The sequence below is a fragment of the Eulemur rufifrons genome, chromosome 15, assembly GCF_041146395.1.
Source record: "Eulemur rufifrons isolate Redbay chromosome 15, OSU_ERuf_1, whole genome shotgun sequence".
Taxonomy (NCBI): domain Eukaryota; kingdom Metazoa; phylum Chordata; class Mammalia; order Primates; family Lemuridae; genus Eulemur; species Eulemur rufifrons.
The window spans coordinates 108,790,797-108,931,718 of record NC_090997.1 but is presented as its reverse complement, the minus strand read 5'-3'; the positions used below and the strand labels follow the sequence as shown (position 1 = coordinate 108,931,718).

General features: G+C 52.1%; 2 protein-coding genes across 12 annotated transcripts; one reads left to right on the top strand and one right to left on the bottom strand.

Annotated features, from left to right (window-relative positions):
* Positions 1-23,969: 23,969 nt before the first annotated feature.
* DLL1 (delta like canonical Notch ligand 1) lies at positions 23,970-31,955 on the bottom strand. The gene is made up of 11 exons (XM_069487925.1): positions 31,424-31,955; positions 30,854-31,150; positions 30,217-30,277; positions 29,730-29,987; positions 27,865-27,925; positions 27,325-27,455; positions 27,029-27,198; positions 26,705-26,921; positions 25,048-25,846; positions 24,749-24,866; positions 23,970-24,634 (listed from the first exon to the last, which is right to left on the bottom strand). The coding sequence occupies exons 1-11, from the start codon at positions 31,475-31,477 to the stop codon at positions 24,629-24,631; spliced, it is 2,172 nt and encodes a 723-aa protein (XP_069344026.1). The 5' UTR covers positions 31,478-31,955; the 3' UTR covers positions 23,970-24,628.
* A 13,566-nt stretch (positions 31,956-45,521) lies between these two features.
* On the top strand, positions 45,522-130,919 carry FAM120B (family with sequence similarity 120 member B). Of its 11 annotated transcripts, none has more exons than XM_069487950.1 (12): positions 45,522-45,580; positions 49,845-49,971; positions 56,745-58,285; positions 69,274-69,454; positions 80,835-80,936; positions 88,745-88,917; positions 93,680-93,772; positions 118,896-119,102; positions 121,140-121,248; positions 126,852-126,944; positions 128,537-128,588; positions 129,626-130,919. In XM_069487950.1, the coding sequence occupies exons 3-11, from the start codon at positions 56,765-56,767 to the stop codon at positions 128,575-128,577; spliced, it is 2,520 nt and encodes an 839-aa protein (XP_069344051.1). In that variant the 5' UTR covers positions 45,522-45,580; positions 49,845-49,971; positions 56,745-56,764; the 3' UTR covers positions 128,578-128,588; positions 129,626-130,919. The 11 variants fall into 11 exon arrangements, with proteins under 11 accessions (XP_069344051.1, XP_069344048.1, XP_069344046.1 ...); XM_069487947.1 differs by having other exon boundaries at positions 129,363-130,919; XM_069487945.1 differs by having other exon boundaries at positions 129,356-130,919.
* Positions 130,920-140,922: the final 10,003 nt, after the last annotated feature.

The window sequence follows — 140,922 nt, the reverse complement described above, 5'->3', positions numbered from 1 at the left end:
GTCTTAAGTGGGCTCTGGAATAATCAGCTCTCCAAGGGGAAATAAAATGAATAATGAGAACACTTTTTATAGTTCACCTTCACAAGGAAGCACAAATGTAAGTAAACTAAAACGTTGTACCAAATTTGCAAAAATGTTTGAAGTGTCTCTATTGAGGGTGAGCAAGGACACAGGAAGTTGATCCTCGCACGGGCCGAGGGACACTCTCGCGTCCAGACTCCGGGAGGACAACGCCTCGCGTCATCACAACCCTGCAAAGGCTCCTGCCCTTTCAGCCGCATCCCAGAAGTCGCCAGGAAGAAACAATCACACGTTTATGGAGCAATTTTTATACCAGGATGTTCGTCACAGCTTTATTTAATAATAAATAGATACAACATTAATGCTCAATGAAAGGGGATTAGGTAAACTTCAGAACATCTATATAACTGAACACTTGGTGGACGTGATAAAGTCCCGTTTTGAAGAATATTTAGTGACACAGGAAAATGCTCACAACACTGCACGTTAAACAGCAGCTGCGGGACACGGGGAAACTGTTGGGAGGTGAATTTCATGTTATGTAAGTTTTTTCCACAACTTAAAAAAAAGGCTAGTTATGAGATGAATGACGCCGACTTGGGCAAACCTTTGTGCAACGTAAACACAGCGTTTTACTCCAGGACTCCCAGGAGGTGCAGCGCACCCTGGCAGCCGCTCCGTCAGCCTTTTCTTCTCTCCCTTCTTCCCGCCAGCCGCTGCCTCCCTTCTTCCCAGTTGGCCTGCGACGCGTGTGCGATGCGTGTGTGATGCATGTGCGACACATGTACAACGTGTGTGCGACGTGTGTACGTGTGTGCGTCACCTTCACGAACAGGGAAAAGGGCAACTATGTTTCGTGTATCTCTCCTTCCCACTATTCTACTCCTAGGAAACAAGGAAATAAATTTATCTCTATAAAACATTATTTTCGGCCGGGCGCGGTGGCTCACGCCTGTAATCCTAGCACTCTGGGAGGCCGAGGCGGGTGGATCGCTCGAGGTCAGGAGTTCGAGACCAGCCTGAGCAAGAGTGAGACCCCGTCTCTACTAAAAATAGAAAGAAATTATATGGACAACTAAAAAATATATATATAAAAAATTAGCCGGGAATGGTGGCACATGCCTGTAGTCCCAGCTACTCGGGAGGCTGAGGCAGTAGGATCGCTTAAGCCCAGGAGTTTGAGGTTGCTGTGAGCTAGGCTGAAGCCACGGCACTCACTCTAGCCCGGGCAACAGAGTGAGACTCTGTCTCAAAAAAAAAAAAAAATTATTTTCAAAATCATCTATAAAAGTAAAGAATTTCACCATTTCAAATATTCGAGTCAATATTACAAAGAAGGAGATGTGGAGTGACAGACCGCATCAAGCCCGTGAATTGTCGCGTGGACAAGGCGATGCCCGGAAGGCGGGGCTCGCACACGCGGCCGTGTGAGGCGGCAGGACACGGCCCAGACGCCGCGCGGTGAGCCCCGTGCCTGGGAGGGGCCGGGAGAGGCAGCCCGGGGAGGTGACACCCAAGACCTGTTCTCCTGCTGGTCTGTTTCTAGGTTTTCTAGAAGGAGCAGCTACGACTTTTGCATTGGAACAAATTCTTTTAAGTACAAAAATCGTATATAGATTTCTTTCTGCCTCAAGGAGAGAAACATTTTCTTTCAAGTCAAAGACTTCCAATTCCTCACACCTGCCCCTGCTCGCCCCCCCCCACCTCCCGGCCCCGGGAGGCGGACGCAGGTGCCCGGCGAGGCCGGCGTGCGAGGCCCTGTGCCTGCGTGTGAGCAGGAACCACCTGGCGCCGTGGCAACGGCAGGTGCGGCTCAAAACGTCCAACCATGAACACTGTCAGGAACCCCCTGTCCTGCCGGCCACGCACGTCACACAGGTGTGTCGTAACCCTTCCAGAGCCCTTGCTCTAACTTCTGCCAGCGTGGAACACGCAGGTGTTCCTTTTCATAAGCATGTTCTTAAGGGATCTCCGCGCACACTCACACAGCACACACCTACACAGAAACACCGCAAGGCAGCACACACACCCACATGCGTGCACGGCACACAGAACCATCCATAGGCAAACACATGCTCGGCCACGGCCTCCCTCCTCTGTCTGTCCCCCAGCCCCGCGCTCCTCTGCATGAGGTGGGAATGTCCTGAGAGAGTCCGCAGGGGGCCGTCCCGGGGCTGACGAGGACCAGCCCTGCCGTGGCCCCTGGCCTTCCCGGGAGCAGCAGTTCCAGGTCACAGGAGTCTCCCTCGGGACACCTGCGGTGACAGGGAGACAACACCCTGAGCTGGGGGCCGTCGAAGTGGCAATAAAAAGAGAGCATTTGTCTCACCATGAAAACACCCAGCTTCACACGGCAGGACGGTGGATGATGCATCAAACCAAACAGAGGCGGCGTTTAAAATTCCGCGTTTGGAATTGGCCGACCCCAATTATTTAAACACAAATCGAATTAACAAAATACCCAGCATATGTTCCCGTAAACTCTGCTGAATTGGACGAGACGCTGGGGGCTCCGGGAGGGGCGGCCGGCCGGCGGTGGGCAGGGGGTGTCGGCCGCAGCCCCGCGGCCCGGCTCCCGCGCCAGCGCGTGATTGATGCCGGCACCGTGTGTGCCGGCACCCGCTGACCTCACCGGCCTGGCCCGCCATCTGCTGCGGCTCATTCCTCCGCACGGCCGTATCTGCCGCTCCACAAAGGGCGGGGGCTGGGCAGAAGCATCTGTCACTGCTGTTCCCGCGGCATCTGCCGCTGCTCCTCACGCCCGGCTGCTGCGGGATGCGGTTTCCCCCCAGGTGCCGTGCACGCGCTCCGTTAGCCCGGCCTTGTCCGGCCGCCCGTTCCCACAGTGCCAGGCCCCGCCGCGGCCGTCTGTGACCTGGACACCACGCGGCTGAGCCCGGCCATCGGCCATCGGCCCCTTCCCTGCACATCGGGACATTCGGTTCAGGGCAGCCGGAGAGGCGGCCCGAGGACGGCCGTGTGCCCAGCAGGGACGCCCACCCTGGCCGTTGGCACCGCGCTGTAAACAGCCGGGACCTCGGACGGACACACGGGGGTTTGGGCAGCGTCCTCTTCCTCCTCATGTTGTTTCTTTTTTGACTTAAAATGCTGCAAATGTGGTGAGGTGCAGTAATCACTATAGCTCTGTGAGCCACAGTGAAGCCATCTTGTGCACAGGCTCTCTGCTGCTGTGCGAGTCGAGAGCCCGCCACCTGTGACCTGGGAAAATATACATGGGAAGCAGGAAAAATAAAGTGACTGACTTGAAATTGACTGTGTAAAATCACTAGGTGTGTATAGTTAAACTTTACTCTGCTTGAAAAACTTCCCTTGACTTAACTGATGCTGTCTGCTTCTGTGGACTCGCTTGCGTATGGGATGTAACCAAAACAGGGGTCTGGGGCTGGTCCCAGCCCCTGGTAATGGACCTTATTGCAAAACTGACTCCACCTCGTGTACTCGCAGTCACGTAATACCCCGATGTAGAACAGTATAAAAACCTCCCCCTGTTCCGGTCGAGCGCCGCTGTCTGTGCCCCCGCCTTTGCAGAGGGTGGCCGCTGGCCGGCTGATAAAGACTCCTGATCGGGCTCAATCCGGCTTTCAAGTGGTCATTTTCTCCCGTTCTGAACCATAACAGTAAACGGGCTCATCGTTTCTCTCCTGGTTCTCGACGCGGCTGCTACGCACGTGGAAAAGGAGCGTGTTACGTCATCATTCCGTGTCTGGTCTCCAAACTCCTCCTGCCGCCGCCGCCCCGGCAGCCCCACCGGTCCCCGCGCCCCGTCCCCGCCAGGCCCGGCGCTCCGAGCGTCTGTGGGAGCTCGGGGGGGGGGGGCGGGCAGCACCCGCGCACAGAGCCGCTTCCCCCGGACGCTGCTTCCCGCCCCGACGCCGTCTTGGGTGTGGACGGAGCCGGCCAGGACAGCAGCAAAGCCGCGCCGCCCTCTCTGCCCAGCACGACCCCAGAGCAGTCCCGAGAGTTCGGGCATCTCCCCTACTAACTTCCCACAGCAAATGCCCTTCCGGCAAATGGCCAGGGTCAGGCCACAGCTCCCCGTGGCTCCTGGGGGGACGAGCCCATCACGGCCTGTGCCCCCTCTTCGCGGGGCCCTGGTGCCGCCCCCCAGATGTTCCAGTGCCTGCGTGTGCCGCGGCTTCATTCTGGCCGCGCAGGCTCCGAGGCCCTGGTCACTTTGCACGCGATGCTAGAGCACAGCCAGATCCTCAAAAACAAGCACCGAGCAGGGAAGGGTCTCCTTAAATTGAAAGCATTTTAGTGTTCCTGAGCAAGGCCACATCGAATATTCAGTGATTCCAGGTATTCTAAATGTGTCAGTAATTGGCGCTGTATTGAGGGGCCATTTGTTGACGCCCACTGACCACGCGGTGCGCAAACACTCAGCGAGTCTTCTGCTCATGCCCAACTGCAGGCGGCGGGGGCTGGGGGTGGGGGGTCACTCCCGCTCTGCAGACGAGAAACGTCGCCAGACAAATTCCGCGCTCGCCCCACGAAGACGGAGCCGGGACGGGACAAACTTCGGCCCGAGTTTACCCTCAAAGTCTCCCGTGACAGGGAACTAGCACCAAGGCCTGACGCAGCCAGAGGGAAGCTAAGAACTTGCATTTGTCCTCAGACAGAGCAGTGTGAATGTTTTTACTCCCTCCTGCAGCAGGTGGGAGAGTGAGAATAAACGCACCTTCCCGGCTCCGGCACTAAGGCTGACACTGTCGGGGGCCTGGGGGTCCCCAGCTTTTGGAGCAGTGAGCCCTTCCCCCGGCCGAGCCCTTCCTGCGGCCGAGCCCCCGCTGCTCCCCAAGAGAGGAGTCACTCATAGTCTCGAGACAGAGCCGGCCAGGGCCTCCTGGGGCCGCCGGGGGCCCGGCAGGAACCACAGGAGATGTGGGGTCGGTGTGTGACTTGCTTCCTGGGAGGAGAACTGTGGGAAAACAGTTTTATAGGCCGGGAGTCTGTTTGCAAACCCCCAAGCGATCGCCCACTGCCGAGTCTTACTTGCTGCGTGGCCCGTCCCAGTTGGAATTTCACTGCCACATAAAACACAGGTCGGTGTGGTGCCTCCTGCACCCCCTGCTGCCCCGCCGGGCGTCCCGGGCCGGGAGGGAGAAGCCCACAGACTCTCCGCCCTCGGTCTCTCGGCGCACTTAGGAAGAACCAGCCCGGCAGGCGGACAGGGAGTGGGAGCAGCGGCTTTTGGCAGGTCTGAGCTCAGAAAAGTGCCCACTCCAGGTGCTGGGGGCTCTGCACGCATCCCCCCCCCCAGCACTTTGGATTCCGGCGGGAACCCAGGGGACACCTGGGAGTCACCCCCCGGCTGTGGCCCAGGGGACACCAGCAGTCACCCCCCCCCCCGGCTGTGGCCCGGGGGACACCCGAAGTCACCACCCCCCCCGGCTGTGGCCCGGGGGACACCAGCAGTCACCCCCCCCCCCCGGCTGTGGCCCAGGGGACACCCGAAGTCACCACCCCCCAATGTGTGAAAGTCCCACAGCACCAGGAAGACACCTCCCTTCCCTGGACACCAGACCCCTCGGGAGCAGGAACCCGGCCAAACCACTCTCAGTAGCAACTCCGAGGACTGTGTAGAAACCGGCAATTAAGTCCGCCCTGCAGTGGGTTTCGATCCTCCGCAAGGCTCAGGCCAGACGGGCAGCGTTTGAACAAGGCTCCCAGCGAGAGCTCCGTCCCACACGGGGGCCACCGAGGGGGGCCGGGCGCAACTGTGGACCCCGGCCGGGTCTGCCCGGTCCCCGGTCCCCACGCCCTGCAGGAGGACGCCCAGACGCCAGCCTCGCTTCCCAGGGTCCTCGCTGGAAAGGAAGGATCAGGAAACGCCGCGGAAGGGAGGTGCAACTGCTTGTTCCTTGCAGCATTAGCTCAACAGAGCACTAGAGGGTGAGCTGGAAAAGCCGTATTTTCCTGCAGGTGTTGGCGGCGCGCTTGGGGCCCAGCACAGCGGTTCCAGCGGGAAAGAAAGAACCGAGTTTCGTTCGGGGCAGGGCTGGACGGACCGTGGTGTCACCAAGTAGGACCCACCGGGGAGAAGCCTGGAGGGCTGGCGGCCCCCCGCATGGAGACCCTGCCCCGGCCCAGCCCTGCCGGAGGGTCCGGCCTGCATCCCGGGCCCAGTGTCACCCCCTCCGCGCACACTCGCATTCGCCCTCCGGTGGTCCCGAGGGGCCGGCGCCCACCTCCTCCCAAGCCAGGCCCAGGCCTCCTCCCCACCCGGCTCCTCCAGCCTTCGGCTGCACAAATCTTCTTCTTCCGCTCCCATGACTCCCGGGGCCGGGTGAGGGCGCGGTGACGGGGACAGGAGGCACCCGCCGCGGCTGTGGGTCCCGGCCCTGCTGTGGGGACGGGGCGGCCACGCCGGCCCCGTGTGGGGAGAGCAGGGCCCAGGCGGGCGGGCGAGGCCGGGGCTTCGCGCCCTCCATGTCGCTCACAGGCCGACAGGAGCGCGAGCCCCGCGCTGGGCGGCTCCGGCGGGATTCGCACGCGCTGCCCGGTCTGCCCGGCGTCTCTCAGGGCACCGCAGGGGCGGGGCTGGCTGAGCTCGCGCGCGCAGTCCCCCTTCTGTGTCAGATGAGCAAAACAGCCGAGCCCAGGCGCCCTGTGCCACCTTCGTGACCAGACCCGCTTGCCGGGGTGGAAAGAGCCGCGTGACAGTCCAGGTGTTTCTGGGCTTTTCTCCAGGCTCATGCGGTGCCGTCTCCCATCGGAAGTGGGGACGGTGGGAGGGACCGAGGTCACGTCGGCACTATTGGGGCAGAACACGGGGTGCGGCCCGTGGGACCCGCAGCCCTTCCCAGGTGGTGGCATAGCGGCCGCGGGCGCGAGCCCCGCGTCTGGAGGAGGATGTCGCTTCTCCAGGGACGGACCGGCATCCACTCCCGGTGTTCCGCGTCCCTCCAGGCCCGGGGCCCAGCACCGTCCCCGGCAGGTTCCTTGCCGCCACGTGGAGACCTATCTCGGCCCCGAGAAGTCAGGTGGGGTGAGAGACGCCAGTGCTGTGTTTGCAGCCGCAGCGCTGGGCTGGCCCGGACCACCAGGCCCTTCCCGAGTGGCCGCTGGAGGACGGCCCTGGCGAAACACCACGGGACATTCCGCGACTCTGAGCACGCAGGCCGGGACCCCGGGGAGCTCACGCCCTGCCCAGGCGTGAACGCGCACAGCCACGTGAGGCCGCTGGCCGGGGTGAACAGACCACGCTGCGGGAGGCTCTGCCGGGGTCGCAGCTTTGCCGTGACGGCGTTTACAGCCGGGACCCGTCTGAGCCTTGAAAACAGGAGGACTTTGACTCAGCAGCGAGCACCTGGGGGAATAGACGCAGGGCGGGAACGGACACGGAGAGCGTCCCCAGGAAGCACGTCCCTGTGTCCCCAGCGAGCACGTCCCTGTGTCCACTGAGCACGTCCCTGTGTCACCACTGAGCACGTCCCTGTGTCCCCAGCGAGCACGTCCCTGTGTGTCCACTGAGCACGTCCCTGTGTCCCCAGCGAGCACGTCCCTGTGTCCCCAGCGAGCACGTCCCTGTGTGTCCACTGAGCACATCCCTGTGTCCCCAGCGAGCACGTCCCTGTGTGTCCACTGAGCACGTCCCTGTGTCCACTGAGCACGTCCCTGTGTCCCCAGCAAGCACGTCCCTGTGTGTCCACTGAGCACGTCCCTGTGTCCACTGAGCACGTCCCTGTGTCCCCAGCGAGCACGTCCCTGTGTCCACTGAGCACGTCCCTGTGTCCACTGAGCACGTCCCTGTGTCCCCAGCGAGCACGTCCCTGTGTCCCCAGCGAGCACGTCCCTGTGTCCACTGAGCACGTCCCTGTGTCCACTGAGCACGTCCCTGTGTGTCCACTGAGCACGTCCCTGTGTCCCCAGCGAGCATGTCCCTGTGTCCCCAGCGAACACGTCCCTGTGTGTCCACTTCCCGCAGCCTCCGCGGCAGCAGGTGTGACGTGGGCGCTGCCACCCTCGTTCTCCAGGTGGGGAGAGCTCAGAGAATGCAAGTGGCCACGCCAAGGTGACAGCCGGTGACAGGGCCGACACCAGGCACAGGCCCCAGCAGCTCCCACGTGACAGGGACCCTTGCGCTGCCGCTGTCACTAGTGTCTGGGCTGTCACAGGCCCCGGGCCAGGCCTGGGAGACGCTGCCGGGGGCCGGGTGCACACGAGTGTCCCAGCCCCCACTCAGGGCCCGACGGCCCCGAGGCGAGTGTGAGGCAGGGACAGGCCTGGACACTGGGAGCTGCCAGCTGTGTCACCAAGGGACACCAACGTCACCTGAGTCTCAGGTTCCTCTGCCGGGGGGCGGAGGCAGCACACGCGTGTGAGAGCCAGCGCCCGGCGCACGGCGTGTCCTCGGCAGTCGGCAGCGACTGTTTTCCATGCAGCTTTCTCAGTGCTCGGCAGGCAGAAGGATTTGGGGCAATTTCCACGGGTTCCCCACAGTTCTGAGCCCTAATGTGACTTTGTGAGATTCAACAAATTCCTCAGCGCCCTGGGGACCCGGGAGCAGGTCTTTACTTCTGACCAGAATGACAGCAAGTTGGCTGGGCACACCGGCCGTCTAACACACAGCAGTTGCTCTCTTTGGCACTTAAATACACCCGCAATCAACAAAAGGGTGAAACATATTAAAGTGAAAATAAGCTCAGGTTCTAGGAGGAAACAGTAAACAGCCTTTGCCATTCCTAATACGCGCCGATAACCTAGAGAGTTAAAAAGCAGTCACAGCATCATCGAAAAGGGAGGCTTTATTGTGTAACGAGATCAAACAAATCGATAGCAGCATCATTTGATAAGAAAACTATTAATATCCTCTTAGATAAAGGTTAAAAAAACTGTAAAAATGAAGGAGTGGCCAACTTGCTCACGGTCAAACAGAAGTAAACAAGTGCTCGCTGCAGCACGTATCGAAATGGGAACGATGCAGAGAAGATTATCGGGCCCTGAGCAGGGCAACTCGCAGGCTCACAAGGCGCCCACACTTTGATAAATGCCTGGGCTTCCCAGGTACCTGGTTAGTGACCACACACTGTTTGCTACATCCAACATCATACCTACCCCGTAAATAGGTCCAGCAATCACATACCCATAGTCATTAAAAATGAAAAGTTAAAATAATTGTTTACTTCATGTTATAAAAATTTAATGATGGGTTTTGGTAAAACAGGAATGTTTATATATTAGTGGAGGAGCTGACATGGGTTCGCTTTGGGGGCGGGGGAAGGTTTGGCAACGTGTGTGGACAAACACAATCGTGTTTATGCCCTTTGATCCCGTCATGAGGACGGCATGAGGTGTTGCTGGTCACAGTGTCAGTCACAGTGGTGAGAACTGCCAGAATGGATTCAATGCCCAGAGAAGTATTAAGCAGCCTTTTCAAATTATGGTTTTGAAAACTATGTCATAGCATAGAAATTGCGTATAAGGTAATGTTGAGTAAAAAGAAGCAGGATGCAAAAATGGTTCATACATGACGATTACAACTTTGTAAAAAGCGCACATAGGAAAAAGAAATGCAAGAAAAATAGCCAGTGACAATGGTTAAGAATGCCAGGACTGAGAAGTTCAGCTTTCCCAAACTTTCTGTGATGTGGTTTCATCAATTTAGAATTTAAAGCTAAAATTGTATTTTATGGCAAAGAAGAGTTTGGGTTTTTCCTTTCTGGTGACATTCGAGGCAGCTCCGAGCCTGAGCCGGGGGCACACACGGCGGAGCCGTCACCTGCCCACCTGCGGCAGGTGTGCCGGGAAGCTGCCTCCAGGTGTAGCTGGGGAGACACCGGAACCCCTTTTGTAGAACGCTGCTTCTGGGTGAGGACAAAAAGGAATGAATGGACTCTTCAAGAACAATGTAACAACAGAAAATAAATGTTGCGTAACACAGATACAATTCCTGCCTAAAGCCACCTACTTGATTCATTTTGACCTGTTTTGAACTTAAAGGTCGGTAATCCGGAGTTACCTTGTTTGACACACGCTCACATTCTGCGCTCTGCCAAGTTGCATAACATTTGATATATAATTCAGAGCTGTATTTATCTTCTGAAACATAACCCTTTTTTCAAATTTGTTTTGCTCCATAAAACAATAACTCCTTTTACCGTGATGATTTTAAACACAAAATATGAAGATATTCTTTCTGTACCTTCTTCCAAAGTTTCACCAACGCACCCTTTTTGAAAATAGACCTTGAAAATATGTCTTCCGTCTGACATGTGCCTCTGCCTATCGGAGTTCTCTCTGAACTTGAAGACCTGGTTTTATTGGGATTAGTGAGATAAAATATGTGTAAGTGATTCACAAACAGTAAAGCAGGACAAAATTATGACTATTGCTGTCACAATACGTACCCTTGTCACTACTGCTGGACAGTTAAGTCCTAACCACACGTGAAAAAGCTCAAAACGCCTGCAAAAGACCCCATGTAGACTCAAGAGGTGCACACGTGAGCCCAGCTCTGCCGTCTCCTGGGAGTGTTAGGTCTCCAACGAATGAGGCCGTGTAAGCCCGTGTAAGTCAGTCTTCTCAGGTAGCCACTGGAGCAGGGAACAGAGAAAGTCAAGTAAGCGACAACCAAGGGACATTGTGGCAATGGCCGTTGCTCGAGCCCTGGGAGAACTTTGTTAGCATCCCCACGTGGCGCAGAGCCGGCAGCCCTCCCGGCTGGTAGACCCCACGTCATGTCACCTTGGGGGGCCTGAGACACACACAGTCAGACATGAGTCCTCCTCAGATCCTCAGGGACCCAGTGAGGGAGTGGCCGTGGTGACCGCGCGGCCAGGAACCAGCGAAAGGCTCCAAACCGGTTCCCTCCTGGGCCGTGGGGGCTCAGCGCCCTCCCCCCGCGCCAGCGGCCGGCAGAGTTGAGGTGCTTGTGTCCCGCGCTCAGGGTGGGGCCGTCCCCCCAGCATGCTGGTCTGGAAGCCCCCACCCGGCCTCCCCCACGGGCTCAGGCCGAATCCGGAACCTTCTCTGCGCAGGTGCCAATGCTGGCACTCGTGTGCGCGTCCGCGGAGGAGCACCTGGGCCTGAGACTGCCGGAAGTTTCCTTTCCTGCAAAGCAGGCCTGCCCCTGTTTCCCGGGCCCGTCGGCGGGAAGCCAGGTCTGCAAGCAGCTCGCAGCCCACAGCGTCCGTAGCAGCCTCGGGGTCCGCCCTGCGGTGGACGACAGCGTCGCAGCCCTCGCCGGGCGCCAGGGCCCGTCACGCGGCAGCTGGCCACCGAGGCCATCGCTCCACTGCAGCGGCACGGGCAACGCGAGCTTGCCCCGGAGGGCTAGTTTTACCCAAATTCATCATTCGCAGCTGTTCGGTAATATTCACTAACAGCAGGGAAAGCGCAGCCTAACGGGCAGCTCGGAAACCGGCCCGAGTCCCGCTCCGCTGCCCCCACTGTGGTCCTCGGCCACTCGCGTTTTGCGGCTGCCTGGCCACCCTGACGCGCCTCCTTTCTGTCTCCCTACTGCATTACGAGGAGGAACTGAGACCGGTCAGGGACCAGACCAAGTCACGCCACCCTCACTCACAGCCCCCACAGGACAGCGTTGGCTTTCCAGAGCCTGATCGGGACGCCTCAGCGGGCTGCGCACTTTCTCAGGGAGTGGGTAGCGCAGCCACACCACGCCGGGACAGGCACTCGCGGGCGGGGGCAGGGCGACCACGGCAGGACCCCAGCACGGTCGGGTGTTTTCTGAGCAACCACGGTGACGGCTACGAGGTTGCTAGGCAACGGGGCTCCAGAGGTAGCAGGTCAGGTGGAACTTGGGCTGTTGGTGTTTTCCGACCTTCTCCTCTTTGAAATCAGGAACCAGGTTTGAGCGGAGGTTCGTTTCCCTGCTCTGTTTAGTGACACGATCACAACTCTCCTCCCGCCCTTTGCCAGCCCTGGGGATAATTTTCCACGTGTTTCCATTCTGGGCCTTGTCTCATCTGCTAAAGCCTCAGCCTGCACTTCCGTGGGACGAGCCACCCTCGCGGGGCGGGAGGAGCCCCCTCCACTCGCTGCGGAGAACCTGTGTCCCCACAGACCCTGTGGTGCAGGGGACCGCGGAGTAGCTGCTACACACCCACGACCGCAGTGCTGGCCGGTAACACAGACTTAGCCTCAGTTTCCCCCCTGTAGGATGGAAGGCTCGGACAGGTGGTCCCCTCCGCCAGGGGACCCTCCAGTCCTGTCGGGGGGGGCATGCTCCTCTCCCCAGCGCTCCCTCCTAACTGCAGATGAAACACGCACACGCGCCAGTAACACGCACAGAGCGTGGCGGCTCCAAAAGTAGCACTGAAGGCTCTGGGCAGAGACCCAGTGGCCAGATGACACGTCACACGCCAGCCAAGGAGAAGGGACACAGTCACACGTCACTCGAGGACGGGGACACTTCTGAGAACATCACTGTACACAACTGGATGGCCCAGTGGCTGTGTGGTGTAGCCCCTGCTCCTGGGAGACACCCCCGGAGACTTCCCCGCGGCCCCGGGTGACACACCTGTGCTGCCATGATGGTGCTGAGTGCTGTGGGCAGCCGCGGCCGCGGCACAAGGGCAGGTGTGTGTGTGTCTAACCCACCTGAGCAGAGAGCCGGTGTGGTAAAGTATGGCCGGGAAGGCAAGGAAGGGCCACCCGTACCAGGCACCTGCCGAGGGCGCCAAGGCCAGGACGTCCCTGTGCGTCCCCGTCAGCTCTGCACGCTCGGGCCACACTAAGTCTGTCGAAGCAACTTTCCTTCTTCAAGTCACTCTTCTGCAAGTCACCCTTAGCTCGCTGTGACTTCTTTATGTCATATGATTTTGTGTCTTAAAACTCTTCGACTCTTGAAATAGCTTAAAACACAAATACATTATACAGTTGTACAAAATATTTTCTTACTTTATATCCTTATTCTATAAGCTTTGTCTACTTTGAAAATTCAGTAAAAACTAAGACACAAACACACAGGTCACCTTGGCCTGCACAGGTCGGGCCACGTCACTGTCTCCAAGCCACCTCTGGCGCCACCGGAGGCCTTCGGAGACAGTGACGCACACAGAGCTGCGTGTCCCCAACCACAACCCGGGCCCTCCCCGTGGGACCTGCGAGGCTGCCTCACGGGTGACTTTCTTCCTGAGTGGAAGGAGCACGCCCTAAACCACAGCGACAGCTGAACACACGGACCGGCATCGGCCGGGTGTGCCACTGCCCAGTGTCGGGAGCCGGCACAGTCCCCCGTGCGGCTCTTCTGTTCGACCCGCAGTGCCGTGGGTGTCACACCAGCATCACCTCAGACACGTGAGCGACGCGTGAAGACGGCCACCGTGTCGCTAGGCAACGGGGACTTTTCAGCTTGAGTGCGATCTCACAGGGCCACCGTCCTTGACTAAAACACCCTTGTTTGGCACTTGCCTGGTTCCAGCCACCTCGGCTCATTCCGGAAGGCGTCTAACCAGCCTGGAAACAATACATTTGCCCAAACTTCCCTTTTAAAACTGGCCCATTTCATTAGCATTCTTGGGAAAACCAGGCAAAAAAGACTTGACAATTTCAGAGAAAACAGGCACAGTGCTCATTAGTGCATTTGCTGGACATTATTGACTTTTTAAAACATTAAAGCCCGACCCCCGGAATCCGTGTGGTGCTGAGCGAGGCGGGGTGGGGGGGGGGAGCTGGGTGGCAACCCGGCGTGTGGCAGGGCCACCTCCCCACACCGCCGTTGTGTGGCCGGGGCCGCAGCTGCTCGGCCATTGTTCAGGGCGCTGCACGGTGTCCCCGCGGCCCATTACGTGGCCGCAACTCGGGTTGCAGTTGCTCTGGTCAATGTGATCACTTTCTTTTTTGTTTTTCAAAGAGGTCAAAGGTTGGGGCTGGAGGTTGCAGCAACTGGGCGTGAGGAAGTGGGACACCCTGAGAGGTGGGGCTCAGAGAGCAGCCCGGGAAAAGGCACTCCTGTCACACAACAGTGCCAGCCACATGTCACCGCCCCCCTTGTTTTGCATGTGTCTCCTAACAGCTGGCAAGAATATCAGCTCAAATTGTCCTCCAGGGCACACACTTTCTGTTTGTCTCCAGATAAAGGGATTTAAAGTCCTGCTTGTCGGCGAGGCGCGGTGAAAACTGCGGCATGGACTTTTCTAAACCGAAAGGCCGCGATTCTCTTTCTTCCCGACAGCCCGGCAGCAGCCCTGAGGAGCCACACGGTTTGCGGATGGGACCCCAGCACCAGGCCCGGCTTTGCGGCAGCTCCCCTGGGCTCCGGGGCACGAGGGCCCGGGCCGGCGTCGGTCTGGGAGCAGGACGGTCGCTGCCGCCTGCGCAGCCTCAGTCTCTGCTGGGGTCAGACCCGTCCCCTCCCGACACACTGGTTTCCCGCAGCCCCGCGGTGTCCGCAGCGCTTGGCGTCCGGTCCGGAACCTGCCGTCACGTGTCCGCGCTGGGACACGGCTGCCCCGTGTGCGGCTTCCACGCCTTGTCTGCTCGGGATCCCTGTTTCTCCCTCACCCAAGCTCCCTCCCGGGTGCTCTGGACAAACAGGCTCTCAGAAAACACTGAAGAAAAACGTGTAACAGACACGCTTTTGAAACACCCATTTGACTGATTGATGGTGGGTCAGCTGGTGCCCCCCCAACCCACCCAGAACCTCCTCCCATGACCGTGTTTGGAAATAGGGGCAGAGACGACTTCGCAGCAGACCAGGGCCGGCCCTGAACCCCGCGGTTCCCGTCTTTCTAGGAGGAAAGACACGCGGGGCAGAGACTAGGGCGACGCGTCGGCCGGCCACAGAATGCCGCCGGGTTCCAGCACCGCCCGGGCTGGGAGAGACGGGGACAGGCTCTCCGGCACAGCCTCGGCCGACACCCGGCCTCAGACTCCCGGTCCCTGCACGGGGAGGGAACAAACGTGCCGTTGTGACAACCCGGTCTGAGCTGCTGTGTCAGGCAGCCTGGGAACCTGCCTCAGGACCCAAGATGGCGAGAAAGTTCCGGCGAGGTCCGAGGTAAAATAGCCACATCCAGGATGAAGAGGCCGCTAAGCGCAGAACAGCCGTCTCTTCCTCGGAGAACCCCGAGTCCCGCGGCACCCGGCCGCCCGAGAGCGGCAGGGAGGCGGGGACCGAGGCTTGAACCCGCGCAGCCCCCCGGGAGCGGCCGGGCCGGGGGTGCAGAGAGAAGCTGCCCAAAACAGTGTCCTCAGTCACAGCCTAAGAGCTTGTCGTAGAGTTAACTGGACAGTCCCCCATTTCGCTTTGAGTTGATAAACAGCAGGAAAAGGCAAAAAGACCTCATCCTACCCACCAAGAAGCCCGGAAATTCTCTCCACGTCGGAGGTGTGGCTGGCGGTCACCACCTGTAAGACACGGAGACCAAGCCACACTCCAGTTGTGGGAGGTACTCGCTGCGGACAATCAGTCCCTAAAATCCGGCTGAAGTGACGGGGTTACGCCTAATGCCTTGATGACGTGAGGAGCTCACATTTCTTGGAGGCGACCTTCCTTTCTTAATCTTAAAAATATCTGTTCCCACCAGTGAACCGCGTGGCCCTTGGCGGACTTTCTTCCCACAGGTTAAACACGTTGTGAGGAAGTGGTGCCTGTTACTACAGAACACCTGAGAGAGAAAATGGTGCTTCGCCAAGAAGAGTATTTCAGGGTCTTGTGCATGAATAGAGCTGCGTGTAGAAAGTAGGAAGCTTGGCTGGGCGCGGTGGCTCACGCCTGTAATCCCAGCACTCTGGGAGGCCGAGGCAGGAGGATCGCTCGATGTCAGGGGTTCGAGACCAGCCTGAGCAAGAGTGAGACCCCGTCTCTACTAAAAATAGAAAGAAATTATCTGGACAACTAAACATATATAGAAAAAATTAGCCGGGCACGGTGGTACATGCTTGTAGTCCCAGCTACTCGGGAGGCTGAGACAGGAGGATCGCTTGAGCCCAGGAGTTTGAGGTTGCTGTGAGCTAGGCTGACGCCACGGCACTCACTCTAGCCCAGGCAACAGAGTGAGACTCTGTCTCAAAAAAAAAAAAAAAGTATGAATCTTTGCAATCATCACACTAAAGAAATGGCTTGATTGATTTGCCCAACTTTTCAGGAAGTGCAATAAGTGATGAAAGATTCTCAGTGTTCAGGCGGCCCCGAGTCTCAGGGCAGCTGTGGGTGCCCGCGGGACGCTGCTGAGGCCGGAGATTCCAGGTGGGCAAACACGGGCCCTCTCGTTATCTCTCCGGGGAAAGCACACGTTTCACATCTGTCCCAGGGACCACGGACGCTCTCCCGCCAGCACAGGGCTCGCGTTTGCCCTACTTACCGACTCTGCGCAAAGTGACTCGGCAAACATTTGCTGAGTGCACAGGCGTGGTGCCTCCCCCCCTCCCCCCGCAGCTCCGGGACGGCGTGGCCTGCCCATGGGCGGACTTGCCCGGTGCCCGCAAACGCCGCACGACAGTGACGGAGACGGCGACGGCAGGGAGGCCTCTGAGTCAGGACCAAGGACGGGTCCCGCCCTCCGGGGCCCAGAGCGACACCTGTCCACGTCACCACCGTCTCCGAGTGCCTGTTTCAGCCCAGGTTCGGAAAGGGACGGACAGTTCATCCCAGAGAGATGCTAGCAGAAAAGCAAACCCTGTTTCAGAGCAGCCTCGAGGGTCAGTGATGTAGATTTTTTAGTCCCTCTAACTTGCGCTTCCCTGGTTCTGCCGTGTGCCTCCTAATTCAGCTCACAAACACGGAAACTGTTGCTGTAAGGAGAAGAAACAGGAAACTTTCCTGACTATTTCAGAGCAAAGTGCCCCGAAAGCCCCTGGTTTCCCCGCAGAAGCACTGAGGGCAGCAGCTGCTCCACACCTGTCCCACCTCCTGCCACCGACGTCCCCGCGTTCTGGAAAGAGCTGAGCGTCTCCCTAGAGCAACGCTCCGGGTTCCGGATTACACAGTTGGCCGCACCCAAGTGTTGGCCGAGACAAAGGCCCCCTAGAAGTGTGTCCCCGGGCAGAGCCTGCGCCCCAGACCCCGCGGGGCTGCTGGCCACAGCCCACCGTCAGCGCAGCCCGGCTCCTGCCGCCGCCGTGGCGAGGACGAGGTGTCGTGCCGAGGGTGCGCGGTGGCGTCTACCTGTGCAACCTCACGTCCGCAGAGCATCCGGAGTGAGAGTCTTCGAGGCAAAAGGAAATAAGCTCTACCGGCCAAGCTGCAGGCTGCGGGAGAGCGGGGCCCGCAGTCCCTCCCGCCGCCACAAACGATCACACACGCAGCAGCTTTCAACAACACTGTGTCGTCTTACAGCTCTGCCGCTCAGGAGTCTGACACGGCCTCGCGGGCTAAGCGCACCGGCGTCAGCAGGCCTGGCTCCTTCCGGAGGCTCCGGGAGAACACGGCTGTGTCGCCTCAGCTCCTAGCGGCCACCGCAGCCCTCTCCTGACCTCACTAACACGGGGCCTGTGTCACGGCTGCCCTCCTGCGCCACCTGGCCCTGCCTCCCTGTCTCCCCTACGCACGTCCTGGACTCACCCTGGGCCCAACCGGATGATCCAGGATCCTGTCCCCAGGCCCTGAGCTTAATGTCACCTGCAGAGTCCTGCTGCCACTGAGGCAGGTCATGGCTCCCGGGTGTGGGAGGCGGATGCTTCTGAGCTCTTCCTTCCGCCTCCCACACCACCGAGCCACATAATGATTTAAGATCTCAAATGGGATCGTCTCTGCCAACCCACTCCCTTCGCCCCTTCGCCCAACTGCTATTTTTTAGGGCTCTGGAATATAGTGGCCAAGAAGGGGCTCCTTCATCCCCATCTTCCCCCCAGTCGGCCACTCAAAAGCGTGGTGAGTGCGTCCCTCACGGGACGGGCGGAGTGGCCAGGGCAGGGGCTGGGGACAGAGGACACGGATGCAGCCATGTGAGCAGGGAGCACGCCACACAGACACGGAGTGTGGCAGCCACGCACACCCGCTGCGGGGACAGGGCCACGTGCTCCTCTTGTCCTCAGGTGTGGCCGGAGCGGCACAGTCCCCAAGGGGGACAGCCGTCTCCCTCCCGCTGGCCCTGCTGGGGGGAAGTGCGCAAATGACACAAACCTCCTTGACCAAATGCGTCTCACGTGCTAATTTGGGGTTCTGCTTTCTCAGTGGACCAAAATGAGAACGTGAAACTGTCCCCGGGAGGTTGGAACCTACTTCCCAGAACACTGCAGTTCCTGCAGAGAGAACGGTTTGTCGGGGCAGCGTGAGAAGAGACGGCTTTGTGAGCGTCAGTCCTCGGCCGGCGGAAGCCCTGAGGCTCGAGGTACGCGAGAGTCGGGTCCTGTCCTGCGGCGCTGTGGGGTGGGACGGCTGGTCTCACAGGTGCCCTGTTGTGGGCAAGCTCTGAATCGTGTCCATGACCTGAGACCCAGGCCCCGGCGGCTGTGCCGTGGGAGGGCCTGGCGGAGACGCAGCTCCGACCGTCCCGGCGGTGGGACAGGGCCCGCGGCGGCGCCCACCCCGCACAGCACCGGCGGGTGCAAGAGAGGAACTCGGAGACATCACCAGTCCCATCAAAACGTGTCTCAGGTCCCTTCCACAAAAACGCGAGGGAATCTAGACAGTTGGCCAACATGGTGGCCACGCCGAGTGTCACGGGTTTGCAGAGGCCACCACGAGCAGACTCATGCTTCTGACCCTGCGTCTCGAAATCGATTCTATTTGTCAACGTCCCAGCACTGAGTCGTGAAGTGAGATTCCCCAAACCAACCAAGCTTCTTGTAAAATATCTAGGACCACAGAGCAGACGTATTTTTCCTGATGGTTCAGTAATCTCAAAGTTCGTGTTAACGTAGAAAATTAACAAACTTTTTGTTAATGTTGATTTGGCCGAGGCAGAGGGGGGCGGGGACAGGCAGGGGGCGCGGAGGAAGCTGGGGTCGCAGCCCCGTCGCCCTGGGAGGGCCCTCGCGGCCTCAGCCTTCCTGCACGGCCACCGTTTCTTGCCGCCGGACGTGCCCTCCCTCTTGGAAACCGCGTCGAGGAAAGTTCTGCCCCCGGGAGGAGCACGGACGCGGTGCCTGCCCTGCCATTTCTGACCGCTTCCGCCCCTACTGGCCTCAGCTCCTTCTTTGAGAGCGTGACTTGAGTCTTGTCATTTTTCCTTTCTGGGATTTAAAAAAGAAAGAGATTCTGATACTTGTGTCGCAACACGTGTTAAAATGCTGCTTCACTGTGGCTTCTCCTGGTGCCCCACTCTGCTGTCCACGAGAGTCGTCATCTCTGGAAGACGCACTTGGCAAATGCCAGACACGGATCCGTGGTCGTTCCCTGGAGAAACAAGAGACACAGGAACACGCGTGTTGCTCTTCAAGGCTCGAGAGCAAGAGGACACGAGGCCCTCGCCTGCCCCCGGGGAGGCACAGTGATTTAGGCCCGATGGCTTCCCTAAAACGGAAATATTCACTGATTTGAGCAAATGAGTGTCATTAAAGTTGTCCTGAAGAGAAATTCGATGCTCTGCACTGACATGGACCCTCTTCAAAAACGGCCTCTGAATTGCTTCCAAACGACCGAAGCCCCCAGCTTCGAGGTATTTCCCGAGGACGCTACGCCCGTCCCCACTCCGGGTCCCTCCCCCGGCTCACCGTGCCCGTCCTCGCGTTGCAGACACGGCCTTTCCTCCCGACGTAGCAGACGTTCGGCTGCTCTGCAGGGAAATCACTGACGTTCCTGCACATGTTCTGTAAGACTCGAGGACCCAGAGTCACTGACCGCGGCTGCCTTGTTTGCTGGGTGCCAGGTACACACCCTGGACCCTGGGGCCGTGTCCAGGTGACCGGTCACTTGAATAAAAACAAAATACCATGGTCGCCCACTCAGGTAATCTCTACGCTTGGCTTCAGGTTATGATGCAAAACTGCTAGTGACATGGATAAGCGTAAACACCAGAATAAAACTTTTCACGATCAAGTGTCCCGAGTGAGTGTGTGTGTTCTCGAATTCTAGCTCACGTGGACTGAGAGCGTTTCCTGGCCCAGCGCTAAGTGGGGATTGGGTTGCAGGTGAACAAAAGCTGGTGCGGCCTCACCTTCTGGGGCGGCAGCCTCCGGGGACTCGCTCACGCTGAGCAAACAGCCACACGGCCGGTGGCACGAGCGTTGTGCCACGGGCAGGTGGCCTCGCCTGCACCCCAGGGGCCTCCGGGACGGGGCGTTTGTGGAGGGGTGGCCGGTGGCAGCTGAGCTCAGCGTCCCAGGCAGAGGAGGATGACTGGCTGGGGCCCCGGGGCCGAGGGACACGTGGGGAGAGTAACGGAGAATGAGGCTGAAGGGCTCGGGCGCCGGACAGCGCGAGGCCCTGAGAGGCCGAGTCGGGGTCCCGAACGCTGAGCCACGGGCGCCGGGAGCCCTCAGCCGGTTTCGGCAGAGCGCGGGCTGGGGCGGTGCTCCGAGAAGCACCCGCTGGCCACACGCAGGTCGGGAGCCCCACGGTCCCTCACAGGCCTGCGGAGCCAGCAGCCGCCCACGGGTGTAGCCGGCAAGGGGCTGTCTGCCCTGGACCCCACGACGCGCTCCTGCCAAGTTCTTGACCAAACTACTCGGAATCGCTACCCGACTTCTTAGTTTTGGTCTCGTGAGATTTCTCATCTGAAATGTGCACGTGCAGAGACAGAAAACCTCCCTAAACTCCACTATGCCACAGAGTACACGCAGCTGCTCATGCTTGCCGGTAAGTCACGCCCTGCGTGCATGGGTGTGCACGCGTGTGCATTCACTGTATGATTCATCGCAATGCTTTTGCGTGTGGAAAGTTTCAGACCATGCGAAGGAGGGAAGAACAGTAAAACCGCCCGTAAACCCGCCACCGGCTCCCGCAGCCGTCAGGGGGCCGCGCTCGCGATGTCCCCTCCCCCCACCTGCCACCAAGCCCGGCCGGGGTGTTTTGAAGCAAATCCCAGTCCTCATATTGTTTCATCCATAAATATTTCATAATTTTTCTCCAAAAGATAAGGATTCTTTTTTTGTTTAACTTAACAGTAATGACATATCACATCTCAAAAAATTTCACAGGTATACTTTGAAATCATTAAAATGCCCAGTCAGTGTTGACATTTCTCCAGTTGGTTCATAAAAGTTTCTGACCACCCGAAACAGGGACCAGATCCAGCCCCTGCGGCCGACTGATACGTGCGAGTCCCCGCAACCTGCGGCCGCCCCCGTCGCTCCGGGCCTGCAGAGCCCCCGACGCGGCGAAGGCGCCCTGAGCCCCGGCGTCTGCGGCTGGAGCCTCGGCTGAGAGCTGTGATCAGATTCGAGTCCAATTTTCTGGCAAGAACCCTTCATCACCAGCGTTGTGGGCCCGCGTGTTTGACGTGCACAGCGTCGGCGGGAAGCACACGGTCTCGTCGGCGGGTGGACAGACACGGCTTACCCGTTTCCCTCTCGGCAGCTGCACATGGCTTTGAAGGCCACAAATGCACAAAATTAAAAGTGCAGTTGCTGCCAATCCCCACCAAAGGCACCCAGTGCCCCCTGGGGACGCGCCAGCCCCAGGGCTGGGTGTGCACAGCACAGGGCCTGGTCGGAGAGCGGGGCCAGGCTGCAGAGCAAGCAGACGCCCTGCCGGCCTCTGCGCCACCTGTGTGCCAGGTGCCAGCCGCACCCCTGCACGAAAGGTAAGCGGGATCCGCTCTGCCCCGGCCGGGCAGGCTCAGCCTGAGGGTCAGAGCCAACTCCCCCGTGCAGACGGGCCGCGGAGCTAGAAAATCACACTGGACAACTGTTTAATGAGGAAATTCTTTGTACTACTCTTGCAACATTCCTGCAAGTCCAGACTTAGGTCCAAGCGAAAACTGAAAGGAGAAAATCTAGGGCAAGCGCGAGAGCCTCCCCTCCCCCGCACGTGGTCTGGGAGCTGGCGGGGAAGCGAGTCTGGTGGGGAGGGGCCGCGGCCCCCCGTGCTGCCTCCAGCGCGGTCCCGCCTTTCTCCAGACGCCGCGGCCGCGGGCACTTCTCGGAGCTCGGAGATGCGGAGCACAGCCCACGACCTCCGGCCGCGGGAGCGGCTGTCTACCTCATTGCTCTGTGCGTTTATGGTTCCGTGCGACGTCCTCGGAGAGAAAACCACTGTGGGGCTGGAGAGCCGGCCCGAAGGCTGAGCGCCGCGGCACGTCCCGCGTGTCATCCCAGCCGGCCGTGCCCGTCCGTGCTCCTGACGGCTGCTGGGAGTTTCCCGGATGCCCACGCAGGTGGCGTCGGCCCCGGAAGCTGAGGGACCGTCCGAGCTCAGGCGGAAACGCCAGCGTTGGAAGGACCAGGCGCCTCGTCCACCAGAGAGCTGGGGTCTGCAGCCGGCAGCGGCAAGTCGCCCGGGCGCTCCTCAAGCCCTGCACTCGCCCAGACGACAGGTCGGTTTGTCCCTTGGTCTCACAGAAGGTTGGAGAAGATGGGGGTGAAATCGCTTCAGGGACTTTAAGGTCCTTTCACGGAATGGGCTTCCCAAGAGCGCAGCACGTCACACATTCCTGGAAACAGATGAGCCACTGGATCTCTAAGCCACGCCCGACAACGTCCGAGGTGAGCGTGAAGCGATTAGTCGTGATCAGGTTACTGACATGAGCAATGACAGCTCCCCTTGATGGTCACCCTCCAAGCCAACGAGTGGAGCTGGGCTTTCGGGACAAGTCAACACGTCGGGCCGCCTGCCCGCCCACCGGTGCCATCCACTCCCGCAAGGAACGCCGGAGCCCACGGCAGTTATTCCAGAACGTGCTCCGCCGCCTGCAGGAAGCAAGGGAGGCTGAGGGGGCCGAGTCCCCCCCGACGCCTGCTGGCCCCACCTCTGACCTCTCCGAGCCGATGAAACCACCGTGCAAAGTCTTTGCCCCGGAGCCATTTTTCCAAACGACAGCTGGAGTTGGTCCCCGGGCCAGGCTGGGCCTGGGCTGTGTCCTGGGAGACGAGCACCCGCGGGTGTTTCTGGGCTTCCATGTGGTGCTCGGTCCAGTCCAACCGTCGAGTTCTGCCAGTGCCGGTCCCCGAGCACCCTACCGTGTCCAGTCCCCACACACAGACGGGAGTGTGACCGGGGACGGGAGTGTGACCGGGGACAGTGAGAAGCAGCTCTTTCCCTTCTCGCTGCGGCGAGGTTGGTGCGGGAAGCCCCCATGACCCTGCCCCAGCCCCGTCCCCAGAAATGAGCAGCCGGGGGCCCACGTGGGCTGACCTCTGAGGGGCCAGTATCTGCAGCTGGGATGGTCTCTTAGGTCCCCCGGACTCACTGGCCGTGAGCAGCCGTGCGCCAATGACGGTGAATCGTCCAACTGGGCCTGGGCTCAGACGGCTCCATGTGAACGTCGGCCCCCCCATTGAGAGCCCCGAGCTCGTACCGCACCCCCCAGGCCTCCGCCGGCCCAGCCGTGCGAGGAGGATGGCACGGTGCCCACCCCGGGGAGCCCTGTGGGGCTGAGATACTGGGTGATGTGGTGGGCGTGGGCCTGGCCCCGAGCGCTGCTGGGATTGCGCCATCGTCCCACCACAACCATGGGAGCACTGGAGAGCAGCTCACTGTCTAACACGTAACTAGAATAAACTCAGAAACAAATGCATGAACAAGTATCACCCTGAGATGAAAAGCCTCGGCCACGGGGACACGGAAGTGCCTGGCGGGCATCTGACCCCAGACGAGGCTTTGCTCCAGTCCTTTGAGAAAACACGACTCAGAAGGGAAGTGGCCGCCCCTGAAATCCCGCAGCACCACGGACACGGCGTGGAGAAGCCCGCGCCCAGCTCCCGGCGTCAGCAGGCAGCTGCCCAAACGCGCCCACGTCGTCCAGGCACCGCACGGCGGCCGGGGCTGGTCGGTGGAGGCAGAGGAACAAGGAAGGTTGCTCCTCACGGACCCGGTGACACCAGCAAAGACTCTGAAAGAGAGAAGCCCAGGCTGTGTCCCGGGGCCGGGGCAGCGGGCGGGCGAGTGCTCGGCCCCGAGGAGCAACGGGAGCCTTCTGGTTTCGTTCATAAAATTTATTCTGGAAAAATACTTTAAAAGGGAATTTCTTCATTAACAAAACAGTAAAAAACTCAAATAACATTTGCACAATATTCCATAAATACATTTATATACAAAAAAATATAGTCACATAGACCCGAAGTGCCTTTGTACATATTTACCAAAATTTAAATTATAAAAAAAATGAACATCACAAAATACTCAAGCTTTACAGATATCATGAAAAATATTTTTACAAATCCAAAAAATAACACATTTTTTCATCTAGAAAAAACACATTTGAGTATCAAAAAGGATAATAAAGGCAGTGTCTGTGTTTCTAATTCAAGACAAGACTGGCTCACAAGAATCCAGAATACACACTCCAGGCAGCGCATGCTCACGGGGAACCCAAGTCCACTCACTTAAATATAAATTCTCTTCAGAGCAACTGTCCATAGTGCAATGGGGACGTCGCGAAGGAAGCGCCGTGCGCGGAGCCCCCAGCCCGGCTCGCGGCCGCGCCCTCGCGAACCTCAGGAGAACCAGCTCGGTCTGAGTCTGTCTCAGCAGCAGTCCACGCGGGCTCCCTTTCCTCTCTCAGCAGCATTCGTTGGGGCATATATCCTTGGAATTTCATTCATTTAAGAGAAACGGGGATTTCGCCGTGTCACTTCCGTGTTACACCTGGAGGGCCCGCGAGACAGACGGGAAGTTAGCGCACAGCCCCGGCCGCCGGCCTCCGCCGGCCTCCCCCGTCCGCCCCGAGGACGCGGGTGGCGGCGGCCACGCCGCACTGACCTCAGTTGCTATGACGCACTCGTCCTTCCCCTCGGACAGGACGTACACCGACTGGTACTTGGTGTCCGCCGGGGCGGAGTAGACGGGGTCCAGCCTCCTCCTCTCAGACGCTTCTCCGCTGAAAGGAAAATCAAAGAAAACCGCCATAAACGTGGGAACGCGCTTTCGAACGGGGAAGGGACCAGAGCGTGGTGAAGACACCCCCAGGCGCTCCCTCCTGACGACACGGCACCCCGGGCGCCGGGCGCCTGCCCCGGTGGCCCTCCCCGAGCTCCCTCCGGCCGGCCCGCAGCACGCACCCCCTGAGTGTGGTTGGGGCCCCCTTCTCCTCCCCCGAGGAGCTCTGGGGCTGGCCCTTGGTGTCGCGCTTGCTGTGCGTGTCCCTGACCGAGGCCTCCTCGCCCTTGAGGTCCTGCACCAGGTTATAGTCCACGGCGGGGTAGCGGGCCCTGAAGCCGCTCCTGTCGGCTCCCTGGTCCCCGCCGAAGTCCGCCTTCTTGTTGGTGTTCTTGATCTGCGTGGCACCGATGACGCTGACCGAGATGTCCTTCTCGCGCTGGCAGTTGGCCAGGTTGTTCATGGTTTCCGTCTCGCCCCGGCAGGGCTCCGCGGGGGGCCGGCGCTTCTGCAGCCTCAGCCGGACGCAGACCCCGACGGCGGCGCAGCCCAGCAGCAGCACGAGCACCAGCACGGCGCCGGCGCACACGGCCACCCAGGGGAACGGCCCGGCCCTGCCCTCCAGCTTCTCGGTGAGGTCCACCACCACCGGGCCCGGGGCCGGCTCCGGGAGCAGGAACTGGCAGTTGGGGCCCCCGTAGCCGCGGGCGCACTCGCACACGTAGCGGCGGCCCCTCTCGTGGCAGGTGGCGCCGTTGTGGCAGGGCGCGTGCTCGCACCTGCTGAGCGGGCCGCTGCAGTTCCTGCCCGTGTAGCCCGGGGGGCAGGTGCAGGAGTAGTCGTTCACGCCGTCCCGGCAGGTGCCCCCGTTGGCACACGGGGAGGAGGCACAGTCGTCCACGTTGTCCTCACAGCGCCTCCCGGAGAAGCCGGCCTGGCAGCGGCACACGTAAGCGTCCCCGAGGTCCACACACTTGGCGCCTAGAACACGGGACAGGAGACAAGAAGTCACACCTCTCCTAGGAGTCTGGTCATCAGAAAGTCACTCTGACGCATGTGCGTGTCTGTTACCATAGAAACCAGCGATAGGAAAACAAGCGAGGCAGCCTGTGGCCTGGCAGCCACAGTTCAAGACCACGTGTGCTCGGCCTCAACACGGGGTGTCGGGGGCGCCAAGGTCTAGCTCCACGAGTCAGAAACAGCAACACGGCTCCTCTCTCTTTCCCAGCTGCCTTTCCACGCACCGGGGGGCAGCGACGGACTCACACCACTAGGCCCAGGTTGCAGGTGGGGAAACTGAGGCTTCAAGAGGGCAACGTGCCCACAGTCACAGGTGGGGAGAGGAGCAGGGCTCAAAAACAGACAGGGGAGGAAGGACAGGGGAAGGCAGAAAGAATGAGAGCAAAAGGGATCATTCCGGAACATCCCAGCCCGGCTCGCTGTGTGTTCCCGTGCGTGTCCCGCCCCTCGCAGCTGGCAGGAGGCTCTCAGTCCACAGACTGTGCAGACACAGTGACACGCCAGACGGCGACACCGGGTGACAACACAGAGCCAGGCTTTCCTGCAGAGCACAGTGGCCAGGTGGCACGTGAGCACAGCCGTGTCCTGGGCGGTCTCAGGCACCGAGGAGCGTGTGGCCTGAGCAGCCATCTCACCTCCCTGCACAACTCGAGAACAAACACGCCTGCCGCCTGCCTGCTCGGGGCAGCTCAGACTCCAAGAGGAGTTTCCACAGAGAATTCCTGACTGTCCAGATAAAAGCTCCGTAAACTCCGGGCAGCTCTAAGCGACACTCCGACTCACACGCACAGCGCTGCCCGCGTGACCGCCCGGCCTTACCGTTAGAACAGGGAGAAGAGCTGCAGGGATCGATCTTCTTCTCGCAGTTGAAGCCAGAGTAGCCTACGGGGCAGCGGCAGGAGTACCCTCCGTCGGGGCTGTCCGTGCACCCGCCCCCGTTGAAGCAGGGGCCGTCCGCACAGGTCATGGCACTCAGCTCGCAGATTTTGCCGTAGAAGCCGGGTGGGCAGGTACAGGAATAGCTGTTCTCAAGATCCTATGTGATGGAGAAGGTCAGAACAATCCTTCCGGGTGTCCCTGGAGCCCCCTCTCCACATGCCACAGGCCCCCGCTTCAGAGCAAGCCCCCGGGTGCCGAGCTCACCGTGCAGCTCCCCCCACTCTTGCAAGGGCTGGTGTCACACTCGTCGATCTCCAGCTCGCAGGTGGCACCTGTGTACCCAGGTCGACAAGAGCAGGTGTAGCTCCCCTGGCCTGTGTTGGTGCAGGTGGCCCCGTTCTTACAGGGCTTGTGGTGTGTGCAGTAGTTCAGGTCTGCGAGGGGTGGAGACAGGAACGGGAGGTAGGAAGCCCAGTGTCAAATGCAGGAAGATTATTTTTGCAGGGAAGTGCAGGGCTGCTGCGGAAAGGGATCGGGCAGCTTGGAGAGAGGAGGCTTACCCTGGTTGCAGAAAAGGCCCCCCCAGCCTTCCTGGCAGTTGCACTGCCAGGGCTGCTGGCAGGTGCCGTGGAGACAGCCCGGGTACCGGATGCACTCGTCGCAGTACCTGCCTTGCCAGCCCACTCTGCACCTTGGAGAAAAGCACAGCAGGGTCAGGTGGGTGCTGCCTGCTACCGGATTCACAGCGGCACATTCTCACGTCTAGAAACCACCTTCCCACAGCACCAACTAGGCAGAACCGGGTCACCTGGGGAGCTTCGACACATACTGGTGCCTGGGTCCCTCTCAAGGTTCTGACCTCAACTGCTGTCTGCAAACTCTCATAACCATCACGGAGCTCCGACGAATGACAGACCCACCACCTCACACAGTGCCAAATACTTATTGGGTAGAAAACACCAGAATAACAGCCCCTGCCCAGCTAACCTTACTGGAGTTTCTCAAATGATCACCCAGGGATGCTTTACAAATATGCCAGGTGTAAAAGTATAACAAGAACAGGTAAAACAAAAGAACAAAAACAACTTTTGCAAACTTACTTGCATTCCCCTGGCTTGTCACAAAACCCGTGCTGCTCGTCACACCCCGGCAAGCAGATTGCTGCAAGCAAAGGAGAAGCCGGGTCTGGTGGAGCCCCCAGGACCGCCCGCCACAGGAGGGCTGCTGGCCCCTCGGGCTGGGCCAGGACCTGTCGGCTGAGCTCCCTGCCCAGCAGCGCCCCCAGCCCTGGGACCAGCATTCTTCTTAACATAGCGGCTCAGGGACAAAGGGCTCTCGGAAGCCCCCACCCCCACCGTCCCCCTTTCTTCCAAGAGAGGGTCAGAAGTCTTCCCCGCCTCCTCCCCCACTTCCCAATTCTCTGCACAAAGCTCCACCTCTTAATATCCCAGAAAGTGTGTGTGCAGATACGAGTGGACAGCTGGTGTGCAGGGTGCCAGGGCAGACAGCTGCTCCATTGTCCGGCCTCCCCGGCAGCTGCCCCGGCGCAACAATGGCCTCCCCCCGCGCCCCCGTGTCCCCACCCCCTCACACACACCCCTCGTGTGTACACACACACACACACACACACACACAGGCCCTTTCCGCCAATGGGGGCAGGCGCATCCTGCCTATCCCTGGAGAGATCTAATCTGCGGCACGCGCGACCTGGGGGCTGGCAGAGGCTCTAGTGTTTAAATAAGAAGAAAAAAGTTTAAGTTTCTGGCTAACCCAGGCGGAGAAGAGGAGGGGAAGCGAGGGGGGGGCGGCAGCGGCCAGAGGCACCCTCAGGGGTCGGGGCAGTGGGTTGAGGCTCTGAGCTGGCTCACTCTGCTGGTTACGAAACTCATTAACGAGCAGCTCCACAAGTTTTCAAGAAAACAGAACCAGCTCAGGCCAAGGCGGAGCTTAGAAGGAGCCCAGTGGGTCCTTGAGACTCGGGAGGCCAAGCAACAAACAAAGACGCAGAGGCCCACCGGACGTGGAGAGCCAGCCTCACCCCAGGCACCAATCGCCAAGGGACTGCACCCACCCGACAGAGGTGCTGGGCCTCAGGGAGAATGATCTAAGGTTGGCCTGTTCCAGGGCCAGAGAGTGAGAGTTCACTGGGGGTTCCGGGCAGCCCCAGGACCTACCCGCCCCTGATATCTGGTATCAGTGGGCTGCGGTGGCCGGGTGGGCAGGTGATGCCTCCCAAGGTCCAGATGAATCAGAAGCCAGAGGGGTCCCCACGAGCCCCTCAGCCCTGCTCTGGTGGCCCTGCCTGCTGTGGAACTATGACACATCCAAACCTCATCAGGCAGGTGGAGCCTATGCCACTGTGGCAAAGACATTTCTATTCCAGACAGGGTGCTGCACGGGCAATCACCCAGACAGGCCCTGCAGACCCACCCAACACACTCTCCTGTGTGTGCACAGACCACCTGCGTGGAAACCTCGCCTTTGGATGGCACGCACAGTGTGCACCACGGGGAACGCGTGGGAACACGTGGCAACACGCTTGCTCTGGACAGCTCACGCACACCAGCTCTGGACAGCACGGAGCGCTTCCCAAGGATGCTGCCTCCGTGAAGAGAATGCTGGTGGAAAGCACGCCCTAGACACACACTCTGTTCCTCCCTTCCTTCCTCCCCTCCCCTGGTAGCACTGGATGTACTTCCTGACCTCTGGCCCCGTCTCCAAAAGCCTCCCTGATGAAGAAAGGCAGCTTCCTATGGTGGATACAGACTGTCTCGGACGTTACAACGTCTGAGTTGACCCCAACCCTGCCACTGGCTAGCTATGAGACATTAGCAAGTCACTTCTGCTCTCTGGGCCTCAGTTTCCCCATCAAGACATCTCTACAGCCCCCTGCTAGCTAAATCCCGGGACCGGTGAACGCCTGCATGTGTGGACCAGGGCCAGGGCCGGCGCCCCCGGAGCTCACGTTCTGTGCAGTAGGGGCCCTTCCAGCCCGGGTTGCACACTTTCTCTCCACGCTCCCCGCAGGTGAAGTGGCCGAAGGCGTCGTCCCGGGGGCGGCAGAAGACGGAGCAGCCTTCGCCGTAGTAATGCTCGTCACACACGAAGCGGTAGGAGTACTTGAGGTCCGCCCGGCCACTGCTGTGCAGGTCCTGGGACCACTCCTCGCCCACGGTCAGGTGTCTCTGGGTGGCCAGGCGGCTGATGAGCCTTTCTGGATTTTCTGTGGGAAAGACGCTGCGTCGGTCCTGACGAGACCCTCAGGACAGGGGCAGTGGGGCCAGGCTCTCGGCCTGAGGGAGGCCCGGGATCCCCGAACTGTCTGGCCCAGGATCCCAGAACTTTCTGGCACAGGAGCAGGGTGACCGCTGTCAGGGCTGGTTGCGCCTGGGGCTAAAGTCAAACGCACATGAACTGGGGCAGCAGTTCGCAGTGTGGGGGGTTGTTTTTACCTGTGGCAAGGTCATCCGGAGAATCTGTGTGGAGAGCTTCAATAATCAGAGAGAAGGTGCCCTGGGAGGAAGCGGAGAGGACATGAGACAAACCGTAAATGCGGTTGGAACTCTAAGGCCTGGCACGTCCGGGGGCGGCCGCTGCAGTCTCCGGCCCGACCCGCTCTCAAGTAAGTGGAAGGGCTTGCTAAAGAGTGGTTTCCTGGCGTGTTTTTTCAGCCTGTAGTACAGGATATTACGTTTCTATAAACAAGAGAGGTCGCAGGCTGGGGGTGGGGAGGCCGAGGGCCGCCGGCGCTGGCCTCCGGCTGTCACACGCGCGGGCGCGCGGGGAGCCGCACAGTGCGCGTGGGAAGGGCCCATTCGGCCCGGAGCAGGTCCAGAGGCCGGATATGGAGACGTCCCAGGTTTGAAACCGATTCCAGCCCTCGGCCTCACCTCCTCACCCCCTGGGCTGTCACCTCTTGCCAAGTCCTTCCGGGCGTGGCGTCGACGCCACAGGCGCCTGCCCGCGCCTCGCGGGGCCTCTGGGGCCGGCCCTCCCCGCGCCGCCCGACACGCGCCCGAGCGGGACCGGGCTCGCCGCCCGCCCCGCCTCCGCCCAGGCCCGCCCCGGGGCGCGCAGGTGAGCGCTCACCGGCCAGGTGAAGCCGAAGGGGAAGCGGATGGGGTTGCTGAAGGCAGGGTCGGCGCCCGCGCCGTCGGGCAGGCTGAAGGAGTCGACGCCCAGCACCGGCGTGACGGCGCTGCCGTAGGTGCAGGGCGGCTCGGGGGACACGCTGGCCTGGTAGTGCTTGAGGCACACGCGGAAGAAGGTCCTGCAGGCGCACGGCGGGGGCCCAGCGCCCCCGCGGCAGCAGCTGCGGTTCCCCAGAAGACCCTTCCTGTTGACGAACTCCTGCAGCTTCAGCTCGAACACCCCCGAGCTCCAGACCTGCGCGGGGAGGGTGGGGGTGTGAGGACGCGGGTCGGCCGGGGCGAGAGCCGTGGGGGCCCTGCGGGTACGGGCTCGGGGACCAAGCACACCGTGGCGCCGCGGGACCCCTGCGAGCCGCTGGCCGCGCGCGCCAAGGTGGTGCCCGTGCTCCAGGGTTCGCCTTCGGGCCGACAGTCCGCACTGTCCGTCCCGCGCTACAGCCCCACGAGGGCCCTGGGCCCCGGGTTCCCTGCCTGACCCGCCAGCTCTCCGAGGACCCCCACAACCCACCTGACACAGCAGGGCCGAGAGCACGGCGAGGGCCAGCGCGCACCGACGGCCCATGGTGCCTCGCTGCACGCGCCTGTCGCCCGGGCTCCCCTTTCTCCCTTCCCCAGGCCGCAGGGAGTGCAAGGAGGACAAACGTGCCCGCGGCGCGTGGGCAGGAAAGTGGCCCGCTCTGCTCCCAGCTGGGGAACCAGGACTCCCTTCTCTAAGGGCCGGCCCCGGCGCCTTCGGAGGCTGCGGCTCTGCGCGTCCGGCCTGGCACGGCTGCCCGCGGCTCCGCAGCGGCAGCTTTCGGTTTTCTTCCCCTTTCTTCCAGTCCACGGTAGGTAAGGGTCATCGATTTCCTGGTTTTGTCTTAAGCTTCTTCTCGGAGCGGGGAGAGCGCGAGGAAGAGAGAGCCCAGATATTCAGCTTAATTCCCGAGAGAGCCGCCGCGGCTCCTGCCCGAGGCCGACTGGAGCGGCGTGGAAATCCCACGGCGAGGCGATAATCCCGGCCCCGGCGGGCGCGCGGAGGGACGGTCGGCGGCGGCGGGTGTCGCGGCGCGCCCCTGCGGATCTCGGCCGGGGTCGTTCCGGAGCGCCCTGGACTCCCGCCTCTCGCGCCACCGCAGAGACCCGCGTCTCGCCGACGAGTCCAGCCAAGGCCACCCAGTAAACGGCGCGGAGAGGCAGGTTGCGGGGAGGCGTGCGCCCGCGGCCCGTGCTCTCGCGGCGCCTGCCCCGGCCGCGCCGGATCCCCGCGGGTGCGCGCCGAGGTCTGGCTCTCGCCGGCGCCTGCCGCGCTTATATCCAGCCGGCCGCCCGCATGGCTAATGAGATGCAAATGAGCAGCCCCCCAATCTGGCGAGAGCTGTCACAAAGGAGCCACTTTTCCAAACCCTCCTCTCAATGGATCGCCAAATGGTCAGTGAGCTGTAAAATGTGCAACCCTCCTCCCCGCCCCCACCGCTCCCCGCCCCCAGTGCTTCCCTGCCCCCGCCCCCCGCCCGCCTTCCTTCCTCACAACACAAACGCGCTCATTTACATTCCTGCAAAACCTTCGCCGCGAGAGTCCCCTCCGCTGCCGGGGCTCCGGCCGCCCGGCCCTCCGCGCTCGCCCGGCCGCAGACTCGCGGAGCCCACGGCAGCGCGCGGGGCGCTGCGCCTCCGGCCCGCCGCGAGCGCCCCGACTTGTGCGGCTGGACGCGGCCTCCACGACTCTCGGGGCCGGGCGCCGAGGCCTGGTCTCCTCGCGCCGGCCGGGCCCCGGGGGCTTGGGGAGGGCGGTGGGGTGGGGAATGAAGTTAGAGGCCCGAGTTCTCGGGGTGGCGGGCGGGGGGGGCGCCCCTTCTTCAGCGCAGGCTCTTCCTAAGGAGGAGTCTCCGGGGGCGGAGGCAGGGGGCGGAGGGCACGGTGGGAAAGGGGCGGGCGGAGCGGTGGGCAGAGTGGGGCCAGAGCGCAGCAGCAGTTTCGAGAAGTTTGGGGAGGTCCAACGCGGATACACCTCCTGGCCCAGGGTGGCGGCTTTGACTGGGGAGCGCAGATCGAGCCTGCGGGGCAGGGCCTGGGCGACCCCAGGGACTCCGGCGTCCCGCGTCGTCCGCGGACACTGGGGGTGGGGGTCAAGGTCCGGGCAGCACGTCCTCCTAGTCGGGAGAGCCCGAAGCCTCAAACTACCCCACCCCAATACACACACACCCTCCCCCGCGCGATTCCCGGCCGGCGCCACCTTCCCTGGGTCTCAAAACCCTCTCTCCTGGGCATTCCCCCTCGGCCTCCCTCCGCTTGGTAGAAAGTGAGTTTGGTGTGTGTCGTTCGCGTGGCTGTCATTAGGGCGGCCTGTTATTGTGCGAGGCTGAATCAGTGGCCCTTTGTGCGCTCAGCTGTATGGTAATGCAGACAGCACCTGCTCCCCGCACAATGCGGGGAGAAAGAGCTCCCTCCGCGCGCGCCGCGGCCCCTGCAACAATGTCCGGCACATGTTCTAAAGGCCCTCCAGACCGGCCCCCAACCCACCACCTTTACACAACCGTCACCTTATTAGATTTTTACACGTCCGTCAGACACTAGAACTTTTGTTTTCATTTTTTAAAAGGAAATGAGTTTATTGGGAGGGCCGAGGACACACGCACCACACAATGAATTATCTAAATTGCTCGCATACTTAGGGCGCGATGGGGAAGTAAGTAGGGGCGCAGACTCCTACTGTGGCATCCAGCTTGGTGCTGGCGCGCACCCCGCCCCCTCTCTCCCCTCTCCTCTCCTCCCCAGCCATCCCAACACCTTTGGTGTGAGTGTTGGAGCAAACGTCCCTTTGGTCATGGCATGGCCCGGGAGCGCGCGGCCACAACGTGCTCCTGTAGGCGCGTTGCCGCCAACTTCCTGGCGAGAATACGCGCCGTGCAGGCAGAAGGTGACTTTCATGGAGGCAGATGTGATCACAAAATGTATAATGTACAGAAAGAGGGGACATCTTCAAACACCAAGTAAAACTACTGGCAACAGCAATCTAAAAATCATTTGGTGAAGTCCTCCATGGCCGTCTCTCTGGCTACTAGGCAACTGGGACCGAGATTCTGTGGCTCCTGTTCAGGTGACCTAGCCTGTCTCTTGCTACCTGGGCTCCCAAATACCTGTAAAGTGTCAGGGTCAACAGACATGTACACTTGAGGTTTTTCATTGCCTCATGGAAAAGCAAAGAGTTAACCAAAAGTAACAAGCATATAAGGTTTGAGCCAGAGGTGAGAAGGCCAGGGCTTGGACCCCACCATGAACCCCCTACTGTTTGGTGTAGAACAAATGGAGGCTTCAAAAGATGTCGCCACCTCTGTGCTGTGACAACCCCGGTGTGGCTGTCCTTTGCAGACTCCCCAGGGCCTTGCTGCTGTGCCCAGCGAGGGTGGGGCCAGCTCAAATCCTAATTTAATCTTGCCACCTAGTGTCAGAATCCTTTTTTCTCTGAGTCCATGTTTCCTCCAGAAGCTAATTTCTAAGAATTCTGCCCCTACAGCACAGGAGCTGTTCATGTGTGCGTGGGGGGGGGGGGGAGGGCCCTAGGAGCAGGGGGACGCAGAGGAAGAAAGGAACGTAAGGTCAAAACCGAGAACCTTGTGCCTGTGAGACTGAGCACAGAGTCCAGTAAGAAATGAAATATCAGGAACCTTTTAATTAGAAAATGGAAGTGGGAAACAGGCTCATTTGAATGCCTGTTTAGAAAACTAGAAATAAAAAGTTCCACGCGCAAGGGCTTAAACCTTGGGGGAAAAAGACTTGCCCCAAATCTTTAACAAACCCCCCTCAGTATCAAGTATTTGTTAAATTGACATGGCACAGATTTCTCGATTACAGCGGCAAAGCGGAACTGAAAGGCATCGTAAAATCCATCAGAATCCTGCCCAAAGCGTTCATTCTTTTCCAACTTAATTTATGCCACGCGATTCTGTACTGGGGAAATCAAGCAGAAAGCCCTTTTCTTCTCCTCCCTCTCCTTCCTCCTCCTCCCGTTCTTCTCCTTTTTCTTTTTCCTCTTCTTCTCTTCTTCTCCTTCCTCCTTCCTCCTCCTCCTCCTTCTCCTTTTTCTTCTTCTTCCCCCTTTCTCTCCCCCATCCCCAAGTTGGTTTCTCTCCCTTTCTCTTTCAAAGGCTAAGCTAACGGGGAGACTGTTTAACTCCAGCGTTTCTATAGGAGCCTGTTGTAGTTTAACTCCTGCGCACCAGCAGCTAGGATGAACAAAGGAGAGACTCGGGGTCCAACTATTCATCCTTTCTTTGCACTTTAATTTTCATTGATTGGGAAGACAAGGGGAGCCCTCAGGGATTCGAGCTGGAGGGGAGGACACGCCTTTAGACGCCATCAGCCCCCTGGCCAGCCATCTGCTCCAAACCAAATGGCGTTTTTTCACTCCCCAACTGCATGTCTCTATACTCCCACAGCCACGCACTCGGAACCCCCCAAATGCCGGCGGGAGCGTAAGCTAGAGTCTGCCACACAGACTTGTGCGGTGTTGGCCGCGGCCGCCAGGTTCCCTCCTCCCCACACACCATAAATCCTCACCTTGCTCATTAGGAAAAAGCAGGAAACTTTCTTTTAAATACTTTTTGATGTCTCAGCAAATTTACTGTACAAAGTGAGGCTCATTAGGGCGCAGAAGACACCCAATACATCAGACCCAGCAGTGGAAGGGGTGTGCTGCCTGGCGGTGGTGGTCTGTTTTTTCCAGGCAGTGCAGCCGTGGACAGGATAACTGCAGTGCCCAGGGCAGGCTCAGGCTGTGACAGTCAGAACCACAGCCACACCTGGGGTCTGTGTGCCGACGGCCTGCTTATTTCTCCCCTTCGTTAAGCCGCTTGGGAATATAAGCTTGTGGCTGTCACCTTACCAAATTAAACGTGCCCATCCCCAGCTGTGTGAGTGTGACCTAATATTGTGGTCCCCCAAGTCTCGTCCACCCCTTCACCAGGAGAAAGGCTCTGTTCCCAAGGTGCGTGTGGCGGTGGCTTGGGCGAGGCAGGAGGCCTGGCTGGCTGCACAGAGCAAAGCGCAGCGCAGAGCGGGCTGCAGACTCTGGCCGGCCACAGGTTCAGTTTTCTGTGTAAACAAGTCTGGAGACTTGAGTGGGGTTTGTGTTTTCTCAGACCGACTGAATACTGTATACCCAACAGAGAGGTTCTCTTATTTGTGGAAGAATTAGGGTCCTTGTTCAGAATAACAAAATAAAAAACTTCCAGGCAGCAAATCTGGTGTTGACCAAACATGCCAGCTTACTTGAAAAAAAAAAAAGAAGAAGGGTACAGAAAGCATGTGTATTAATTAGTATTGGTATCACATCCCTCACCACCACCCTCTGCCCATTCTCCAGCCCGCACAGTTTGGGAATCTTGAAGCGGTTAAAATAGAGGAGCGGCCCTGCTCGCTGCCTAACTTTTCAGGATTCTCCCTTCCTCCCTCCTTCCTGGGGCTGCCTTTGGACGGGAACCCAGAACTCCTTTGCCACCCCCACCCCCACCCCAACTTTCGGTCATGCCCCTTGACCAGCCCGGCCCGCAAACGTGTGCACAGATACGTCTACACTCCAGTTGCGGCTGTGTCTGGACCTTGGCCACAGTTCATCCGCGGCGGGAAAAAGGAGGCGGCATCTAGACAGTGTTTAGACCCTTGAGGCTCCTCGCGCCGGAGTCTGCAGGAGGAGGGACCCGCGCCCCAGGAAGGCCCCCAGCCCTCCCCGCGGCGGCCCAGGGGACCAGGACCCTCAGGCGTCAGCAGAGCAGCCTCTGGCTCGGGGCAGGGGGTGGCGGGCGGGGCGGCAGAACCGAAGCCGGGGGATGAAGGATCAGCCCTGACAGCGTCTCCCAGCGCCGGAGACCCCCGCGTGGGTCGGTGGTCCCGACTTCCCCGTGCAGCAGGGGCGCGGCCTCTCACCGCCTCTTCTTTACAATGGGACAGTCGGCCGTGCAGGAAGGAGTGCCCCCCCTCGTTTGTTTTGTTTCGTTTCGGCGTTCTGGGGGAGGAGGGGAGTCCGAGCCACAGTGCGGGGCACTGGGGACACCCCGCCTCTTCGCGTGCGTGGAGCCGCGCGGTGTAGGCTGCGGGTCTGCAGCAAGTTGCAAAGGCATGTGCTGATTTGCATGAGAAAGGGCGGGTCGCGTGGCTCAGCTGGCGGCCCCCGCGCAGATGACCGCCGGCCGCCGCGGCCCCTCCTCCTCGCGCCCCCCTCTGCTGCGGCCCCGCCGCCCCTTCCCCTCGCAACCGCGGATCATCTGCTCCGGGCTGTCCCGCGTCTCATCTCCATGACAAAGCGCGTGTTTACCTGCGGCCGGGAGCACCGGCGGGCACGCCTTTGTCCCGGGATCCGATTACCGCGGCAGCTGCTCCGGCCCGCCCCGTGCGAGGCCCCAAGTGGCCCCTCGGAACTTACTACTGATTGAACGTGCCGGGACCGGGACTAGACAGGGGGTGCGGGGCGGGGGAGGCCGCGGGGCCCGGAGAGGCTGTTTACAGTTTGATGAGCACTGGACGCTGAGACCCGCGCCGGGGCTTGAGCCCTCCGGAGGGCTTCCTGGAGGTGGTGGCGGCGCAGGGCGGGCGTCACGAGGGGCACCCGTGCGGGGTCCGCAGCGGGACTGCATAGTCGCCGGGGACGTGCGGCGGGTCACCCCCCGGGCCGCGGGAAGGAGGCGCGAGGGGCCTCGCGGTGGGCTCTGGTCCAAGTCGTGACGGTCCCATGCAGCTGCGCCCGGGGTCGCCGCCTCCCGCGAGGGTTGCTCGCGCGCCGCCACCTCGCCCGGCTGCCGGATGAGACCGTGCGACCCGCGAGCCGGGCGCGGGGCGGGCGCGGCAGTTGCCCTTTGTGCGCTCCGGGCGGAAGCCGCGAGTTCCCGCAGGGGCGCGGCCCTCTGAGACCCCAGGCCCGGACGCCGGGAGGTGCTGCAGGAGCCCACGCGGGGTGGGCTTCCCGGGCCGGGTCAGCCGGGGCCAGGCCCCTCCTGGGCTTCCCGGGCCGGGTCAGCCGGGGCCAGGCCCCTCCTGGGCCGGGCCCTGAGACCGCCGCCCTCGGCGTCTGCGGGACTTTGCTTTCACGACGCGGTCGGGGGGTTGAGGCGTCGCACCTGGAAATCGCAAGCCTGTGACTTTGTAGAAAGTGAATGAGGGGGAAGAAAAGGCGCTGAGAGGGACTGGGCGGACGGCCGAGCTCCTGGCGCTCCCGGGAGCGCCCCTACCCCGAGGAGGTCGCGGGCACCTGTCGCTCCTGGCCCCCAGGGCAGCCTGTCAATCACCCACGCCGGGGCCCCGCTGGCCGCGAGGGGGGACGCGGGGGCTTCGAGGCCCGGCTCTCAGAGGCTCCCAAACAATGACCTCAGAAAGGTGGCGCGCACCCGCAGGGCCTGACAGGGCCACCGGGGCGGCCTCCTGGGCCAGGCGCACGCGGCGCGCGGTTTCCTGCCCGCCCTCCCGCAGTGTCCTCGCCGGACCCCGCATCACCCCGGGCAGCTCCCGGGGAGCCCCGGACACGGCGACGTGGAAGCTTTCGGACGCGCTGTCCTGCTCCGGCCTCCCCCAGCTCCCTTTCTGCGAGCATCTGCCCGAGGAGGAACAGATGTGGGCACCTGCGGTGACCGGCTGCATATGTTCCATCCTATTCACAGGCATTCAGACGTGGCCACAATGAGCAGCCTTTGTGTGCGGAGAGTCACTAAATATATTAATCTGTACTCCCCAGAGCACCGGGCTGTTTAATTTTTCACTAGCAATAACATCTGATCTAATCCTTAAATCGGCTCCCAAAAGCCTTTCCTCCCGCCCACCCCCTCCCGAAAACGTGTGAAGTTATTCAGCTGTCCACCTGTTGCCGCGGAACCGGGCGTGGGGTCCGGCAACCTCCAGTGCGGGGCCAGGCAGGGGGCGGGGGCTGTGCTGCGAGGCTGTCGGGCCACATGGGCACAGCCAGGCCACGTTGTCAGAAGCAAAATAAACACAGAGTGTGGAGTGTGGCTCCCCAAATGTTGTGCAAACAAAGAACAATAATTATTAAACAGCTTCCAAAGCAACCCGGCATACCCACCCTTTCTGCGTGAGGCCTTTAAAAATGTACATAAAGTTCCCATTTATCTTTTTGTTTATTAAACTCTAGTGGTTGTTATAAATTCCGGTCAATAGGCCACACAGCCAAAAGGTAACATAAATTTCAGATGTAAGACTTGGATTTTTTTTAAGCAATTTTGTTGCATGACTCTTTTATCTTAGCATCCTTTATTTTATTTTGATTTGTTTTCTGCCACAATGAGTCCTTCAGTGCCATTGTGGACGTCACAATGCACAGGACATCAGGCTGTGGGTGAAGGCCGAGCCGTTTAAACAGACCGAGCTCTTTCTTTGCCTTCCGTCCATTGTCATGTGAATGGGCCTTCTGCGTCGCTGCTAGGAGACCGGCCTGCAAAGCCCTGCTCCAGCCAGCGGGCTGCAGAGAAAGGGACCCCAGTAGCAGCCCAAGTGTCGCAGGGAAGAAAGGGGACACGCTTAGCAAGGGTTTTCTCACCTTCGAATCAACACACTTCTTAATCCCAAAATGTAAAAGGTACTTTCTGGCTCTGCATTCCTTGCTTTTCAGCAGTTTCCTTCCTTCTCGTCATTTTAATTTTTTCTCCCTCCCCTCTGCCACTTCCAGTCAGGAAACAGAGTGGGGCAGCACTGGGTCACCATCAGACTTGTTTTCAAAATGCAATCCTTTTTCTCTTAGGAAAGTGGGAACTGGGGTGGCATGCGTATCACTCACCGTCACTAATTATTCGTGATCCTACGGTGCTTTCAAAGTGTACACACTGGACCATTCCAGCATCAGCAGGAGAGTGGCTGGCGAGCCCGGATTTTTTTAGGAATGATCACAAACGATGATTTGTTTTCTTGGTGGTTGGAACTGCTCCTATTGCCGGTCGTACGTCATACGTCAATTGAGGCCACAGGTGTGGCTGCTTGAGGGCTGTGAAGGTCCCAGGCACTGGGTGTGCTGGTGACGACCACCCCACCACTGGCCAGACCCAACTCAGAGGCCAGACCCCACTCATCTGGTGGCTGAGGACCCAGCACTGCGCAGGCAGGCGGGAAACCTCAGCTGCCTCAGAGCTGGGCGCCCGCCAGCCCCAGCACTTGGCCCCCATCCACTCATCACCACAGATCCAGGGCTCAGGGGCCGAAGTGGCAGTGGGCCTGCTTTCTGCCACCGTGTAAATGACAAAATGAGTCAGGGAAAACGCTCCTGCTTTTCCATTTTCTGCAAGTTTGTGTGGGATGAATATTTCTTCCTTAAAAGCTTCATAGAAGTCACCAGTGAGGCTATCAATCCCTGGCATTTACTTTCTGGAAAGGTTTCTACTTACAAATTCAATTTCTTTAACAAATATGGGGTTATTCAGCTTTTCTATTTCTCCTTTGGTCAGGCTTGGCGATTTGCATGGCTCAGGGTGTTCGGATATCTCCCCTTCACCCTTCACGACGGAGTATCCGCAGCGGTGCTGGCTCCCGTGGCTGGGACGGGCACAGTGTCCGCTCTCCTGGGGATCACGGCCCGTGGCCACAGCTGCACGGTCTTGTCAGAGAACCAGCCTTTTGCTTCCTGGATTTTCTCTGCTGATCTAGGCGGAGGCCCCGGCAGCCACTGGGCCCACCTCATTTGTTTTCCTTTCAAGAATCTCCATCCTTCACTTACTGTCTGTCATCTGAAAATACTAATTTCATATTTTGGTCTAGTTTTCTAGTTGTTTAAAGTGGGAGGGCAAGTTCTTCAGGAATTATTTCTTCTTGGGGGGAAAACTGAAGAGGGTACTTGAGTTGCAAGGAGCCAGCATCCTCGTCCCACACCCGACTGTGTCTAAGGCAATGACTTTATCCCATAAGTGGGAAGGAGGGTGGTTGGGGCCAGGTGATGCGGGGGCTCAGCCACAGGACAGCGGCCTGGGCCCTGCCTCTTCCTGCTCTGCCGTTCTGTCCTGTTGGCTACTTCACTTCCTGAGGGCACGGCTCTGCAGCAGGCCCAGAAGCCTTGGACACAACAGCGATCATTAGAAGAGGGACATTTTCTTTCTATGTGACGCTGTTTATCAGCACTAAAACACTTCAGTAACATGTAATGTGCATCAACTACGTGGAAATCAGTATGTTTTCATGGTTGCAGCTTTTCTTCTTTCTCCATTTTTGGGCGGTGAATTGTTACCCAAGTAAAATCTTGGGTTCATGTGGTTGTTGCACCCAAAAAGATTCAGTTCAGAGTCCACATAAAATTATAACTAACTGCAACTAAGTCTTGCGTTCTTTTTAAAGGGTCAGCTGGTGACCAAGAGAAGCCTGTCCCAGACCCTCTGCCCATTCCACTGTGTCTCTCACAGCTGAAGTGAACTTTCTCTTAAACTTTTCCCTCTTCATTAACCCCTAACTTCAACCCACAGTTTTTCTTTTTTCTTCCTCTTTCTTTCCTTTCCTGCTTTTCTTTTATGTAAATCCTCCATCCCATTTTAGATTCTCTCTGACACTGGTCAGTTGGACGGGTGTGATGGGGCCCAGGAGCCGTGTCTGTCTGGGCTGCGGAGCGGGAGGCAGGAGGCGTGAACACTCACAGGTGAGTTCCTTCTGCTCTGTTGCGCCGACCTCTTTTAGTCTCCCAGGGAGGAGGCCTTGAAGGAACCTTTGACTTTTCTTTTCCTTCACTATAGTGTATTACAGTAATAAAAAGTTTAAAAAGCTTTAGAATTTAGACAGATTGGAATTTGAGTAAAAGTTGTGCAATTTATTGCCACTTGTACTAGTTATTGAACAACTTTTAAAAATCTAAAATTTTCCCTTTTATCCAAGTAACATGCTAACACTCTTAAAATTCAAATAGTATTTCTAGATTTGTGACAAAAACAGCAGTTGTCCACAGCACACATCCCCACACCCAGTCCCTTCCTCTGAGTTCACCTCTATGGACTTCTTTGGAATTGACTCTCGTATTTTCTTAGAGTTTCTAACGCTGCCCTTATTTCCCAGCGTGTTCAGTCCATGCACTTCCTAATTCTAAAAGGCGAGGACGTGACTCTCTCACCCTCACTTCCTAGACACATACATTTACAAACACACGAAGGTCACCTCCCTTTTTCCAAAAAGTGATAGTATCCTTTTTGATTATCACTCAGTAATTATCTTATTATAATTATGCAATTATTCACAGCCAAGGCATAGTCTATAACCACATTTCCTTTTTTGTACAGTTGTCTTTGATAGATTCAAGTGTGTCCTGACTAATTTGCTTATTGACTCTCCTATGTAGCTGTTACTTACCATCGCTTAAACTCTGAAGACCCTCTTTTAAAATATGTATATAGCTCAGGTATTCCATGGACTTCTCTTTTTTCTGGAGGAATTTCTCCTGGAGGCCTCCATCCTCCACTGCAGTTTCTAGTTTTTGTCTTAGCACTTCCCTTCACCTCTCTTCCCTGCTCTCTAGGTCCCATCTCTGTCTTATTCTTCTGTTTTCTCTCTTAGTTTTGGAGGAGAATACCCGTCAATAGCTTTCTGAGATAAGGTTCTTGGTAGTTAATATTTTTTTTTTTTTTTTTTTTTGAGACAGAGTCTCACTCTGTTGCCCAGGCTAGAGTGAGTGCCGTGGCGTCAGCCTAGCTCACAGCAACCTCAAACTCCTGAGCTCAAGCGATCCTCCTGTCTCAGCCTCCCGAGTAGCTGGGACTACAGGCATGTGCCACCATGCCCGGCTAATTTTTTCTATATATATTTTTAGCTGTCCATATAATTTCTTTCTATTTTTAGTAGAGATGGGGTCTCGCTCTTGCTCAGGCTGGTCTCGAACTCCTGAGCTCAAACGATCCGCCCACCTCGGCCTCCCAGAGTGCTAGGATTACAGGCGTGAGCCACCGCGCCCGGCCAGGTTGTTAATATTTTTGAGCTTGTATATCTGAAAATATCTTTATCCTACCCACAAGCGTAACTAATACATTGACTGAAAGTCAAATTCTACGTTAGAATTATTTTCCTCAGAATTTTGAAGTTAATGTTCCATTGTATTTTAGCTTCCTGGGATTCTGTGGGGAATTCCCATGCCATTCAGATTTCCAGTCCCTTAAATGTGACCTTTTTATTTTTCCTTCTGGAAGCTAAGATCTTTTTGTTATCCCTGGTGTTCTGAAGTTTTGTGATGACGTTTCTTGGTGTAGATCTTTCCTGTTTTGTTTTGCTGGGCACTTTCAATATGAGAACATATCTTCTAGGTCTGGCAAGTTTTAAAAATTATTTCTTGAATAATTTCCTTGTCTTCATTTTCTCTATTTTCTTTTCCTGTAGTTCCTATTTTTCAACTGTCAGACCTCTTAATCTTCTAATTGTCTTGTGTTTTCTTTTTCTCCATCTCTTTATCTTTTTGTTCTATCAGAGAGATAGCCCCAAATTTATCTTCTTTTATTAATTTTTACATTTTAATTATTGCTTTTCTAATTTTCAAGAGCTCATTCTTGTTCTCTGAACATTCTTTTATATGGCCTTCTTTCTTTCATAGACATATTATCTTTGGAGACTGCAGATAATAAGGTTTTTTTGAATAACATTTTTTTCCTCCTTGCATTTTTTTTATTCTTCCTAGTGCTTTTTTCCCTCTTTCCTGTCTATCCTCCTCAAATGGCTGTGGATCCTTGGTTATCTGTGTATATTTAAAAGTGAGGCAAAAATGCGATTGGAAGCCATGTGCAGTAGCTGAGGGCTGTGGACGGTGGACTCACTGTGGGACGACCAGAGCCTCCTGTGGCCTGCGCGTCCCAGCTTTCCTGCCCACTGCCCCCAGTACGAGCCCCTGCACCTGAGTTGGTCCTCCCTGGTTGCTCTGTCACGCAACCTGAATTTTTACCTCGGTTTCTTTCCTAGGTTTGCTCCTTCTGCCCGGAAGACCTCCTCTGACCCTGCCTCAGATCCTACTCTTCCTTCCGGGCTCTGCCCTCAGGCGACCTCCTTGCTGCCTCCCCCATCCCCATCTTAGTCCACTCAGGCACTACTATAACAAAGCGCCACAGACTGGGTGGTTTGTAAACAACAGAAATTTACTTCTCATGGTCCTAGAGCCTGCAGGTCTCACACTGAGGTGCCCCCATGGGCGGGTTCTGGTGAGGGCCACCTTCTCATGTCCTCACACAGTGGAAAGGGGGCAAAAGAGATCTCTGGCTGCATCTTACAGGGGCACTAATCCCATTCTTGGGCTCCGTCCTCCTGGCCTAGTCACCTCCCAAAGGGCCCGCCTCCAGGACCATCACATTGGGGATTAATTTCAACACATCAATTTGGGGGGGTCACAAACATTACAAACCTGACTCTGTGTCGCACTTGTTCCTTGAGGTTTGATATATGTTAATTTGTGTGTTAATTTGTGTCCCCATCCACACTGTGCACCCTTTGCTTCTTGGAGTAACCCCACAGCACCCTTGGCTGATACTACTTAGAAGAAAAAAACCAACAGGAAATGAAAGCCTTGTACGCTGAAATGGAGAGATTCCTCCCCAAATCCTTTAATGCATACATGATGTCATTTCAATTTGGTAATTTTTTTTAGTGCTCAGCCAAGTACTCTGCCAGATTCTGAAGGAAAACAACAGAATGTTTTTCCTGGAACATAATTTGACCATTTTACTTCCCTGATGGAAGCTGCATCAGCTTACCACCGCTTACAGCACCCCTGCCGAGACGCGTTGGGCATGAGGATAGGTTTCAAGCTGCATCTTAAGAACTGCGGCTAGAGGAACGGAACTGTGCAGTCTGGCGCCTACCTTATCTTCCAGCCCGTGGGAGCACGACCTCAACGTGCACTTGGCCATCTCAAAGCAGCCTCAGCACTGAGGCTGGGACCGTCGCCGCACACGGAGCTCCCAATCCTCGCACCACCGGCCGGGCCCTACCCTCTCACTTCCGTTCCAGACCCAAGCCTGCCTTCAAAAAAACTTCAGCTCACGAATCTACAACTGCTACAACTGCGGCACTGAGAGCCCGCGGCTAACCTTCCTAGTGCTCACTGCAGCCATGCCCCAGGACAACCCAGGGAGCACTGCCAGGGAGCAAAGAGGGGAGCGCGGAGGGGAACGTGGCCTGGGAGCACTAACGGGGAGCAAACAGGGGAGCGTGCAGGGAAACGTGGCCCGGGAGCACTAACGGGGAGCACCCCAGGGAGAGAGCGGGGGGGGGCGGTGCAGGGGAGCACCCCAGCGAGCGCGCGCCGGCTGCGCAGGGCCCGGCAGAGTCGCATGGTGTGGGGACCCGCGGCCGCGCGCACCCAGCCAGGCAGAGCCTGGGGCGGCCCGGGCCGTCAGCCTGCACAGCCGCCTCTCGGCCCGGCAGGATGGTGTCCGTGGAACCAAGAGCGAAGCGCCTGCGGGAAGCGAGCTGACGACGTGACCCCGGGCCTTCGAAGCGCCTCGTGGTTTCCGGGGCAACATGCTGAGCGTCTCGCTCCGCCGGCGCCTGCGCGCCCCGCGCCCGCCCCCCGCGCCTGCGCGCCTCTCTCCCTCCGGCGCCTCCGGCGTCCAGCCGCGCAGGCGCAGTCCCCGAGAACGGGGCGGGCCCTCGTGCGGAAGCGCCTCCAACGGAAGCGGAAATGAGCGCGGCGGTGCTGCGCTGCTGCGGCACTGAGGCCGAGGGGACGCGTTTCTGGTGGCTTCTCCAGGTAGGGCCGACCCGTTCTGGGTGGCCGTTTGTCCCTCGCGTCCGACCCTCGTGCGTGTCATTCCGTGGACCACGGCGCTCGGGTGCCGTCCCGGCCGCGCCCCGTCCCCGCTTTCCCCGCGGCGGGTCCGCGGGCCGGGCGGCTGCTGCGCCTGACGAGGGCCGGGGCCGCCGCGGGGCTCCTGTGGGGTCAACCCCGACCCGGCCCGTCCCCTTAGGGCGGGTCTGGTTCCTGCGTGTCGTTTTCGGGTCGGGTCTGCCGTCCCTGGCGGCCGCGCGACTTCTCTGGTCGTCCTTGAAGAGGCGACCTCTCTCCTCGTCTTCCCTCTGGGCGTTTGTGGCTGGCCCGGAACCGGGGCCCCGCGCCTCACAGGTCTGTCCTCCCCGGGGAGGAGAGGGAAGAGACGGGGCCCTGCCTGCGAGGGGGAGACGCCGAGCGCCACGCGGGCCCGGCGGCGCAGGGGGCAGGGGGTGTCTTGGAGCTGATTTGCCCCGGGAGGGCCTGGAAGTTTCCAGAAAGGAGGAATTCGAGCTGAGTTTCGAGTAAGTGGGAGTTGGGCGGTGAAAGAGAATTGAGAGGCTATTCCTGATTCCGGCCGAGGGAGCAGAAACGGTTAAGACGTGAAGGTTTCAGTCTGATGTATTTGGGGAACTTCAGCGGTTCAGCGTTCCTGGGACAAGATACGTTGCTTACGTGGAGCGAGGAAGTAATATGCCCAGACGTTGGTATTAAAAAAGAAAAATCCGTCCGTCAGGTGCAGGGGGGGTGGTGTGGGAGAGTCTGCAGCTTGTCAGGGCTTTTGCCGTCATTCGGGGACCCGAAAACCCGGACTTGAGATGGAGAAAACCGGAGGCAAAGAGGCGAGAGGGTGGCTTGATGACGGCCTGAGCCCCTGCGTAGATGAGTCAGAGAGTGAGAAACACAGATTGGGGGCCAGGTCTGGAGCACCAGGGTCCCCACTCCCCAGCGTGTTAGGTGTCTTCCCGAGTCCCTCTGTGTCTAGCGTCCTTTTGTCTTTACCTCCGTCTCTCGGTATCCTCTCAGGCCTGCCCCTCTTTGGACCCTGCTGGTAGAAGCTGCTCGCTCTGCCACCACTGCAGCCTCCACGTGTGTTCTCTATATTTTGGTTCCCCCCTCCTCCTCCTTCTGCATCTCCAAGCTCCCCCATTAGTGGGTTTTCCCCTGACCTCGCTATTCCTTTCGTCTTGGAACTCTAATTGTGCTTTTCTTACCAGTTGTGTTCTTGAAAAGCACCAGTACCATAACTGTGCCAGGGTCCTCACCACTCTTCTCTCTCTCTCTCTCTCTCTCTCTGTATATATACGTATAGCATTTCTTGACCACCTTCTCTCCCAGTTTTTTGTTTAGTTTCTAACCGCCTAATCTTCCAGAGTATGGAAATCTCCGATCAGCTGTGGCCCACTGAGAAGACTACAGTACGTGACTTCTGACAACACTTGCAGTTTTTAGCATCCTGAAATTCTACCCCATCCACGAAAATGAAGTTCAGGCTCTGGGTCTCTCACTTATATGGGCCCCTTCCCAGACACTGGGGCCTCAGCAGTCTTACGTTTATAATGTGTTCTCTAGTTTGAAAAGAGGGTCCCTAAATTGTTTGTTTCAGGCCCTTTACAATTTCGATCCCTTCAAAACTGGTGACTTGTCATCCTGCTGCCTTGAGATTTTTATTTTTGTTTTTCAGACCTTCCCTTCTCCACCTCCTGCTCCTTCCCCTTCTACCGCGTGCTTGTTATTTAGGCCCGGGGAGAAAATATGAATGGGTGGAACTGATCAAATTCCTCACATAGGCCAGGCTCAGTGGCTCACACCTGTAATCCCAGCACTTTGGGGAGGCTGAGGCAGGAAGATCCCTTGAGCCCAGAAGTTTGAGGCTGCAGTGAGCTGTGATCACACCACTGCACTCTAGCCAGGGCAACAGAACGAGACTCTGTCTCAAAAAAAAAAAAAAAAAATTCCTGACATAAACCTGATTTCATTTTGCGCAGGTGTTAGAGCTTGGTAACTTAGTACATTGGCAGAATCTTTGCAACTCCTTTGTTACAAGCTTAAATGCATGTATTGTTAAATGTATTTAACTGCTGAGTTGCCACCTCCTTCAAGGAAAGGTGGGTGGTAAGAAAGATGGTTGGCTTAATTGAAATCATAAGAGCAACTCTTAGCTCCGTGGAAACTAGGGTTACATGCTATGGAAATGCATTCAGAGGAGTTTATTGCAACCTTTCTTTTATTACTTTGAAAATGAGGCAACCCTAATGCCGTCAGTTATTTCTATAGAGCTTTGTAATAAGTATAAATAACTTTATTTTAATTTGCTTTTGAGACATCTCTTTCTTTGTAAGGTGTTCTATTGGGAAAATCTTCAGAGGTTTAGAGCATATTAAAGTTAAATTATTTATATAAATATAACAATGTATTTTTAAAGGATTTTTTGGTAGCAGTTTAAAATTCTCCTAACTTGAGAGGTAAATCGTCATCTTATTTTTACAAATAAGGAAGTCAGTGATGTACAGAGGTTAAATGATTTGAGTTCTACACCTGCAGTAAATCAGGGCCTTTGCCAGCCAAAAAAGCCAGCTCCTGGGTAGTGGTTTTCTTCCTCCTCACCCGCCAACCACTTTTGTTTCTTTTTTGTGACAGGACCGTGCTGTGTCTGTCGCCCAGGCTGGCGTGCAGTGTGACATGATCATAGCTCACTGTAGGTTTGGACTCCTGGCTTCAAGCTATCCTCCTGCCTCAGCCTTCCAAAGCGCTGGGATTACAGGCACGAGCCACCATACTTGGCCTAGCATTTTCCTTGTAAACAAATATTAATAAAGAGGAATCTATTTCATTCAGCTCTTACAGAACATTTAATGTAAGATGGACCAAATTGTATCCTTCAGTGTGTCTGTTCATACCTACGTGCACACATCCATGTATGTCTCTATGCTAGGTTCTACAAAAGTGGGCAGTATTAATCCCGTTCCTGTCAGGACTTTAGCCCCCCAAATTAACTCTCTATGGATTCATGCAAATTATTATAAAGTCAATTATAGTAAAGCCATGGCCACCTATGACAAGAGGATAGTAACTTTCTGAATAGTGGTTTCCGGATAGTTTAGATTTTTGCCCATTAAGCACCAGAGTATCTCATTTCAGATGGGAATCTTTCTAAAATATATCTTCACATTCTTAAATGGAATGTGCTGAATGTGATGTAAACTTTTCGTGGTGATCTCAAGTCATCATTTTAAACATAATTTGTTATGATGTAAACAGTGATATTCTTAGGCTTGTTGAGGCATATGCAGCCGTTTCCCCTTTTCCTTTTTTTCTTATAAGGTGGAAAGGCATGAAAACTATATGTCTTCCCACTTTTTAAAGTTTTCTGCCCTTCTCTTTTCCGCAGCCAGCTGTCAGCACTTCCCTCTGCTGTCAGTGTTCCTGCCTAAGTCCCTGTACTGCCCTGTCTGGGGCGCTCAGGAACCAAATGTCAGAACTGATTAGAAAACTAGTCCATAGTTGATAAGAGCCTAAGGAAGTTTCCTGGGAGTAAGTTGTTTTAGCTTTAATTCATGAACTTGTTGATTTGTATTGGATCTTATCCTGAATTCTGGATAAATGAGGCATTATAAATTTGTATATAAATGGTGTACACACATTTTCCTTCTACTTTCAGCGACAGTGGTTTTCACATTGTGCTTCATCAGCCTCTGAGGGGTTTTGTGGAGCTCCGTGGGGCAGGAAGGCCAAGGGCACGGAGCTCTGGGCTACTGAGAAAAGCCAGAGAAGAGACCTTTCAGTCCCAGCCCTCCTGCTGGGGCCCTGGACTGGGCTAGTGACTGAGAATGACTTGTGGGCAGGAGCAAGCTCTGGGTACGGACACCGATAGGGCAGCTCTGGAGCGAGGCCCTTGGCCCTCCTGGCACGCAGGCTGGCAGGCACCGTCACCCCAGTGTGCAGCAGCGCTAGATGAGGTTGTGCCTAGGAAAAGGACGCCAGGGTTTGGAGGCTGGCAGGACCCAATCTTGCTTCCCTGTTGATTGCCAGCTGTGACCGGGGCAGGTGACATCCCTGACATGCACTGTTGGCTGCCTTCTTTACTACCCAAGCGCGTCTTTGACAGAAAAGCAGCCAGACAGAGCTGATAATGTGCTCCGGTCTGGCCGGTGGGGCTGGAGTGGGTGCTGGGGGGCTTTGGACATAAATGGCACATGCGTATACAGTTGGGCACATTTTGACGCACATATCGCTCTCCCACTAGGCTTCTTCTCCAGCGGACTCTGAGCCTTTGCCTCCTGCTGTCAAGAGGCTTCATCGTAGGGGCTCTGTCTTGTTCATCGCTGTGTCAAGAGCTGCCAGCTGGGGACTTGGAGTGTAGGAGGTAGTAGGTGAGTACTTAGTGCGTGAGCGTGGGAGTGTGGCTGAGCGCAGATCTCACGCCTTTGGTATATCTGGGGGTTCGAAGAGGGTCTCTGCCCTTTGTTTTCAGCATAGAGAAGTGGGGCTCTGCATGGCCCCCATCTTGGGATTCCTCCAGAGTAGGGAGGTTTTGGATCCTGGGCAGCCGTGACAACCAGTGTCCACGATAGCCCCTCGGCTGCCTCCAGTCTTGCCTGCCTCTGGTTCCCACATGGGCGGAGCAGTGTTTTCTGAAAGCACTTGCTGAGGAGCCATGAATGACGATTGGTTTCCTTGTGGACAAAGTGTAGGCATTTTAGTTTGGCTTCTAAGGCCTTCACTAATCTGGCCCATCTACTCTGGCCTCCTCTCATTTTTCCTTAGAACAGAGGTTCTAGCCATACTCTTGGTTTCTTTTTTTCTATTTCCATGTTTGATGAACAAGTTTATAACAAATAAAATTGCAGGTTAAACTGTCAATACTTCATGGAACAGATGTTTTAAGCACCTTAGAAACATTCACCTAGTGCTAAAAGGGTACCTTTTATGTACCTTTGAGACAGTTTCTCTCTCTTGCTCTTGGCTGGTGCTTCCCTCCGGCCACATCTGCCTGTCCTCAGGCCTAGCTCTGTGTGCCCTTTTCCCAGGGGCTGCCTCAGACCCCACACCAGGCTGGTTCTCCCTGCTGAGGATTGCCTGGGACCGGCCCCTGCTGTCTTTGTCCTGCGGTTATGCCCATGAGATGGCTGCTTGGTGGGTGTTTCCCTGCCAGCTTGCTGCTGCTGGAGGGCGGGGGCCTTTTCATGTTCGGTGTCTACTCTAGTGCCTAATATGAAGGTGCTTGCTGAATGCGTAAGCCAGATTTATTTTCAGATAAAATTACCTGGCATTGTGGAGGAGAACTGAGTATTCACACTTGCTTGGTACAGCCCTGGTGGAGAAAAACTACCCATATGTGCTTATACTTGACTCTGTAACTTCGTATCTGAGATCCTAAGGAAATGATCAGAGATGTGTCCAAAGGTTCATATGCAGGGCAGTGATGGCATCTTATTTATGGCATGCAGCATTTGAAATAACCTAAATGTTCAACAGTGGGTTAAGTAACTCAGGTCCACATTGTGCACCCACTAAGTATGATACTGTAGGAGAATCACGTAACATCATGATTTGGGAATATGGTCATAATAAATTAAGACACACAAAAGCAGATTATAAAAAAGCATGATCTCAGTTTTTTTTAAATTTCAGAATATTTTACGGGGTACAGACATTTTGGTTACATAAGTTGCTTTTGTACTATTTGAGTTAAAGTTATAAGTGTGCATTGTACCCATTAGGTGTGAATTTACCCATCCCTTCCTCCCCCTCCCTCCTGCTTGATTTCCACCGAATATTATTTCCATATGTGCACACGAATGTTGTTCGATTAGTAGTTCCAATTTAATGGTGAGTACATGTGGTGCTTGTTTTTCCATTCTTGTGATACTTCACTTGGAAGAAGGGTGTCTAGTCATGATCTCAATTTTTAAGAGCAATTAATAATAGAAAAAGACTAGAAATATGTAAAATGTTTGTAATCATTGTCTTTGAAAGATGAGATTATGGGTAGTTTTTAAAAATGTTTCTTTGTGCTCTCTGAATTTTCTGCAAAGAACATGGTTACTTTTTGAATCAGAAATTTTTTTATAAATGTATTTCCAATATTAAAAAGTAATCTAGTTGATAAAAATTATAAATATAGTAAGACATCACAAAAATTTATATGGCTTTTAAAAAAATTTTGAGATAATTTAAGAATTTTAACTGGTGCTGGGCTGATTTTACTAAACTTTGGGCAACTGATAAAATATTTGATAGATAAATTTATAATATAGTTATAACATAATAAAACTGTGCCACAACAATTGATGAGATAGGTTTTATAAACCTCATTTTGCAGATGAAGAATGTAAGCTTTTAGCACAAAGTAACTTGCCTAAGGTTTCACAGTTACTAAGTGGCAATTAGAATTTAAACTCAGTTCTGTGTTGTGTTGGAGCCTTTCCTTTTATCAGCAATACTATACTGCCCTTCACGTTCTCATTTTTCCCTGTGACGCAGCTAAAAGGAAGTGTCTTGACCAGTGGTCCTGGCCAGACAGTTCTGGGGGCTCCTCCAGGGCACGGAGTCTGGACTCTGTACCTGGACGCACCAAGTCCGTCATGATGACTATAGACGTTCCATTTTCTGCTTGAATAGGCCAGGGCTAAGGAAGATTCTGACACTTGTCAAAATGGTAAGAAAGATTTTATTTAAGACTGTTGCAATGGAGGAGAGAGATCGGTCTCAACTCCAAATACAGCGAAGGCAGATGGGATTTGTCACCAGCGAGCAGGATGAAGAGGTGGGTGGATGAGAAATTTCTAAGAGGAGATACCAAGGCAGGGGCATCACCTATCAAGGGTGGGGAGTTCTCTTTAAACTGTCTTAGCAGGATTCTTGCTAAAAGCCCAAGATTGAGGCCTGGTGGAGAAGAGGGCTCAGGGGCCTAACTAAAGTGTGGTCAGGAGAATCTTTGTCGGCAGTTGGGGATTCCTGGGAAGCTCAGCCGTGGAGTGAGCCCTGCACCGGGACCCTCTAAAGCGTCAAGGCCAACTTGCAGCCGTCCTTGGTTTGTTTATTCACCTGGTGGTTTGTATGTTCATAAATATGCAATGAGCCTTGAGCAGACACTGTCCCATGTTCTGGCATGGGGTAGATAGTGATCTCTTGGGATTTTCAGTCCCTGTTCTCACCCTGTTGGTGCTAAGAGGTCCCTGTAAGTTTCACATTTTAGGTGGGGATGGTGGGGAGGGGAGGAGAGGGGAAACAGCAGACCTCTGACGTTCCGCACCGAGCCATGGGAGCATCCCTGGGAGGGCCCGGGCCCAGCCAGCAGTTACCACTGAAAGAAAAACTATTTCATACTTGGAAATAAAGCAAGAAGAAAAGAAGACTGCGTGCTTTGTACTGTCATATGGGGCCATTGTTTAACAGATTCACCCAAGATTATTTAATTTTCTAGCAAATGTACTTCTGTTTGTCTTTGCTGTTTACTCCCAATTAGAGTCCAGACACTGATTTAATATGCTGATTTGTAGATATTTGTCTTGTGGAGATGCAGATTATTTCTGTCTGGTAAAGATAAGTCCAAAAGTTATGGATTTCTTTTCTCCAATTTAAAGAGCTTATTTGAGTGTCCCTTTCCTGAAGGACTGTGAATTCCAGCTCCTGCAGTGCTGTGGACCAGCTTCCCTGTCCCTTAAGCTCCCTCACTAAATACCGTTTGCATAAATTGTCTTTTGGCTTTTGAAAATTATGCTGTGACATGGTTGGGGTGCTGGGTGTGCCTGGAGGCAGTGACAGCTGCCAGGCACTGGTTGTCCTGCGGAGGCTGCTCTCCACATGGAAGGTGCCCCTGGGGCTGTCCGCGAGTCCATGGTCCCTGTGTCCACAGTGACCCTGTAGAGTGGTCTGCACTGCCTGGGGCGTCTGCCCGTGTCTGGGGTCCGTGTGTTTGTGCTGAGGCGCCACTGCTCATTTAGCAAGCTGGGAGAGTGCCAGTGCAGACCCTTCCATATGTCCCCTTTCCTCTTTCTCTGCACTTCCCCTGTGACCCACGTGTTGGGACGGGTCAGGCTGTCAGAGGAGACTCCAGCCACCCCTGGGGGTGAGGTGGCCTCCAGCTGTGCCTCATGCCTGCCGGCAGCTCCCCGCCTGTTTCCTGCTCTGGAGATTTGCTCCCCAGACCCTTTGTGAGCTGCTCCAGGGCAGTGATTCTACTCTGCACTGTTTCTTTGGCCACCATTCAATTCTATAAACTTGTCAATTCCTGATTTCTCTGATACGTCTTGGATTCATTCGTTTATCCATTCAAGTACTGCACTGGGCCTGTCGGGGTGGACGTGCCGGGTGCCAGGCTGTGGCAGGATGGCGAGGCCCGTCTCGGTGGTGGTGGCTCCCAGAGCGTCCCAGGCTGTACTGGGGCAGTAAGACTCCTGCTTGGTGAGACAGAGCTTCTGTTTCTTTCTAAACAACAATTACCTAGATAATGAAGATTTCCTGTGTAATTTGCAGGTAGAATTTTATATATACACGCGCACAGATACGCACATACACATATTTCCCCTCCCCTCAGTCATCCTATAACAACCTTTACAGAAAGAAATACAAGGTTAAAAAAATTGTGATATCCACGGAGTTTTCTGTCTTTCTAGAGAATTTATTCTGTACCACACTAACTGCAGCAGAAGTGACTGTTGTAAATATTTAACGCTTTAAGGTGCTGAAATACTGGGGGGGGGCACCCTCAAATGTCACAAGTTCCCAAATCCTTGCCTACCCCCGTTTTTCTTTGTAAATGCCGAAGAAGAGCACATTGTAATGTAACATTCCTGTGGTAATGTGTTATTCAAAATGTGAGAAATTGGCAATATGAAAGACAGGAAGAACTAGTGCCTGCTTCATTAAAATAGTGAGCTTTTCAATACTGGATGAGAAAAACATTTGAATAAAATCGGAGGACCGAGCTTGACTTTTTCAAAATAAAGAGGAGAATATTTTGAGAAATTTAGTGTTGTCACTTGCAGTTGTAATAGAAAATACTGGAAACAAAAATCCGTTTTTGGTGGCAAGGGAAGGCAGCCACCCGAACGTGGCAGAGGCTGCTGCTCAGGGCGGGGCGCATCTGCCTGGACGTGGGAGGGAGGGAGAGTTTGCTTTGCTGCTTCTCCTGGCCTTGTCTCCGGGTGTGGCATGTGGCTTCTTAGTGTCCTGGGCAGGAGCTGCCCGAGCCTGGCAGTCCCGTCTGGTGCTGGCTTCTGACCCCGGTGGGCCTGCGGAGGAGGAAGGAGTGCGCAGGGGCTGGCGTGGGCTTCGTGGGGCCCTCCACACCCTCTCACAGAGCGTGGTGAAAGAAGCGGGGTCGTTCACAATGCAGAAACCGAGTCGGAGTGCAGGTTTGTGAGGTTTATCTTTTGGCTCACCGCCAGCAAACCTCGCACAGCACGCCTCATCAAGGATAGGCATAGAACAGGTCTTGAGTTTGTGAAATGTAAGTGAATTGTTTTAATCCTTTCTGACCAACTTTCTTTGTGTCCTTGTATTCCCTTTCCAAAGCCTGTCCCCTGCCTGCTGTGTTGGAATAACATCAGAAATGAGAGTGTCACCTTCCTGGACTTGGGATCCATGCCCAGGGGTCCCAGAACTCAAACACCGTGGCTGTGTTGCCAGGATGAACTCTATTTGAGTAACAGCCCAGTGGTAATGATCTGGGTGTATGTATTGGTGCATCGCATTGTATTTCATAGCTTAGTAAGACTTCTCCAGATTTCCACATATAAAATGTGTGCTGTTATGGACACTCAATTCTTGCACATTCTTATTATTAATGGCTATTAAACAGATAACTTCAAATTCTGTTAGGGGCTAGTGTCCATTTAATCAGTAAATCCTTCAAAGGTAGTCCTCTTCTCAGCCTAGTGCTGTACTCGCAGTTTCTTCATTTGTAAAATAGAGCGTGTAGCTTCTACTTGTCAGGGATGTTTCAAAGATTGAAGATTTTGTATGGTGAATGCCAGCTCTGTCTGGTGGCTGCCAAACGTAGTGCCTTGCAGCGTGAGCGATGTCAGGATGTTGTGCGTGGTCACTGGCGACACCACTGCTGCCTTCGGTCCTAAGTCTAGGGGAGGCGTCATTTGTTCTGTGTTGGTGTTTGCATAGTAAGAACTTTCTGTTCTGGTTTATTAAAGGACGTGCAGCCCTGATCACACTTAAATCTATAGTGGAAAAAATAGACCATTAAGATTAAAAAATGTCGTGATAGAATTTTTCTTAAACATTGATGGATATTGTGGCCTACTTGAAGAAAGCCTTATATTATGTCTTATAAATAAGAACATCTTATTATATATTTAAAGTATTCTGCTTTTACATTTTCGAAATTCTAACTCTTGAACTACTTTGTTTCTGTTTCTAAATTTTAGAATGGTCAGTTTTCCATTTAATGTCATCAGTATCTCATATGGTACAATGTTTGGTATAGTAAATTTTTATGTAGGTTTTTAAAAACCTTTATTGCGATATATTTGACACATTTTTACAGTGTACAATTTGGTGAGTTTTACCACAAAGTAGTGCACATATCCGTCACCCCAAAAGTGTCCCCTTGGGAATCCCTCCATCTGGCCCATCGCAGCCAGCGTGGAGCTGCTTTCTGTCACTCCCTGCAGGTTGGCCGAACACTCGCTGGACTAGAGTCTGATGTGAGTTGAATCAGAGTGTGTGCTCTTCTCTCTGGCTTCTTTTATTCAGCACGATGATTTTGAGAATCATCCGTGTTGCGTGTTTCAATTTATGTTTTAGATTTTTAGCCATAACTTCTATTTGAGTTCCTATTTCTAAATGAGAAATACTGCTTTTTTGAAAACTGTTAACCTCTTTTTGAATTTGGTTGAGAAACATCTTGAATAGTAACCTTAGTGAAAATCTTAAAAGATGGTTGCACTATATTGGCCTTGTGAAAGTCCCGCTAAAGTAATTAACTTACATTTAGGTAAAGTCCTCGTGTTTTAATTGAAAACTCTTTAGGCTCCTAACCAGTATGTCATGTCACCTTGATGACAAGTGTTTTTTTGGAAATAGAGAATGAATATAAAACGTTGTCTTGCGTTTGCTTTGAAAGGTGCCATCTGTCTGGTGACAGTTCCATAGTCACTAATTGCTGATCTGTTTTTCTTTCCAGATCTTTCCCCGAGTTCAGCTATGGGGGTAAGAGGCCTGCAAGGATTTGTGGCAAGTACCTGCCCGCACGTGTGTACAGTGGTCAATTTGAAAGACCTGGCAGCGCAGCACCGGAGCCGGCATCCCGGGTGTGCTCCCACCGTGGTGGTGGATGCCATGTGCTGTCTCAGGTACTGGTACACTCCGGAATCTTGGGTCTGCGGCGGCCAGTGGCGAGAGTACTTTGCTGCTTTGCGAGACTTTGTTAAAAGCTTCACAGCTGTGGGCATCAGGCTGGTGTTCTTCTTTGACGGCACAGTGGAGCAGGGCAAGCGGGGTGAGTGGGTGAGGCGGAGGCTGAAGAACAGCAAGGAGATCAGCAGGATTTTCCATCATATCAGGTCCCACAGGCAGCAGCCCGGCAGAAACATGTTCTTCATCCCCTCCGGCCTGGCCCTGTTCACACGATTTGCCCTGAAGGCTCTGGGTCAGGAGACTTTTTGCTCATTGCGGGAGGCAGACTACGAGGTCGCTTCCTACGGTCTCCAGCATAACTGTCTCGGGATTCTTGGGGAAGACACAGATTACTTAATCTACGACACTTGCCCCTACTTTTCTATTAGCGAGCTCTGCCTGGAGAGCCTGGACACGGTCCTGCTCTGCAGGGAGAAACTCTGTGAGAGCCTGGGCCTCCGCCGGGCAGACCTCCCGCTGCTGGCCTGCCTCCTTGGCAACGACACCGTCCCAGAGGGCGTGTTTGAGAGCTTTCGGTACAAGTGCTTGTCCTCCTATACCTCTGTAAAAGAAAACTTTGACAAAAAAGGCAACGTTATCTTAGCTGTGTCAGATCATATAGCTAAAGTTCTTCACTTGCATCAAGGGGAGAAAAAATTAGAAGATATCTTACCTTTGGGACCAAACAAAGCTCTTTTTTATAAAGGAGTGGCATCATATCTTTTGCCAGGACAGAAATCTCCATGGTTTTTCCAGAAGCCCAAAGATATAATAACTTTGAACAAACAAGTAATAACCGTGAGTTCAGACCCTGAACCCAAGCAAGATGTTCCCGTGTGTACAGATCCTGAATCCCAGCAAAATGTTTCCATGTGCACAGACCCTGAATCCAGGCAAGAAGTTCCCATGTGTACAGACCCTGAATCTAAGCAAGTAGTTACCATGTGTACAGACTCTGAATCTAAGCAAGAAGTTCCCATGTGTACAGACCCTGAATCTAAGCAACAAGTTCCCATGTGCACAGACCCTGAATGGAAGCAACAAGTTCCCATGTGCACAGACCCTGAATGGAAGCAAGAAGTTCCTGTGTGCACAAATCCTGAATCCAAACAAGAAGTTCCCTTATATGCAGATCCTGTATCCAAGCAAGAAGTTTCCATGTGTACATACCCTGAAATCCAGGAAAAATTACCTGTAGCAACAGACTCTGAATTTAAGCTAGAAGCTTCTGTTTGTACACACCCTGAAATTGAACAAGAAGACGCCATGAATATGGGGCCTGAAATAAAGCAACAAGGAACCATGGTTTCAGATACAGAAATCTTAAAGGTACGTGGGTGTGCCCACCCGGATCTAGCATGTCGTGATTGAAAATATCTCTGTGGATGAATTTGTTAGTGAATATTTGTCGACTGCCTTCAGTGGTTGAGGCACTGTGGGAGGACACAGAGCAGGAATCTGTGAGTCTAGTTGGGAAGAATGACATCATGTATGTAAGAACTGACATCATAACCTACTTGTGATATCGTCACGTGAATATTACATAACAGAGGTGTAGGAACTCAAGGGACCCACTCAAGGTTGTGGGTTAGCATACAAGGAGAAGTTCCCCAAAGAGATAGAATTTGAGTCAGACCTTAATGGGGGCCAGAATTTGCTTTGAATCGGCAACGTCTTGGAGTTGCAGAAGCGCTGTCATCTGGGGCACAGGAAGAGCGGTCGGGCTGGAGCGCGGGGTTTGAGGGGAGGAGCAGGGAGGAAAATGGAAAGGGCAGACGTCACAGCCAGATGGTGAAGGGTGCTGATGCCACACTAGGCGTAGACTTAGGTCTGAGAGCATTGCAGGGCCTCGGAAGACTTGACGGGGCCACTGTGCATCAGGCACCTGTCGTGGGTGAGGTCCTGTGCCTGGTGCGTTGTGTGTCTTGTCTGAGCCCCTCACGGCGTCATCCCTGTTTTCCAGATAAGGTCCATGTCCACACAGTGCTCAAAGGCATCTCAACAAGTTGGAACCAAACTTACGGCCTCGCCCACAAGCCCTTTATTGTTCTCGGCATCGTAAGCATCGCGGTCTTCCATTTGTTACAGTTGCATAGCTCTCTGGGGAGGCTGCCGCCTCCTAGTCTGGTGCAGAACTCAGGCCTGGGCTGCAGCGGAGCTGCTAGGGGTGATGCCTGGTGGGCGGTGATGTTGGCTGGCCAGCCAGGGCTCTTCTGGAACATGAGCCTTTGTCACCTGCTGCCCGCCTCTGCCCACCTCTGGAATCTCTCTGCTTCTGACGGCTGTGGCCCTTTCCACATCCCAGCTCGCTCATCTCCAGTTTGTGCGTGGCCTTGCATGAGTCGCATTTGAGCTCAGGTGCGTTCGTGAAGGCTCATCTTCTCAGACACTGGCCTGTGTCCCCCACAGACGGCCTCTCTGGCCCTGGCCATTTGAGTCAGCCTCCTGACCCATCTCACCCCAGCTCCCCCAGGGAGGATCTGGTAGATTAGGTCAGAACACAAAGGGCATCATGTGTATTTTGAAAGAATTTAGAACTTAATTTTTGTACTCGTTGAGGTGGCATTGGATGTTTTTAAACAGGGGTGTGATGTGATGAGAAATTTGTTTTTGAAACAACTGCAGAGAATGGATTTAAAGTGGCTGTTGCAGAAACTCAGGTAAAAGACAAAAGAGCTAGAATTAGGAAAAAGGCAGTGAAATAGGAAGAAACACATTCAAGAAATGTTTCAGAAGTGAAACTAATATTAAGTCTTTCTGTGGAGGTGAAGTTCCTTCGTGAGCACTGGGGATGGCATTTGCTTTCAGCTGAAGGAGGAGGAGGGAAGGTTTTCTAGGGAGGACGGTGACCTGAGTGCTGTTTCAGGTGAGTTGAGTAGATGGCACCCTTGACGTGGTCACGTAGTGAAATAGGGGCCTAAGGTCCCGCCCTGGCAGGAGGTGGACGTTTGGAAGTCATCCTGCGTTGTGTGTAAGTAGGAGATCTGTGGGATGGAGACGTAAGAAACGGTGCACTGAGGGGTCGGTGGGGGCAGAGGAGGTGGGAGAATGAGGGAAGACTTAGCCAGCAGGAGCCCAAGGAGGGAGGTCTCAGGGATGAGAAGAAAGCGTCAGGAGTGTCTTGCGCTGCAGAGGTGAGGACGTAGAATCAGGACTACACGTGGACAGTGGGTTTGGCAACTGGGAGTTTTGGGGACCGTACAGAGTGGTTACAGCAGAGGGTTGAGAGTCGAGGGTGGAGGCCAGATTGCAGGGGTTTGAGGAGCAAGCTTGGAGGCCAAGAAGGCAGGGAGTTTGGCAGAGAGAGAGCCTTTGATGGGAAAGGCGGGGTCAGGGCGGGTCGCAGGCCTATCTGAGCAGGAGGGCGCCAGTGCAGAGTGGTGGGTCATGTGGTGTTCATCTTGTTGGACTCACATCTTTGAAAACAATTCTTAAGTTGCCCTTATGTTTTTCCTTTAAAATTTTTTTTGCAGTGTAGTCTTCTAATCCTATCTAATAGGCAGGTAAAATTCAAGCACACGTGTATTTTACCCAGACACAGTCACCCTGGAAATCCTCAGGTGGAAACGTTGCGGGGCACAGCAGTTACGTTGGGTTTACGTCTGCGTTTTCTCCACACTAGCATTTCGGAAAATCAGTTAAATTTAAGAGCAAATTATGTGGTATGCAGAGTGCTAGATCAACTAAATTAATTTTGCTTTAGAATTTTTGAATTAAGTGGATATATTAAGATTTTTTACAGATATAGAATGCTATATATCTGCATTTAAGGGCAGAGATAAAAAACACTTACATGATAGTGATCTAATTCATGAATTAAAATTGTAGAAAACGTAACTGAATACCTGTGTACATCTAGGTGTTGCATCTTAAATTCTGTATAGTTGCCAAAATCAAGGATTTCTTGGTAGGGTAAATATAATTTATTATAATTTTCTAGATAGATTTATAAAAATGCCATCTCTTGAATTAAAAAGAGACAGAAGTGGAAGAGGGAATAGAATAAATGAAAGGTGATTCTGCCCTAAAAGGATCATGAATACATGACTTGAACGTTTCTCACAGGTCTGTATCAACAGGGAATAGGTTGCTTCTGATGATCTTCAGTTGGTTAGATGTCAAGTTAGTGCTCTGTGACTACAATGTTACTTAACTCTTTAACATCTTTTTTTTTTTTTTAAGCCTACCGTAAAGCTATTAACAGATCTGCCTCGGTTTGAAGAAATTCTAGCGATGAAATAGATATTTTGTTGTATGTCTAGGTTCTGAAGAGAGTCTTGGATAGTTTTATTATAGTCTTATAATAATTATTAGCACTTACTGACAGTGAACTGCACGCCAGGCCTCATGGTAAGTGCTTTTCCTGTATGAACTCCTTGGCACTTTTTTTTTTTTTTGAGACAGAGTCTCACTCTGTTGCCCAGGCTAGAGTGAGTCCCGTGGCGTCAACCTAGCTCACAGCAACCTCAAACTCCTGAGCTCAAGCGATCCTCCTGTCTCAGCCTCCCGAGTAGCTGGGACTACAGGCATGCACCACCATGCCCGGCTAATTTTTTTTCTATATATATTTTTAGCTGTCCATATAATTTGTTTCTATTTTTAGTAGAGATGGGGTCTCGCTCTTGCTCAGGCTGGTCTCGAACTCCTGAGCTCAAACGATCCGCCCACCTCGGCCTCCCAGAGTGCTAGGATTACAGGCGTGAGCCACCGTGCCCGGCCCTTGGCACTTTTTAAAACACGCTTCATATATGACGAAAGTAAGGGACAGAGAGATCAGTTCATGGGCAGTTAGGTTGATTCCACGTCTTTCCAATTGTGAAGTGTGCTGCAATAAACATAAAAGTGCAGGAATCTTTTATATAATTTCTTTTCCTCTGGGTAGATCAGTAGTAGGATTGCAGGATCTAATGATAGTCTACTTTTAGTTCTTGAGAAATCTCCATACTGATCTCTGTAGAGGTTGTACTACTTTATATTCTTAGTAACAGCGTGTAATTGTTCCCTTTTCACCATATCCACACCAACATCTATTGTTTTGTAACTTTATAATAGTGGCTGTTCTAATTGGAGTTAAGATGGCATCTTATTGTGGTTTTAATTTGCATTTCCCTGATGATTAGTGATGTTAAGCATTTTTTCATATGTTTCTTGGCCATTTGTATATCTTTGGAAAAATGCCTATTCATGTCATTTGCCACTTTTTAATGGGTTGTTTGTTTTATTCTTTCTGAATTGGGTTCCTTGTAGATTCTGAGTATTAATCGTTTGTTAGACATGTAGTTAGTGAATATGGTCTCCCATTCCGTAGTTTGTCTCTGTACTTTTCTGATTGCTGCTTTTGCTGTGCACACAAGCATTGTAGTTTAATTAAGTCCCATTTGTCTATTTTTGTTTTTATTGCATTTGCGGTCTCAGTCATAAATTTTATGTCTAGGCCAATGTCCAGAATTGTTTTTCCGAGGTTTTCTTCCAGGATTTTTGTTGTTTCAGGTTTTATATTTAAGTTTTTGATCCATCTTGAGTTAATTTTTGTATATGGTGAGAGAGAGGGATCCAATTTCTTTCTTCTACATGTGGCTATCCAATTTTCCCAGCACCATTTATTGAATATTGTGTCCTTTCCCCAGTATATGTTTTTTGCTGGCTTTGTCAAAGATCAGTTGGTTGTAGGTATTTGATTTTATTTCTGGCTTCTTTATTCTGTTCCATTAATCTACATGTCTACTTTTATGCCAGTACCATGCTGTTTTGGTTATTGTAGACTTGTAGTATAATTTGAAGTCAGGTAATGTGATGCTTCCATTTTTGTTCCTTTTGCTTTGGATTGCTTTGGCTATTTGGGCTCTTTTTTGGTTCCGTGTGAATTTTAGTATGTTTTTTTTCTAATTCTGTGAAAAATGACATTGATATTTCGATGGGAATTGCATTGAATCTGTAAATCACATTGGGCAGTATGGTTATTTTAACAATATTGATTCTTCCAGTCCTGAAGCATGAGATATTTTTCCATTTGTTTGTGTCTTCTACAATTTCTTTCATCAGTGATTTGTAGTTCTTGTAGAGATCTTTCACTTCCTTGGTTAAATTTATTCCTAGGTATGTTGATTTTTTTGCAGCTGTTGTCAATGGGATTGAGTTCTTGATTTGGTTCTCAGCTTGATTGTTGTTGATGTATAGAAATGCTATTGATTTTATAACCTGAGAGTTTGCTGAATTCATTAATCCTGTGAGTCTTTTGGAGGAGTCCTTAGGGTTTTCTAGGTATAAGATCGTATCACCAGCAAACAGGGATGATTTGACTTGTCCAGTTTGAATGCCCTTACTCTTGCCTGATTGCTCTGGCGAGGACTTCCAGTACTGTGTTGAATAGAAGTGGTGACAGTGGGCATCCTTGTCTTGTTCCAGTTCTTACGAGGAATGCTTTCTTGATTGCATCCTTTCCTGGCTTTGGTATCAGAGTGATACTGGCTTTGTAGAATGAGTTAGGAAGGAATTCCCTCCTTCTTGAACTTTTGAAACAGTTTCAGTAGGATTGGTACCAGTTTATAAATCTGCTAAAATTTGGCTGTGAATCCATCTGGTCCTGAGCTTTTTTTTTTGTTGGGAGATTTTTTTTTTTTTTAATTATTGATTTAATCTCACTACTCGTCACTGGTCTATCTAGGAGTTCTGTTTCTTCCTGGTTCAATCTTGGGAGGTTGTGTGCTTTCAGGAATTCATCCATGTCCTCTAGGTTTTCTAATTTCTGAGTGTATAGTTCATAATAGTCTCTGATGATCTTTTGTATTTCTGTGGTATCAATTGTAATGTCTCCTTTATCATTTCTGATTGTGTTTCTTCAGATAATCTCTTCTCTTCTTGGTTAGTCTAGCTAGTGGTTTGTCAGTTTTGTTTATGTTTTCGAAGAACCATTGTTTTATTTCATTGATACTTTGTATTGTTTTTTGGTCTCTATTTCATTTAGTTCTACTCTGGTCTTTGTTATTTCTTTCTTCTGCTAACTTTGGGTTTGGTTTGTTCTTGTTCTAGTTCTTTGAGATATGCTGTTAGGTTGTTAATTTGTGATCTTTCTACTTTTTTGATGTAGGCATTTAATACTGTAAGCTTCCCTCTTAGCACAGCTTTGGCTGCGTCCCACAAGTTTTGTGTCAATTTCTAGCTTTATTCCACTGTGGGCTGAAAACATACTTGATATGATGTCAGTTTTTAAAAATTTGTTAAGATTTGTTTTGTGTCCCAAAAGTGGTATATCTTGGATAATGTTCCATGTCCTGATGCAAAGAATGTCTATTCTGTAGTTGTTGGGTGGGATGTTCTGTAAATGTCTTGTTAAATCCATCTGGTCTAAAGTCCAATTTAAGTCCAGTGTTTCTTTGTTGACTTTCTGTTTTGATGATCAGTCCAGTGCTTTGAGTGGGGTGTTGAAGTCCCCTGCTATTACTGTGTTTCTGTCCAGCTCTTTCCTTAGGTCTGTAATACTCACTTTGTGAATGTGGGTGCTCCAGTGTTGGGTGCATATATATTTAGAATTGTTATATCCACTTGCTGAATTGATCCCTTTATCATTATATTAATATAATGACCTTTGTCTTTTTTACTATTTTTGATTTAAAGTCTGTTTTATCTGACATAAGTATAGCTACTCCTGCTTGCTTTTGGTTTCTGTTTGCATGGAATATCTTTTTCCACCCCTTTAATTTCAGTCTATATGTGTCTTTATGGGTAACGTTAATTTCTTGTAAGCAGCATATAATGGAGACTTTTTTATCCATTCTACCATTCTGTATCTTTTAAGTGGAACATTTAATCCATTTATATTCAGAGTTAATATTGATATGCGAGGCTTTGTTCTTATCATATTATTAATTGATTTCTAATTGTTTGGTAAATTCTTTCTTTTTCTCTTTTTGTTTTTGCAGTTTGTTGAACTGTCACGTTGCTATTTAATTCCTTTCTCTTCCTCCTTTGTGTGATTGTTTTATGAGACCTGTGAGTTTATATTTTCACATGTTTTCGTGATGGTGAATATTGACCTTTCCTTTCCACATTTAAGACTCCTTTGAACATTTCTTGTAGAGCAGGTCTAATGGTGACAGATTGCCTCATTGTTTGCTTGTCTGGGAAAGATTATTTCTCCTTCATTTATAAAGCTTATTCTGACAGGATATAAAATCCTTGGCTGGCAGGTTTTTGTTCCCCCAGCACTTTGAAAATGCCATCTCATTCTCTTCTGGCCTGTAAAGTTTCTGCTGAGAACTCCACTCTTAGTCTGATCGAGTTTTCTTTATAGGTGACGTTTTTCTCTTGCTAATTTTAAAACCCTTTCACTTTGGCTTTAGTTGTTCTGATCATAATATGCTGTGGTGAAGTCCTTTTTGTAATGTCCTAACATCTACCTGAGGATTGCTGGGCATCCTGCATCTGAATGTCTAACTCTCGCTAATCCAAGGAAGTTTTCATGGACTATTTCCTTAAATAAGTTTTCTAAACTTTTGGAATCTCTGTTCTCCTTTGGGAATACGGATAGTTTGTAAGTTTGGTTGCTCAAAGGCTTTGCTCATTCTTTTCCCCTTATTTTTTCTGACTGCATTATTTCAGAAGACCTGTTTTCAAGTTCTGAGATTCTTCTGTTTGTTCTAGTCTGTTTTTGAAGCTTTCAAATGTGTTTTGTATTTCCTTCAATGGCTTTTTCAGCTCTAGAATTTTTTTTTTTTTAAAGATCTCTGTCTCATTCATAAGTTTCTCATTCATATCCTGAATTGATTTTCTGATTTCTTTGTATTGGTTTTCAGATTACTCTCAGATCTTGTTAAGCTTCTTTTGAATCAATATTTGGAATTCTTTACGTGGCGTTACAAGAAATTCTTTCTGATTGGGGTCTGTTGGCGGACAGTTGTGGTCCTTTGGTGGTGCCGAATTTCCTTGCTCTTTCACGTTTCTTATCTTTCTATTGACATCTGTGCATCTGATTTTGTGAAATTGCTTTTGAAGGGGAGAATTTTTTCCTGAAGGTGTGTCTATATTGTTGGTTGAGTAGGACACTTTGGCCTAGATTTTTGGTGCCTACAGTAGTGTGGTCTCCGATTTCTTGGGCAGTACACATGGCCGGTGGTATCTGTGATTTCTGTAGGGGCTTCGGGAACAGTTATTAGTTGGTGTGGTGAAGTTTTGCTGGGAGCTCAGATGGCGGCCGAGCCAGTCTTTAGGCCCAGTGGTGGCAGCAGTTGCCGAGTGGGCCTGATTTTAGGCCCCAGAGCAGCTTACGCTGGCAGCAGTGTTAGTGTACCCTGGGGTGGGGGCAATGCCTGGGCTTTTAGGTGGCTTGCTAGAAGCTGCGAGTTGGAGCAGAGGGTCAGGTGTGTGGGCAGGCTCTCAGGCCCCTGAGTAGCTGGTGTGACGTGGGAGGTGACGGATAGTGGTGCTGGAGCCGCTCACTGGGACCGGGGTGGTCCACGTTGGTGCTGGTGGTAGTTGCAGTGGGTTGGGCAGCCTGTCCCAGTGGGTGTTGTCCTAAGTATGCTTAGGAGAGTTTGGGCTCCCCTGTCCCTCTCTGGCTAGGTAGTAGCTACAGCCATGTCACCTTGAGCTCGGCCTGAGGACAGGGCATGGCCCAGCATTAAGCTCTCAAAATGGTGCTGGCTGTGGGCGTGCAGTCAAAGTGGGTACAGCCCGTTGCAGGCAAGAAACAATGGGGAGTGCTGTGCGCTCGCGTCAGGGCCATGGGAATTGTTCCAGGTGTGTGTAGGAGCCTTTGGGCCCCCTGTCCGTCCCCAGCCGGGCAGGGCTGCTTCAACCCAAACTTGGCCCGAGGGCGGGACACTGCCCAGCTCTGCACTCCAAAGTGGTGCCTTGGGCCTGTGACCAGAGAGGGTGGGGCCCCCTCCAGGCTGATAGCATGGATGAGATGCTGGGACGGGAGGGGGGGGGCGGTTGTCACTCACCGCAGGGCGATGGGAATTGTCTTGGGAAGTATGTGGGAGAGCCTGGGCTCCCCATCCCTCCTCAGCTGGGTGGGGCTGCAGCTGTGCCGGCCTGAACGCAGCCCAAGGATGGGGTACTCCCCAGCCTTGAACTCCCAAAGTGGCACCTTGGGCCTGTGCCCAGAAAGGGCAGGAGCCTTTCCAGCAGGCTGGGCTGGCAGGGAAGGTCGGGAGTTCAGTTTCTGTGAGAGGTGGTCGCACAGCAGCTAGCTGCAGGCTGGCGGGCACCGTCCCGTGGGCACGGGAGGGCCTGCTTTCCTGCCCTGCCCAGCCAGGTGGGGGCTGCAGCCCCAACTCAGCCCGAGGGCAGGGCACAGTCCAGCGTCAGATTCTCACAAGGACGCCTTGGACTTGTGACCAGGAAGGCTGGGGCCCCACCAACACAGGCAGCATGGGCAGGAGACAGGAAAATGCTGTCTGCTCACATCCCAGTGTCAAAAGCAGCCTGTGGGAGGATGGTAGGGACCTTCCGAGGGGTGCGTGGGAGTGCCTGGGCTCCCCTGTCCCTCCTCGGAGCTGAGCAGTGGCCGCAGGCGTGCCCACGATTTCCTGGTGTCTGGGCTCTCAGGATGGCACCTGGCTCAAGCTGCTCCAGGACCTGTGGGATTCCCCGTGGGTTCCCGTGTTGGAGGAGCGTCTCTGTGCAGTCTCCACCCAGCTCCCTGCGTTGGGCCTAAGACCCACTTTTGGTGCCTCCTGTTGCTCCCCTGGTGAATCCTGGACCATCTGCTCAGTTTGTGACACTCTGCCTGCTGTTCCGGCTCCTCTGGGTTGGTGTTAGTGGCACCTGCTGTGGGTCGGGCAGGCTAGTCCTCTCCTAGGCTCCGTCCAGTCTGTGAGAATCCGCCTGCTAGTCCGGTTCCTCGTGGAGGAGGCACATACTGCCTCTGCCTCGTTGGCATCTTGATCCTATCCCCTGTGTAGGTTATTACAGACCTTCCGATCTTAGCTACTTAATGAGAAAGTGCAATCAATTTAAGTCATACATCGCATCACCTGCTCTGTGCCACCACTGCCTTGGCATTGCGTAGGAGAGGCAGCTGTGCCTGGCACTTTGTTTCTGCTCAGTGAACAGTTACTGAACAGCTGATCCCAAGCAGCTCGTAGTTTAATAGGGAGGTCAGGTGGGGTAGCTGCCCTGCAGGGAAGATGCAAATTGATTCCCTGAGGCAAGGGGGCAGTTCTGGTTGGGGGAGGAGGGAAGGGTTCCTGGAGCCCGGGATGCTTGAGGTGAAGGGTGAACCGTAGAGGGAAAGAGGATTGTGAAGGAGTGGAAGGGAAAGATGTTCTGTGTGGAATCACGTTTTTGTGGAGCACAAGCAAAGGTGGGAGAGGACTGAGTATTGTTGAGGAACAATGAAGATGTTCCATTGAGACTGGATGCGTTCGTCCATTTTGCATTTCTATAAAGGACTACCTGAGACCGGGTAATTGATAAAGAAAAGAAATTATTTGGCTCATGGTTCTGCGGCTGTACGAGAAGCGTGGTGCCCGCAAGGGCTACTGGTGCAGGGCTCAGGGAACTTCAGTCAAGGTGGAAGGTAAAGGGGAGCAGGCGTGTCACGTGACGAGAGCGGGAGCAAGAGAGGGAGGGGGGGGTGCCAGACTCCTTTGAGCAGCAGCTCCCACGTGATCTAGCTGAGCAAGAACTCACTCATGACCTCAGGGAGGGCACCTGGCCATTCATGGGGGATCCGCCCTGTGACCCAGACACCTCCCTCCAGGCCCCACCTCCAACACCGGGGATCAGATTTCAGCATGAAACTTGGAAGGGCCAAACATCCAAACTATATCGCTGGGTCATTGACGTTTCCGTGAGGGTGAAATGGTGTTTGAGGCTAGAAAAAGGAGATTGAGGCCTTATAACGGGGCCTTGAAGGTGTGGTAGCCATTCAGATGTTTTGAAGAGGGTACCAGTTGTACCTTCTTCCAGAAAGACAGTATGGCGGTGGTGTGAAGGGTGGGTTGAGGGGGAGAAACGGCCAAGAGGGGTGGTTGGGAGCCTTGTGTGGCAGCAGCGGTGAGAAGCAGTGAGCACCTGCTTACTGGGAGCGTGTCCAGGGGACGAGAGGAGGAGGAGGTGCAGCGGGGACTGAGACAAGCCTGCCGGAGCATCAGAGGTGGGGCAGGAGGACAGGGTGAGCCAGGTTTGGAACTTGGTGGCCTAAAGGAGTGAACATAAATGCCAGCTTGCTGTCCTGAGTTTGAGTGGCAGTTATCCCATTTCTGAGGGCGTTAAGCAAGTGGCATATGATGATATAAGGCGCTGACTTTTTCTGTTTGAAGGTTACACTTCTGTTTTCAAGGAGAAAGCAGTTGTATTTAAATTCTGAACAGGTTGCTAGAACCCATCACGTCCAAGCAGAAAGCTACCTGGTGTACAGCATCATGAGCAGTGGCGAGATCGAGTGCAGCAACACCCTGGAAGACGAGCTGGACCAAGCCCTGCCCAGCCAGGCCTTCATCTACCGTCCCGTCCGACAGCGTGTGTACTCGCTCTTGCTGGGCGGCTACGCAGGTAAGAGTCGGTTGGTCTCTTTGCTGTGGTTCTGTTTGGAGCTGAATTCTGAGAAACTGGCCAGACGACGTCGAATACGTTCTTTCAGGACCTGGAGACAGTTAAATAGGATTTTGTTTCTGTCAGATGTGTAATTGGGAATAGCACTGACATCTGTAACGATTTAAGCATAAAAGCCATGGGACATATATATTTAATTAGCAAGCAGTTGATCAGCATTCATTAAAAAAAGAATCCCTTGTTTCTATGAAATGTCATATTTTATGCCTTAAAAGGATTTGTGCTTTTTAAAGAATGTGAAAACTCTTTCTTCCTGTTAGGAGTGTAGGTTATGCTTATTATTAGAAGACAATGTCTACTTAGCCTTCCCTCAAAATGTGATTTTCATAAAATAATTTTACACAGTCTAGTACAATTTTTCTTTAGAGTTTTTGAAATGAAGTTTATGTTTTTCCCATCTGTATTTCCATTGCGTACGTAGCAACAAGAGTAGGGAGGAGACCCTCAGTGAGCAGAGCGGTGAAAAGGAGAGGGTGTCAGCGCTGCGTGCGGGCGGGTTAGGGCCTGTGGCTCGCGGTGGGGAGTGGCTTGGGGCCCGCGGGAGGCAGAGCAGCATTTGGCGTCACAGACCAGAGGTGCTTCATGCATTGAGTTCCCTCTTCCGTAGGGCCTCGCTCGACTCGGGCAGGGCAGAGCCGGGCTGCTTTGTGGTCAGCTCTGAGAGGGTTGGTGAGAACCTGCGCCCGTCCCGCTGGTCAGGACAGAGGCAGGAGTGGGGTGCTGGCGACAGGCTGCCAGTGGCCCATTTGCCTGGACGTCATTTCCAAACACGCCGATGTTATTGATATTACTCTAGTATTCTAGAAAGTGTATGTCTGTGTAATCTAAGAGTGGCGATACAATCGTTATTATTTTGGGGGCCTAGGGTAGCGGGGTTCTTTGGATCTGATTTTCATTAGTTCCCGTAGTGCCACCCAGTGTGGACTGCCTGCTCCCTGTGACTAAGGAAGACGCGAGAAAGATGTCTAAGCGGATTTAAAAACAGAAATAAAGAAACTATGTAATAAACTCTGGGGCCAAATATAGTTTAAGTAATTTTTAAAGTTTCTTCTTTGGCTCTCTGCCCATGTTCTTTCTTAACATGGATGATTGCACATTGGCTTTAATGATAAAAAAAGATAATCTTCCTCATGAAAAAATGTTTACATTACAGAGTAATGTTTACTTGGAATTGTTTTCAGAGTGCTTCAATAAATGAGAGTAAATTATAGAAGCTTCACTAACTTAAATTTCGTACTCTGTTAATGTAATTTATATGTAGCCACTTAGACAACGTCATTAGATAGCCACATAAACAGGAAAAACTACTCAGGTGGAACTTGTCTTCACAATTGCTCTTTAGTTCCTCTTTTTCCCTCAGTTTTTTGTCATTCTACATGAAGTTTACATTATTAGGATATGAAAATAAAATGCGATTGCTGATTTATTTATGATGATAATGAAGTATATTCTACGTTATTTGCTTGGCTTTATTATTAGCTGTGTACTTGAAAATGTGTATATTTTACAGTTGTTAGGTATAGTGTTCTGTAAATATCAGCAGTGTTAATAGGATTGTTCAAATCTTTTGCTGATTTTCTGTCTACTTGTTCTTAGTTCTAAGAGTGTTGAAATCTCCCCATATTATTGTGGTTTTGTCTGTTTATTAAGTTCTGTCATTTTTTGCTGAAGGTATTTTGAAGCTCTATTGTTAGGTGCATATACATTGAAGATGGTTAGGTTTCTTAATAATAAATTGACCCTTTTAACATGAGATTTCTCATTTTTCGGTCTGATAATACTCCTTGTCCTAAAGTTGACTTTCTCTTGTATTAATATACGCACTCCAGTTTTCTCAGGGTTCATGATAGCGTGGTGTGTCTTTTTATGTATCCTTTTAAACTTTGTCTTTACGTTGTAAGTGCTTCTCTTTTAAACATCATATCCAGTCTAGCAGTCTCTTTTAATTGGAGTGTTTAGACTATTTACATTTAATGTAATTATTGGCATGATTGGGTTTTGGTATTCCATTTTGCTCTTCGCTGTGTTTTTTCCCCTTATTTTCTCCTCTTCCTGACTTCTTTTGGATTAATTGAATAATTTTTAGTATTTTGTTTTATGTCCTCATTTGGATGATTAGATTTACCTTTTTTTTAAAAAAAGAAAAGTGGTTGGTCTAAAGGGCTTACAATATATATTTTTAAAATCACAATTTACCTTCAAATAATATACCATGTTGTATGTAATGCACAAATATTTTAACAATGTCCTTTCATTTTAACATTTTTGCTATTGTTTTATGTCTTCTGTATATTTTTTCAGACTTTTTAATTTGAAATAATTACAGACTCACAGGGAGTTACAAAAATAATACATAGATTTCCATGTACCCTTCACCCAGCTTCCTCCAAGGACGACGTCTTCTGTAACTGCCGTGCAGTTTCAAAGCCAGGAAGTGAACATCGGTGTGCTGATGTTAACTGGACTGCAGACCTGACTCGTTTTACCGCTGTTCCATGCACGCGTGCGTGTAGTCTGTGCAGTTCTATCCTGTCCAGAGGATCTTGTACCCGCTGCAGTTGAGTTACAGGGCTGGCCACCCCCAGGCGGATCCCTCGGCTGCCCCTTGTTCTCAGGCTCTTTCTCCTCCACCCGCCCCCCCCCTCCTCTGGCAACTGCTAATCTCTTCTGCATCTCTGTTTTTGTTCATTTTGAGAATGTTATAGAAATGTAAGCGTATAATATGTAACCTTCAGAGATTATGCATATATCTTATGCCCTATAATACATGATTTAAAAAAAAAAAAATTTAGGGATTGGCAGACTTTTTCTGTGAAGGGCCAGATGATAAGTACTGTGGGTTTTGAGGGCCTCCCCCCACGGTCTCTGTAGCTGCGGTTGCAGCACTGGAACAGCCACAGGCATCATGCAGACTAAAGAGTGGCTGGGTGGCAGCAGACCTCTGTTTAACCTTCACGTGTGACAAAATTGAACTTTATGTGGTATAATTTTCCTGAGTCACAAAATATTATTCTTTGGATTTTTTTTTCAACCATTTAAAAATATGAAAAGCATTATTCGCTTTCAGGCTGTATAAACACAAGCAGGCCAGATTTGGCCTGTTGGCTGTAGTTTGCCAGCTACTACTTTAAATAGTTATCTTTTTCAGGCCGGGCGTGGTGGCTCACGCCTGTAATCCTAGCACTCTGGGAGGCCGAGGTGGGCGGATCGTTTGAGCTCAGGAGTTCGAGACCAGCCTGAGCAAGAGCGAGACCCCATCTCTACTAAAAATAGAAACAAATTATATGGACAGCTAAAAATATATATAGAAAAAATTAGCCGGGCATGGTGGTGCATCCCTGTAGTCCCAACTACTCGGGAGGCTGAGACAGGAGGATCGCTTGAGCTCAGGAGTTTGAGGTTGCTGTGAGCTAGGCTGACGCCACGGCACTCACTCTAGCCTGGGCAACAGAGTGAGACTCTGTCTCAAAAAAAAAAAAAAAAAATAGTTATCTTTTTCAGAAATTAATAAATGATAAAAGTCTTTGTGATAAAATTTTTGGTTTTATCTTTTTATTTTTAGAGACAGAGTCTTTCTCTTTCACCCAGGCTGGAGCACAGAAGTGTGATAACAGCTCAGTACAGCATTGAATTCCTGGGCTCAAGTGATCCTCCTGCCTTGGCCCCCCAAATTGCTGGGGTCATAGGTGTGAGCCACCATACCTGTCCGATAAAAAATCTCCTATGTGTACCATTTCCTGTGCTGTTTATTCTTTTGTGTAGATCAAAGTTTCCATCGTCCATCGAGCATCATCTTTCTTCATCAAAAGATCTGGATTTGTCATTTCTTATGGGGTAGTTTTAAATTTTCTGAATTTTTCCCCCCTGAATTTTCATAGTCTTGTGCCACCTGATGACACGGGACACCTTCTGAGAAATGCATCGCTAGACAGTTTCATCCTTGTGCAGACGTCGTTGTGTGTATTGACACATACCCAGGCCGTCGACCCTGCTACACACCTAGGCCGCGTGGCGTAGCCTGTGCTCCCTGGCCACACACCTGTGTGGCCTGTTACTGTGCTGAGTACCGTAGGCAGGTGTAACACAGCAGTGTGTGTTTATGTATCTAAGCATATCTAAGCACAGAAAAGGTAAAAATGTGTAGGGCAGTGACCGTGGTGTGAAGATTAACATGGTGCATCTGCACAGGGCGTTTGCCGTGAGTGCAGCTTGCAGGACTGGAGGTTGCCCTGGGTGTGCCAGGGAGTGGTGAGTGAGTAGGAAATTCTGGGACATCGCCGTGCTCCACTGTGGGCTTTATAGCAGCTGTACACTTAAGCTACATTACATTTACTAGAAATTCTTTTCTTCAATAATAAGCTTTTTACTTCATAAAATTTTTGTTTTTAAACTTTTTGACTCTTGTGATAACACTTAAAACACAAACACATCATACGACTATACAAAAATATTTTCTTTATATCCTTATTCTATGGTCTTTTTTCTATTTCTAAAAATTTTTATTTTTATTTTTTTTTACTTTTTAAATTTCTTGTTAAAAGCTAAGACACAAGCAGACACATTGGCCTGGGGCCACAGGGCCAGGATCGTGAGGACGTCACAAGGACGCCTGTGCGGTCCGTCGTTTTCTGAAACCCTGTCATGCAGAGCATGGCTGTATCTCATCTCTATTTTGGGGTATAGTTTTGCCAGATGTAGAATCTTAGATTGTTTTGTGTGCTCAGCACTTTAAAGATGTCATTATATTTTCTTCTGGTTTGTGGTATCCCAGGAGATGACAGTTGTCATTGTTGTTCCCCAGATGTAATGTGACATTTTCCCTCTGTCTTTAAGATTTTTCTCTTGACTACTGGTTTTCAGCAGTTTGATTAAGATGAGCTTGGAAGTCGTTTTCTCCTGTTTTCCCAGGTGAGATTCTTGAGCTTTGTAGACCTATGGGTTTATATTTCCTTCAAATTCGAAAAAAATTGAGCATTATTTCTTTAATTTTCTTCTGTCTCAATCTCTTTTCACCTCTTCTTCTGGACCATTTATTGCCTTCTCCTCCTAAGAGGTCCACATATTTTTGCTCATTCTCGTGTCTGGTATTTTTGGTTGTGTGCTAGAACATTTTTGGTGCTATGAAGAGTTTTCTTCTGTCAGGCAGTTAGTTTCCCTGATCCTTCTAGGCCTTGCCTTTGACCCAGGTGAGGGTGAGTCTGTCGTAGCTTTTCCTGTAGAGCCAGGGTGACCCTACTGCCATGACAGGGCCTGCTGGGCTGTCACTCGAGCGCCTGTGTGTGGAACCAGGTCTCCTCACATGGCTGGTGGGAACACCACTGTCTTGAGGCCCCGTGCAAGCTCAGTGGTGGCCAGCGTGGCCTCTGAGTTGCCCCCCGTACCTGCGTCTGGGCCCACAGTCTGGCACTGCCCACTGTGCAGCACGTGAGTGCACATGCCCGGAGAGTCTGTCCAGTGTCACTGCTGATGAAGGGAAGATGGGCCACAGTTCTGCCGCCCAGCCCCACGCCCCGTCCTTGGTCCCGGCTCTACCCACCACACCCACCCCCATTCCTGGTTGTGGCTCGGCCCCCCACCCTTGTCCCTGGCCATGGCTCTGCCCTCCCTTTCTCCTACCCCTGTGCCTGGTAATGGCTCTGGCCCGACGCCCACCCCCATCCCTGATCATAGCTCCACCCCGACGCCCACCCCCATCCGTGATCATAGCTCCACCCCGACACCCACCCCCATCCGTGATCATAGCTCTGCCCCGACACCCACCCCGTCCCTAGTCAAGGCTCTTACCCCATCCTCTGAGTTCAGAGGTGCTGATGATGTCTTTTTTGGTAACTCTTTTTCTCATGGAAGGATTTGAGATGTTCTCTTTACCCTCTATGTTTAGAAAGTCTCCTCTTCCGTTTCCTATTGTAGAACTGCTGTGAGAATCATGTTGGACTTATTAGATTGATACTCTATATTTTTTCCTCTTTTAATTCCTGTTTTTGTCTTTTTGTTCTGCATTGTGGGAACATTTCACTGCTTCATTTCTCAACTCTTTTAATAGAAAAGTTTCCCCTCCTCCTTCTTACCAAGGCTGCTCCCCCCGCCCTGGATGGAGCCCCTCTGTCATGCAGGGGCTCTGCCTGACTTTGCCAGCGGTCTGCCCGGTGGTGTGGGGCATGGCCCCTCTTCCCTGCCCTGGGCTCCTGCACCCTGCCGCTTCTCACAGCAGAGTTCCTCGGAGTTGCACCCAGGCTCGCTCTCTCACCTGGCACTGTTTAAAAACGCATCTGTGTTGGCAAATATAAAGTCTTTCTTTCTGGCTTGGGCCACTCTTCTGAGTTCCAGTTCAGATAGTGCAGCTGGGAGACTTGGTCTCTTGAATCCCGTCAGGTGAGCAGCGGTCTCCAAGTCGGTCTCAGTAGCAGGGGGGAGCAGCCCACTCATTTAAAGTGAGATGGAAATCACTGGTGCCTTTTGGCCACACAGTGTAGACGGGAGCACCAGAGGCCTCGTCCAGCTGGTGCAGCCCTCGACCCCGGAGGTCTGACCAGGTCTTAGGTTGCAGGCACTGAATTGGCGCCCTGATCCTTCGCAGTTCTTGTTCGTGGGTGCCTTTTGGGTAACTGATCTGGTGGACGCTCCGGCTCACCTGGGTACCTGAGGGGTCCCTGTTCAGGGAGGTGGCTGGTGTCGCTCCTGTGCTGCTGCACGCGGCTGAGTGTGTGGTGTGGGACGCACTCGGGCAGAGGGGCCCGTGCTCACAGTCCTCCGTCGCTCTTACCTGTGATTGGGACTCCGTCTCTGTTTTGTAGTCTCCCTAATGGTAACCCTAGCTTAAATCACTTCATGAAACTTTATAAATTTTTGGAAATGGAAGAGACACTCGGAAAGATGCAAAGGCGGCATCTCTTCTTGTTTCCCCCTTCAGCCTGAGAGTTCCCAGGGTCGGAGGACAGCTGCGTGCACACCCGCAGCCTCTGCTCCTCGGGGTGCTCCCTCTTCGTCCCTGCGGGATGCCCCTGGCTCTCGTTCTCGCTCGGCAGACCTCCCAGGAATCCCATGGAAACCCTGTGAGACTCCCTGTCCGGTGCCCTGACACGTGGGCACAGCCCCAGAAGACTGCCAGCTCTTAGAAACCCTGACAGCTACTCACAGGGCAACTTTTCCCCCAGGGCGTATACAAAGGGAATGGGGGGTTCTTCTGTTTTCTGGGGATTATAGTTCAAGGCACAGTGTAAAAATATTACAGAACCATAAGGACAAATACGTTTTCTGAAAGCCTGAAGGGTTGTCACCAAGTTGGAAAGCCCTCGTGTGAAGAAGTTAAGTCAACGTCCCCTTTCTCCTGAGTCCGCTTGAGCAGAATCCGCGTCTCCTTCCCGGTGGCCGTGGGAGAGACGGCTGCAGCTGGGGAGCTCAGGCGTTCTTGTGACCCAGGCGGAGTTTCTGTGGGACAGAGGCTGGAAGTGTGAGCAGTTCCACAGTTTGGGTACCAGAAAACACTTAAGTGATCTTAGTCATGTATCAAAGATTTTACAAAGTGGATTAATGTGTCTGTCTTTGGAAATAGCGAACGGACAGGCTTGATGAAATTAGTTTCTGTTTTCCATGTAAAATGCTGGAGCCTGAAGTAGAGAGTAAACCAGCAGGGACTTTGCTCTTTTGAACTCAGAACCTACAAATGGAAAGTTCTAATGGTAAAATCAACTTTTTTTTAGGAATTGCCAGACTCAATTTTCTCCTTTTTTTCCCCATGATATATAAAAAGATTATTTTGTTATAATACAGGCAGACCAAATTATTGCAAACGTTTTTGACATGGTTTCAAAGTGCATGTCTGATTAAAACTTCTATAATGATGTGGTTTCCAGAGCGAAGGCTAAACCCTAGGATTTTCCAGTAAAGTGTGTTTATTTTTTTAAGATCTCAGGTAGCGCTTTGCGTCTGTCTCTGGTTTTGAAAGGAACACGGGAGCTGTCACTGGGCAGGAGTGACGATCGGGACAAAACATGAAGAGCTGCCATCTGGACAGCTAGGTCTGGGTAAATAGGTCGTGCAGACCACGACACTTACTTTCTACAGACGGTGGCGTTTCTGCCACCACGCGCTTGCGTCTCGTCCTCGCCGTGAGCGGAGACGGCAGCGAGTGCCGCCCCTGCTGCCCACTCGCTCGCAGAGGCCGGGCGAGGACGCGGGGCGTCTGCAGGAGCTGCTTGTGGTTTCCTGGGGTCGCTTCGGCTGCCCTTTACCTGAGAGAACACGCTGCCTTTCGGATCCTTTCCTGTTTGTTCCCCCACGCGGTTCTTGACTGTCTCCTCTGGAATTTACTGCAGTTTCAGATGAAATTTCATTTAGGCAGTAAAAAATCAAATCAGCAGGTCTGATTTAAGTTTCATCCTCTGGCCAATTAATTTTATATGTGAAATTAAGAGTTTTGGCTCTGCAGAGTACGTCGCTGTCGGTACTGAGTTTTGAGTGGCAGAGTTCGAGTTCACTGTGGGACCGTGTTTGACCAGTGAACCATCGGGTGTCAGTCGGCACTTCACAAATTAACTTCAGTTCTGTCATTAATGAAGAAATAACCGTGTAATTAATATGGGCATTAATCAGAGTTCATTTAAGTGATGGAAAAAAGAGGAAATTTGGTGTTTGTGCTGACCATTAGCCCTGTCTTGCGGATGCTTGTGCAGAACCGTGGTCTTGTAGGTCCTGTTGAACTGTTTGTTCTACACGGGCAGCGTTTTCCTGCTGCTTTGTAACTGAGAAACTGCCCAAACTGGGTGGCATTTCTCTTGGAATTTGTCCAAAAACCGGCTTCCCTGTATCTTAACAAGAAAGCAAATGACAGTGGAAGATCTACCTGGTGTTTCTAATAAAGGGTGTCAGTGCTCAAGGTAGCGTCACGAAGCTGTTTACTTTCTCTGCGAAGCCAGCCCTAACGCTGTGTTGTGAGTGGTTTTAGATGAAAGACCATCAATCACTTCTACACTGACGGTATAAAGTAGACATTGTTAATATCTCAGTGATTTCCCAAGGGGGCAGTTGGCAACATTCTCACCCAGTGGGCTACTGAAGCCCAGGGCGTTGGCCATTGTGAGAAACCCCTTTCTGAGCACAGGGCAGCACACCACCGCTCAGCTGACGGGGTCTTCATGTGACTAAACCTGGTCGGGAGGATTACGTAGAAAGGGGGTGTTTTTTGTGTTTGTTTTTATTTTTTTAACAACTGTAAGAATACTCGGATTTTTCTGGGGGGGTACGTGTGTGTAAGTGAAATTTAGGCTGAGTTGAAAGTGTTCGTTGAACTCCGTTCATGAACATCTGTCTGGCTTGACCTTGTGGTGGAAACCGAGGGTGGTTATGTCAGGAGCTCGCAGGTGGGGTGGGTGGCTTACAGGTTTAGCAGGCGTTTGCACGCCCTAGCGGAGCACTGTGGGCGGGCACAGGGCATCATGGGGGGTGTCTGCACTGGGGCACAAGGGAAAGTGGGAGTTAACCAGGTTGGGGATCAAAGGTGGGGGCAGCTCTGGACCACAGGAGCACGCGTCCGAGTGTGGGGGTGAGGGAAGACGTGGTGAGTGTGAAGACCCTGAGGAATCAGCAGAGCCAGAGCGTGAGGTGTGAGCCCGCCCGGCATCCCCTGGGAACTGCGGGGTCTTGCAGAGCCTCAGGCCCCGGCCCAGACCTGCTGCGTCAGAGACCGGGAGGGGCCCGGATCTGTGCTGTCCCGGGACCCGTGGATCCCTGCTGTGATGTCAGAGCTGCTGGGTGGAAGAGGCGCCACCAGGGCCCCAGGGCCAGCTGTAGGCCCCTGGGCTGTGCTTTTATTCTGGGGGCCTTGGGCGACTATGGAGGGTTCTTAACTAGAGGGAAGCCTGGTCAGGTTTTCGTTTCAAAAAGGCAAAAGCAGTCTGGGCAGTATATCGAGGCCTTGTCTCTACCAACAGTAATAATGGTAATAAAAACAATTAGCCAGGTGTGGAGGTGTGCACCTGTAGTCCCAGCTACCTGGGAAGCTGCGGCAGGAGGGTCGCTTGAGGCTGCAGTGAGCTCTGATTTCACCACTGGAACCCCAGCCTGGGTGGCAGGGCGAGACCCTGTCTCAAAAACAGAAAAGCAGAGAACCTCCACGTATGGTGGAGCGGGGGCTGCGGGGCCAGTGTCGGGTGGGACGGGGAGTCCCCTGACAGGCTGATGGCCCCATGGGTGTGCAGGGGAGGGACTGGGAGTAGCCCGGGGGTCGGAAGCACCATACCCCATCACTAAGACAGGATGTGTCTGGGGGAGGTGGTGGCGTTAGCCTCGGCGTGTTGACCCCGGGCCCGGGGGAAGAGCACAGAGCAGGGTGGCCGCACACCCAGCTCATTCCAGGTCTTGTGACGTTGACCTTTCTGAGCCTGTGGAGGGCCAGCGTCTAGGGAGGGGCAGGAAGAGAGAAGCTTTGTAGAGGGAAGAAGACGACCAGGTGGGGAGAGCCTGAGTGGGGCTGAGGTTGGCAAGGGGCCCGGCACAGGGGGTGCTGCTGCTATGGGATTTCACAGCCGGGAGGTGAGCTGGCGCTGGCAAAGCCCTCTCAGGGGTCGTGTGGGCAGAAGCCAGCGGGGTTGATGGGAGGAGCAGCTCTGAGGGCGGGAGGCCAGCAGGCGCACCCAGGGGCCTGAGCACGCGGCGCCCAGGGACGGGCAGGAGGGTGCTGGCGACGGGGGCCTCAGGGTGGAACACGGAGGGGCCGTGGCCAGGGCGGGAAGGCGGGCGTGGCGAAGAGGAAGAGAGGGTCCTGCTCGGTTGGTGGCTGCAAGACCAGCCAAGTGGGGGCGTTGAGTGGGCAGCTTTTCCTCGCACAGACGCTTCGCTGAGTTGGATAAAGGAATCGAAGTCAAACTGAAATTTTTATGGCAGTTTTTAATCCAACAGAGAAGTACCTTTGTTCTAGATTATTTCTATCAGCTTTCGAATAGTCTAACATAATAATGGTTTTGATAGTTGCTTAAAACAGTGAGTTCAAGACCAGAAAGGACTCTCCTTCTGGCAGGTTTCTGGGCCAGTGGTGGGGTGAGAGGGGAGGAGGAAGGATGGACGAGTCGTTGAGGTGCTGGGCTCTGCGCCCGTTTCCTTGTTCAGTACCTGGATTGTCCCGAGGTTCTGTCAGCTCTGGAGGTTATGGTTCTTGCTGTAACGAACGGATCACCCTCAGCTCGCAGGGTGGGTAGGACTCCAAGGTCGCGCTGGGTCACCCTGGATGTGGGCGCTCCCTGTGCTCATGCCGCGTGGGGCCTGCCCTGCGGGGGCCTGGGGAAGCATCCTCTCGTGCCTCCACTGACCCGCTGTCTTTCTTCAGATGGCGTCAGCACCTGCCCGGCCGTCAAGGAGTGGTTTGTGTACCCTGGGAACCCGCTGAAGCACCCGGACCTCGTCAGGCCCCTGCCGATGACTGTCCCAGGTACGCACAGCCTTGGTTTAAGTAAACTTGTCTCCTCGTTGCGTGGTGTAAGCTGGAGAATGGGTCACTTGTGGAAGCATCTTTTTCCACGTCCCGATTTTCATTTCAACCCTTGGCCCAAGATGGATGTGTCTATCTCATGCAGTCCCAAGCTAAGGGAAGAAGTGACGTCGTAGCAGATGTGCCCTGGACCCGCCTGCCGGGCTGCTCTGCTCCCCCCCTCCCCCGCCTGCCTCAGGTCACGTGACGGGCAGAGGGAAGAGGCAGGGTGGCTGTGGTCAGAGTCCAGTCCCTGGAGTTGGGCAGGACCGGGTCCTGCTTGTATCAGCTCTCGTCCTCTCCCCACTGCCGACCGTCCGTCGGGGGAGCTCTGGGACTGGAAATGGGCACAAAGGAGAGTTAACTAGAGAAAATAAGTTCTATTTTCATTAAAACATAATGAGAGGGAAGGAAAAACAAAGCCCACCTAAAAATTAGCTGAAGTAAATCCAAAGAGCAGCCTTTCTTCCTGCGAGTTCCCAGTGTCTGGAAAAGGTCAGGAGCATCTGTCACGGTGCCCTGGACAGCTGGGGAGGGGGCTGAGTTTTAGTGGCCATGTCATTGTTTCAGGGAACACATTTTTCTAAAATTTTGCTATTCCATGTTCATATACATTAAATTCTCTGTTGTCACTACGATTTTCCATCACATATGCCTGTAATTTACCAAGTATGGATCTGAGCACTGGCAGTGTTTTTTTAATAAATGGAATTGTATTGAGAGAGAAGTTGAGAAAAGTGACTTTAGGGGATGTTTCCTTATTCTGTCAGTCAGTGACAGACTCAAACCTAGTGTTTATCACAAAAACAAATTAAAATGCATTGACATTTGTTTTTATAGCAAGAAGTATTTTTTAAAAGATAGCCAAAATAATTTTCCAGAAACATTGTTATATATGTAACTTTCATCTCATAGTATCCTTCCAAAAATAATGTGGAAAAGGTTTATTATAGCTTTCTTCATTGTTTGAGTTAAAGAGGATGTTTGGCTATGCATCATTATATCAAATGTCAGCAATGGTAAAACTGCAATTGCTTTTGTACCAACCTAATAAAAAAGGAATCACAGATATTTTTCAACAGAGTGGAAGTGAAGCAGGATTGCAGACAAAATTGTAGAGATTACTTAAAAATTAGAAAGGGGAAAAAATTAAAGTTGACCAGCCAAGCAGCAGAAAGAGAATTGTCATTACTGGCTACTATGGTCTGAATGTTTGTAGCCCCCAAAATCTATATGTTGAAACCTGTTCACCACTATAATGGTATCAGGAGAATGGGGCCTTTGGGAGGTGGCCAGATGTCGTCAGTGCCCTCCTGAGAGAGACCGGAGGGCTGCCTTGCCCCTCTGCTTGTGAGAGCATGGCCAGGAGGTGCCGTCTGGGAACCAGGAGGTGGGCTTCAGCAGACACCAGCCAGCCCCCAGAACCGTGAGAAACAGAATTCTGTGGTTGTAAGCTACCCAGATTATGGCATGTCATTACAGCAGCCCAGATGGACCAAGACTCTGGTCTGTTTTATTCGGGGACCTCATTTATATGCATTTGTCCTGTCCCCCGTCTGTATGTGGGTGTGTGCATGTGCACGTGTGTAGAATGCGTAGGTTCTACGTTTCCTTTACTCCTCGCATGTCACGAAGGTCCTGGCGGTGTGCGTGGGCTCCTTCCCCGCGTGCTTCCCTGCTCTGGTGTGTCCTGCAGGCCTGCCTGACCTCCTCCGTTCGAGCAGGTCTTGGGCCAGACCACAGGCAGACACTGAAGGAGCCTCTCCTGTCTCCAGGCTGGAGATTCTTCCTCAGACAAAGTACAGTGACTTTTTTTTTTCTCTTCTCAGTGTAATTTTTTGTTCACTAAGAGCATATCCTTATTTTAGAAACCCAGGAAAGCTAATTGCACACATCTAATGGGTAATTTGTCTATCCTGAATGAATTTTTAAAGTATTGAGTAATCAGTAAGCAAGCTTAGTATTTCTTGGCTATATATGTTTGACTTACGAGAAGCTTGCAGAACATCCTAGATGACTTTCACAAAATGAGATGTGGAGAAGTCATGCATTTCGTGAACAAAAGGAGCTATATTTGATTCATTCTATCAATTTCTATTAAATGATTATAGTGAAGTCTTCTCCTTATACCGTTGAAGGTTTTCATTTTGACACTTGATGCTCACGGTCATGAAAGTCTTGACAAACCTCAGAGGTTTCTGTAGATGGCAGGAGGCTGTGTGTGCGGGCAGGTGCGCTGAGTGGGGTGCCTCTGATGCGGCCGCCAGTGCCTGCAGCTGATGCCCTGACCATCGGGGAGCAAAGTAAATGGGTGAAATCTCAGGAGTGGTTTTTCTCCTATTTGTAAAAATAGTGTGAAGTTTCATCAGATGTGTTACAAATTCTCGTTAGAGTCACAAGGCAAGGGTTAAATTGTTGTGTTGAATACTTTTTATAGCCAAGTTCACTGTTTCTCGAAGGCATTAGATAGAAGCAGTGATGTCATTTTGTAAGTGTGAAATTAGGCAACTTATCCATGTAAGTATAGAAGTTAATATCCTGAGCTGTTAATGCATTCTACTTTATGTCTGAATGAATTTTCTTGCTTATTATAAATATGTCATTGAAATTTATTCATCCAAAGATTCACTGTGTGAGTTTTTAATTTTTATATTTTTTTGTCTAGGAATGCTCTACCAACGAAGAGTACTAAATAAATATTCTTATAAATTGAGCTTGTGGATTAAAACTTTCACAAATGAACTTGAGATACAACATACATGCTAGTTAATTCTAGGAGTTTCACCTCCTCCTGAGAGTGGACACAAGCCAGACAGTTTTACTAGTTTTTCACCTTAGATATATGCAAGGAAGATAACCTTACGATAATGCAAAAACCTAGCTGTTAAAATACTTATTTCCACATAAAAAGCACGTATAAGTGCCGTGGCTTAGCATCTAGCATGTCTTTCTTTATTCCCTTGTATTTAAGGCTGTGAAAGCACAAAACGGGGCAGTTGCTCTGTTCCTGAGGCCCGTCCCCCACCCTCCCTGGGGTCACGTCCTCCCAGATGTCCCTTGAGACAGTCTTCAAAGTTGTCAGTCCCAGAAATGAGCTCCGTCGCCCACCCTCGGCCTGGCCTTCTGGGGCTCAGCCCTCCTGGAGGGCCCTCGGCTGTCGCGTCCGTCCACTCACACACATCTTACCAGGTGTTATAGGAGGTTTTGAAGCTGATGCATTTTAGATGTGATTCAGGTGGGCGACGGGGCGACCAGGTGGTTGTTTAGGTCCCTAGATTGTTGCTGGAAACATCTCAGCGGCCCATGGAATTTTGGGTGAAGTGTAAGGGCCACCTTTGATCTTTGTTGGCGGTCTTATCTTTTCCTGTGTTGACCAAAAAAGTGACAGAATCTATAAATTTAGAAAGGAGGCTCTGTTCCTAAAGGAGGGTGCCACAGCCTACAGGCTGGAAGCAGGACCTCCAGCCAAAGCCAAGAAGCGAACGCTTCGAGGGAACAGGAATTTATGCTGAATGGGTGGCCGAATGTAGGTACTTAACAAGCTATAGGAGCAGTCATGAATATTTGCCAGAGGAGAAACGCCAATGCTCAGTTGAGCTTCATGCCCCTGCGTGGGACGCATGTTCAGAAAGTGGTGGCCTTGGCATGACCCGAGGGTGGCGTCCTCAGCCTTCTCACATGGAAGGGTGCAGCGGAGGACGTGAAACCCTCGCTGCGCAGAACCGCTCCGTGATCGGGGGCCTCTTTCCCGGAAGGGTGCCGGTCACTTGTGTTGAAACCACCAAAGGGAGTTGCACCCTCCAGGTGGGCTGCAGTTGGGTGGAGCAGGTCTTTCCAAAGGGCGGGGGAGCGGGGGGCCTGCGGGCAGTGAGCGAGGGGGTGCAAGGAGGCCTGTCGACGTCCCATCCTGTCTCCCATCCTGTCTCGGCCTAGAACTCAGTTTTAAAGTTTCTCTGGGGTCCCTTTGCCTGAGAGGGGGTCCATTCAGTCAGGCCTTAGCATTTTATTTTTATTTCTCAGTATCCAAACATATCTAAACATAGAAAAAGTGTAGTAAAAATGTGGTGTCATAATGTCATTAACCACAACATCATTATGTAGCACATGACTGTACTTGATTCTACTAAATATATCTCGTGAATCTTCCTTTTTTTGTATTAAACTTTTATGTGTAAGCAGTGAAACACAAGGTAAACCTTTCCTTGCCCATCTCTGTGCACTCTGAGCTATCTGTTCATAAATATTTTGTATACATTAAAATATAGGCCTCATGTTTGTTTCCTAGGGTAAAAAAAAATAGGACTGGAAGCTATGTTTCAGAATGTGGTTATATCTGGGTGGTGGGATTGTAGATTATTTTCTTAATTGTCCCTTTCTATATTTTAAAGATGTTTACAATCTCTGACTTTTGTAGGCAGGAAAAAAATGTTCTTCAGAAACGTCACTGTGTTTGAAATAACTGTGATAATGGAAGGTTTATTATTTACCTGAGATCAGAAGTGGGCAGACTTTTTTGTAGAGCAGCAGAGTAAATATTTCAGGCTTCCCAGGCCACGTGGCCTGTTACTGACTTCTGCCACTGAGGCAGACGCAGCCGGGATCAGCATGTGAACGAATGAGCGTGGCAGTTTTCCAGTGAAACGTCATTGATTGACACTGCAATTGGAATTTCATATGATGTTCTTATGTCATGAAATATTATTTTTCTTTTGTTTTTTTTTTTTCAACTATTTAAAAATGTGAAACCGATTCTTGGATCACAAGCTGTATAAAAACAAGCAGCGGTCAGGTTTGGCCCACAGGCTGCAGGCCCTGGCCTTAGCGTTTCTAAGGACTCATTGCCGACACAGTTGAATTTCTTAACATCTTAATGTCTCCATCTTAAGTACCAGTGGCCATAGAGTGTTTTGTGTTTTTTTTTTTCCTGTTTTTTTGCTTATTTTTAATGGAGTATTTTCTTTCTCTCAAGAGAAAAATTATTTTTTTTCTACAAAATAAATAATGAAAAAGCTTTTCAGGTGGAGGGAACACTTCACTCATTTCAGAAACGCAAGTGACTGTTGAGTTGTTTCACTCCTGATGGTGGGAGGTTCACTACTGAGAGTAGCAAGGGATGGAAAATAAGAAAGGAAAGAATTTCCTTTTTTGAGTCATTTGATTCTGATATCATCTGGTCAGGGGATTTGTTTCCTTAGTTAAACATGCAGGACATTTTGATCCCAGCCGGCTCTTTGTGCTTTTGGGATATATTTTACAGCTACCTCGGCCTAACAAAGAGTCACAGCTGCTGGCAGTAACAGGAGGTGTGTTACCAGTCACAGATGAATGTGTCCGACCTTAGGAGGGGCACCGTTCCGCATGGCAGAGAGTGGGTGTGGGATTCCCCCATGTCTGCAGTTCTGTGTCTTCATCCAGACTCATCCACGGCTGTGATGTGTTAGGTTGGTGCAAAAGTGATTGCGGTTTTAGCATTGTTGGCATTTGCTCTTTGATATTGGAATACATTTTTAAACCAATATGGTTATGTAATACGTCATTTTAATGCACATTTCTTGCTTTATGTTTTTTTGCTAATGACTTATTACTTGCTGTTTATTTTATATTTATTTTAGACTATGGGAATGATGTTAGACAAAAAGCAAATTTGAGGGATTTTCTTATTCGAGTTTAAAATGGGTCGTAAAGCAACAGAGACAACTTGCAACATCCACAACGCATTTGGCCCAGGGACTGCTAATGATCGTGCAGTGCAGTGGGGGTTCAAGAAGTTGCGCAAAGGAGACGGGAGCCTGGAAGATGAGGAGCGCAGTGGCCATCGGAATTTGACGACAGCCAACCGAGAGCAATCACTGAAGCTGATCCTCTTACAACTGCACGAGAAGTTGCTGAAGAACTCAACATCAGCTATTCTGCACTCAGACTGTTCAGCATTTGAAGCAAATTGGAAAGGTGAAAGGCTCAATAAGGGGGTGCCTCATGAGCTGACCGAAAATCAAAACGATTGTGGTTTTTGAAGTGTCGTCCTCTCTTATTGTATGCAACAACGGACTATTTCTCTATCGGATTGTGATGTGCGATAAAAAGTGGATTGTCTACAGCAGCCGGTGACGACCAGCTCAGTGGTTGGACCGAGAAGAAGCTCCAGAGCACTTCCCAAAGCCACACTGGCACAAAGAAAAGGTCCTGGTCCCTGTTGGGTGGTCTACTGCCAGTCTGATCCATTGCAGCTTTCTGAATCCTGGTGAAACCATGACGTCTGAGAAACATGCTCAGCAGATCGATGAGATGCACCGAAAACTGCAGCGCCTGCAGCCGGCCCAGAAAGGGCCCAGTTCTTCTCCACCACGACGCCTGACCGCACGTCACACAACCAACACTTCAAAAGTTGAACGAATTGTGCTATGAAGTTCTGCCTCATCCGCCACATTCACCTGACCTCTTGCCTACCGACTACCACTTCGAGCATCTTGACAACTTTTTGCAGGGAAAACGCTTCCACAACCAGCAGGATGCAGAAAATGCTTTCCAAGAGTTCATCGAATCCCGAAGCACGGATTTTTACGCTACATGAATAAAAAAACTTATTTCTCGTTGGCAAAAATTTGTTGATTATAATGGTTCCTGTTTTGATTAATAAAGATGTGTTCAAGCCTAGTTATAATGAAGTAAAATTCCTGGTCCCAAATCGCCATTACTTTTGCACCAACCTAATAGATTTTTTTTTCTTTTGATTTTAAGAATTTAAGTGTAACATATAAAGTATAGAAATGAAACACTAAATATTACATTTTAGGACTCTGTTTATTTAATAGTTTTAGGGACATGCGTCATGAAGTGTGGGGTCCATAGGTGACCTGCATCCAAGTGTTCCTTGTTAAAATGCAGATTTCCAGGCACCAGACCTGTCACATCAGGATTTCTGCATATAGATCCCAGGAAAATGCATTTTTTACAGTCTCTGCAGCTGATTCTTCTGCATATGAAAGTTTGAAAACCATTAGTTTAGGAGCATAAGAGAGTAAAGGGGTAGGTCGACGGAGCCTCCGGGTGCGTGCGCATCACGGCCGTGGTGTATGAGTGTGGCACTTCTGTGTCACAGCCCGAGTTGGCACATGCGAAGGATGTTCTGAAAAGCGCCTTAGGACAGAGAGTGCAGCCTGGGTGGGAGCAAAATCCCCTGGTTTCCCTCAAAAACTTAGTCATTACAAAAAGGAAGAGGGGTTTGTTTGTGTTGTTTTTTTTTTTTTTTTTTTTTTGAGACAAAGTCTCACTGTGTTGCCCAGGCTAGAGTGCCGTGGTGTCAACCTAGCTCACAGCAACCTCAAACTCCTGGGCTCAAGCGATCCTCCTGCCTCAGCCTCCCGAGTAGCTGGGACTACAGGCATGTGCCACCATGCCTGGCTCATTTTTCTATATATATTTTTAGCTGTGCAGCTAATTTCTTTCTATTTTTAGTAGAGATGGGGTCTCGCGCTTGCTCAGGCTCATCTCTAACTGCTGACCTCTAGTGATCCTCCCGCCTCGGCCTCTCAGAGTGCTAGGATTACAGGCGTGAGCCACCACGCCTGGCCCAGAAGAGGGTTTTCAATTTTTTTTTTTAATTAGGAAACTTGGATCATGTTTACTTTTTAGCTCCTTCAAGCTTTAAAGTCTCAAGTGTATCAAGAGGGGAAGAGATTTGTTTCCTTTTATTTTATTTCCAGAAGAAGCATATTATAACTTGCTGCTGCAAAGAATAATGCTACATGTACCTTTTTTTTTTTAACTAGGGGGAACGCCGAGTTTGAAAATGCTGTGGCTGAGCCAGGAGCCAGAAGTGCAGGTCCGGCGCCTGGACACGCTCCTGGCCTGTTTCAACCTGTCGTCCTCCAGAGAAGAGCTGCAGGCCCTGGAGAGCCCACTCGCAGCTCTGTGCTGCCTCCTCATCTACCTGTTTGTCCAGGTAACTCGGTGCTGAGAGGCCACGCTGTGGGGCGTGGCTTGGACTGGGCCTGGAGCACCTTCTCCAGTGTCTGTTCCGTAGATCGCTGTTCGTCCTCTGAGACGCTCTAAATGTCAAAAGAAGGTTCCGTGGTGAAATGCTCCTGAGAAACCCTGTCTGCTCCGTCAGACTTTGGGTTGTGGTGCATGTGAGCAGTGGAGGCTCAGGGAATCCTGCAGGTGAAGGAACCTGCTTCAGCTTTGATTACGCTTCCTCAAGCTAATGAGGTCCCGTGGTGCAGCCCCGTCCTGTGTGGTGGCTGGGGTGGCGGTTCCTGTTGCTGGGTGTGCTGCGATGTCGGGAGGGACCTGCCGGGAGGTCTGGCCTCGCCTCGGTTGCTCGGCACCTCTGGGCAGATTGTTCCGGCTTTCCTGAGTCATGCCCATCCAGCAGGGGCTCACTGAGCGCTTAGCCTCTCTCCTCCCTGCCAGCGAGAGGGCGGTAACAGCCTTCTGGGGTTACTGCACGGCCACCTTCCGGAAAACACCAAGGCGGTTTTTGCAGAAGGGCCCAGTGAAATGTCTGCTGGTGTTGTCACCACCATCGTCCGTGTCCTCCCGTCCCTCAGGCTACTGCTGCGCATGAGCAATCGGGCACCCCAGCCTTCCTCTTAGTGTCACTCAGCAAGTTGGGCTGTTTCTTTTTCATTAGTTTTACAGGTAGTTTACATAGTAAATGATAAAGTCCAATTAAAAGATTCCCCTTTTTAATAGTTTTCTACCTTTGCAATAATGTTTGGACACTTTAGTAAAAGAGGCTGAGAACCCTTTGTCTCCCGGCCCCTTTCTCCAGATACCTCCTCCCGTCCCCCCTCCCCAGCTCTGTGATTTAGGGTGATTTTCGTCTCACTGTTGACAAGGTGTGGGGAGTTAGCTATGTTCCCAGCAAAAATTGGATCACTTGGGGAGGGGTCATCATAAGAGATAAGGAAATGATGGAAAATAGAAATAAAATAGAAATAATATAATAGAATATAGAAATAAAAGAATACACAGAGATGAAAGTACAGTCTTATAAAGTATAGATTTTATAAAAGTTGGGGGATCGGAGGATCAGGAGACCTCCAGCGTTTTCGTGAGCTGTGAGGCCTCGAGTAAAGTTTTACATTAGTATTTACTGGTACAGTGATCCGTTGTCAGGGGTAACAGATTTATATAATAACAGGTAGTTTGTTTTAGGTTAAAAGTGTCCCCAAAAGCTTTTAGAGATTCCTTAATTCATTTTGTCTATGTGAGCAAACGGTTGCAAAATCTTTTTAAGACAAACTTTTGAGTTTTAAGATAAAACTATCACTTAGTAGAAAAGTTAAACAGAGATATGGTGGCTCTATATGTTTTTTGTTTAGTTTTTGTGGATTGAGACAGGTAGTCAGGAGTAAAGTAGGAACTGTCCCTTAGGCCAAGGTGTCTGTTGGGTGGGCACTTTTTGATCAGGTCTCCTGTGGCTCCACGCCAAGCGTCACCTTGGGAAGCAGCTGCCTGACTGGTGAGATGTCCTCTTCTTTTGATGTGTGAACTAACACATTCACATATTCCTTCAGGGCAAAGCCCTGCAGAACTCCTGAAATCATCTCTCCCTGTAGGGCAGCAATTCTGTAGAGCAGTGTTGATCCATGGAGCAACAACAAGGCAGCTGCTGCTGCCCGGGGGGCTTTCTCGTACACTCTCTGACCCCTTCAGGTTGTCCTGTCAGCTCCCCGTCTCCCTCTTGTGCTGGGTCTGCTTCAGCGTGACCGCTGGTTCCACTGCCTGGAACAGGAAGTTCTGCCAGTCTGTTCCTCACACCCGAATTACTCTGCGCATCATGGATCGTCTTTGGGAACTTTGCTCTGAGGGTAGAGGACACCCCAGGGAACCCTGCTCTGATTCCTCCTCTCTGAATGTCCTCTTGGCTCTGCACGTTCTCTAGTTTGCTCTCCATGCTGCAGTTTGTAAAAATGTGGTTAAATGGCTCTTGGATATTTTATTGCTTCATTATTGGTTTCTCATAACATCAGTATAAGCTTTAGTTTTTGTGTTACTCTTTTGAGTAGGATACTTGTTTGTTTGCACAAAACTTAGTAAAGTATAAATTACTATAGGCTGGCAGGAATTATTTAATATTTGAATACACAAACATATTTCTTTTGATATTACTTACTAAATATGCATGCGTGTGTTGTCAGTTAATATTTTCTGTCCATTGCTTAGTCATCTCCAGGTGTCTGTGGTTGACGCTGAGCCATGGTGGGAAGTGGTGGGTGGCCGGTAACTGAGTTTTCTCACCCACAGAAATAAGTGTTTTGTTCTCGACGCTGTGTGTGCACAGCCATGGGATGCCACGGGGTCGGCTCGGGGACCTGCACGCAGAGGTGCTCCCCCAGCCGTGCCGACTGGAGTCAGCGAAGCTCTGCTCCCTGTCAGCTGTGCGTTGCCCGTCGTCGTGAAAATCCACTTCAGGCAGAAAAAGTCCAAAGTTCTAGAATAGTAGCTTTACATCCCTATTTATATACACTTGAAGCAAGACAAACATCAAGAGGAAAATTTCCACTTTACCCTTTCTCTATAAATAATGACCTTTTAAATAAAATCTCTTCAGTGTAAGTCAGCATGAGTAGACTCGGTGAGGTGGCTTAGAGAAGATGTTAAAATTGGAACTTTTTAAAATTAGGAAACAGCAAATTGACAAATCAGTTGCAACCATTAAATCAAGAAGGTACTGTGTTACTCACAGGGATAATTACTCTCTCAATAAGGCTAAAAAGATAAATTTATAAAAACATTGTAATTTTATATAGTTAAGCCTAACTTAAATGTTTTGATCTGTAATATGGGATGAAAAAATTGATGCTGTTCAGCATCCACAAACTACAGAGAAACTATTAATAAATACAGTTACCCCTCGGTGTCGCTGGGGAGTTGGTTTCAGGCCCCTGAGCACTAAAATCTGTGCATAGTCAAGTCCTGCAGTTGGCCCTGCAGAATCCTGTGTTTGAAAAGTCAGTCCTCTCTGTACAAAAGGTTTTGCATCCCTGTCAATACTGCGTTTCCCGTCCTAGTTTGGTTGAAAAAAGTCTGCATATAAATGGACCCGCCCAGTTCAAACCCATGTTGTTCAGGGGTCAAGTGTATTCTCATTCGGCCTGACCTCCTTGACAACAACAAAAGATTTTATTAAAGATTTATCTGAGAAAATCCTCTGGAAGCATAAGTTTACGTCACAGAAAAGGTACCTATTTTATATAATCTACAGTAGAACAAATACTTTATAATAATGCACACCTTATATATTATTAAATGATAATCCATTATGTGAAATTCTGAAGAGTTAGATATTGCGAAGTGTTTTAGGCGACCTCTGATATATTTTAGTTTTGCTAATTACAAAAATGGTAGCGTATGAAATTGTTTAACTGTACAAACATGACGTATAAAATAGCTATTCTTTTCTTGTAGGTTGGTATTTTAAGCCCAGCATTCTTCCAGAGTTACTAAGGCAGGACGTGCAGTTACATACCAGCAACCTCAGTCTGCACAGTGAGGGAGCGTGTGGATTTCATAACACACGTGCTGTGCTTGCTCTTCCAAGATGTGGATCTGTGTTCTTGGTCACGGGTTTTATGCATTTGCAGATTTTTCTCCCCAGAATAATTAGAATTGCTGTCGTTTATACAAAGGGGAGCGGGAGGCCCTGCCGAGCAGTCTCTGCGATGTATGGTGGGGTCGTTTTCACTGGCAATGGGCACGTTCGCCATTTTTATTGTCCAGAAAGAGTCAGTGAAATTGTTACCGGTGAGTTTGTTGTTTTCCGGTTTCCTTTCCCCGAGCCTTTCCCTGCCACGGGGCGTGCTCTATGGGAACAGGCTCCCATGGTCTCGTGACGGTGGTGGGTTGGGTGGAATCAGTCAGTGGGTCCCGTGCTGCTGTTACCCGCGGGGGCAGGATTGGCTGCCGAGCGAGGACGTCTTGGCCTCAGGACGCAGGGAGGGAGGAGGGGCGGGCACCGTCTGCTGTGAGGTGTCCAGTCCTCCCAGGGTCCCTCCTCGAGCCTCGAGCCCCGAGCCCACGGTTGCCTCGAGACCCAGCCATTCTCCGTCTGCCTCTTTCTTTGCCCTGGTTTCTCACACACTCTGCTTAGGTCTGTGGGTCCCACCGTGGGCAGGGCTTCTCTGTGGGTTTCAGGGTGCTTTAATCTGGGATCCGAGGACACAGGTTTCCCCCGGGTGGAGCGAGACAGGTGTTGACCCCCTACCCCCACGCCTGGCTGCAGTTGCTCCCTGTCCAGACACCCCCGAGCTGTCCACTCTGCACTTGCTGCCAAAATGATGGCCTGTGCTCCTCTCAGACTTGCACTTGGGTGGCACCTCCGGATCCTTCCCAGGGGTTCTGGAGATTTCTGCCTTGCTGGGGAGTAACTTTACTAGAAGTCAGATTCCCCTGTTCAGCTTGGCCTGTGAGTTGTGTGCACAGCCGAGGACGCTGTGGAGAGAGCTTCACAGCCAGCGGCCCAGGACAGTGAGGGAAGAGCCTGTGCTTTTCTCAGCACATGTCCCCCGCTGCCCCATGCGTGTCTGTGTGTGCACATGTGCCTGTGTGTCTCTGTGCACGTGTGTACCTGTGCGTGCACATGTGTGCCTGTGTGTGTGTGTGTGACATGCGTCCATATTTATCAGCTGGGATCGGTTTGTGAGAAGTGTGGGATGTCCTGCTGTCACCTAACGCTGGCCTTCCTCTGTCCCTTGCAGGTGGACACCCTTTGCCTAGAGGATTTGCATGCGTTCATCGCCCAGGCCCTGTGCCTCCAAGGAAAATCGACTGCGCAGCTGGTGAACTTACAGGTACAGAGATGACCAGTCAGTTGTCACAGCCCTGAAGACAAGGGGCAGTGACCAGAGGGTCAGCGTTGCTTCCCACCTCCTCTGTCCATCACGGCTGACGAGCCACAGAGAAGACGGGGCGGCCTTTTAGCTGCGGCCTTTTCACGAGGCAGCAGCTGTCACGTCTCTTAGGCGGCTGGAGGGTGGCACCAGGGTCGGGCACGACAGGTGCTGCCGTGGCTCCGGGGTGAGAAGCTCGCGGTTCTCAGAGCCGTCTCCCTCTGCAGTCTCATGATTTGGGGAGAGTTTATTTGATCCTGTATGACAGGGGTCCCCGGCTTGTGGTGAGTTGTGCAATTATTTCATTATGTGTGACAGTGTAGTAATAGAGCTAAGGTGCACAATAAATGTGATGGGCTTGAATCGTCCTGAACCAACCACCCCCCCCCGTGCCCCCTCCCCAGGTCCACCCGCGGTCCGTGGAAAGATTGTCTTCCGTGAAAACGGTCCCTGGTGCCAAAACCGTTGGGGACCTCTGCTTTACAAGCCTTGCTAAGTTCTAGGGTCAGCGGTTTGGGCCCGTTTGCATGCTGCCCGCCTGTTCTGTCCCCAGGCCTTGCCTCCCAGCCCACCTGGTGACCCTCGAGGGCCCTGCGCACCTTCCCACACCCTCCCTGGCGCTGTGTCTGCAGCCTGTGTTCAGTGAAGGGGGGTTATGGAAGGGGAGGGTGTACCCCAGGTTCTTGGACCTGTCAGAAAGTGACATTGCTTCCTCCCCACAGATCAGCATATGTTATAATTGTAATCTTTTTTCCCAAAGGGCTTTTTATTGGCCTTATAAAGTCAACCTGATTCCTCAAAGCAGTCTGGGCATATTTAAAAATACGCCATTCTAGTCAAAGCCTTGGTAAAATAACCAGCATCTCTAATTCTGTCCTGTTATAAAAGAAAAACAGATTCTTGTTGAACTTATGCAGATGACTATATTACATAAAATAAGAATACTCATGAATAGTTTCCAAATTCTGGAGAAATCAAGTAAAGTGTTTCAAACTGTTTGCAAAATACATTTTACTAATTTGTCGTAAGCTATAAACAGCTCAGAAGAAGAAAAAACTTTTTGTCTTCTGGGAAACAAAACATAAAAGAATTAGCAATGTTTTAAACAAATGGTCAAAAAATTAGTTCAATCCCATGTAATTAATTCTTGTTCTGGGCCGGGCGGGGTGGCTCACGCCTGCAATCCTAGCACTCTGGGAAGCCGAGGCAGGTGGATTGTTTGAGGTCAGGAGTTCGAGACCAGCCTGAGCAAGCGCGAGACCCCGTCTCTACTAAAAATAGCAAGGAATTAGCTGGACAACTAAAAATATGTATATAGAAAAAAAACGAGCCGGGCATGGTGGCGCATGCCTGTAGTCCCAGCTACTCGGGAGGCTGAAGCAGGAGGATCGCTTGAGCCCAGGAGTTTGAGGTTGCTGTGAGCTAGGCTGACGCCACAGCACTCTAGCCTGGGCAATAGAGTGAGGCTCTGTCTCAAAAAAAAACAAAAAAAAATCTTGTTCTGCTTGAGGTTGGATTAACAATCCTCATGAAGGTATCAGTGTTTGGATTTTTTTTTAATGTATTTATTATTTATTAAAGCCAGATTCTTTAGAGTCCGAGGGCATCTAGCTGAGGTGTCTGGATGTGAAACCCAAAGCATCTTTCGTTAAAGTGGAAGTAGCTTTCATACAGAAAAGCCAACGTTACTATTTGGAAGAGTTTGCCACGGAGCTTGTATGTCATGGGTGTGTCTGGAGGGCCTCAGGAAACAGGTGATTCAGTTTCATCTCGTCCAAGTTGGAAAAATGGAAGAAGAGTTTGACACATTATTTGGAGACTTGTAGCTAGAAAAGAATTCAAGATTCAGTCTAAATTGTATGAACTCTAAGGTTACTAGAAAACTGCTTTTTGAGAAGAGTTAAAGTCAGAATTGTGGATGACAAAAAGTTTTAGAATATCCATGTTATTAAAGAGACAATTGACAGAGAAATTTGGTTATTTTTGTGGAATGTAACAATTTAACATATTAACCGTAATTCTTATTGATAACATATATCAAAGCATATCAGAATTTTAGGAATCTTGTACAGTTTTGGAACACATTAATAACGTTTATATAAATAAGACTCAAAGTTAAACACCATTTTATATTTGACAAAGCCTCCTGTGTGGTTTTAACATACCAAATAAGCCTAATATGTCTCGCTAACGTTTTCATGGCCTTAATATTTAGAAAGCTAGTTTTAGGTCAAAAAGACAATTTAGAATTTTGATTTTGGAAAGTTTGTCGATTACCAAAGTTTTAAAATATTTGTTGTCACAAAACATTTATTGTCATAAAACAAGATCACAGGTTACTAGAAAATAGTCATTCAGCCAGAGTGATAATTCAAAGATTTTAGAAATCAAAATGTGTTACGCTTTTTTTAAACTTTTATGTTCACTTAGTTTAATTTATTTAATTTAAAACTATTTTTAAAACCTTTGAATTAGGCAAAATTAATTTTCCAAAACCCACATTTCTATGTCTTCTTATAAACTTTTCTTCCCTCCCCCCCCAAAAAACCCATATTCAATTTTTTCTTCATATTTTATGGATAGAATTGTTTCTCTTATATCTGGTAGTTTTCATTACATACATTCATTACAATGTTAGCTCTTAGTAACCTTTATTGTTAATAAAAACCCAGGAAGTTAAAGTAACTTTGAGCTGTGTTCAGTCCCCAATTTTGTTAGAGTACATCTAAATATTTTTAGCTTTCTATGTTATATGAAAATAAGATGTCAAAGTATATGTACTTCAACTTATGTTTATTAATCAATGTTTTTTAACTTATAAATGACTCAGACATTTTATGATTATCCTTTTTGATTTAACATATCATGACTTTAAGATTTTATTTATTTTTCTTTAAGATTTTAAATTGTAGAAAAGAATTTTGAAACTATACATGTACCATCTGTAGGCCCACAGTCAAATCTAGCCAAATATTAAAAATATTACAGAAACAGCAGTTTTGAGACCTTAAAATGTCTAGCAGAGATAGACAGGTTTCAATGCAACAGATTCAGGTGAAAATTTCTAAATTAAATTTTGGAGATATTTTATTTTACCAGTGGTTTTTAAAACTCCCTTATTCATTAAAGATCACTAACGTCACATGAACTTGAAAAGCATCTGGGCTTATTTACTTAATTTATGACCCATACCCATGCATTTTGGGATCCTGCAGCCTTGATTTTAGAGCTCCAGCCATGAGACTGGCAGAACTCGTCGACAGGACAGTTGGATGTAAACCACGCCGTGGAGGACTGGACGAGGACAATTCCTCCTCTCACGCGGGGCCCGGCCCCTCGGTGAGTCTCAGAGGAACCAGGGCACAATTAGCATCCTACGGCACAGGAGGAAGCCGAGCCCTTCCAGGAGGGAGTGTGGGCCTGTTAGAAGGCAGTGGTGGGCGCCAAGGCAACATGACACACAGGAAGTCGCTTTGTCGGGAGACCAGCTTCATTTAGGGTGGGGAGTATTGAACCTCGGAACACTCGCCCCCACCCCCCCAAAAGAGAGGTGCCGTGGGACGGAGCTGTGCAGTGTGTTTATAACCCACGTCTTACCAAGAGCTTTCAGGGCTCCTGCCACCCTTTCTTAGCTGAGGCCGAAGGAAAGGAGGAGCCTCTTGTGGGGCCTCCAGCGCCCTCCCCTGGCCATGCTGCCAGGGCCAGAAACTCCACAGTGCAAGGGAGTCTCTGGTGTCCCCAAAGCCAAAGAGATCAGGTTTCACAGTACAAGAGAGAGGTTTTGTATCTGAGAGGATCTGTTTGTGGCCTTTCAAATGCCATAAGGAAAACAGAAGACGCTTGGAAAGAGGGGTGAGCGGCATCTGTTTTCTGAGTTCCTTAAGGAGCCTGAACCATTAGAAGCAGCAGATTTTACCTGGGACAAACAGTTGGCAGCTTTGCTTTTGAACTCTTTAACTAAAGATACCCTTCTGAGTGAAACCAGGAAGCCTTAACTAAGGTTATAACTTAAGCAGGGGAGCAAGAGATGTCTCCCACGAGCTGGGAAGCAGTTTTTTTGCCATCCAGAAAAGCCGCAAGAACAGCTCACAGCAGGAAAGTCTCGCTGGCCGTAAACCAGGTGTGACCCACGTTTCTGTCCAGCCACGTTTTTTGTGTCTCAGTTTCCCAGCTGACCGTTTACATGTAAAAGTCCAAAAGCCTCCTGTGCCTCTCACGGGCAGAAGAAAACAGGAAGTTAAAGGTTGTCCATGGAATAAATGGCAAAAGTCATGTAAAATCAAGCCAGACTTAGTCCCTGATGGGGAACTGAACCCGGGCTGTCGGGGTGAAAGTGCAGAATCCCAGCCATTGGGCCAAAGGATGGGTTGGCGTCTGCTGTCGTTGCCATGGGAACTGCATGCAGAGGATTTTTATTCTTCAGGTCAGATTTTACTCTTTAATTTTGTCAGGAGCATTTTTAAGGCCAGCCATGACAGTTATGTGTCCTCCTTGTAATCCAGTTCTGATACTAATAGAAAAAGACAATTGTTTAGAATAAGAGATTTCTAAAATCCATCTTTTGGTTTAAAGGACCCATCTCTGGCCATTATTTTTCAATGATGTGCTTAATTCTAAAGCGACTTAGTCTAATGGTTTCTTCAGAGATCCAGCGGTGCCACGTCCTATTAAAGAAATCAGAACTGCCCTCCACTGAAGCTGCTGTTAATCATCGTCAAAGCTTTCGCTCCGTATCTCAAGCAGACTTAAGCTTTGGCTCAAGGCTCAGGCCGGAAGCCAAAGTCCACCTCCTGTGCTACCTCCTTGTGACAGAGACTTTTTACAATAACACAGAAAGACTGAGCAAGGAAACCCTATCTCTGGGAGGGAAAAGGGATTAAATGAATTTATATCACAGAGTAGCAAAGTCACTGTATTAAGACTAGTCACATAAATCCTTTTTCTCCCATCAGTCAAAACAGACAAACAGTGATTTTTACCGTCCACTCAACTGGCTTGTGCAGAGAGAGAGGCCAGGATCCCTGGTTGGGGTACATTTTATATATGTGTGTGTGTGTGTGTGTGTGTGTGTATTATGTGTATGTGTATATATGTGTGTGTGTGTGTGTGTATTGTGTATGTGTATATATATGTGCGTGTGTGTGTGTGTATTTTTTTTAAAAAACCCTTTTTGCCCGCTGATCAGGTTCTTGGTTTTTTCTCAACTGCAGTTTTTTGGAAGAACAGAGCAGCTTCAAACTGTGGGAAACAAAGCACTTTTCCGCATAAAAGTTTACTGTAAAAAATAAAAAAATCACTGACATGAGGCACATTGATTAAAGAAAAAGGCATTTAAGTCAGTTTTTACCACGTATACGAGAAGCTTTTAGAATGAAACCCCAGCAGAACAGGAGGGAGAAGAGCAAGGCTGGCAGAAGGGTCCTGCTATGCAGATGAAGTCTCCCAGTTCAGAGTCCTCAGAGAGATTAAATGCTTCCTTTTAAAACTTTTAAAGGTGCGGGACTCTCTGTCAGTCTTTTCTAGTTCGGGTAAAAGAGAGTCTTGGCTGCATGGAGATTCTCCACAGGTGTGAAAAGACATCTGTGGAGATGTCTACAAAAGCAGCTTGTAGCAGCCGCCTTAAATATGTCACTGAAATATTTTGGGATGAGTTATTATTTTTTATCTTTTTGGACCAGCTAGTGTATTGCAGCTGTGGGGGGGGGGGTAGTCAATTTTAGAGGCCTTGTTTTCCTCAGTTTAGTTGGTCTAATCTAAGACTAAAACTAAAAACAGAAAAAACAATCACACAATTAAAATGTTGTTGCGATCTCTAAGCACGAGAAGAAGTTGTAGCCAGCTGACAGTAGACCTTGGCCCTCAGCTGTCAAACTCTAAAACCAAACCCCACGCCAGCTCCTGCCCCGGAGTGGGGCCCACGCCGAGCCTGCTCTCCATCCTCATGGCTTCGCCCTCCGTGTCAGAGGTGAGCAAAACTCCCCTGGAGGAGTTCCCTAGCAGAGTAAACCTCAGCTCTCAACCAAACGTTGGGAGATTGAGGGTCTCTGGAAAGAAGACCCTGAACCTCAGCGGCCTGCCCGGTCTGCCACGGCAGCGAGGGGCTCTGGCTGGCACCTGGGCTCCAGTTGGAAAGTCGCTCCGGGTTAAGAAGGCCAAACTCTGCTCAGGGTCCCTTTGTGGTCGCCACGACAACCCAAGTAAAGGACAAAGGGAAAAAAATCTCAATGGATGTTTATTAAGCCAAGATTTTGAGGACACGGCCCAGGAAAAACAGGAACTAGACAAGCTGCGGCAGTTTTTCCGTGGGGAAATTGGAATCCTCAGCAATTTAAAGGCAGCAGAGAGAATGAAAGATGCAGGGTTGGGGGGAGCTGATGAGTAAAGTGGTTACATTCTTGTGAGGCCCAAGAAAGTGCACATTTTACATAAAATAGGGAGTGAAGAAAGCATCAGTTACGTGGATGTCCCTGGGCATGTGGAAGAATGTCTGATTCTGTCTGGTCTCCAGCCTGTCACCTGGAGATAGCCTTGTAATTCACGTTAGTGTGGCTTAGTGGCTTTAGCTTTAGGTGCTGGACGCAGGTACAGTTCGCATGTCCTTGCTTATGGGAGGGAGGTCAGCAGGCAATGTCCTGAATGGATGATGTGTGGGGCCGGTTCCCACGGGTACCTGAGGCCTTTGCCTTCTCTCTCTCTTTTTTTTTTTTTTTGAGACAGAATCTTACTCTGTTCTGTGGGCTAGAGTGCTGCGGCGTCAGCCTAGCTCACAGCAACCTCCAACTCCTGGGCTCAAGCAATCCTCCTGCCTCAGCCTCCCAAGTAGCTGGGACTACAGGCGTGTGCCACCATGCCCAGCTAATTTTTCTATATATATTTTTAACTGTCCGTATAATTTCTTTCTACTTTTAGTAGAAATGGGGTCTCACGCTTGCTCAGGCTGGGCTCGAACTCCTGAGCTCGAGTGATCCTCCCGCCTCGCCCAGCCTGTGTTCTCTTTTGAATGAGGAGTTGCCGGGCGGGGCGGGGGGGTGGCCCTGAGGCTTTGATTTTGTTTTTACGACGTCCTGTCTAGGAATGTGCAGGGGGGTACAAATACCGACCTTGCTCTCCCAGTATTTTGTGAGAATGTAATAACATGCCCAGTGTTGTGTAAAGTCCCCCATAAAACAGCAGGGACCGTGATTGTCGTCATTCTGTTCCTGAGCCAAACAGTGCACAGCGCAAGTCCCCACAAGGCCTGAACTGGCGCCTGTGCGCAGACGCTGTGCTCCCCGCGTCGTGTCTCACCCCGCGGTGCCGTGGTGGCCCCATGTCGGTTCTTGCTCCCTCTTTCGGCAAGAGCCTGTCGGTTTGTCTTTGCCGTGTCAGGTTCCTGGAACCCTTTGAACCGCCAGCCCCTCCCGCTGGCTCCGAGCCTGTCCTGCGTCCAGGTGGGAGGCCTGACCTGCTAGGAACCTCTGCATTCACCGCGCCCACGCCTCGCCCACACCGTGTCCAGTGGGGGCGTCTCAGCCCCCGGAGGCTCGGGCTCCGGCGAGCAGCCACTGTTCTGGGTGCTTCATAACCGCTCATTAGGAAGCTCTCAGCCATGTTTTAGTTATGGAGTCAAAAGGAAAAGAAATACAAGTTGATTGAGACGAAAATTCTGTTATAAAATCCAAGCCATGCCACATGAGAAGGTGATCCGTGTAAGCACCGTGTTTCATTCCGTGAGGACTTTTTCCAGTTTCCTGGCCCGTGCATCTCGCGGCCCTGGCGCTGTCACTGGTGTCCGCGGGCGTGTGTGGCCGTGTGTGCGGCGTGTGTGGCCGTGTGTGCGGCGTGTGTGGCGTGTGTGGCCGTGTGTGCGGCGTGTGTGGCCGTGTGTGCGGCAAGGGCGCGGTGTGGCCGAGGCGTGGTGAGCTGTGCACGAGCGGTTGTTACAGTCGTAGAGCATGATGAATAAAGACTGTCCACACCGGCTGCAGCTTTTAGTTACAATATTCAGAGGCCTCAGGCAAGGCTTGAAGCCCCAGTTTTTACTGTATTACAATTCTGAATTCTGGGTTCCTGTTTCCAGGGTAACAGCTCTGCTGAGACACGGTGCACGCCAGCTGAACATACATGCTCACAGTGAGATTATATCCAAAAAGTGCTCATTAAATGTGATTTTATTTATTTATCTTTGTTGGGATCTCTCTTCTGTGAGTTGACCATTTTTTAATTTCATGATTCTAGTAGTTTGGAAATCATCATAAATGCCTTGTGCGTCGTGTACATTTCAAGTCACAGAGATTCCAGGATAACTTGGACTGTCACTGAAAAGGGGCACCCGGCTGCTGACCACCCGTGGGCGGCTGCTCTCAGCCCCGGGGGCCTCTGGTCCGGGCCAGCGCCAGCCGTCCCAGCGCCCCAGGCAGTGGCCGAATGGGTCCCGCCCTCATCCGTGTCCTCCTCTAAGTCCGTCTTTTCTACTGGCTGAGAAACTGAGGTGTCTCCCAACTGGGAAAAAATGCCATAGCAGAGATTGTGCCCCGTCTCGGGTGGGAATTTTAAAGAGTTCATTTTTGGAGCCTCAGGATGGGTGTGAGACGTCCAACCGGGAGGGTTTGGTCGTCACTTGGCTCTGAGGTTTGCGATGGAGACAGAGACCTGGCGTGGCCAGTACGGGGCCTGGCGGTCTGCGTGGAGCAGGAGGCAGCCCTGGGCGGGTTAGAGAGACCTGGCGCGTGGCCAGTACGGGGCCTGGCGGTCCGCGAGGAGCAGGAGGCAGCCCTGGGCGGGTTAGAGAGACCTGGCGCGTGGCCAGTACGGGGCCTGGCGGTCCGAGAGGAGCAGGAGGCAGCCCTGGGCGGGTTAGAGAGACCTGGCGTGTGGCGCTGCTCCCATAGCTACTTCCTCTCTTCATGGGGGTTTTCAACACAGTTCCGTGTCTTTCCACTAAGCTGCAGTTCCTTTCGTTTTCTCTGTTCTTGGGTCCTTTCTGTAAGCCGTCTGAAAACACACAGGAGAATTTGTGTTTCTGTTCTGTGCGGCCGTCTGTTCTGCACCTCCACGCAGGTGAGGAGCAGGTCATGACGTTCCTCTGCAGAGCTGTCCCCGGCTCCACGGCGCCTCCTCTCTGCACACCCTGGGCTGCGGGGAGAGGCCAGGCCCCCACACCTGCACGGTGGACACAGCACACCTTCTCTGCGGGCGGGGACCGCATTTCCCTGCGCATGAGGGTCGGAAGCTTGCTGCTGTTTCTGCTTGGTACTGCAGACGTTTCCGTGATGTAACCAGAGTGTCGTAGCCCAGCCTAGTCCCCATGTACGAGAGTCCCCAGAGTGCACCCAGCAACACTTGCTAGTTTATCGCTTTTGTTCTTTGTAAGAGGGTCGGTTTAAATTCTAGGAATGCATTTCACCATGATTTGCTGTGTGCCTGGTATAAAGATGGTGAAATACAAGTAAAATGGCATTGGATAGAGTTTCTGTTTAGCTTGCTGGAGACGAGAGTCACACACTGATTAAACAGTGCTTTGCTGCAGACCTGGGTGTTCTCTGGGGCTCTTGCTGCCTTTCACCCACCTAGGGCTTTGTGCCCTGTGCGTCGTGAGACACAAAAGGCTTCAGAGTGCAGTGTTGCCGGGGTCCTTGTTAACTCACACCCCAGGCTCAATTTCGTTTCCCCTCTAAAATAAGACTGGAAGGTGGTGGGTTTGCCCACGCAGTCTCAAAGTGGAGTCGTTTACTTACGTATGATCTCAGCAACTATCTTTGAAGTACTGCTCTGCGCAAGGCCCGCCAGGGCCGGGGAGGGCTGGCCACAGGCGGCCCCGCCTCGCGGTGCTCACACTGGGAGCCTGACATTGCTTGTCCTGTGTTGAGCCCCACGGTGCTCTCAGGGCACACGTGTCAGATTTGGTCGTGTGGCCCCTCTGCTTAAAGATCAGTGGCTCTCCAGGGGCACCAGACACAGCTTAGAGTCCCTAACCTGGGAGCAAAGCCCCACTGTCCAACCACTCTTCTCCCTGGCGTGGTTCGTGCCAGAAGTTACGTGTATTTACTCCCTGCGTGTTCACACGTGCCGTGTGTTTGCGCTGACTGCTGGCTCCTCCCTCTTCCCTCTGCTCCCTGATCCGTGGTGGTGCAGGTTTGGACACCTGCCACCCCAAGGCAGCCGCTGCCGCTCTCGGACTGGGAGCCGCGTGGGACGTCACACGCACCACAGGTGCAGCCTTGGGCAGGTTGTGTGACCTGCGGAGTCACCACAGTGAGGAGCTTCGAGCTACGCCGGGGCGTGTGTGTTTTCTAGGCCTTTGTGCAGAGCCTCTGCCGCAGCCAGTGCAGGTCCCGGGATTGGAGATGGGCCGTAAGGAAGGCGTCACACACTGGCCAGTGCTCCTTAGCAGATAAAGTTTTCTTTCCAGAATGTAAAGTGTCAAAGCCATGGAGCAGACATGACCAAGGGAAAAGAAAGTAAATATCAGATATAACGTGGGAAATCTCAGATGGGTGCAGCGGTTAGTACAGTGCTGCTAAGTGGCTGCCCAGTGTCAGGTGGGCTCGGCCCTCACCAGCTGTCCGCAGACGCTCATGGGAGACTGAGTGGGAGACTGGCCGCTGGGCGTTGCTCACAGCCAGACCCTCGAATGCCTGACCTGTCAGGGTTCAGGAGAAAGGTACACTCAGGAGACAGCGTCTACTAAAGAGAAAAGATCTTATTGTAGAACCTCTAAAATCAAACCAGGCTCTTTGGACCACAGAAAACCAGTGTGTTTTGCTGTTGTGTTCACTGACGATTGCCGTGCTAATGTGTGAGTGTCCTGCGGGGGGAGCACCCTGGTGAAGCAGCCTCTGCAAGTTAAAGTGGCAGTTTGTCCCCTGCAAGTGTCACTTCAGATAGCTGCCAGGGGGCCTTGGTAGATGCACCTTCCTCAGCACATGAACACCAAACAGTGGGGCTGTTTACTGTTAAATATTTACTGTGAGGCCTTCGGGGACCTTAAGAACTGGCTTTTCCAGTTTGCCTGTTCCCGTGGGACTCCTCTGCCTTGGCAGGAAGAGCTTTTCCTCTCTCTTACTCCAAAGCACCTTAAACCCTGTTTCCAAAATACAGGCTGCTCTTGTGTATTAATTTTGTTTGTTGAGTTGGGCAAGCCCAAGGCCAGTGACGGGGGCTACCGCTGGGGCCAGGCCTCTGCCCCACCAGGGGGTCCCCAATGTCCCCGGGAGAGTCTGTGTGACGTTCCCTGTTGCGGAGAAGGTAACCTCAGATCCTCAGATTTTACTCCTACAGCCTGTGAAAATGTTTTCTACCCATGTAGCCCCAGTTAGCTTAAATTAGTCTTTTTTTTTCTGTTTGACAAGTCACTTGGAAGTTGGTCTTGGTCACCAAGCTTTTCACAAGCCCTCAGTTTAAAGCACACTGTCGGGGATGAGCCTCTTTCTTGACAGAGACTTGCTGAGGAGAAGAGGCGTCGTTTATTTTCTGAACCTTACATTATAATTAGAAAAATAAAAGCACAAGGCAAACATCCCGATAAACACTTCTAAAGCACATTCTGGGAAGTAAACGCTTTGCAACCACGAGGCTTTGAGAACACCGTCTTCCGTCTCCCAGAGCCCAGGAGCACCGCAGACTGACGGCTGTGCCAGCCGCTGCCCAACGGGGATTCACGGTCACCGGTCACCAAATACGCAGGCAAGAGGCCCAGCCCCAACTGCGTGTCCCTGGCGTGTGCCAGCTTATCCCTTAGTTCTATGCAGATTTTTTTTACCCTCACTTATGTTTAGAGCAGGGACAAGAGAAAGCCATGTTTAGGAAACTGAATAATGCCTAAAAATAGTTTCCTGGACGAAACTTTCACATGAGCCCTGGTGTCCCTCAGCTACTCTGGGCTGTTGTGAAGGACGCACACCTCTGTTCCGCCCTCCCCTCCTAAGCCCTGCACTGGTGGGTTTACCTATTTGGGTTTTTGTTTGTTTTGTTCTGAGACAGGGTCTCACGCTGTCACTCAGGCTAGAGTGCCGTGGCGTCATCATAGCTCACTGCAGCCTCAAACTCCTGGGCTCCAACAGTCCTCCTGCCTCAGCCGCCCGAGTAGCTGGGACTACAGGTGTGTGCCACCATACCCGGCTAATTTTCTTTATTTTTTTGTAGAAATGAGGGTCTCGCTCTTGCCCACGCTGGTCTCAAACTCCTGGTCTCAAGCAATCCTCCCACCTCAGCCTCCCAAAGTGCGGGGATTACAGGCGTGAGCCACCGTGCCCGGCCTGGGTTTGATCGTGGGTTTAATTCTTGAGGGCAGAGAGAAGAGGCATCTCCTCTGTAAACTGTGGAGTGGGAGCGTGGCGGCTTCAGTTCCCTCCCGCGGGTGAGCAGGGCTCACTGCTGCCTGTGGGCGTCTGCCCTGCCGTCCGCCTGGCCCTGGGTCAGACTCTGCCTCCTTGGGTGCTGTTCCCACCTTCGTCTGCATCGTCAGGGCCAGCACATTCTGACTTGTAAGAGTCATTTGTATAATGCATGTTTTTGAAAAAATGGCCAATCTGTAGCTCTTGAGTTCAGAGCACATTCTGACCTCTAAGAATGAACACATCTATCATTTAGGGTTAGTTACTCTCAAGAACAAACTTCTCAGTTTCCAGTTTAAAGACAAAAAATCATCCCTTCACTGTGTTTCATGACGCGGGTGGGGCGTGGCTAGTCTGATTTCTAAGCCGGTGCCGTCTGGCGGATGAACTCGGTGGCTGTCACTTCGCCTTGCCAGGGGCTGTGCCTGTCCTTCCACGGCACATCGCAGACACAGCCGTGCGCGCGAGGCCCCAGAGGACGTCGGTGGACCGTGGTCTGTGTTCCCTCCACTGTCCTTCGGCTCCTCCGGGGCAGGACTGTCACACTCACCCCTGGCTGGGGGCCTTGTCGGCTCGGTGGCGGGAGCTCAGCAGTGTCGGTGATCGAACGGAACCTGACCCGGGTCTTCGGGGCTCAGACGAGTTGCAGAGACCCTCAGCAGTGACGTGACTTGGACAGGTGGCGGGAGAGGTGAGGTGTCCGGTGCAGGGCTCTTCCTGCCTGAGTGGAGGTGCCAGTGCTGATGTGGGGTAGGTCCAGCCCGTGGTGGCTGCTGGGACCTGTGTCCCCGTGCAGGGGCCTGTGGTTTCAGCTCCGTGCCAGGCAGAAACCCACGGTGGAACGTTCGTGACAGACGGGGCAGCGGGACCGAGATGGCCAGGAGGTGACACCGCCAGGCTCTCGTACCCAGGCCCAGGGCTGACTGCGCTCCTGCAGCGTGCGCCTCTGAGGGAGGGGACAGGGGCGAATTCCGCCCCGTGAGGCTCTGTGGGAGCTGCGTCTGCAGACGCTGGTGCACACGTGTGGAGCTGAACGAGTCTGGCGTTGGAGAGAGACTCGGGAAGCGTGAGACGCGTGGTGGTCACAGGTGAGAAGAGGGGAGGTTCCGAGGGTGTGCACAGAGCAGTGAGGACAGTGAGCCGGGAGGAACGGTGACGTGAGCACCGCGAGAAAGATGCGCTCGCAGAAGGGGACGATGGTGGTCGGAGAGCCTCGGGGTGCACTGGGGGCGCGTGGTCAGGAGTTCTGGAGCAGAGGACGCCAGCGTGTAGGGCGTCAAACGAGCAGAAAAGTGTGCAAGGGAAGACTGGTGCGTTCGCTGGGTCGGAGCCTCGGTCGCTGATCGCCTCGTCCAGAGCAGTTTTGGGAGAGCGGAGGCCGGGCGGGCTGGTCTGGGGCCCGGGTCAGGGCACGCAGCGGGAGGTGGTGGAGTGTGGACCAGATGGCGGCTGGCGGGAGCGTGGGCAGGGCAGGGCAGGGCAGGGGCTCAGGCTGGCCGGGGCTGCAGGTGCGGGTGTGCCCTGGAGGAGGGGGAGGGCCTGCCTGAGCGCAGAGCAGGTGCCCTGTGCTGCCAGCGCTTCCCGTCCGGGGCCTCACGGGCCCCGCCTGTCTGGGCGGCAGAGAATCCCTTAAAACAGAACGGTTGACCAAGGACGCCGAAATCAGAAGGGCGGTGGGGACGTGTGGAGAGAGAGATGCATCACATCCGGCCCTTCACGGCTACAACCTCAGCGTCAGCTTAGTGCTTTTTTCTTGACTTAGAGTTCATATTTAACGCTTGTTAATTAGTACCTCTTAGAAGCTCCGTGAAATGCTCAGGTCTGTAGCCTTATCCTCAGTTAACACATTCCACAAACTTCCCAGCAAAGATTAACATAAGGGAAGCAAATGCAGGTCTCAGGGCTGTGGCCCCCAGGTATTTAAAGAGCTCACCTGCTGTTTATTGTTTTACTTTTGCCATATCCAGAATAGCGGTCGTCCATCTGACATAAGTTGGAGGATTCTTTAACACCAGAGCAGTTTCTAAGGGGAACTTGAGCCCCGAGAGCCCACAGAGTCCCGAGTGTGGGCTTGACCTGAGGAAGCCCAGACACCTGCCCAGCTGGGCAGGACTCCAAACGCTGTCCTCACCGTCACCCCTCTCCTGAGAGCTGCGCACGTCCACAGTAAGGTTTCTTGTTAGGGCTTTCTCCTTTCTTAACGAAAGTATGCAGGCACTGGCGGGAGCGGGATGTCACTGTGGGGTCGGGGAGACGGACAGGAAGCAGGAGGCAGCAGCAAGGGCACCGCGTGGGCGCGAGAGTGGTCAGTCCCCGGGAGGGGCGAAGCGAGCTGCGCACGGGGCTTCGGGGTGTGGCGAGGCAGGTGCACCTTTATTTGGCCACGTTAAAATGGGACTATTTGAGTTAAGACTTGAAAAAATAAGAGAATTAACCGTGCATCTGTCTGGAGGAAGAGCATTCAGGTGAACAGATAGCCGTGCCAGGGCCCCAGGCAGGGGTGGCCGGGCCTGGGGCGGCAGAGCAGTGGGCAGCGAGGGGCCGGGCTGGGGTCCTGGCTGGGCTGGCGAGAGCTGTCTCACCCGTAGAAATCACAGCTGTTCTCACTGCAGCTGGGGAATCCTGATGTGGTGCTGACTCATTTTCTCAAAGTTGTGGCTGTTAGGCCCAAACACTGCCGGCTCTTATTTGAAGTTTGTACAGCTTGAGTGTCCCTTATCTGAAGTGCTTGGAACCAGAAGTGTTTCTGATTTGGGGTTTTTCCAGATTTCAGAGCACTGGCGCTGTCCTCACCAGCTGAGCATTCCTAACCCAGAAGTCCGAAATCCAAAGGGCTCCAATGATCGTCCTGTCGGCCTTCGGAGCCTCTTGGATTCTGAGGCAGTCTGGAGTTTGGATTTTTGGATTAAGGATGCTCAACCTGTTTAAGAAAGTGGATAAATTACTGTATCATAAACTTGATTTTATATTATTTTCACAACTATATTTCATTGTGATTAATTTCTCTCTAAATATGTGTATTTTATTGTGCACATTTAATGTTGTTATGAGATAGCGTACGTAGGCTTCACCAGACTGCCAGAAAGATTCCTAATACAAAAGAGGTTTCTGTTGTTTTTATCTTTATTTTTTTTTTCAAATTAACCTGTCTATCACCTTCACAGATGCCTTGTGTGTACGCAGGGGAGGTGGCGGGAGGGCCTGCAGTCTGCTCTCCGGGCCGGGGCTCAGGGCACAGAACGGCTAACCGCAGTCCTCATGCCGCACAGCGGACCTGCGGGCTTTCTCAGCCTGCTCACCTGCAGCCTGCGCCCTGCTTCCCCCGTCCCCCCTCTTCCGCACCCCCGTGACTGCCATTCTGCTCTGTTTCTATGTATTCCACACACATGTGAGATCGTGCAGAATTTGTCTTTCTGTTTCTGGCTTATTTCACTTAGCGCAGTATTCTCTACTTCCATCCATGTTGTCACGAATGACAGGATTCCCTTCCCTCTGTAAGGCTGAGTAGTGTTCCATTTTGCGTATACATCCCGTTTGCTTTCCCCCTTCGTCTGTGGACGACACTCGGGTCGTGTCCACGTTGTGGCTGTCGTGGACTCGGCAGTGCAGACGCCTCTCCGGCTCCGGCTCCCTTTCCCTCCCTCCCCCCGGGTGTCTGCCGGCAGTGGGGGCGCCGGATTCTGTGGTGGTTCCACTTGTAGTTTCCCGAGGAACCTGCGCGCTGTCCGCATCGTGGCCGCGCTGACTTCCGTGCCCACCCGCAGTGTGCGAGGGTCCCCCTGCTCCCCCTCGCCAGCATCTGTCTGTTGGACACGGGCCGTCGTCACAGGTGTGAGGCTGAGTCTCGCTGCGGCTTTGATTCGCAGTTCCCTGAGGATTAGTGATGCACCTTCTCACGGACCTGTTGGCATTTGTCCGTCTTTGGAAAAATGTCTATTCATGTCCTTTGCTCATGTTTTAATTGGGTTATTTGGATTTTTACTGTTGGGTTATGTGAGTTTCTTATATATTTTGTTAGCCTCTTATCAGATACAGGGTTTGCAAATGTTTTCTCTCAGTCCATAGGCTGCCTTTTCATTTTGTTGATTGTTTTCTTTGCTGTGCAGAAGCTTTTTAGTTTGAGGTAGTCCCACTTAATTTGGTTTTTTTTTTTTTTGCCTGAGCTTTTTGGTATTATATCCCCAAAATGGTTCAGAACCTCAGCTGCAGAGAGAAACTGTCCTGGAGCTGCCTCCAGGAGTGGAAGGTGGAGGTAACGTGGACTCATCTTTCTGGTTGAAGACAAACAGAAAATCTAGCAAAGTATTTTTTAAAAATAAAGCTGATAGAAGGTGTCAAAGGGCTGAAAACGGTTACAATGAATTATTGTGTCAAGATCCCGCAGGAGGAGGTCAGCCTGGCATCTACAGCCACTTTTAGTCCGGAGTATTTGCGGGTCAAGAAGGGAAAACACAAATTGCTGCTGTTAGGAATGAACAGGATGTCACCGTGGACCCTGCTGAGGGTGGAAGGACAGAGGGCAACATCGCCACAGCGCCACACGCGCCTGCGGGCTGAGGTGGGGTGGACCCAGTCCCCGAACAGCATCGACCACAGCCCCCGTATCAAATAGGTCATTTAAACAACCCTGTGACTGTTAAATTGAATTTGTAGTTTAAAACCTCTTAAAAGAAAAAACAAAAGACATGTCTAGCCCAGATGGTTTCAGTGGATAATGTACCAAACGTGTAAAGAAGAATTAACGCCAATTCTACACAGTCTCTTCCAGAAAATACCAATACAAGAAGATGGACCACTCCCCAGTGAGGCCGGTCCTGCCCTGGTACCAAAACCAGGCAAAAGTAGTACAAAACATCCCTTATGAACATAGTTATAAAAATCCTTAACAAAATATTAGCAAATCAAATCCAGCAATGTATAAAGAGTTATACACTGTGACCAAGTGGGTTTTTTTTATTCCAGGGATACACAGATGGTTTAATATTTAAAAATTAATCAGTGTAATCCTCTGTATTAATAGGCCAACGAAGAAAAATCACGTGACCATATGAATCATTCAGAAAAAGCATGTGACAGAATACAATGCCCATTCATGATAAACTCTCAGAAAAAAGAGAGAGTAGAGGAGACCTTTCTCAATTTGATAAAGAACATCTACAAAACCCTACAGCTACATTGTGCAGAATAGTGAAGACTAATGGCTTTCCCCAGGATCAAGAACAAGGCAAGAAGGTGTGCTCTCACCACTTTTATTCAACATAATGCTGGAGGGGAAATAACAGGCGTGCAGATAAAAAGGAGGAAACAAAACTGTCCCTGTTTGCAGATGACATGATTGTCTAAACAGATAATCCGAAGGAATCTACCAAAAAAACTAGAGCCAGTGAGAATTAAGCAAGGCCTTAGGCTGCAAGATCCACATACCAAAAATCAGTTGCATTTCTATGTACTATTAATGAATACGTGGAATCCTAAATTTGAAAAATAGTGCCACTTACAATTGTTCCACAAAAACGAATTACCTGGGCATAAATCGAACATTTATAAGAGCTGTGTGCTGAAAATTACAAAATGCTGATAAAAGAAATCATAAAAACCTAAATTAATGGAGAGACAGGCATACCATGTCCGTGGACTGGAAGGCTTAACATAATGAAAGATTGGTTCCCTCCAAATTGATGTGCAGGGTTAATGCAGTTGCACACGCCTGGCAAGACTGCTTTTTTGTAGACATGACAAGGAAAATCTAAAACTTACATGGGAGGGCAAAGGAACTAGAATAGCTAACACAACTTTGGTGAAGAAGAGTAAAGCGAGAGGGAACACACTGCACCTGGTAGTGCACCTTGCTCCACAGCACCGTGGTCTCCAGTGCGGTGCTGGTGAGGGACAGCCGAGAGCCCAGACACGGCCCCACACACACCGGCAGCGGGGCAGCAGCAACTCAGCGGAGAAAGGACAGTCTTCGAGAAGTAGTGCTGGAGCAGTTAACTCAAATAGAACAGGGAATTCAATGTAAAACATAAAACTATTAAATTTGGGGGAAAAAATAGAAAATCTTTGGGATCTAAGGCCAGGTAAAGAGTTCTTAGACTTTATACCAAAATGATGATCCATAAAAGGAAAAATTGACAAATTGGACTTCATCAAAATCAGGAAAAGACAGGCTACTGACAGGAAGAAAATATGTGCAAATCACTTGTCTGACAAAGGTCTTATATCTAGAAAATAGAAAGAACCTCAAAAACTCTAAACGGTAAAAACAATCCAGTTAGTGGCAAAAGACATAAACAGACATTTCACCAAAGAAGATATGTGGTTGGTAAATAAGTGCATGAAAAGTTGTTCAACATAATTAACAATTAAGGAAATGCAAATTAAGCTTGTAATGAGCTATCACTACACACAGATTAGAACAGCCAAAATTAAAAATACAGTAGTGACAACACCAAATTCTGGCAAGGGTGCACTCTTCATCATGGCTGTGGCCGTCACTCTGGAAAAGTTTGGCAGTTTCTTAAAAGGCTACATGTGTATTTGCCACATGAACTGGCAGTCACACTCCTGGGCATTTATCCCAAAGAAATGAAAACTTAGCTTCGTTTAAGAACCTGTGCACTAATATTCACAGCAGCTTTATTGGTCATAGCAAAAGTTGGAAACAGCCCAAATGTCTTTAAATAGGTGAATGTTTAAACAGGCCGGTACATCCAAACCCCGGCATCCAGGTCGGCAGAAGAAAGGGGTGCACTGTCTATACTCGAAACAGCTTGAACAGATCTCAGGAATTAGCCGAGTCACAAAGCCCGTCCCCAGGGGTCACATGCTGCGTGGCTCCGTTCACGTGACACGCTCAGAGTGATGGAGGACAGACTGCTGGTTGCCGGGAGACCTTTGTGGTGAAGAAACAGTTGTGTCTTGACAGCAGTGGTGGTTACGCAAGTCCACATTGCCTGCACCACACACGCATGTGAAGCTCATGGAACCTGAACACGTTTGGATACTGTGCTGTAGCGTGTCAGACATGACCAGTGGGTGGAGGGTGCGTGGGACCCTCGCTGCTGTCTCTGCAAATTCCTGTGACTCTATCATCGTTTCCAAATAAACAGTTAAAAAAAAAAAACAAAACACCAACCATATGCCGCCTACCAGACGCACACCTGAGACCTGAGGACACGAGGAAGTTGAAAATAGGACAAAAAAGAGGTTCCGTGCAAGTGCTGACCCCGAGAAACCGGTGTGACTGCGTCGGAGTGTACTCGGGGAGCAGTGGTCACTGGAGGGAAAGGGACATTTCGTGGTGCTGAGCCGCCCACCAAGGCTCTGTCACGATTCTCTAAATCTGTAAATTGTACGCGTAGCAAATACGTGAGACAAAGGAGAAAGAGACACATCTGTAGTCACCGGGGGACTTGAGCACAGGGCAGCCAGCTGCAGCCAGTGGGCCGGGTCTGGCCTTTGGCCTGTTTTTGTGTGGGCCTGGGAGCCAAGAATGGGTTTTAGGCTTTTAAAGGGTCGATTAAAAAGAACATCCCGCAGAGACTGCACAGGGCCAGCGAGGCCTGAACTATTCTGTCTGGCCCTTTAGAGAAAAGGTTTCTGGGTCCCTGCTTTAAAACCTCTCTCGCAAGAGCTGACAGAGCAAGCGGACCAGAGACCCTGCGGATTAGGGGGTCTGAACACAGTTAACACACTTGACCCAGCTGACAGAGGAGACTGCACCCAAAGGCCACAGAGCAAATGCTGTTCAAGTGCACGTGGAAAATCTGCCGGAATTGACTGGACGACAGGTCCCAGAGCAGGTTCCAGACTATTGAAATCACGTCTGTTTTCTTACCACGGTAAAGATGAGCTACAAGTCAATGCAATAGATAATAGAATTGTTATTTATTTGACAGTTACTTGACAAGTAACATCCTTTAGATAACTCACAGGTAAAAGGAGAAACCACGTTGAACATTATAAAATATTTTGAATGACAGTGAAAATGTTACATGTCAAAATCTGTGGGATGAAGCTAAAAGCTGTTCTTGGAAGGAAATTTATAGAATTAAATGAACATGTTTGAAAAAAAGAAAGGCTAAAGATCAATGATTTAAGCATACCTCTCTATCAATTAGCAAAAGAACAAATCAAGCCTAGAGACTGGTAGGAAAGAAATAATAAAAGAGCAGGAATTGATGAAATAGAAAACAAATGTAGAAATAGAAAAAATAGAAAATAAGTATAATAGAGAAAAACATTTTTAAAGTTGATTGATCACAGGAACTCTCATTCACTGGTGGGAATGCGAAATGGTACAGCCACTTCGGAAGACAGTTTGGCAGTTTCTTACAACACTAAACATACTCTCACCATGGGGTCCAGCATCGCACCCCTTGGTATTTACCAAAGGAGTTGAAATCTGTCCACACGGCAACCTGTTCGTAGAGGTGTTAGCAGCCTTACTCATACCTCCCCAAACTTGGAAGCAGCTGGATCTCCTCCAGCAGGTGAGTGTGTAAGCAAGCTGTGGCACACCCAGACAGTGTCCTGTCCGTCAGCGCCAAAAATGCACCTGTCAGGCCGTGAGGAGACACGGAGAGACTTTAAATGCATGTTACCGAGTGAAAGGAGCCCATCTGAAATGGCTGCCTCCCGTGATTCCAAACGTGTGATGTTCTGGAAAAGGCAAGACTGTGGAGACAGTAGGAAGATCCGTGGGTGCCGGAGGGCTGCGGGGAGGGTCCTCAGGACAGGGAGACGGCCCTGTAGGGTGCTCTCGTGATGGACACGCTGTCCCCACACGCAGCACCGAGCGTGAGCTCCGCTGTCCCTGTGGCTGTTGTCGGCACGGGCTCATGGGTGGTGACAGATGTGCCCTCGGGGGTGGCAGGCAGAGGGCACATGGGAAACCTGTTCAGTTTTGCCCTGAACCTAAAGCTGCTCCAAGAATGTGAAGTCTTTAAAAAAAAAAAAGTTGGTTCTTTGAAAAGATGAAGAAATTGATAAACCTGTAATAAAATTGATTAAGAAAAGGAGGAGGCATAAATTGCCAGTCTAAGGAATGAAGAGAGAGACATCCCGGTAGAAAATTTAGACATTAAAGAGGTAAAAGAGTATTATACCAATGCATTTGAAAATTTGGGCAAAATAAACAGATTCCTTGAAAAACACAACCTAATGAGACTGAATGTGAAGAAATAGAAAACCCGAGTGGTTCTGTGTCTCCTGAAGGCGTCGAATCTGAGATGAAAACTCATCCTGCAGGAAACCTCAAGGCCAGAGGGCCTCCCGGGCACCTCAGGAGGAAGCAGCGTCTGTGTTACACTGATCCTTCTAGAGAACAGAACCAGGAAGAAGCTTTACAGCCTTTTTTATGAGCCCAGCAAAATCTTTTTTTTTTTTTTTTTTTTGTTGAGACAGAGTCTCACTTTGTTGCCCAGGCTAGAGTGAGTGCCGTGGCGTCAGCTTAGCTCACAGCAACCTCAAACTCCTGGGCTTAGGCGATCCTACTGCCTCAGCCTCCCGAGTAGCTGGGACTACAGGCATGCGCCACTATGCCCGGCTAATTTTTTCTATATAGATTTTTAGGTGTCCATATAATGTCTTTCTATTTTTAGTAGAGACGGGGTCTCGCTCAGGCTGGTCTCGAACTCCTGACCTTGAGCAATCCACCTGCCTCGGCCTCCCAGAGTGCTAGGATTACAGGCGTGAGCCACCGCGCCCGGCCTTCCAGCAAAATCTTGATACCAAAATCTAACAAAGGCATCACAAGAAATAAAAATTTAGGCCATTCTGTTTAATGAAATTAAATTCAAACCTTTCAAACAAAGTATTAGCAAATCAAATCTAGCAACATATAAAGCTGATAATACATGATGACTAGTTGGGTTTATTTTTGGAATGCAAGGTTTATTTAGCATTTGAAAACCATTGTCATTCAGTTTAGTAACAATGAATGCAAAAAAGCGTATGGTTATGTTAATGGATGCTGAAAAAATTTTGATTAAACTCAGTACCCGTTCATGGTGAGAACTCTCAGCAAACTCTAGGACTAGGAGGGAACTTCCTTAATCTGATAAAGAATATCTGCAAAAATCATACTTAGTGGTGAAATATTGAAAGTTTTTTCTCTTTAGAGTGCATTGGGGTGCTTTCTTCCCCAGAGTTCTGTCAGACGAGAGGGCCTTGCCAACAGCAAGAAAGAAATAACTAAGCATAGGATTTGAAAGAAAGAAAGAAAGAAAACTGTTACTGTGGGCAGGTGACACCACTGTGTGGAAAATCCAGAAGAATCTACAAAGCAGCAATTAGAATTAATGAGCAAATTTAACAGGTTTCTAAATACAAAGTCAACATACAAAAACAAAATGTATAAAACAGTAACATAAAAGTAACTCCCAAATTTTTAAGTTTACACTAACGTCAAAGACAAACATGAACTAATTAGTAAAAAGCAAAAGCTGTACAAAATCTCTGCATTGTGAGCCACGGAACATGACTGGAGGAAGCTGAAGGAGCCCTGCGTGCATGGAGAGGTGCTGCGCTCCCGGGGAGGAAGAGGCCTTGGTATCTGAAGATGTCCGTGACCCCCAGAGCTGACTCTCACAGTCAGCGCGGTCCCAGCCGGAATCCCGGAATCCCAGCGTCAGTGCCATGAAGGCCGCAGCAGGAGGGAGGGGCTCATGCGGCGTGGACCGGCCTCCCAAAGCCCGAGACGGAAGTGAACAGCTGTCTGATTCGGTCTTACAGAAGGGGGAGCGAGTCCTGCCTGCGGGTTGAGAAGTCGGTGCCTGCCGCTGGGGCAGCGGACGGCGGCAGGAGGGGCAGAGGGGCTCTTGAGTCTGGTGTCGTCCCCACCGCTGGTTTGTGAACACTCAGGCGGTACATGTAGGGTTTGTGCTTCGGGGGGTGATACAGTTCATTTAAAATTCACTTCAGAGCAACTGTGAAGGGATGAGCCACAAGAGATGAACAGAAATTGATTCCCTGTCAGAAGAGTCTGCCAAGTCAGAGAATTGGCCCCGGCATACTCAGAAAACACGTGACATCTGTGTTACCGCAGATGCTCCTCCCGTGCCGCTGACGCCAGCGAGCAGTCCCTGGAGTGCACTGAGCGGGGACCAGCCTGCCAGAATATAGGAGCGTCTGCGGGGACGGTGCCAGCAGCTCTGAGCACCCACCGTCTGCGAGGGCGAGACCTGGGCTGGGCTGAGTGGGACGTGGTCGCTGCAGTTGGCAAGAGAAAGTGGCATTCGCGACCAGAGCTGTGCAGGACTCTCCACCGAGAGGGAAGTGTGCTGCCTCTGTGTGACCAGGGCCCTGGCCACTCGGCACGCGTGTGGCTGCTGCGTGCTTGCCGCGTGGCACGGGCGTCTGAGAAGCTGAACGTGTCATTTACTCGATTGGAATTCACATCCCACGCGTGGCTCCCTGCTCCTGTGCTGACCAGCGAGTGCCCGACCAGCAGGACAGCCTGTGTGTGGCGCAGAAGGGCCAGGGCTCGGCACATCCGGCCGGCGGCAGGATGCCGGCGGGTGCTGGGTGAGAGAGAGCAGGCGGCAGCGGAGGTGCCCCTGGAGCCTCTGCAGGAAACCGCTGCTCAGCATCGTGCCCTGTGGGCAGGGCCAGCCCGGCCCCACCTGCTTGTTCCGTGCTGCTGCTCTCTAGAGAGTATCTGTTAGCATATTTTTGGAGTGCGCTGTACAACAAAAACATTTTGATTAAACCGCAGATTAATTCTGAGATATTCCTATATTTAGAGTTGAAGCTAAAGTAAAAACTCTGAGATAATCCCAGTTCATGATAAATTTCTTAAAAGGATTGTCAAACTTCTTTTATTTTAATAAGGAACCCTTACTTATAAAGGGGCTAAAACATCTGTCACTTTTTCCCTAATTTATTTCAGTTTTATTTGAAATAGCTCTGGGTTAATTTGAGCAACGTAAACCAGAAACGACGGACTCAGTTGCACTTACCTTGTTCACGGAATCACTTGGATACTTACCAGATGTCACTTTGCGAGAGGCCAGCGCAGCCAGGAGTTCCAGAAACAGGTCTCGTGCAGTGCCTTGCTGAAGGCAGGAAGTCTCTAGAACCTTAGGGCGGCCTCTCCATGCGAGAACAGTGAGAGTGTTGGGCGTTGGGGCAGCTGTGACAATGAAAAGAAATGTTTCACAGTAGTATGACATTCTTAATTTGTAAAAATTGCCAGCCCATCAACCCAATGAGATACATAGGCCATTTTGTTCTTAAATAAGTATTCATTTTAAATGAGATTTTTAATAATTAATACTCATAATTAGAACAATTAAGTATGACTTTTTAAAATATAGCAAACTCGTCATTATGTAAAATGATGCTCTCCTGGCTTCCCTCCCTGTCCCTTTGCCTTTGAGGGAGGTTTTTTAGAAGAGCACAAAGCAAGCAGTGGGTGCTCTTGCGGGCCTCGTCCTCGTAGCCCACGGTGTTGACGCGGTGAAGGGACCGTGCTGTGCGCGGCCCGGTGGCTCCGCTGCCCGTGTGCGGGGGGAGGCCCGGGCGACGTCTGCGCTGTGTGTGGATGGCGGGCGGTGAGTGGGGTGAGCTGGTGAACGGGGGCCCCTCGAATCCGCCACCGCGCTGTTCCCAAGGCCTCCCGGAGTCTGCGGAGCTCCTGACACTCAGCTGTGGTGGGGGCAGCCACGTCCTGCTGGCCAGTCCTGAGCAGAGTCGAGAGGCATCGCTAGCTCCCCCGGCGCGTGTTCCCTATGCGTGTGGCTCCTGCTGACACTGTGTGTCTCCCACAGCCTGACTACGTGAACTCCAGAGCCGTGCAGCTGGGCTCCCTCCTGGTCCGCGGCCTCACCACCCTGGTCCTGGTCAACAGTGCGTGCGGCTGCCCCTGGAGGACAGGCGAGTTCATGCCCTGGAACGTGTTTGACGGGAAGCTTTTTCATCAGAAGTACCTGCAGTGTGAGAAGGGATACAGCGTGGAAGCTCTCCTAGAACAAAACGTGAGTTCACAGACGTGCTCGGCACAGACAGCCCCGTAGTCCTAAGCTTCAGAAATTCACACAGGTAGCACTAGGACTGCTGTTAAATTCTCAAATTACTGCTCTCCAAGTCCAGGGTTGTCTTATTCCGCAGAACCAGAAATGTGTGCTGGGAAGCGTGAGGCTTCCAGTGCAGGCTGAGTATCTCTTACCCAGAGTGCGTCGGACCAGAAGCGTTTTGGATTTCGCTTCCGATTTGGGAATATTTGCAAAAACAGTTGACCCTGAGCAACGCGGGGTTAGGCATACCAACCCCTCGTGCAGTTGAAAATCCTTGTGTAACTTCTGACTCCCCAGAACTTCACTGACAGCCTCAGTTGACCGGACACCTCACTGATGACATGAACAGTCAGTTAACATGTTTTATGCGGGTATTACATACTGTGTTCTTACAATAAAGTTAGCTAGAGAGAAGAAAACGTCATTAAGAAAATCATAAGAGGAGATGTATTTGCTACTCATGTGGAAGTGGGTCGTCGTAAAAATCTTCGTCCTCGTTGTCTTGTCGTGGAGTGAGCTGAGGGGGAGGAAGGGGGAGGAGGAGGGGCTGGGCGCGGGGGTGGCAGAGGCGGAAGGGAATCCACACGGCAGTGGACTCGTGCAGTTCAAACCCACAGTGTTCAAGGATCAGCTCTGCCAACATAGTGAGGTATCTTGGGGCTGCGACCCGAGTTTAAACCCACAGTTTCTTTATGTTCCATGTACACTGTAGCCTGGAGGGATTTTCCTACAGTATTTTTAATAATTTTGTGCATGAAATGAAGTTTTGACTGTGCCTACAACCCATCACATGAGGTCAAGTATGGAATTTTCCACTTGTGACTTTATGTGAGTGCTCGGAAAGTTTCAGATTTGGGGTTTTTAGATTAGGGATGCTAACCTGTAGCTTTTGCCAAAATACTTAACAAGGGTTTGAGACCCCAGCACTCCTGCGTGGGCAGGGTGAATAGCGGCCTGGGTTTTGAGTGCTTTCGCCCCGGGGAAGGAGGGCGAGCACTCCCACAGACAGGAGAGTCAGGACCTGCTGCCGTCAAGATTCCGGAGGCTGCCAGGGGAGCTGGGGACGCCAGCTGCGCGTTTCCGGGAGGATTTCCAAACGAGCCAGGCGCGTTTGGAACGTGTTTCAGTACGTGTCCCTGCGCAAACGGAGAGAGCACCCTGGCCTGCTAGGGTCCCGCACGCAGAGCTTTCCTCCCGGCGAGAACACAGGTGGTGATGTGTCGCCATCACTGCTTCTCACCGGGAAGAAAATTCCAGAGTGTCCTAGGACTGTCAGTTTGGAACTTAGAAGCAGCCCAAGTTACGTACAGAAAGCAAGAGCAGAATAGGAGGGAAAATGCTCTTCAGGTTTGGCGTATCCTGTAGACAGGTGGACGTGGCCTTGGACTGTCCACCCTCGGGCAGCGGTAGACGTCGGGCAGCCGTAGACGTCGGCAGAGATCACCGTCTTTCTGTGTCTGAGCTCTCGACCAAGTACAAAATGATGATAGGATCACACTTTGTGGTTTAAAAAAAATTAAGGATTATTGGGTAGAATGTCCAATACTAAAACAGGATGCTAGAAGGAGAGCTAGAAGGCACCATTTTTCAGTCTGCTGCTGGTTTTTGTGACGCTGGCATTTCCATTGAATATGTTCTTATAACTAAGAGTTGAAATAATGAGCTATGTTAAATGCAGAGGGTGTTTGTAGATAAGATTGTATGGTAATTGCCTAAACTGTCACGGTAGGGCTTGAAGATTCTTTCTGAGAAATGACGTTTGCCCTGCAGAAGACAGATGACCAGGGAGCTGCCCTATGTGACTTGTCTGGGCAGTTCCGGAGAATACCTGGTTTTAAGGCCCTCCCTGAGGCGATCGTGTTGAAGGCACACGTGCAGCCTCCACACGGGGCCGTGTCCCGCAAGCCGTGTCCCGCGGGCTGCCCCACACGCCACGGCCGCCCCCGCCCTGTGCCGTCTGGACCCTGCGCATCTCATTTGCATCTGGTCTGTTCGCAGAGATCGCGGCTCGCCAGATTCCACAGCCTGAAAGCCGTCGTCTGCAAGGCCTGCCTGCGGGAGAACAGGCGCATCGTGGCCCGGGCACACTGGGGCACGCACCACACAGGTGGGCACGCACCACACGGGTGGGCACGCAGCACGCGGGTGGGCACGCGGCACGCGGGTGGGCACGCACCACGCGGGTGGGCACGCGGCACGCGGGTGGGCACGCGGCACGCGGGTGGGCACGTGGCACGTGGGTGGGCACGCGGCACGCGGGTGGGCACGCGGGTGAGCATGCACCACACAGGTGGGCACGCGGCACGCGGGTGGGCACGTGGCATGCGGGTGGGCACGCACCACACAGGTGGGCACGCACCACACAGGTGGGCACGCAGCATGCGGGTGGGCACGCGGGTGGGCACGCGGGTGGGCACGCGGGTGGGCACGCGGGTGGGCACGCGGGTGGGCACGCGGGTGAGCATGCACCACACAGGTGGGCACGCGGCACGTGGGTGGGCACGCGGCATGCGGGTGGGCACGCACCACACAGGTGGGCACGCACCACACAGGTGGGCACGCACCACACAGGTGGGCACGCGGCACGCGGGTGGGCACGTGGCACGCGGGTGGGCACGCGGGTGAGCATGCACCACACAGGTGGGCACGCACCACACGGGTGGGCACACGGCACGCGGGTGGGCACGCGGGTGAGCATGCACCACACGGGTGGGCACGCACCACACGGGTGGGCACGCGGCACGCGGGTGGGCACGCACCACACGGGTGGGCACGCGGCACACGGGTGGGCACACGGCACGCGGGTGGGCACGCGGCACGCGGGTGGGCACGCACCACGCGGGTGGGCACGCACCACGCGGGTGGGCACGCGGCACGCGGGTGGGCACGCGGCACGCGGGTGGGCACGCGGGTGGGCACGCACCACGCGGGTGGGCACGCACCACGCGGGTGGGCACGCACCACGCGGGTGGGCACGCACCACACGGGTGGGCACGCAGCACGCGGGTGGGCACACGGCACGCGGGTGGGCACGCGGCACGCGGGTGGGCACGCGGGTGGGCACGCACCACGCGGGTGGGCACGCACCACGCGGGTGGGCACGCACCACGCGGGTGGGCACGCACCACACGGGTGGGCACGCAGCACGCGGGTGAGCATGCACCACACAGGTGGGCACGCGGGTGGGCACGCACCACGCGGGTGGGCACGCACCACACGGGTGGGCACGCACCACGCGGGTGGGCACGCACCACACGGGTGGGCACGCAGCACGCGGGTGAGCATGCACCACACGGGTGGGCACGCACCACACGGGTGGGCACGCAGCACGCGGGTGAGCATGCACCACACGGGTGGGCACGCACCACACGGGTGGGCACGCAGCACGCGGGTGAGCATGCACCACACGGGTGGGCACGCACCACACGGGTGGGCACGCAGCACACAGGTGGGCACGCGGCACGCGGGTGAGCATGCACCACACAGGTGGGCACGCAGCACACAGGTGGGCACGCAGCATGCGGGTGGGCACGCGGGTGGGCACGCACCACACGGGTGGGCACGCAGCACGCGGGTGAGCATGCACCACACGGGTGGGCACGCACCACACAGGTGGGCACGCACCACACGGGTGGGCACGCAGCACGCGGGTGGGCACGCGGGTGAGCATGCACCACACAGGTGGGCACGTGGCACGCGGGTGGGCACGTGGCACGCAGGTGGGCACGCGGCACGCGGGTGGGCACGCACCACACGGGTGGGCACGCGGCACGCGGGTGGGCACGCGGCACGCGGGTGAGCGTGAAGGTTCTGGGGCCCCACAAGCATGGACCCTCATTGCTTCCTGAGTTTTCTTGGTAAAAGAATTCCAAGAAAAGGCTGAGATGAAATTGGAAGAACAGAAAAAAATTAAAATGATAGGTCTTTACCCAGTGGTTTGAATTCCGTTCCCATTAGGAAAGAAATTCTCAGCAAGGATTGACTTGTTAATTCATTGAGAACACTTTCTCTAGGTGCATAAACTTCTCTCTGGGATTCCCCAAAGTACAGGGGCCACCTGGGTCGTGTTTGTTTATTTGACAAAAGTTTAGGTTTTTTTTTTCTTATAGTCAAAGTATATTAGGAGAATTGAGAGTATAAAGGAAACAATTAAAAAGGAAATATAAATGATCTTCAATTCTGTGCCCTAAAGCTGACAGGCACTGACAGATAAGGGTGTGAGCAGCATTTTCTGTGCTTCCTGTCACGGCGCCTCGTGTCTGTGCAGCTGCCTGGCCACTCGCACCTGGCCGAGGGCGGGGTCAGAGCTGCCTGGTACAGCCCTTCTGGAACAGCGGCTGCAGGGCCCTCCCCCGCCCGACGGTCCGTGCTCCCCTGACGGTGCTCCTGGTACAGCCCTTCTGGAACAGCGGCTGCAGGGCCCTCCCCCGCCCGACGGTCCGTGCTCCCCTGACGGTGCTCCTGGTACAGCCCTTCTGGAACAGCGGCTGCAGGGCCCTCCCCCGCCCGACGGTCCGTGCTCCCCTGACGGTGCTCCTGGTACAGCCCTTCTGGAACAGCGGCTGCAGGGCCCTCCCCCGCCCGACGGTCCGTGCTCCCCTGACGGTGCTCCTGGTACAGCCCTTCTGGAACAGCGGCTGCAGGGCCCTCCCCCGCCCGACGGTCCGTGCTCCCCTGACGGTGCTCCTGGTACAGCCCTTCTGGAACAGTGGCTGCAGGGCCCTCCCCCACCCGACGGTCCCTGCTCCCCTGACGGTGCTCCTGGTACAGCCCTTCTGGAACAGCGGCTGCAGGGCCCTCCCCCACCCGACGGTCCCTGCTCCCCTGACGGTGCTCCTGGTACAGCCCTTCTGGAACAGCGGCTGCAGGGCCCTCCCCCACCCGACGGTCCGTGCTCCCCTGACGGTGCTCCTGTTTTGAGCTCTGAGGGTGTTTCCATTTTTCTCGTTACTCCTTATGCTTTTGTGTACATTATTTCCTTAAAGTAGAGTATCATAGTTTGCAGTATTGTGCATCCGAATGTAATCATCTTTAGGTAAATCAGTTAATTCCTTCTCCAGCAGTGAGCAAGAGTTTCCGATTTGTGGTACCCTTGATAGCATTTAAAAGTGTGTTTTTGGAGGGTTTTCTTATTTTTGGAGACAGGGTTTTGCTCTGTTACCTGGGCTGCAACACAGTGATGTGATCATAGCTCGCCGCAGCCTCAAACTCCCAGGCTCAGGGGATCCTCCTGCCTCAGCCCTCCGAGTAGCTGGGACTACAGGCGTGTGCCACCACACCTGGCTAATTTTTTTTTATTTTTTGTAGAGATGGGGTCTTGCTATGTTGCCCAGGCTGGTCTTGAACTCCTGGCTCAAGTAATCCTCCCTCCTCAGCCTCCCAAAGTAGTGGAGTTACAGGCATGAACCACTGGGCCCAGCCTGGTTTTTTGAAGCTAATTTGATAGATGAATAGTGTATCTCATTGATTGGATGCTGCTTTATCTGTGAAGTTGGGCATCTTACTCATTTCCTTACTTCTTTTAATTGTTTCCTCACCTCGTCTGGTTCACGCCTGTACCTGCAACTGTAGCGGCGCTACTGCTCTTCCTGATGGAATGAGAGGACTTGCCCCACGCTCCTACCCACGCAGACTGTCTGCAGCAGTCTTGGTGTCGGCCGTGCAGATTGCCCTCTCAGCGGCTCTGTGCTCTCAGGGCACCTTGGGTGTGTCCCAGTCACTCCGTTAAAGGAGCACAGTGAGCCGGGGGTCGCGGGCTGTTTGCAGAGGCCGAGAGGAAGGCTGCCTCCTCCCCAGTTCCCAGCCCTGTTCTCCATGGTTTGCCTTTCTCCTACCCACTGTAGGTAAACAATTTGAGACCTCAAAGCAAAGTATATGCATGCAAGATAAGTGCACGGCATTCTCTCTGCATCGCCTGTCCCTAGCTGGTTGGCAGGTGGCACTCGGAGAAGTCTGCGCTGTACACACAGCGCCCTGGGGGCCCGCTCCTCGCCGGTTGCCAGTGAGGCCACAGGTGGCCGAGAAACCTGCCGAGGGCGGGAGCAGGCAGTTGAGTTGGTGTCGCTGTGTCTGCGTGTGTCGCTCGTCTTCCTCACTTCAGAGGGCCTGAGCGCTGTCTGTGTGACAGTTTGTTTTGAGCACCAGAGGTGGCCTGCGTGTTGGTTCAGCGCGGTAGCACAGTTACGTGTGACCTTCACAGACACTGCTGGGACGACTCTCCATGGGCGCAGCTGCGTGTCCTGTCGTGTTTTCCACGTTAACGAGGAAAACCGCACTTTGAGAGAGATGATCGTTTACGTGACTTGGAAACTGTTCCCTTTTGGTGGTCGGGGTCATTGTGTTCCCGCCAGCCCAGCTTCAGGTCAGGGGTGCAGCCCTCGCTTTGCCGAGGGGACCTTCAGCCCACACGCCTCGCCCAGCACCGTGCAGGCTCTTGGTGGCAGAACGCGGACCGGAGCCTTGGGCCGCTTGGTCCCGGCCAGTGTCGGTGCTGGCGCTGTCCTCGCACCTCCCGCGTTGGGACAAGGTGGGCCCCACAGTCCCGACTGGGCCGTCGCCTGCTCACACGGCCGCACAGCCAGGCCCCCGGGTGTGGCCCTGTACCCGAGCTGACAGGTGAGAGCCCACAGCCCCTCAGAGCTCGAGGCTGTGACTCCACTGTGGGGCACAGCGCCGGGCTGCGGAGGGACCGGGTGTCATCGTGAGCTCATGCCAGCCCTGAGGGCCGAGAGACAAGCACACGTGTGTTCACTGGCCAGAGACGCTGGGCGCGTAACTGGCAGCGCAGAGGCCGGGGCAGCCGTCTCGAAGGGCCGGAGCCCCCGGGAGAGTCCGCGGGGTTCCGGGAGAGCTCGGCGGTGAGCGCCGGGTCAGGGCGGTAACGGGAGGAATCGGGGCGGTGCAGCAGGCGCTAGAGACGGCGGGAGGCTGTTGGACACCAGGCGAGAGTCTGGACTTTGTCATCAGCTGTGAGTTGGGGAGCTTGGGAAGGTTTTCGAAGTGATGTGATCAGAAATGAGCTTTTTAGGGCAATGGCTCTGCAGACAGTGCAGGGAAACAGCTGAGGAGAGGGGCCCCAGAGGAGGGTGGCCAGTCCCGAGGGTGACCGGCCAGCGTGTGCTGCCCCAGGCCCCGTGAGCACCCAGGACACGGCCCCCTGCACTGGGGGCCTGTGGTCCGTGTGTGCTGAGCTGGCCCCCCTCTGCGTCCACAGCTGGCCACACAGGAGGGCGTCACGCCACGTGCGAGGTCACGCGCTGGGCAGTCCCCTCGCAGGGGCTCTGCCCGGGGACGCCTCCCGGTTCTGCAGCCGGGGCCGCGCCTGCTGGGGGCTTCCCTCCCTGTGGAGCGTTCAGATCTGCAGAACATCACGTGCAGTTTGTACCTAATCAGGCTGCCTGGTAGAGACAGCACAGGCGCCAGGCCCGGGACTTGATGGAAAAGTCAGAGTCGGAAAGTGTCCGTATTGACGTTTGTGGAGAAGGAGGGGAGTGGAGCCTGGGCTGGTCACGAAGTCCAGGAACGCGGGGCCTTTGCCCCCAGCTGCTCGCGCCTGGCCCTGAGCCCCGAGGGCTGGGCTGGGGCTGGGGCCGCCCTGAGGGCCGGCGCTGCGCTTGCGTTTCCATGAGCCCCACTGTGGTTTCAGCGGTGGGGAGGTTTGCAAACGGATGTCACTGGCGAACTCGCTGACGCCTGATCACATTCCCACAGGGAGGTGGGGAAGACAGGGCTCCAGCTCCCACCGGACGGACTCCGGGCACAGCCGCTCTGGCCAGGGACAGCCATGGAGAGACCAGGGACCAGGTACGATGGCCGCGGGCTCCGGCCCCCCCGCCCACGCCGCACTGCTTTTTGCCTGTTTCTGTGCAGAGGATGCAGTGTCTGCCCCGGGGCTCCCAGCACACGGGGGTCCCGCAGCCAGGGCCGCCCGGCGGCTCTGCCCGTCTCTGGCTGGCGGCAGGGGCTCGGGCTGCTGGTGCAGAGGGCAGGAAGACAGGCCTCGGGTGGACTAGCGTGAGGTGTCTCCCAGAGAAAGGCGCGTGCACAGGTGAGGTTAGGCCTGAATAGGTGGAGCTTCCGTTTTCCCTCCCTCGGCCTCTCTGCTCTGAGACCCCGACAAGACCACGTTGAAGCCAAGACCTGATGGGGGAGCAGCGCCAGACAGCTGCCACCAGGACGTGGGGCACAGCCCGCCGGGCTGTCACACACAGCGTTGCCTGCGGGGCAGCGGCCCTGGTGGGACTCAGGAGTGGGCTGTCCGTGGGGGACTGGGGCAGAAGTCAGACTCTGGGTGGCCGGATGCCTGCCTTGAAATCTTGTTTTGGTATTTCTTGGACATATTAACATGGTTCCAGTAGAAAGTTGTCACTATTTCCAGGACAGAATTAATAAGCAAAATTCTTTGCATTAGTAAAAAAACTAAAAATGCCTCATAAATGAGAGCATTCAGTTAGTGCCAAAAGTGGGCAAGTTTTAGAGGCTGGCCGGGGCCTGGCCCCCTTGGTGGTCAGCTTCAAAGCCCGGAGCATGGCCCCGAGCCCCGAGAACAAAGCAGCAAGGGTGAGAACGTTAATGGCTTCCCTGCTGGTGCTCAGCCCAGCTGTTAAGAAATGATGTGTTAAATTCCACATTCAGTAGCTACAACTGTGCCTGTGATTTCTCAGACTGTCACTTCCCAGTGGCAATTCTGTAGGAGCCTGAGCCCTTGTAAAACACCTCTGCTCATCTGTGATAACAAGTGCCTGGGAATCGCTGTGGCTGTCACCAGCCTCCTGCCAGCGCCCCAGAGGCCGGAGCAGGGGCACCGAGGTCTCCATTCCAAACACGTTGAAGGCGTGAACTTCTGTGTGCCAGGAGAAAACTAAGAGCAGAGAAAGTTTTGGAGACAAGCGTTATAATAAGTGTGAAAAACTATCACCGTTTTTACTGTTAGTTGGGTGGTTCTGCTCTGAGTCTCCTCCCAGGATCCCCTGTGGATCAGAAAGGTGCCACCGTGCCCCAGACCGGGACAGACCGGGACGGGGCAGCCCCGGCCCGGCCCAGGAGCCGCGCGTGGTTTCCTGCACTTGGCAGAGTGTCCACTGTGTGTTTCCATTTCTGGAGTCGTCAGCCGTGACAAATGTCTAGGTGTCGTGCAGATGGTGGGGCTCGGGTTCAGAGCAACAGCCCTGACACTGTGTCCCTCCACCAACCTCCTAATTAATTGCTTCCACTTTAATGGCATAATTATAAAACAAAATTTTAATGACACGTGGCCACAGCTGAAAAGAGATAAAGTTCTGTCCTCCAGCTACTGCTCAGCATGCTGTTCGCGTATGTGCTTAGAACTGTGCAGTGTTGTTGTTTGTTTAGAGAAATTTAATTCTCAGTTTGGTTTTCATATCTATTTGGTGCAGGAAACAGACAATATGAGCATGAGCAGTGGAGAAGGTACTAGTCATCCTCCCGGTAAGTTCTTCCCTTCCATCTTGAGAAGATATTAGTAAAACATCTGTCTTTGTAGCCTGAATCTTCCCTATTTCCATATCAATTTCCAAACTTTAGCATTCAGGTGGTAAATCCTGCTGACCTGGTGCCGAGTTAACTTGGTTTCAGGCCAAGCTTTCCCCCAGAAAAAGTGTGGTGAGAAAAAAACCACAGGTCTGGACCCTACCACAGCCCTGACGTTGCCCTCGGCAGAGCCCCAGGAGCCGCTGCTCCCGAGAGGGTGGCCCGTGGGGCCAGACCTGCTTTGATTGACAGACGAACACGCAGGCCCGTGGCGTCTCCCCTCCTCTAGTGACAGGCTGTCGTCTTGCCTGACTCCACGGCCCAGAACTGCCATTGTCGCCGTCTCCTGTGTTTCATTCCTTCTTTTCACTCGTGTAGATGAGGCACAATTGCTTTCTGTCTTCCATAACCCGGAGGCCGGCCGTGTCCTAACCCTAGACTGGAGCCCTGGTGTCCCACAGCCACACAGGAGTCCCCTCACCTGTGGGGGATACTTTCCAAGCCCCCCAGTGGACGCCTCAAACCCTTACACACTGGCCTGATGTCCCATACGTGTACAGCCATGGTGGAGTTTAATGTATGAATCAGGCACAGGTTTCACACTGGAACTAGAACAGTCACAGCAGTTTGTGAAAGTGGCGTGAGCGCGATGTCTCTCTCGTGTCTTACTGTGCTTTCCTCCCCCTTCCCCTGGTCTGTCGACTGGTCCCGCGCTGGCTGTGGAGTCTGCAGTGTGGACAGCTGGACAGGGACAGTCCACCTCCTGTGCGGAACAGAGCGGAAGGCGAGAGATTTCGACCGAGTGGCGTGCAATTTAAAACTCAAATTGTTTATTTCTGGGATTTTCCAGTTAATTATTTTTGGACCTCGGTTGACTGTGGGTAACTGAAGCTGTGGACAAGGGGGTCTACTGTGTAATATGTCAGAAATTGTTTTCTAATTAGAAATTCTAACCAAAAGTAAAGTTTCCAGCTATTTCTTCTCTTGCTCCTCAGAAGTGTTTCAACAGAAAAAGAAGTAACAGCTAGTTTCTCACCTTCCTGGTGGGAGAGTCACTTCAGCCGTAGGGTCCCGCTGGAGGCCTGGCCCGGGGCGTGGGGACTCCTGGGCTGTTTCTGCCACGGCGTCCTGTTGGCTTCGTCCTGCCGGGCTCTGGCCCTGGGTGCGGTCACACGGGAGCCTGTGCACAGCACCTGTTGGCAGACGGTGGTCACTGAGCTGCCAGGAAGCCGCGTGTGTGATGCCACCAATAAAGGACACATTTGTTCTCTTTATCTGTGAGCATTGAAGGGCTTCTGTCTTTGAGAAACATTTAAAATGAATCCAAGTTCAGAGTAATCCTTTTCATGGAAGAATTTTCAGGTACCACAAGAATTGACGTTTTAAGCCCAGAATTGTACTGAGCTCTCCCTATGGAGAGAAGTAGAGGCAGGGCCTTGACCCTAGGGAGCATTCTGGAATAGGCGCTGGCAGGCAGCCCTGTGCTGGGCAGCGTCTTCCCAAACCTGGGACTCCCCACCTGTGTCTGCCTGAGAATGGGGAGCTGGTGGGGGTTACACCAGGACTCTGGCAGAACGAGACGTGGTACCTGTGGGAAATGCTCACTCCTGGTGCCAGAAGGCACTACCAGCTGTCACTGTCTTTAAAAACCAACCCCTGAATATCGTCACAGACTGACTTGTGTGTCTGCACTTAGTGGATCACCCTGACCAGCAGCTCCAGTGCACGGAGCTCCAGGCGTCCAAAACCTCGTCTAGTATTTACTGAAAGGACGGTCTCCAGGTATTTTATTTAATACGTCTGCATTTCTTAGGTTTGAAATACCCAGGCCACGTTTTCAGTTCCTCCTTAAGGCTGTTTTGCATATCAAGTCATTTTTTTCATGCAACCCTCGTAGAACCCACATTTTTTCCCTCGCTTTGGAAATAGGGAAACATTCATAAGTGGAATTAAATCTATCTAAATATTAACTTTCTAATCCTTTTCATCTATGCTCATTTGAAGCCACTGCTGCTTCAAGATGTTTTTTGCTACATGTTTGTGTAACTTTGAAATAAATTTCTCATTCCCTAGACTCCCAGTTCTAGGAAAATCCATGTGTCTCTTTATAATACCTAGTATGTCAATAAAATACTTGTGTTCAATTAACAAGCTTAAGTAAGCCATTGAGTTGGTATAATCTGTATTGCATTTGAACAGCCAGAGCAGTGATTTTTTTTTTGTGACCTTAGTATTGTTACAAAAGTTATCTCTGACCTTAATACTGTTACATGTTATCTCTAAAGTCAAGTCTTCTGATGAAATTTCCATGTATCAATTTAAAAGTTAAAATAAAATAAAATATATTACTTAATGTAATTCACATTTGATTATTAAAGACACGTCAAGGTCCAGCGTGTTGAGGTCTTTGCGATGACATCAAAGGAGGAGGGAAGAGAAGCCTGTAGGTTTATAAAGCAGCAGGTGCTGGGGGAGATTACAGGATACTTTTCATTTTCCATAGTTTTGTGTTTGAAAAATTTTTATAGTCAGAAAAAAATGTAGGGGGACTCAGAGGCTGAAAAAAATCTTATCTAACATCTGTTGGCTAGAATTCCTTACTGGCTCCGTACACAGCACACAGGGTTGGAACCGCCTGCTCTCGCAAGTGGAGGGAAGTAGAACTGGTTGGGAAGATACGTGTGTTTAAAGTCTGGCTGATGCTGTCAAATTACCGTCTAAGGTGGCAGGACTGGAACCACGTCTCCGTGTGTGGCCGAGCCTGGGGAGTCCCACGCATCACTGCCGTGCTCTGTTCCTCAGGGCAGAGTCCAGACTCGAGTGAAGGAGACACTTCCTGTGGGGGGAGGGACAGGATCCCGTGAGACCAGAAGGGTTGCAAACCCCCCCCTCCACTGTCCCCGAGTCCTGGCTGTCACTCTGCCTGGCCTGACTCTCAGCTAACCCTTCCCCTGCCAGAGACCTTGTTCTCCATCTTTGGCCTCCTCGTTACCAATGGCTGTAGCCACCTGGCTCGTCCTCTGGAACTCGGTTCTCCGGCCAGACGGCACCCAGCCTGCCGTGCAGCTCAGAGTCCCCTTCTTAGCCCGTCCGCGCTGCCCCCTGCCGTGTCCGCAGGCGAAGTGACTTTCTTGCATGTGCTGCTGTGCCTGTCCCGTTACCCAGTTCCTGTGGGAAAAGCCCACAGCCAGGTTAAAATCCAGCCGTCTGCATTGTGAATGTGGCGAGAGAAAGCCCAGCAGGCATCCTTAGGGGTCAGCGTCAGTCCAGGGCCCCACGGGGACCGCTCAGCGTCCTCTGCGCTCTCGCACCCCTCCCCCCCAGACGCCCGCGCCACGTTCCCCTCTCCGCTCAGTCTCCCAACACTTCCTGTCCTCAGCCACAGCTGGGACGTTTGCTTCCTGTCAGTTCTCTCAGCCACATTTGCTCACCTTCCTCTGCATCATCAACTCAGGCTGCAGCAGCAGAAAACCAAGGGACATAGACAAACCCACGACAAAGGGCAGGCCCACTTTGCTACCTGCACACCTGGACAGGCTGCGCGCTGGGCTAAGGCCGCCCTCCCCCGCTCAGCGCCGCCTGCATTGGCAGCGACACCCCCTCTGTGGCGCCCCCGTCCGACAAAACCCCCGTAACCTGCGTCTTCGCCCAGCAGCGGCATCAGCTTTCTCCTTCCTAGCAAAATAGTGTTGAGCCAGAATCCAGTCAAATTAGCATTCTAGGCTAAGGAAAAATTAACATGTTCAAGCATCAGAACATTTCTGACTCATAGATCCTTTCCAAGAGACAGTGGATGTGCTCAAAGTGAGCACTCCCTCTGGCAGGAGTGCTCGGGCTGTAAGAAACAATGTTGCAAAGATGAGTAAAATGTGTACTTACTGCTAAGCCATTAACCTGTAAAAGCAAATGAGCAAAAACAGACTGACATCCTGTATTACAAGGAAAGTGATGAGTGGGGAGAATGAGATGAAAAGTAAAGACACTAAAGTTTTTTTTCCTTAGGACATAGATTTTTATCAAATCTACACGTTTTTAGAAAACTAAGCTTACATATGTGTGCTAAAATGTAAGCATACACGCTAGAAGGAAAGTCCTGTCATAGTCTAGACACCTGGCATTTTAAGTTGAAATTATAAGCAAAATCCAAGGAGAAATAGACCCAATAATAGAATATTTAAACGTGTATTTTGCTCAGAAATAAACGGATCAGTAGACCAGAAGCCACGAACAAGTTGATAAAAACCTTATTCTAATAGAAATATACTGGAAAAAATATATACCTGTTTACATCCTTTTCAAACACACGGACAGTTCACAAAACCTAACCAGGTGTTAGCCCCAAAGTAAACCTCAGTCAAAATACTGAAAAGCGGCCGGGCGCGGTGGCTCACGCCTGTAATCCCAGCACTCTGGGAGGCCGAGGTGGGCGGATCATTTGAGCTCAGGAGTTCGAGACTAGCCTGAGCAAGAGCGAGACCCTGTCTCTACTAAAAAGAGAAAGAAATTATATGGACAGCTAGAAATATATATAGAAAAATTAGCCGGGCATGGTGGCGCATGCCTGTAGTCCCAGCTACTCGGGAGGCTGAGGCAGGAGGATCGCTTGAGCCCAGGAGTTGGAGGTTGCTGTGAGCTGGACTGACACCACAGCACTCACTCTAGCCTGGGCAACAGAGTGAGACTCTTGTCTCAAAACAAAACAAACAAACAAAAATACTGAAAAGCCAACTTACTGAAATCACATGAGCCATATTTTCTGCCCATAATGGCATTAGAAATCAACAAAAGCATAAAAAGCAAAAATCTTTCCAGTTAGAAATTAACCCACCATTCTAAAATATTGAGGAAATCAAAACCAAAACTACTTTTAGAAATAATAATAATGAAAGTATGTGCATTAAAAAGTTTATGGGAGGGGAGTGACGTCACAGATAGCAGAGCAAGAAGCGCCAGGAACCCACATTCCCATCTAGACACAAAGCGCACTCGCAGAAACTGTCTGAGTGACTGTTAATATTTTAGAACTCGGGTCTATTTGAAGTCTTACAGCTTCTCAGGGAAAGCTCGGCGGGGAGCTGCAGTTGGCTTCCGTAAGTTTCAGACGCGCGGCCCCCGGCAGACGGCCCTGCCAGGTTCCTGGCGCAGCTTGCTGGAGCCGGGATGGGCGTGAGCACCTCGTCCCCCAGCATCAGGGCTGGCTGCAGTTGCTCCCTTGGTCCCTGTGGTCACGAAGACGCCGCCACAACTGCTCCAGCCCGTCCCAGCTAGGGGGACTTCCACGGGGCCTGCAGGAGCAACACCTGTGGGTTTCTGTTTGTTTATGCTCTTCGGGGAGCCAGACATTTAAGGACCAGGACATTCAGAAGCAACCAAGCATAAGGGGAAGGTTAGGAAGGCACCATGCGTGGCCCGGGGAAGAAACTGCCTCAGAAAAGACCTGGATCTTTCCCTCAAGCCCATCCCCAGCACCGTTCAGCAATCAAAGGCAAACCCCAGGGGAGGGAGAAAATAGTATTTTCAAAGGTACATTATAAGATTCAAATGTGTAGTTTTCAACAAAACAATTACAGGGCAAACAAACATCAAAATATTGCCCATTCTAAAGAACAAAATAAATGGACAGAAGTTGTCCCTGAAGAAGCCCAGACATCAGACTTACTAGACAAGACTTTAAAACAACTATCTTGAAGGTGCCCATAGAGCTAAAGGAAGACCTGGGCAAAGCTCATACATTGAACAAAACGAGAGTATCTCAGAGAAATTATTAAAAAGAACCAGAGCCGAGGTGGGCGGATCGTTTGAGCTCAGGAGTTCGAGACCAGCCTGAGCAAGAGCGAGACCCCATCTCTACTAAAAATAGAAAGAAATTATATGGACAGCTAAAAATATATATATAGAAAAAATTAGCCGGGCATGGTGGTGCATGCCTGTAGTCCCAGCTACTCGGGAGTCTGAGGCAGGAGGATCGCTTGAGCCCAGGAGTTTGAGGTTGCTGTGAGCTAGGCTGACGCCACGGCACTCACTCTAGCCTGGGCAACAGAGTGAGACTCTGTCTCAAAAAAATAAATAAATAAATAAAAATAAAAAGAACCAGAAAAATTCTGGAAGTGAGAAGTACAATGATTGAAGTGAAAACTTCACTGAAGGAACCCAAAAGAGATCTGAGCAGGCAGAGAAAGAATCAGCAAACTTGGAGAAACAAAGAATAAAGAATAAAGAAGAAAAGCAAACAGAGCTTGGGGGGCCCGGGGGCACCAGCAGGTGGAGCAGCACACACGTGAGGAACTCAGAGGGGAGACAGAGAAAGGAGAAGAATATTTGAAGAAATAATTCTGAAAACTTCCCAAATTTGGTAAGAGACATGAATCCTCAAATCCAAGAAACTCAACAAGCTTCAATCAGGATAAACTTGGAACGAGACCCCCACCGAGACACGCTATGAAACTGCTGAGAGCCAGAGACAACCTTGAAAGCAGCAAAAGTGGCTTTTTAGGTACGAGGGACTCTGAATAGAATTACTGAGAATTTCTCATCAGAAACCCTGGAGGACAGAATGCAGTTAGTATGTTTAAAATGTTGAAAGAGAAACTGTAAACTGAGAGTTCTCTATCTGGCAAAAGTATCCTTCAAAAAACACGGGGGAGTCACAAGAATGGAAGAGCAAACACCGCACGTGCTCACCACGAAACCGGCACTGACTGAGCAGCACTCCGTGCACGTATGGCGGTGACACCGCGTGTCGGGCAGGCGGGGGGAGGGGATGGGCAAATTCACACCTAACGGACGTGCTGTGCACCGTCTGGGGTGGTACAAAGGCAATATACGTAACCTAGGCGTTTGTACCCCCGTAGTACTCTGAAATATCTAAAATAAACTTAGCAAAACTGCAAAAAAAAAAAAAAAATAAATGCAAAAAAAGTGAGGGCAAAATTCAGACCCTGCCAGCCAAACAGAAGCTGAGGGCGTTGGTCACCACGAGGACCGTCGTCACCACGAGGACCGTGACAGGGAAGTTCCTCTGGCTGAAACCAAAGGGCACCAGACGGTGGCCCGAGTCACGGGAAGAAACGCAGATCTCCAGGCAAGACAGATGCACGGGCAGCACAGAAGCTAGCACTGTTGTAATTTTGGCTTGTAACCCCACTTTTTATTTTCTAGATAATTTGAAAGATATAAAGAAACAATGTTAATCTACATTATTGGGTTCACAACTTATAAAGATTAATTTGTGGCTTAAGAGGGGAACGGCTGTATAGGAGTTTTGTATGCTACTGAAGTTAACTTGGTATAAACTCAGATTAGAGTATAATTTTAGGATGTCAAATGTAATTCCCGTGGCAAGCACAATATTCACAGAATATTCACACAAGAAATTAGGAGGGAATCAAAATGTGTCACTTTTATAAAAAAAAAATCAACCAACTGCAAAAGAAACCTTAATGGACTAAATGAGGGACAAAAAGGCTCTAAGTACATAGAAAATAACAAAATGGCAGAAATAAACCTTTATCATAATTAAAGACAGATTCACAGAGTAGATTTTAAAAAGGTGATCCAACAATGTGCTGTGTCCAAGAGACTAACTTCAGATTCAGAGACACGAATAGGCTGAGTGAAGGGAAGGAAGAACGGCCCGTGCAAATGCTGACGGCAACCGAAAGACAACCGGGGTATCTTTACCAGTAACAGACAAGATAGACCTTAAATCAATAAATTTACAAGAGATGAAGGACATTAAGACTTTCAAGACAGCAAGAAGATACAACAATTATAAACATTTGTGCACCTAATGACAGACCTCCAAAACATTGATGCATGAAACAAAAAAACTGACAGAATTGAAGGGCGAAATAGTTCTGTAATAGGTGGAGACTGTAATACCCACTTTCTACGATAGGTAGAACCACCAGACGAGATACGTGAGGAAATGGACCTGAACACAATAAACCAGCTGGACTTAACACACACACACAACACTCCACCCAACAGCAGAGTGTGTATCCTTCTCAAGCGCATGAGGCCAGTCTCCAGGGTGGACCAGACATCACGCAAAATACCTTCTCCAGAACAGTGGGATGAAGTTAGAAATCAGTAAAGGAACACTAGAAAATTCACATGTGTGTACAGTTTAACACACTGCTAAACAGCCAGTGGATTGAAGAAATCACAAGGGAAACTAGAGAGTAATGAGAGACCAATGAAAAGACAACAGGAAAACCCACGTGAGTCAGTGAACCAGGGCAGAGAGGAGGGAGGGCCTGCGTTAGGAAAAAGACACCACGTCAATAACCGGCCCAACTTTCCACCTTGGAAAGAAAAGAGCAATTAAACCCAAGGCCAAAAGGAAGGAAATAAGGTTTGAGTGGATGTAGACAAAATAGATAGAAAAATAGAGAAAATCGGGGAGACCAGAATTGGTTCTTTGAAAAGATGAAACTGACAAAGCTGTTGACTAGGACAGAGAGGAAAATGCAAAGAACTTAAGTCAGGAGTGGAAGTGGGGACGTCACTGCTGACCTTAACGAGGCCCCTGTCCCCGAGAGGAGCGGGGCGGGATCCTCTGGCCACGCTCACCACCTGTCTGCTGACCCGGGGGGGTGGGGTGGGGGCTGATCCCCGACGTGCTCTGGCTTCTGACGCCACGCCGGGCACAGCCTGCTCCCAGGACATCGCCAGGAGGGGAGGCTGACAGGGCGGTACCCGTCGGACGGTCACTCGGTGTCCCTAGGCCAGCTCAGGAGGGACAGAAACCTCAGGGGCTGAAGGGCAAAAGCTCAGGGGGCCTTGGTTTTCAATGCGAATACTCACTGTGAAAGCAGGACCTCACGATCCTCCCGACCTTCTGGGTTTTAAAGCCTGAAGTGTCAGCAAAGTTACTGCAGGGACAACTCGCTTGTGACAGCCAAACCTTCCTAGTGACATGGGGCGGCCGCTTTTCGCTCCTGAGCTGGGTCGGGAAGGAATGAAGAGTTATTGGAAACGGTGTTTAGAGAGGAGGGGAGAGACCAAAATCTAAAGGTGAAAATGGCCTCCTCAGCGAGGTTCCTCCCCGTATTCCCAAGGACACGTGCAAAGGGTCACGGCCATTTGCTAATTTAACAACTTCCATACAGGTCGCTGTGTTCAGCCGACCTTTGCACTCAGCAAACCAGCAGCTTCTGGCAGGTGTTTTCACCTGACCCTTCGTTCACCGGCTCATGTTCTTTCCCTCCGTCCGTCCTTCTAGGCCCAGCCCCTGCGTGTCCCCTGTGAACTAAAATAAAATGTTAAGGCTCAGGCCCCACCCGCTGACTAAATGGACCCCCTTGTGGCCAAAGGAACATCCCAACACTAAATTGCCTGCCAGGAGGAGGGGGGTCAGACGTATCTCATCATGCCCCCTCCCTTCTTGGGGACGTCCTTTGGAACCCACTGACAGGCCCGCAGGTCCTCAATTTACACAACAAATCCATGTCGGTGGCTTGTCTCTGTTAGACAGCAACTATGTTAAAACACTCCAAGCCTTCAGACAAAGCTTCATCTCTTTAACCAATTACAAGCCAAAGAATCTTTAAACCCACCTGCAACCTGTAAGCCACCCCCCCTTCGAGATGGCCCACCTTTTCGGACCAAACCAACCTATGCCTCCCGCATATTGATTTATGACTTTACCTGTCTCCCTGTCTCCCTGAAACGTATAAAACCAGACTGCGACCCAGCCACGGCCAGTCCACCTGCTCACGGCCTCTTGGGCGTGGCTCTGGGTCGTGCTCCTCAGATTTGGAGCACAGCAAGTCTCTTTAAAATCACTTTACAGAGTTTGGCTTTTTTTCCATTAACACCACTTACTGTTCTTAGGCACAGGAGTATCCATGGGCTCGGGGAACGTTCTGTGTGTCCCGCTTTAAGTTGGTCCTGGGCAAGAGATTTTAAGTGTTTCAATTTATCCTGCTTAACGGGCCACTGCTCTGTCCGGGCGGGTGATTAGCCCACTGTAAAGGTGCGGGTTGTACTGGATGCACCTGAGCAGGCCCCGACGAAAAGGCTGGGAGTTAGAAGAACATTCTATGGTTCTAGCAAATCTCGTCCCCATGAAGATTGACCCTCTCTAGGCAATGTAGGAAAGCGGACGGTTTGCCAGGGGAGGAACAGATCCCCGGGGGGGGGGGGGGGGGGGAGGAGGCAGCTGCTCCTCCTGCTGAGCCCCGGAAGGCGATGGTGGAGACGAGGGCCCAGGATTCGGGAACTTGGCCGCAGGGACGCGGCTCCGGCAGGGCAGACGGCAGGGGAGGAGCAGCGGGTCCCCCGGATCAGAACCGCAGGAACGTGGGAGGGGTGGGCGCTGCTCGCACTGGCCGTGTAGTCCACACGGCGAGGGGCACCGGAACCCCCTGCCCTTCCCGAGCTCTGACCCCCACGTGGCCTCACCGGGGACGCGGGCGGTGCTGCTGCGGGTTTGGCTCCACAGGACGCTGCAAAGTGCACAGATTCGCTGATCTCTCTGCCCCGCGTCAGAAACGCCCCCGAAACTGCGGGCGTCGGCCCCTTTCCCAGGCAGCCGGCGGGACTGTCCCTTACCCGAGTCCCCTCGAGTTCAGACGACGACAGGCTCACTGCACGCGGTTCCCGAGGCCCGTCGGGGTCACCACTTGTCGCGGCTGCTTTTCGCTCCGGAGCTCGGCAGCGACGGAAGGAACGAGACGGCAGGAGAGAGGCCAAAACCTGAAGGAGAAAACGCCCCCCCCCAGCGAAGCCCCTCCCTGCACTTATTTGCTAATTTAACAACTTCCATGCACGTCAGCTGTTTGCAGCCGACCTCTGCAAACCAGCAGCTTCGGGCAGGTGTTTTCACCTGACCCTTCATTCACCTGCTCGGGTTCCTTCCACCCACCCACCCATCCTTTCTTCCAGGCCCCCACGGTTACACTGGTGCGTCCTACGTGGGGAAGCGAGTTCGCTCAGCGTGGGTCTGTGTGTCCACTGATAGGGAACACGGGCTGGGACTCCACCTCCGTGAGACAGGTTAATTGTACCTTGCTGCTGATGGGAACACTTTTAAAAAAATAAACAGGATTTTAACAGAATACTATGAAAAAATGTCTGCTAACAAATTATTATAGATAACCTAGAAGACATGGACAAATTCCTTGACACACACAAATTAACTGACTCAAGAAGTAGGAAATCTCAACAGACCTTTTAGCAAGGAGAGAGATTGAACCAATAATCAAAAACCTCCCAACAAAGAACAGTCCTGGAGCAGACGACTTCCCCAGTGAATTGTACCATACATTGAACGAATTAACACCAGTCCTCCTCACACTCTCCAAAAAATTGAAGAACACTTCATACCTCATTCAGTGAGGCTGGCATCGCCCTGACTCCAGGGCCAGGCACACGTCACAAGAAATGACGATATAGACCAATATCCCTTATGAATATAGACATAAAAGTTAGCAAAGTAGCAAATCAAATCCAACAGCATATTAAAAGGATTATTCACAACAGCCAAATGGGCTTTATCCCAGGAATGTAAGACAGCGCCCGGTGTGTGACCTGCAGCTCTGGTCCGCCCTGCGCTCGCGGACTTCCCGAGGGCAGCGTTTCGCCTGGTGCACGGCTGAAGCTCCGCCGCCTCGCACAGCTCCTTGGTCATTTGGAAAGTCATTGAAGGAACGAGGACACGTGTGTGGCTTGGCCTTGGACCGCTCCTGGGCTGCAGGCCCCCAGCTGGGCTTTCTAAGACTGCCCTCGCCTGGAAGCCCGGGCGGCTCGGCGGGAGCCGTCCCCAAGCTTGCTGGGACCCCCAGCCCGGCCAGGTGCTCTGAGCGTCTGGAAGCGCCTGGGCCCCGGCGGTTCCCACAGGGCTCGACCAGCGAGGGGGGCGAGGGGGAGGCCGGGGCAGGAATCGTGGAGGACAGGCCGGCCCCTTGGGGACAAGTGGTTCTGTTTTCCTTTTAATTTGATCTCCTCGTGGAAACTATCTTCATGAAAACCATCGGCAAAGACAAGGAACTTTTTACAGGAAAGAAAATACACGCACCAACTCAGCTACCCCGTCTCAGACGTGAGCCCATCAAATGAAAGGGCCGTAACAAAGTGAACCACACACACAGATTATGTCCACTGTCCATAAACTACTAACAATACGGTCACAAAACATCCGGCCTGGCGATGGCCACCTTCAGTTCCATCATCCTTCATTAATCTGTCCACGCAAATTTCTCCCGTTCTTTTAACTCAATCTGAAGCTTAGTTTTTAAAACAAAATCCTTCTTGAGCCCATCTGGCCGTACGAAGCAGTGACACTCCC

Coding starts and splice junctions, on each gene's coding strand:
- DLL1 (XM_069487925.1), bottom strand. CDS start 31,477: ATGGGCCGTCGGTGCGCGCTGGCCCTCGCCGTGCTCTCGGCCCTGCTG. Junction 29,988..30,216: donor TCCGGATGACCTTGCCACAG/GTAAAAACAACC, acceptor TCTTTCCCACAG/AAAATCCAGAAAGGCTCATC. Junction 27,456..27,864: donor GACAAGCCAGGGGAATGCAA/GTAAGTTTGCAA, acceptor CTTTTCTCCAAG/GTGCAGAGTGGGCTGGCAAG.
- FAM120B (XM_069487948.1), top strand. CDS start 56,765: ATGGGGGTAAGAGGCCTGCAAGGATTTGTGGCAAGTACCTGCCCGCAC. Junction 58,286..69,273: donor CAGATACAGAAATCTTAAAG/GTACGTGGGTGT, acceptor AATTCTGAACAG/GTTGCTAGAACCCATCACGT. Junction 119,103..121,139: donor AAGCTCTCCTAGAACAAAAC/GTGAGTTCACAG, acceptor GTCTGTTCGCAG/AGATCGCGGCTCGCCAGATT.